Source organism: Rhineura floridana, chromosome 21 (genome assembly GCF_030035675.1).
Source record: "Rhineura floridana isolate rRhiFlo1 chromosome 21, rRhiFlo1.hap2, whole genome shotgun sequence".
NCBI classification, from domain to species: Eukaryota; Metazoa; Chordata; class Lepidosauria; order Squamata; family Rhineuridae; genus Rhineura; species Rhineura floridana.
Window position 1 is genome coordinate 14,116,114 of NC_084500.1, and position 121,896 is coordinate 14,238,009.

The window sequence follows — 121,896 nt, forward strand, 5'->3', positions numbered from 1 at the left end:
GTGATGTCTGCTATTAAAGATGATTTGCGGTCAAAAACTACAACATACTGGAGTTCAGCCATTTAGAACCTCGGGAGGGGGGAGGGGGAGGGGGAGGCTTAACCCTTTCCTTGCTGCTATCAGTTGAGTAAATCAAAGAGATAGCTATACGCAGATGCACACCCTTCCCAGTGGTGAACTAAAGGTATCAGGACTCATGGTGGTTTGCAAATGCTATCATTTGACCTGGAAGCCCACGCTCTTAAACCCTCATGAATAGGTGGAGACTCTTCATAGTTACACAGAAGGTGGGAGGATTGCACTTGGCACATGCTCAGCAGCAGAGGCAGCTGTTCTGAGGACTGACACTGAAAATGGGTATGCCCTGGCACAAGCATGGCATTGCTCCATCATTTCCTACGACTCATTTTTCCCAGTCTTAAATTCACTTCTCCACATTTCTGCAACCATTTCAATTCTTTTTTTAAGGGGAAAAAAGCCTCATTGTCAACCTTGTAGTACAAACAGTAGTGTAGTGGCAAATTCAGAAGTGCATGGTCCTTTCATGATAGTCACAGCCATATCTCCTCCCCTCCTTTTATTTTTTTATTTTGCTGCTGGATAGAGAATGAGATATTTGTTAATGCCTTCTCCCACAACAACAGTCATCCCTAGGAGCCAATACACATAAAAAGGGAGAGTGTTAGCTACTGAGAAGAGTCTTCTCACCTTTCACTCTGATTGGCTCCAATCAGCAGGAAAAGACAAGGAAACATGTTAGAAGACTCTCTCAATGGTTAACACCCTCCCCTTTCATGCTGGTTGGCTTGCAGGATGTTGGAGATTATAGGGACCCTGCTCCAAAAAAGTAAGGGGTCTAAGACACCCCCAAGACCCTGAACAACTACACCCCTGAGTACAAATTTCTCCTAATGGATACATTTTCATAGGAAGTTTTGCCTGATAGACACATTTTTCTCAAGCAATTTCTCCAACTATTTTGTATGTCCATTGATTGATTGATTGATTTACATTTATATGCCACCTTTTTCTCCAAGGAGCTCAAGGTAGTGTATGTGGTTCTTCCCCTCCCCACTTTATCCTCACAACAGCCCTGTGGGGTAGGTTAGACTGAGAGACAGTGACTGGTCCAAGGTCACCCAGTGAGCTTCATGACAGAGTGAGGATTCAAACTCTGGTCACCCAGGTCATAGTCCAACACTCTATCCGTTATACCACACTGGATCTCCTTTTTATGTTTTCACTGACATTTTTTCACACCCTTTCCCCTAATATATGCATTTTGGTACACCCTCTTGAGTTGGAGAATGGCATTGCAAACTTTGGAGAAGTTTGGAGGGATGGCTGTGTTTTGATCCACATATTGGTTTGAGATATGCAAATGAGGTAGTTTCTCATTACAATGCAAACAAAATTGAATATATCCCTCCCTTCCTGACCTAAGCCCAGTACTCTCTGCTTTGAAAGGCTACAGCTTTGCAAGGTCTCGGGTAGTGAAAGAAACTTTTCCATCACCCAAGCCTTTTAGCTGGAGATGCCAGGATTCAAACTGACCTTCCATGCAAAGCAGGTGCCCTGACTCTGAGCTACAGTACCTCTTGATGCAGCATAGCTAATAACCAAATGTTCTGAACAGCAAAGATATCTCTGGGCAATGTGTTGTTAAATTTACCAAGCAACAGTGTCCTCCAGATCTCTTACCAGATAATGCATAACTAATCTGCTGCATTCAATGACCCTGAGTCTGCATCCTGGATTAAGAACGCAAAACGTCCTTAAAGGGAGGAACTCGCAGAGTTCAAGAGACTGCCTGAAGACCTTTCAGATTCCTCAACATGCCAAGACATTCAAAAGTGGAAGCAAATGGCTCAACCCATCTGTTCCCTCTCTTTCCAATGTTCAGGCTGGGCGTGCCACAGCTTATGAAGTGAGGACAGCACCAGCCACACACTACAGGGAATTATCAGCAGACTTGAGGGCACTGTACAAAATAAGTATTCAGGGGAAACCCCTAAAGCACAGGCAAGGACAGGACTAATGCCACTTAGGAAGGCTAACTGAGCCAAAACCCATCTGGCATTCAAGAGGTTCACAGAACTGCAGGGAAGACAGTTAGGGAAGGATCTGTCCATTTCACGTAGTTAAGAGTTACAGAAGGATCTGTCAATTTCACTTAAAGGTTAAGGTGTCCCAGCACTTATAGTGCGAGTCGTTTCCGACTCTTAGGGTGCTGTCTTGTGACGTTTACTAGGCAGACCGTATATATGGGGTGGGATTGCCTCTTCCATCCCCGGCCTTTCTTTACCCCCCAGCATATGCCGGGTACTCATTTTACCGACCACGGATGGATGGAAGGCTGAGTGGACCTCAAACCCTTTTACTGGAGATTCGACTTCCTCCTTCCGTTGGAATCAAACTCCGGCCGTGAGCAGAGCTTCGGCTGCGTTACCGCCGCGTACCACTCTGCGCCACGGAGGATCTTCCAATTTCACGTAGTTAACAGTTAATTTGGGCAAAGTTACCAACCATTCCCTCTTCACTGGGAATGAAAATCTATCAAGTTCACTTCTCTCAGTTTCTCAATTTTCCAATCTTAAAATCAGTTCTCCACATTTCTGCAGCGGTGTGTGTTTTTTTTTTTAAAAAAAACACAACTTCCTCATGATAATTCTTCAGCATTTTAGTGTGAATTTCTCCTAATAAATACATTTTTGTATGCAGTTTTGACTACCCATTTTTGCAAGCAATATTTCCTAATATAATCCATGTTTGTGCTATTTTCACTCATATATTCATTTATTATGCAGCTTCCCCTTATGTATGCATTTTTGTAAACGTTGTTTGGAGAACCACACTGCAAAATTCAAATAAATGTGAATGTTGAAGGATGGCTGTGTCTTGTTCTCATGTTGTTTCGGAATGTGGGAAGTTGATATGGCTTCAAATGTGAACTAAATCAAATTTCTCTCCTGCTCCCAAATAATGACTACTGAATATATTTGATTGCACTGAGTTGTTCATGTTAGGCTGCATTAACATAGTTTCCAAATCGCGTGAAGTATTAGTTCCCCTCTGTTCAGCCTCATCTTGAATACTGCATTCAGTTCTGGTCTCCGCACTTCACTTCAGGTTCAGAGGAGGGCAACAAGGATGATCAGGGGACTGGAAACAAAGCCCTGTGAGGAGAGACTGAAAGAACTGGGCATGTTTAGCCTGGAGAAGACTGAGGATAGGATAGCACTCTTCAAGTACATGAAAGGTTGTCACATGGAGAAGGGCCAGGATCTCTTCTCGATCATCCCAGAGTGCAGGACATGGAATAATGGGCTCAAATTGCAGGAAGCCAGATTTTGACTGAACTTGAGGAAAAACTTCCTAACTGTTAGAGCCATAAGACAATGGAACCAATGACCTAGAGAGGTAGTGGGCTCTCCGACATTGGAAACATTCAAGAGGCAGCTGGACAGCCATCTGTCAGGAATGCTTTGATTTGGATTCCTGCATTGAGCAGGGGGTTGGACTTGATGGCCTTATAGGCCCCTTCCAACTCTACTATTCTATGGTTCTATGTTTTTATAAATGTTGTTGATAGATGATGATTATTACAGTCTTATAGTTCATGGATTCATCCATCTGAAGTTTCTGAATTGTACAGGTAATCTTCAAGGCTAGATTTTTGTATCATTGTTTTTTTGTTTGTATTTATGACAGGGTCAAATTCCATTTTTATTACATGCTTGTATAAATATTGTAAATGCATATTTTTTTTTGCACTATAGCCTTCAGGCTGATTTTTTTAAAGGTGGAAAATACAGTATATCCTTTATTCAAGCTTTTTTACCTTGACTTTTGTTATGTTTGCTCATGATATGCTCAGGGGCTACAGAATACTGACAGGCTGTTGGAGAAAAATTAGAAAGCCAAGGGGGAATGGAATGGAGCATCACAGAGAAGGGTATGGCTGGCTGGCTGGCTGGCTGGAGCACTGGATAGGGTTGCTCTGCTCTGCAACATTTGTTGCAGATCCCATTTATTCCATCTAAATGTTCAGAATAGCAATGGACATGCTTGTCTTCCAAAGAAATCCCATTTTTCCCACCAAAGGTTTATTCAAAATGGTGGGTAAATACAATATCCTCACAATGAAGGCACAAATCTTAAGGATAAACACCGTGAACCCACTCCACAAATGAGCCAAACTGCAGCTCTTGTGCTTCGAAATAAAAAGTCATTTGAGAGGGCTCCTTCCTCTTTCAACCATGTAATTCTCTCTCTCTCTCTCACACACACACACACACATACACACACACTAGCATTAATAAACAAATATTCAGCAGGAATGGATGTTAACGGAGTTCAATTAGCCAGTGACTCACGCCCCATTATCTTCTCGACTGTATTCCCAGTCTATCTGGATGTTCACAGATGCTACACATCCTTTCTGTGTCCCCTTCTTGGCTGCCCCAATGTCTCAGGACTGTGTGCATGCCACAATTCCACAGGAGTGCTGGGGTGGGAGTGTGGAATGTGACACCAGGCACAGCTTCCTCAGAACCTCAACATCCATGTTTTTAAAAGAAAGGGTGGGTTTCTAGCCCTTAAGAATGTGAAGATGTTCAGTGCAATGTCTTCCACAACATCTTGGGATCAGTTTCAGTTGATGTGGTCTGATGATGTGGACAAGGTGTTTGAGACGATGCGGCCAACAACGCGTCCTCTTGACCCTTGGCCTTCTTGGCTTATTAAAGCTTGCTGCGGGGGAATGACCCAGTGGATCCAGAGTGTGGTCAGCGAGTCTTTGCGAGAGGAAGTGGTCCCAGCTGCCCTGAAAGAGGTGGTGATCTGGCCACTCCTGAAAAAGCCCACCCATTGGTTTGTGACAACTGCCGCCCGGTCACAAATACTCCCTTTTTAGGGAAAGTGATTGAGAGGTTGTGGCACAGCAGTTCCAAATACTCTTGGATGAAGCAGATTGCCTTGACCCATTCCATTCTGGGTTCAGGCCTGGTTATGGGACTGAATCGGCCTTGATCGATGACCTTTATTGGGAGAAGGACAGGGGGAGTGCGACCCTGTTATTCTTACTTGATCTCTTGGCAGCTTTTGATATCATTGACCATGGTATCCTTCTGGGCCAAGTTAGTGAGATGGGTATCAGACGCACTGTTTTACAGTGGTTCTGATCCTATCTCCAGGGTGGTTTTCATAGAATAGCATTGGTTGGTTGTCTTTTGGGCCCCTAGCAGTTATACTGAGGGGTGCCGCAAGGTACCATCTTGTCCCCAATGCTGTTTGTTTGTTTATTTATTTATTGCACTTGTATACCGCCCCATAGCCGAAGCTCTCTGGGTGGTTTACAGCAATCCAAAACATTAAAACAAACATACAATTTAAAACACATATTTTAAAAACAATTTAAAACACAATTTAAAAATTAAAAACAATTTAAAACATTTTAAAACACATGCTAAAATGCCTGGGAGAAGAGTAAAGTCTTGACCTGGCACCAAAAAGATAACAGTGTTGGCACCAGGCGCACCTCGTCACAATAATCATTCCATAATTTGGGGGCCACCACTGAGAAGGCCCTCTCCCTTGTTGCCATCCTCCGAGCTTCCCTTGGAGCAGGCACCCGGAGGAGGGCCTTTGATCTTGAACGTAGTGTACAGGTGGGTTTGTATCGGGAGAGGTGTTCCATCAGGTATTGTGGTCCCAAGCTGTGTAAGGCTTTATAGGTCAAAACCAGCACCTTGACTCGAGCTCGGAAACATACAGGCAGCCAACGCAAGCTGGCCAGAATCGGTTTTATATGTTCGTACCGTCTGGTCCCTGTTACCAATCTGGCCGCTGCATTTTGCACAAGCTGCAGTTTCCAAACCATCTTCAAGGGCATCCCCACGTAGAGTGCATTGCAGTAATCTAATTTGGAGGTTACCAGAGCATGGACAACTGAAGCCAGGTTATCCCTGTTCAGATAGGGACGTAGTTTAACATCTCTATGAAGCCCTTGGGGGCTGTCATCAGGAGATTTGAGGAGAAGTGTCAGCAATACATGGATGATACCCAGCTCTATTCCTCTGTAACATCTGAATCTAAAGAGGCCGTGCAAGCCCTGGACCGGTGCTTGGACTCGGTGATGGGCTGGATGAGGGCCAATAAACTGAGTCTGAATCCTAGCAAGATGGAGGCACTGTGGGTTGGTGGTTGCTCAGTTACCTACTTTGGATGGGGTCATACTCCCTCTGAAAGAGCAGGTTCATATGCTGGGGATGCTTCTGGATCCACCTTTGTCACTAGAGGCCCAGGTGACCTCTGTGGCTAGGAGTGCCTTTTACCAGCTTTGGCTGGTAAGACAGGTGCGGCCGTTTCTGGACTGGGATAGCCTAACTACTGTTGTCCATGCACTGGTAACCTCCAGGCTTGATCACTATAATGTGTTCTATGTGGGGCTGCCCTTGAGGTTGGTTCAGAAGCTGCAGCTGGTGCAAAATGCAGTGGCATGATTGCTTACTGGGGCAGAGTATCACCAAGTTGTTACCCTGCTGCTGAAAGATTGCACTGGCTGCCCATTAGCTACCAGGCTAAGTTTTAGTTTTGATATACAAAGCCCTATGCAGCTTAGGACCAGGATACCTTAAAGATCGTCTCACCCCTTATAAACCTAGTCAACCACTGCATTCTGCAGGTGAGGGCTGTGATGTTCCTATATTAATGTATATATGGTAAGTGTTGGTTGTTTAGAAGATACATGGTAAGTGGAGTGAAAGAGGAGGGGGAGTGAATGGGCAGTAGAATGCTAGATGATTGGCTGAGTGTTTAAAATGGCTGAACGTATAAAAGGAAGAGTGGGAGTGGAATCTGGGGGAGAAGAGAAAGAGTGGATTGCTTGGTGGGGTTTGAGAGAGTTGTTTGCCAGGAGAGAGTGGAGAAGGAGGGGGGTGGAGTTTGGATTAGTATTGAGTAAAACCATATGCTTATGTGCCTTAAGAAGAAATCTTGTTAATCTTGTTAGCTTTGTTATCTTTAATAAATACTTAATTTGGTTTACCAAAGGCCTGATCCTTGGCTGGGGTTTCACAGACCAGAAGGGAGGGTAAGGTAATGACCAAGGCTGAAGGGGAACTGTAACAAATGGTGGCAGCGGTGAAGAGAATAACAATACCAGTATTCAGAGTCTCTGGGAATACTAGTATTAGGACGTGACTGGTGGTTGCCTAGCAGGGGGATCTGTTGAGATCTGTGCTAGAGTGGGGAGAGAAACAATAAAAAAGGACAGTCCGGACTGGTGGAGTCCCTGGTGGTGCCTAGTGACAGGCAGTAGCCACGCGCAGGTAGGAACCTGACAGGGAGAGCCAGGGAAGGGCGTCACAAGGGCCTCCCGCAAATACCATCTTATCAGAAGGTCCATTCCTCATGACATAGGATGCGGACCTTTAGTGTTGTGGCACCGACCCCTTTGGAATTCCCTCCCCTTAAATATTAGACACACACCATCTCTGTTATCTTTTCAGCACCCATTGAAGACTTTCCTCTTTCAACAAGCCTTTTAAGTAGAGACCTTATCCCAGTCTGTGTCTGTGCTGGAATTGCTGTTGTTTTAAGATGTTTTAAGATGTTTAAGATGTTTGTTTTAATATGTTTTTAAAGATGCTTTGTTTTAATATGTTTTAAACTCTTTTGTTTTTAAGATGTTTTAAAGTGTTTTTGTTTGCCAGCCTGGGCAGCTTGTGGGAGGAAGGGCAGGATATAAATTTAATAAATAAATATATAAGATGGGCTTCAACATGTGTGGACCAATACCTGCAGAACATCTTTGATGCCAAATACAAAATCCAGTAGTTGGAAGAGTATCAGTGCTCTTCATAGCTCCTTGCCCTTCTAACTAGTAAATAATAATAGAATCTTAGAATAGTAGAGTTGAAAGGGCCCAATAAAGCCATCCAGTCCAACCCCTGCTCAAGTGCAGGAATCCAAGTTAAAGCATGCCTGACAGGTGCCTCTTGAATGCCTCCAGGGTTGGAGAGCCCACCACATCCCTAGGTCATGGGTTCCATTGTCATACTGCTCTAACAGTATGGACCTTTAGTGTGGCGGCACCTACCCTGTGGAATTCCCTCCCCTTAAATATTAGGCAGGCGCCATCTCTGCTATCTTTTTGGCGCCTTTTGAAGACTTTCCTCTTCCAACAAGCCTTTTAAGTTGAGACCTATCCCAGTCTGCATCTGTGTTAGAATTGCCTTTAATATGTCTTTTAATATCTTTAACTCTTTTTAAAAAAAGATGTTTTTAAAGTTTTTTTTAAATGTTTTTAACGTTTTCTTTTGACGTATTTTAAGGTCTTTTTATGATGTTTTAAAGTGTTTTTAGTGTTTCTGTTTGTCTTCCTGCTGGAAGGAAGGGCGGGGTATAAATAAAATAATAAATAAATAACAGGAAGCTTTTCCTGATGTTCAGCTGAAATCTGGCTTCTTAAAAACATAATTATGCAAAATTATGGACATTGCTTTCCATTGCGTGATATGTAGAGCTCACAGAATGCAGATATTCTTGGTTCAGAATTTAGATTCATGGTAACTACTGGTTCCCAGGCAGGCAGGAGAGGCACACAAGAAGGTAAGGTTAGGTTAGCCTAGGCACCTTGGAGGGAGATCACAGTGGGTTTTCAGGACCATGGGTAGTACTCCTGCAGCTGAGGCCAAATAATCCAATTTGTCTCAGCAAGATCCTGGACCAACTGGCTGAGTTTTACAGCAAGACCAGCTAGGCACTGACTTTTCACCCCATCCTCTGGGTGCTGCCTTTTGGCCAGTTGAGGAGCTGGTGCCTTCTTCTGCTGCCATTGGCTCTTTCATAGTAGTGGGATTTCCAGTTGTAGGGATCTCTCCTTAGGGCTCTCTTTGTTCCCTGAGGAGACTGTGGATCAGCCATCAGAGTCTGGTGGCAGAAGTGTCTCCTTAGGATTCGGGAGAGCAGGGGGAGGGCTTCAGTGCCTGCGGACCCTCACGGATGGACCAGACAGTGGCAGCTGATGGCACCGTGTCAGTGGAGCAAAGGAATCTGCTCTGGGTTTTAGTCCAAACGTTCAAGGAGCTGCCCAAAGTGATTCTTGGACAGCTCCTTGAACGTTCAGACTAAAACCCAGAGCAGATTCCACTGCCCCACACTGACACGGAGCCACCAGGTGCCATTGGGACCAGTATATGGGTCCATCCTCTCCTCGGAGCTGCAGTCACCAGAGCACTCTGCCCCTGAGCAGCCCTGGTCCAGGGCAACAATGTTTGGGAAGTAATTGAAATACTACCATTACCATCTAAAGAGGGAGGACCCCCCTTCTCATAAGACTATTAAGTCTAGAGCCTAAAATTACCTAACTGTCACCACTAACTTAACATTGTCTCATTTTCCAATCCACGATGGACACTGGAGGGAGGAGGGGGAGGGAGGTAGCAGAAGAAGATCATTTCTGTACATCTCAAAAGAGCAAAGAGGGAGTGTGTGGGGACGCCGCCCCTCCCCTCTAATCACAGGACCTGTCACTGTCGCTTTGGTGGCCAGCATATGCCAGTAACAATAACTGCAATCCAGCGCCTTTGAAATGCCTGATTAACAGGTAACATTCATTGCCATCTCTCCCCGCCATTCTAACCAGCTTTCCATTTTTGGATGTCAGTCCGGGTTGGCACAGATTTCCCAAGCAGTAGGATGAGCTGTCATCTCCGATTTTCTTCCGACGGGGCGAGCAGTTTCGGAGGAGGATGAAAGATGACCCGCCCTTCCTGACCTTTTCCCCTTCAATTTCACTCCTCTCTTCTACTTGGGAGAGAGAGAGTGAAGGAAAAAACCAGCAAATCACACTACCCAGAACTGACAAACTCATCACCATGTCACGCTGTTACATATACAATAGCAGTGTCACTTGGCATCAGGCAGGAAGAGGTCTTGATGGAATTACAGTCCCATCATGGGCCTAATCGGTCAGTAGATTTAACTTTTTCCACATTACTTTCTCTTCTTGCCCAGTGTCAAGGCACGTTTATATTTTTCTCTGGGGCTCAGCACACACACACAAAAGGTAGCTTCAGCTGGAGCTGAGCCGAAATATCCCCACACACACTCACTTTTAGCCACTCACTAGCAATGAATGAATCCGTCGGGTTTGGTTTATCTCCATTTCTCCAATGCAAAGTTCAATTGATCACATTTTCACATCAGTCTGCAATTGTTTTTTTAAGAAAGTCCGCACAAAAAATTGTCAGAATTTTAGTACATGTTTCTCCTACTATAGCCATTTTTGTATGCAGTTTTGCCTTAAAGGTGCATTTTTTGCTAGCAATTTCTCCTAATAAAATGCATTTTATATCTCATTTTCACAAATATATGCACTTTCCTGTACACTTTCCCCTCATGTGCTCAGTATTTTGGTTGCAAAACTGCACTGTAAAATTTGGAGAAGTGCAAATTTCAAAGGACAGCTGGGTTTCAATTCACACATTGGTTAAAAAAATGCAAATTAGGGATGGGGAGAAATTCACATTTCAAGCCAAAATCCCCACTTTCCAAAACAGTGTGAGAACTGGAAAACATCCTTTGAAATTTGCACTTATCTGAATTTTGCAGTGCAGTTCTCCAATCCAATAATGTTTATATACAAAATTGAAAACAACCTACGAAATGCACTACATATTGGAGAAATTGCCTGTAAAAATGTGTACGTTGGTCAAAACTGCATTCAAAAAATGTGTTTCTTACGAGAAACTTGCACTGAAATGCTATAGAGTTTTCATGAGGAATTTTTTTTTAAAAAAAAATGCAAGTGGTTGCAGAAATGTGGAGAACTGAATTTAATTTTGGAAAAATGAGAAAGCGAGAGAACCAAAATGCACAGATCCTTCCATTCCTAGCAGGTCCCCATTAAAACGCAAACAAATTTGAATTTCAGATGCTGGGAATTAAACCTTCCACATGCAAAACAAGTGTCCTACCTCTGAGCTTCAGTCTCTCCCAATAAGCCACAGTTAATAGCCTAATATTCTCTACAGCACTGTTTTGGGAAGTGCAGATCAGATAACCAAACACAGCCTCCATCCCTATGGCGCGGGCAAGAGTGGTAGGATTTTCGGGGGGGGATTAAGGTGGACGGGTGAAACACAAGTAGCCTTCCAGCAGATCGCCTCTTGATGATCCCCTGAGACTGGACAGCATGAGGGCAAGGCAGTTTGGCTTCTGTCATCTGCCCGGGAATCGAAGGCCTCTAGAGGCTGCACCACCTTGCCTCCCAGGAAGAACATTAAGGAAAAAGAGGAGACCAATCCGGTCCCATCCACTTGTCAGAGACGGAGCGGAGAGATCACTGAGACTGCTGAAGAAAGGGGTAAAGAAGACCCCAGAGGTATCCATTAGCCGAAGGGACAAGAGCTACAAATGGCTATGCAAGCAACTCCCCAGTGAGGTTGCAGCATGTGTGGCATTTTAGCTTAGACGAAAGGCGAGTAAACAGAGACCCAACAGAGGTGTATAAAAGCATGTGCGGTGCGAGAAAGTGGATGGGCTTTCCCCCCTCTCTCATAATACTAGAACTGGTGGACATCCAATGAAGCTGGATGTTGGGACAAAAGGAAGGACTTCTTCACACAGCGCGGAGTCAAACTGTAGCATTCACAAGAGGCAGAGAGGGCCACCAGCTTGGAGGGCCTTAAAGAAGAGGGCCAGACAAATTTGTGAAGAATACGTCTGTTGATGGCTAGCTAGAATAAGGCTGCTGACTAGCCACAATGGCTAGGTTCTCGCCCCCCTGCCAGAGGCGGCATGCCTCTCCAGCTGCTGGGAGTCACAAGTGGAGAGGGCGCTGTTGCGCTCAGGCTTCCCATCGAGGCATCTGGTTGGCTGCTGCAAGAACAGGATGCTAGACCAGATGGGCCACTGGCCTAATCCAGCAAGGTCTTATTTCTTATGTAAGAGAAGATCAGCCTGGTCCCAGCAGGACCTAAATGCCCACTTACAGCTCACCACTTTCTTTGGGCCCCGAAGTACTGATCTCTCCTGAGTGGAGGCTGGCCAATACAGATGAATGGGGCTCTACCCACACCAACCTCAGCCTGCCTTCTTAATTATAACCAATCAGGGAGTGGCACTTCCCGTCATTGGCTCCGGCTCCACCGGCTATGGGTCTTCCTAACTTCTGCCCCACCAGTCCCAAATAGTCACCAGCCCGCACAAGGAAGCATGTTAGAAGACTCTTCTCAGTGGCTAACAAACACCCCCTTCATACTGATTGGCTCATAGGATGCTGGAGACATTGGCACCCTTCTCCAAAGAAAGTAAGGGGTCTGAGACCCTCCGAGACCCTGGACGACTACACCCCTGCTCAAGAGGAGGCAATGGGAGCTAGCCTACTAACACACTCTAAAGTCCCGTTCCACTCCAGGCATCATGTCCGCTCATCCCCTCCTCACCAGTTTCCCACCATTTTTATTTCCTCTTTATATTTTATAGTATGGGGCCATGTCAGAATCTTGACATGGCTTAGGCCCTCTGCATGTCTTAATGCAGCCCGGCTTCCACCTTATTTTCTCTCTTTTTCTGCCCTCCTTTTCCTTCCTGTCAGTGGGTGGCCAAGACAGGGGCAAATAACTGTTTCTAGACATTTGAACTGATCACTTGGAGTGGGGTCCCTCCACTATCTCCATCACTCTGTCCCCACACACTCAATCCCCCCTTTTTCTTCCTCTAGGCTCCCCACACATACACACATCAAATCAGGCTAAGGTCCACCTGTGGCCCTCAGGTAGGGATGGGCGAGAATTCCAATTCAGTTCACAGTTCAAGCTGAATCTATCAAATTCTCACTTTCCGAAACAATAGGAGATCCAAAACATAGGTCTCCTTTGAAATTCGCTCTTGTCTGAATTTTGCAGTGCTGTTCACCAATCAAACAATGTTTACAAAAATGCATACGCTGGGGGAAAGTGTGCATAAAAATGAATATATGAGCAAAAATAACATGAAAGAATGTTGTGTTATATGTGAGAAATGGCTTGCAAAAATGTGTACATTAGTCAAAATTGCATCAAAAATGTGTGTTTTAGAAGGAATTCCCTGGAGAATTTTCATGAGGATTTTTTTAAAAAAAAAAAATTCAAGTTGCTGCAGATATGAGGAGAAATGAATTTCAGACTGGAACAATAAGCAAGGGTGAGAACTGAAAATGACAGATCTCTCCATCCCTGCCCTCAGGCCAAAGGCCATTCCATGCCATAGGGGATTGCCACAACTTTCATCCCCCACTGGTCTGATTCCCAGAGGCTGTCCAGTGCGGGAATCAGAACACTAGGTTAGACAAACTTTTGACATGATCCAAGATGAAAGCACTGACATTCTTTTTCGTTGTGGTTTTCAAAAGAGCTTCGCATTTTTATTCATCACAGTACAGATAGAAGGGGATAATATTATGACAAAAAGGTGGGGGGAATGAGTTGGCTGAAGAGGCATTTACAATCCCCACTGCCCACACCCCCAGGATCAGAAGGACACCGAGGGGTGAGATTCAAATAAACAAACAGAAGGGAAGAGTCGAAGCGGAAAGGGCCCTGTCTGACGATTATCATCTGAAAAGATTCTGTTGCCGTGTTCTTCTCGTCCACCCTGGTGATGAAAATGAGATTGTCTGATGTGCGCGCCGGGGCTGGATTTACCTTTGCAAGGGGTTCACCCCCAATCAGCAGAGAGGGGTCGTGCCACACGCACGCACACACACACACACGCACACACAAATGTCATCTCTCAGCTTCATCAAACCGACGCCAGTTTCGGCAAGGAGATATTATGCATTTCAAAGGGAAGAAGTCAACCCCTCCTCCTCTCCGCACGTGTGGCTCTTGTTACTGATCTCTGTCGCTACGTGGTACATGGGAAAGGTTTTTCTTAAAAAAAAAAAAAACACCACAAGGATAACAGGCCTTTGTTTATTATAAAGGTCGCTCCTTGAAGATGTACGGCTTCTCGCACTCCATCAGCTTCGTTTCTTTTTTCCCCCATTCCTTTTGTTTCCTAGTCTCTAAATTGATGCCTGACCTGGAAGAAGGATGTGGGGAGGGGGTGGAAAACAGAGGTGAGAGAATTCTAAACACACTCCCTGGAAAGAAAAGGAGGGGGAAAAGAAACCCTAACAGTCTTCCTCTCCCATGTGGTTTGCCCATTAAAAAAAATTAATCTCCATTTAAATGCAAATTTGAGTTTTAGCTGGGGACTTCCCCCCAAAGTATCTCTGGAAATGGCAGGGGAAATTGACTCGGAAATCTAAAATGGCTGACGGCCACGGAAAATACTTGCCGTCGCAGCCACGTGGATATCGAGACGCATCCTGGGATACTGCTGGCCAGTTTCGTTGCAATGCAGATCACCGTGATTGTTTCTGTGCGGGGCGGTTTTATGTATAAAATGCGAAAGGGTCAGGTTTTTACCTGAAAGAGAGCTGGATCTCCCGCTCCAACTTAACTCCCCAAGCTCCATACAGGAGCAAAGGAAGCAGCCTTATACTGTCAGACCATTGGTCTGGCTCAGCAGTGTCTACACTGACCGGCAGCAGCTCTCCAGGGTTTCAGATGAGGGTCTCTCCTGGCCCTGCCCGAAGATGCCAGGGATTGAACCTGGGACCTTCTGTGTGCAAGGCAGATGCTCTACCACCAAGCCATGCCCAGGGCTTTTCCTGTGATGGAACTCACTGGAATGGCGGAACGCCACCTCTTTTTTTGCCGTCTGTGTTGACCATCTTGTGCTGGCACTCACAGCTCTTTTATCAAGGTCTGAGTACCGGCACCTCATTTTTTACCAAAAAAGCACTGGCCATGGCCCATCCCCTGCAGCTGCCACCATATGCTCATTTATTTATTAATTCTATTTCTATGCCGCCGTTTGGCTAAAAGGCCCTCAAGGCGGCTCACAAGGTTGTGGCTCTGCAGGACACTACGGCTACTTGTTTCCCTGGCACTCCTCCAAAAAGCTCCTTAGAAGTGGTGCAAGTTAATTCCCTCCCATTGGAAGGGCAAAACAACAAACAACAAAACAAAAGAGAATAAACTACCAACCCCATTCATTTCCTCCTGTCCCCTGTTCAGAACGGTAGGAAGGATGAGCGTCCAATCGTGGCATCCAGTGCTGAGGCAGTGCAAACAGTAACCGATCGGGAAGATCAAACAGTGTCTGGTCCATTGTGGATTTTTGAGGGGATATTTACTGAGTTTTTTTCATGGGCACCATAGAAGGTGCTGGCAGGCACAATGGTGCCCATAAGTGTCAGCTTGGCAGCTCCTGCCTTATGTGGTTCTGGACCAGGGTATTTAAGAAGCCATCTCTTTCCCTTATATTCCACTCCGGTCACTTAGATCTGTGGGTAAAGATATCTCAATGGTGTCACAGGTCCATGCGGTAAAGCGTGCTGTGACTCAAGCACATGCTTTTAGGGGATTGTGGCACCACCAGTTCATTGGAATTGTCTTCTCTATGAAGCAAAGCAAGCCCCAAGGCTGTTATGTTTTTCAGCACTTGTTGAAAACTAGGGATGGGTGAGAATTTCAATTCAGTTCAAGATATATCTATCAAATCCACACTTTCCAAAACAATATGAGAACCGAAATACAGCCATTCTTCAACATTCACACTTATGCGGATTTGTGCTGCAGTTCGACAACCAATGTTTACAAAATGCATTAGGTGAAAGTGTGAGTAAAAATTAATATATGAGTGAAAACAGTATGCAAAAAAAGGCATTGTATGATGAGAAATGGCTTGAATAATGTCTACATTAGACCAAACTGCCTACAAAAAATGTATTTATTAGGAGAAATTCACACTAAAATGCTGCAGAATTTTCATGAGGATTTTTTTAAAAATCACAAGTTGCTACAGAAATGTGCAGAATTGCATTTAAGACTGGAAAAATAAGAACCAGAGAGAACCGAAAGGGACAGATCTTTCCATTCCTGTTGAAAACCTTTCTTTTCTTTCCAAACTTTCCTAAATTTGTTTGTTTCATGTCTGCAGTTTTTAATTCTTGTTGGTTTTGATGCTTCAACACTATTTTACAATTTGGGTTGGGACCTGGGAGACCAAGTTTCGAATCCCTGCTTGGCCGTGAAACTCACTGGGTGCCCTTGGGCCAGTCATTGTCTCTCTCAGCCTAACCTACCTCACAGGGTTGTTGTGAGGATAGAAGTGGGAGAGGGAAAGCTGTGTTTGTACGCCACCTTGCCTTCCATGGAGGAAAGGATTGGATATAAATGTAAGAATAAAAAATAAATAAATAGATTTCTGTACACCGTTTGGATATTCTCTGGATGTAGTGCCTTATACACTATGAAACCTACTACAAATTTTGGAAAGTTGTTTGTTTGCTTTACAACTGAAGATGTCGTAACCAGATTTTGCATGTCGAAACCAGACTTTGACATCACAGAGCCCCTCTCTGTGAGCCTCGAGCTTTGAAATGCTGGAGAGTTAGCTCAGTGGTAGAACATCTGCTTTGCATGCAGAAGGTCCCAGGTTCAATCCCCGGCATCTCCGGGTAGGCTTGGGAGAGACGCCTGCCTAAAACCCTGGAGAGCCGCTGCCAGTCAGTGCAGACAATACTGAGCTAGATGGGCCAATGGTCTGGCTGAGTATACGTTTCCTGTGTTCCTATGTAACCACTGCATTTGGGAGCGTCTGCAGCGAAGCCAAGTTCTGGCCTCTGCCCTGACACTGTTTGGCCTGGCCACTTGTGACAGCAATGGCGGCTGGTGCCCACTGGGATTGGCAGGGCGGAATCCAGGGAGCCCAACAGTAGGTGGCGCCAGAGCCAACTCATTCTACTTTTGTCCCCATCCTCCTCCCTGCCAAGTTCTGCAAGGTGCAACAATGGGAGTGCGGAGCAGGAAGTTGGCAGGCAGTGCCCACCCCCTGGACTGGATATAAGTAAGAGGGCAGGCAAGTAGGGGCAGACTGAAGTTAGTGGGGCAGTGCCCTATTTGTCCTAATCGACTGACCTCCAGTGTCCAACAGAGAGGAATGGCAATGCATCTCTCTATATATTTCCTCTCCATACACACACACACACACACCCCAAATTGATGGTCCCATTGCTAGTGATAAATAAATTGGCCTTCCCGGCCACCTCATTGGGTCTCACCCCAAAAATGGGGGGGGGGCACGGCCAAACCAGAGACTAAGCTACCAGCTCAAAGGGGTATTTAAAAAAAAAAACAGGGAATAAGCAATGTATAGCGAGAGCAAAATGAACTTTAATGCAAATGGCCAACCTGGGGGAAATAGCTTTCCCTGAGGCTCAGGCCGTGACTTGTTAAGTATTTTTTGCTTAAGTGCAAAATCTTTGCGGTATGGGTCATTAGGTTTCTGCACAGCAATGATAATCATTGGAAAAGAAAGCTTAGGGGAAAGGGGTTGCGGGGGAGGAAACCAGGGCCTGCTTCAGCTATGACTTGATCCTGAAGTACATCCAAAATAAGCGTCTATAAATCCCAGTTTTGAACTCTTTCTTTTGCTCGGCTGCCTATCAAGAGTACAGATGAATCCTCCAGGCTCCCCATCATGGACCTCCTGGTGGGGTGGGGTGGGGTGGGGTGGGGAGAGTTGCAAGAGAGAGGGGAGACTGATACTGAGTGTCTGAGCCTCATCCTCCCAAATGTGCCCCCGAAAGGGAATGCATTAGCCCCCTGTCCTATTTCACAGGGGGCAGCACTCTACAGAGGGCAAGTATTTAGAGTAGAGGTCTTTATCCCAGTCTGCCTCTTTACTAGAATTGTTGTAAGATGTCTTTTAAGATGTGTTTATTGTTTTATCACTTGTGGTTTGCTACCCTGGGCTCCTTTGGAAGAAAGGGTGGGATTTATTATTATTGTGTGTGTGCCTTCAAGTCGATTACAACTTATGGCGATCCTATGATCTGTGGCGCAGAGTGGTAAGCGGCGGTAATGCAGCCAAAGCTCTGCTCATGGCCGGAGTTCGATTCCGACGGAAGGAGGAAGTCGAATCTCTGGTAAAAGGAGTCAAGGTCCACTCAGCCTTCCATCCATCCGTGGTCAGTAAAATGAGTACCCGGCATATGCTGGGGGATAAAGAAAGGCAGGGGAAGGAACTGGCAATCCCACCCCATATATACGGTCTGCCTAGTAAACGTTGCAAGACGTCACCCTAACAGTTGGAAAGGACTCGCACTACAAGTGCGGGGACACCTTTACCTTTATGAATTAACGACATCCAATAGCATCTGTTGTAAACCGCCCTGTTCAGATCTTGTAAGTTCAGGTCTGTGGCTTCCTTTATGGAGTCAATCCATCTCTTGTTTGGCCTTCCTCTTTTTCTACTCCCTTCTGTTTTTCCCAGCATTACTGTCTCTTCTAGTGAATCATGTCTTCTCATGATGTGTCCAAAGTATGATAACCTCAGTTTCATCATTTTAGCTTCTAGTGATACCTCTGGTTTAATTGGTTCTAACACCCAATTATTTGGGTATGGTAAGAGCCTTTGTTGTAGAATCTTGAGCATTACTTTACTTGCATGGGATATTAAGGCAATAGTTTGATAATTACTGCCTTCCCTGGGATCCCCTTTCTTTGGTATATTGAACGCTTCCAGACTGTGGGCCATTGTTTAGTTTTCCATATTTCTTGACAATTTTTTGTCAAAATCCAGAGAGATTCCGTCTCAGTAGCTTGTAGCAACTCTGTTGGTATGCCATCTGTTCCTGGTGATTTGTTTCTTCCAAGTATTTTAAGAGCAGCTTTTACCTCACATTTTAAAATTTCTGGTTCATCATACGGTTCCTCCGTGAATGAATCTGTCATCCTTGCATCTCTTTTATAGCGTTCTTCAGTGTATTGCTTCCATCTTCCTTTTATTTCATCTCGGTCAGTCAGTGTGTTCCCCTGTTGATTATTCAACATCCCTACTTGTGGTTTAAATTTCCCTTTCATTTCTCTAATCTTTTGGAATAGGGCTCTTGTTTTCCCTTTTTGTTGTCCTCTTCTATTTCTATACAATTAACTATTGTAATAGTTCTCTTTGTCCCTGTGTACTAGTCGCTGTATTGTTGCATTTAGGGTTCTGACTGTGTTTCTATTTCCTTTAGCTTTTGCTTTCCTTCTCTCTTTAACCATTTGAAGAGTTTCTTCAGTCATCCATTGAGGTCTTTCTTTTTAATTAGAGGTATTGTCATTTTGCATTCTTCCCTGATAATGTCTCTGACTTCACTCCATAGTTCTCCTGGTCCTCTATCAGCTAGGTTTAAAGCCTCAAATCTGGTCCTTATTTGATCTTTATATTCTTCTGGAACGTTTTTTAAATTGTATTTTGGCATTATGATTGTTTTGTTCTTCTTCTTTAGCTTTACCCTGATTTTCAGTATTACCAGTTCATGATCTGTACCACAGTCTGCTCCTGAACTTGTTTTTGCAGAAAGTATGAAACCTCCATCTTCTGCTTCCAATTATATAATCAGTTTGATTCCTACATTGCCCATTTGGTGATGTCCATGTGTATAGTCGAAGAATGTGCTTGCAAGAAACAAATTATTGGCTTCACGGAATTCAATAAGTCTCTCTCCTGCTTCATTTCTATCTCCTAAGCCCCATTTTCCCACAATTTCTAGTTTTTCTCTGGTCCCTACTTTTGCATTCCAGTCCTCCATGATTATCAGAACATCCTGTTTTGGTGTGTGATCAATTTCTTCGAGTATTTCTGCATAAAATATCTCCATTTCCTCTTCTTCTGCCGTTGGAGCATGGACTTGGATGATGGTTATGTTAATAGGTTTCCCATTAAATCTCATTGATATCCCTCCCTCAGACCTTGCGTTATAGCTCCTAATTGCTTTTGCTACATCACTTCTCACTATTAAAGCAACCCCGTTTCTTCTTAATTTATCATTTCTTGCATAAATATTTTGTAGTTGCTGGATTGAAAGTGTCCCATACCTGTTCATTTTAATTCACTCACGCCAAGTATTGTAATATTGATACATTCCATTTCTTTCTTGACAATTTCTTTCCCTGGTTCATGCTTATCACATTCCATGTTCCTATTGTGTACGTTGTACAACTCCAGACTCTCCTTTTGCATCTGTGCGCTTCAGCCTCTGGGCTTCCTTTCAGCTTTGACCCAGTTGCGTCAATAGTCACAGTGCTACTCGTACTTGTCCATTGTTCTTCCTCAGTAGCTCAATGAGTTCCATCTGACCTGGGGGGTCTCATCTTCCAGCACTATCTCATGTTGCATTTTGGATCATAGGGTTTTCATTGTACAAGGTATTCAGAGGTGGTTTATCATTGCCTTCCTCTGAGTTTGGATGCATCTTAGTCTGGTGTCTCAGCTTTGACCATTCCGCCTTGGGTGCCCCTGCTACGAATCTAGCCTCTTGGACTAGACTCCTGATGGCATTGCTCTCAGCTTCTTCGAAACGCACAACCCCCCTCACCACGTTAAAGTGTGCTTCCTAGAGGGGGTTATTGTTATTATTGTTGTTGTTGTTAATAACAACAACAACAAAAACATTTATATCCCACCTTTCCTCCAAGAAGCTCATGGTGGCATACAAACATGGTTCTTCTCCTCCCAATTGTATCCTTACAATAATCCTGTGAGGTAGGCTAGGCTGAGAGATAATGACTGGCTCAAGGTCACCCAGTGATCTTCATAGCCAAGCAGGGATTTGAACCTGGTCTCCCAGGTCCCAGTCTAACCACTATAATTATTATAATTATTATTATGGCTACACTGTACACTGTATTTTTTAGGATATTATATCTGAGTCCCCTCTCAGCCTATAATTCTGTGCCTGTGAAGATGCAGTTTGTATTAGACCAGTTCCTTTCATAAGTTAATAGTTCTGGCCAAGCTAGTTTATTTATTCAGTTGATGGGCCAATCCACATGTCTAAAGATGTGGCCCAGAGGAGATCTGTTGCTATGTGAACTTTTTCAGGAGAGAGGCCCTCCTACCCTCTCACGTGGCTGGAGGTCCCCCTCATCCTGGAGCCAAGGAGTAGCCTGCGTGTTTTGAGTTATTCTGACATGCCACCATTTTGCATCAGGTCCCGTCCGCCACAGCCACTGTTTTGCACTTGGCTCAGATTCTGGTACAGCAACAGTGGGTACCCTCAGGCCCATGGACCAAATATGCCCCTCCAGTCCTCTCTGTCTAGCCCTTGGGACTCTTCCCAGGTCACACCCCCTCTCTAGCCACACCCCCTCTCTAGCCACACCCACTTCCCCCTAGGCAACACCCCCTACTAGTCCATCTTCCCAACCTCCTTGGGTGTTCTTTGCCTGACTGGAAATGTGTCCTTGAACTCTGATCATGCCTCTTGCTTGCCTGGGTGGAGGACAGAGAGGGTGTGCCAGTGTCACTGTAGAAACTGGCCTAATGTACAAAGGTAAACATTTGCATTCCTTGCTCCACCCACTTTTGCCCCTAGTTCTGTCTCCACTGGTATGTGGCCCTCAGAAGGTCGCCCAGAAGAGAATGTGGCCCTCAGGATGGAAAAAAGTTTCCCTCACCCCTGTGATACAGAGATAGGAACTCTGTGGCTCTGCAGATGCAGGACTACAGCTCCCATTGTCCCTCCCCACTGGCCCTTATATATCATTATTACCATCTGGTTTCAAAATTGGATTCTGCCATGAGGAAACGTGTGGTGTTTTTTTAAAAAAACATATTTTCTTTTTAATTTAATTATATAATCTACAGGCAGAAAAAGGAAGAGAGGGAGGGGGTGGATATTCTTAAACCCACCCTCTTTAATTTTCTAGGGTGTTCACTCATCGTTACCCATGGCAAATTGGCTGACATTAGTCGGCAGCTACAGGAGTCCTAGATAGATGTTAGACCAAAAAAAAAAATAGCTGTGAAGCTGGCATCAAAGGCCATCTCTATCAGCGAGCAGAAATTGTATGAACAAAAGAGACTAGAGGGTTATTTTTTATTATTATAATTTTACAGCTCTGAGCAGAGCAGCAAGTGTTGCAAAAGCAGATTCTGGATTTAACAAAGGAGAAGAGGAAGAAGAAGAAGTTTTGTTAATGTTTTGCCTGATCCGTTCATCAACCTCGCTCCACCGATAAAAACTGATGGCCTGCATTTAGTTCCCACCATGTGCATTAAATTCCCATAACATGAACAGGGCCCTGTTAAGTCTACCATAGCCTCTCTCTCTCTCTCTCTCTCTCTTCCCCTTCTCCTTTGTTACATTTCCGACCTAATGACAAGAGCGGTTTGTTCAGACACTGTGGACCAGAGCAGAACAGGCATTGATCTCTTCCTACAATCTGTCACAGAGCCCAGCGCAACCAAAGGCGCATCGCTCATGGCAAGCCTCCCCGAAAGAGCCGCAGAGGCACAATACTTTATGAGCCGGGATTTCACTAACGTTTCTCTCCTGCCCGACGAAAAGTTCCCCAACACCATCGGCAGCCTAATAAAACCTCGTCCCAATCAACAAAGAGCCACACATCAAACCAGAAAGGGCGGTCAGGGGCCTGAGGTGGGAGAAATGGAATGTACCATTTCAGATTGCAGGGAGCGGAGAATCACATTTTTAAATAGTCACCTATGTGTTTTAAAAAAAATACAATCCCTACAGGTAGAAAAGTGGTCCATTGGGGAAAGGACTCAGATATATCCTTTCTCCCTGATAGGTTAGCTTTCTACTTGCAGAGGGTTTTTTAAAAAAAATTGGGGAGCATTCAAAAACTATGCCCTCCTACACAATCTACCCTTGTCATTCTCTTTCATGTGCAGATCCAACCATGGACAGATGGTTGTGTGGTGTAGTGGTCAGAGTGTTGGACTAAGATCTGGGAGACCAGGGCTCAAATCCTCACTCAGCCAGGAAATGCACAGGTAACCTTAGGCCATTCACAGTCTCTCTCAGACTAACCTACCTCACAGGGTTGTTGTGATAATAAATGGAGTAGGGTGACCATGTATGCCCCCTGGAGCTCCCTGAAGGAAAGGTGAACTATCAATGGAATTAATTAATTCCTTAATTAATTTTTAAATTGTGTTTTAAATTGTTTTTAAAAGATGTGTTTTAAATTTGTATATTTGTTTTTAATGTTTTTAGTTACTGTAAACCGCCCAGAGAGCTTCAGCTATGGGGCGGTATATAAATACAATAAATAAATAAATAAACTATCTGCAAGTGGAGTAGGAATAAAGCATGGGAAAGCAGGATGAAAGCAAATGAAGATTGCAATCCTAATCCCATTTAACTGGGAGTAAGCCTCATTGAATTCATCAGGCCTGAGTAGACTTGATTAGGATTACGCTGCCAGGAAGGATTTCTCAAACTTTAGACTCATTCTAGCTGAACCTCTTTTGAGAAACCTTCCATGGAATTACTGTGCATTGCATTCTGGGAGAAAACTATTTCTTGTTGCCAAGTTGTGAGCCAATCAGTTTCACTGAGTAACCCTACGCTTTTGAACAATGAGAGAAACAGGGGTAAGATTTCTTTACCCTCTTTCTCCCCTGCCCTTCTTAAATTTTATATACACCATCCATGTCCCTTTATTGTTAGGAACATAGGAAGCTGATTATACCAAATCAGGCACATCGGTCCATATAGCTAAGTATTGTCTACTCTGACTGGCAGCAGCTCTGCAGAATGTCAGAAAGGGTGTCTCCCCCCCCCCAGCTAGGGATGGGCTAGAAATTCAATTCAGTTTGCATTTCAAGCCAAATCAATCAAAATTCAAACTTTTCAGAACAATATGAGGACTGAAACAGCCATCCATTGAAATTCACGCTTATTCGACTCTTGTGATGCAGTTTGCCAGCCAACGTTTACAAAAATATTTGTGTTGGGGGAAAGTGTGCATACAAATGAATATATGAGTGAAAATAACATACAAAAATGCATTCTGTGACAAGAAATTGCTTGCAAAAAATGTGTTCATTAGTTAAGACTGCATACAAAAACAGGAGAAAATCACACTAAAATACTAGAGAATTTTCATGAGGATTTTTTTTTTTTAAGCGTATTGCAGCAGAAATGTGAACTGAATTTAAGATTGGAAAAATGAGAAAGTGAGAGTACCGAAAGGGACAGATCTTTCCATCCCTCCTCCCAGGTGCATTGGTTCATCTAGCTTAGTACTGTCTACTCTGACTGGCAGCAGCTCTCCAGAATATCAGACAGGGTGTCTCTACCAGCTCTCCCTGGAGATGCCGGGGACTGAACCTGGGACCTTCTGCATGCAAAGCAGGTGCTCTGCTGGGGAGCTATAGCCCTTCCCCAAAATGTTAAGTCAGTGCAGCACCCGCAGCTCACTACTGACTTGCTCCAAGGTGGCAGCCACAGCCATGTGCTTCACATGACCAGAGAAATGTGCGTGCCCCTGCAGGGCCAGTCTTGGAGTGCATAGCCTGGCCTGGCTGCCTCTCTGCCTGCTTCCTCGGTCAGGGGCCTTTCCTGACAGTGCCGTCACTAATGCGTTAGGTGAAGGCAACTAGACAACAAGCCACCACTGTCATTATTATTATGACCATCTTCATCGTATTTATATCCCACCTTCCCCCTGAGGAGCTCAAGGTGGTGGTACAAACAGGCTTCTCCCCCTTCTGATTTTATCCTCACAACAATCCTGCGGGGTAGGTTAGGCTGAGAGAGACTGTGACTGGCCCAAAGTCACCCAGCGGGCATCCTTCATGGCCAAGCGGGGTTTGGAACCCTGGGCTCCCAGGTTCCAGTCTGACACCCTAGCCATTACCCCACACTGGGTCTCTGCCAGCTTCACCGTCGCAAGGGCACCAGCTCAAGACGGCAGCAACCACAACCACAGCTGCTGGAAGCCACAGGAGGGGGGAGTGCTCTTGCACTCAGGTCCTGCTTGTGGGCTTCCCATTGAGGCATCTGGTTGGCCCCTGTGAGAACAGGATGCTGGACTAGATGGGCCACTGGCCTGATTCGGCAGAGAGGCTCTTCCTACGTTCTAACGTTCCACGGAAATGACCAGGCAGACTAACACTACCAGCCCCAACGTCTCAAGGCTGCCAGCTCATCCTGCATGATAGCAAGCCAAGCCCAACAAAATCTGTCAATGTTTAAGTCTATAATTTATTTGTTTATTTTTTGGGTGATATTGAATTTATTCCGTGTTTGCTAACTTGCTGCTCTGTTTGAATTGATGGATATGTTTTGATGTATCGGTGGATATGTATTGATGGGTGTTTGTTGTCACCTGCTTTGAGTACAGCTTGCTTTGGAAAGGCAGCATATAAGTAAACAAAACCAATCAAACCCATCAATCAAAGCAGCACAGCCCACCCCCTTCCACCCTGCGGGGATCTTCGCAGGTGGACAGATTCATGAAGGAGCATGGAATCATGCGGATATCTGAAACCTAAAACAGTATAGGGCTTTAAATTGGGGTAGGGGGAGCCTGTGGCCAGAGGTGTAGTCATCCAGGATCTCACTTACTTACTTTTTCGGGAGCCATATCCTCACATGGTCCCTATGTTGCCAATGTTGTGCAAGCCAATCAGCATGAAAGGGGAGTGTGTTGGCCACGGAGAAGAGTCTTCTAACATGCTTCCTTGTCCTTTCCTGCAATGTTTTTAGCAGAGCTTGGAAAAGTTACTTTTTTGAACTACAACTCCCATCAGCCCAATCCAGTGCCCATGCTGGCTGGGGCTGATGGGAGTTGTAGTTCAAAAAAGTCACTTTTCCAAGCTCTGGTTTTTAGCCCAGCAGCAAAAAAAGCCCCCAGAGAATTAGAGAGTGTATATAGGAGTAGGAGAGTCTACACACCCAGCAGTTTTTTAAAAGTGTGTTTTCTTTATTGCTGTAGAGCTTTCTGAGTCAATTATGCAGGTCCCTATAAGTCAATTGCAAACAAGGCCTGTTTTTAGAAACCAAGGCGAATTGTTGAGAATGAGACCTCTGTAATAGCAGAAGAATAGGCAGCGAATCCTGATGATAGCATCCCGTCTACATTATCGACCAGTTTGGAACCAGTCATTCAGGCAATATCTCTGACAGTGAGAAAGGACAATCAAATGGAGACAGTGATAGAGAAGCAGAAAGCAGCATTCAAGTTTGGCCAGATTATTCTATAATCTTAGAAAGTTGTATGTGCTTAGGATGTAGCTGTGAGCAGGCGTGGCTGTGAAAGGGCGTGGCTGTGACTTCCATGAAAGAACTCTGCACTTCTGAATTTGCCATTACGCTACCGCCAGTGACCCTCAAGATAACATTGGACTCCAACTCCCAGCATCTCAATGAGGGAGAAATTTGATTCAGTTCACATTCAAGGGCGAGCTAACATAGTTTGCACTTTCCAAAACAATATGCAAACTCACACAGCCTTGCTTTGAAATTTGCCCTTCTCCGAATTTTGCAACGCAGGTCCCCAACTGAGTAATGTGTACAAAAATGCCTATGCTTGGTATCATGTATGCATAGAAATGCACACATTAGGAGAAATTACTTTGCAGAAAGGAATATATCAGGCAATGATGCACACATAAATGTTTATATCTGGAGCAATTCCCACTAAAATGCTGACCGATTGTTGGGAGAACGCTTAAAAAATAATAATCTCAAAGTGATGTGGAGAATTGAACTTGCGGTTGGAAAAATGACAAACTGAGATAACAGACACTATCAGATTCCCTCTCCCAACCACCAAAGCGCCCAAGGTTCCTCAGACCTGTATTAAAATGATAATACCATTGGGTAGTCACTTTTCATATGCACCAACGATGGGGAATTTGTGGTCCTCCAGTTGGTGTTGGACTACAACTCCCATCAGCCTCGGCCAGCACAGCCCATGATCAGGGATGATGCAGAGCTTGGAAAAGTGACTTTTTTGAACTACAGCTCCCATCAGCCCCAGCCAGCATGGCCGCTGGATTGGGCTGATGGGAGTTGTAGTTCAAAAAAGTCACTTTTCCAAGCTCTGGGATGATGGGTGTTGTAGTCCAACAATATCTGGTGGGTGACAAGTTCTCAATGCCTGATATATGTACTAAAGGCAATTTTCTGAGTGTGGATTCTAATGAAGCCAAAACAGCAGCATCTATGCCCAAGACGGAGGCACCAGCAGGGTCAGGGGAACCTCAAGATCTGTAGTAGTAAAACAAATATTGGGAGGGGAGTGAAACCCACCACAAAAAACCTCTATCAGAACTGAGTCTGCTCAGTAGCCATAGCAGATTGCTGACTGGAGTATGGAATGGAGTGATCTTGGGAAAGGGCATGGCTGGCTGGCTGAAACCCTGAACAGGAGGACTGCAACATTTTGCTACAGCTCTACAGCTTGACTCTACTGCTAGGTACAGATTCACTTGCTAAATGTGTGCCAGATGGCTGTTAAAGACAAAGGGCAAGGCTGGTACAAAATATGGCAACTCTTAATTTTAAAAAAAAAATCTAGAAAGCCATCTTGTTAATTTTTATTTTAATTCACAAGAAATGAGCTGGACAAAATGTTGGGTCTTTAAAATGGCATTCTTTCTGCCCACAAATGCAAAGCAGGCTGTAAAACATCCACCTCTCTGACTCCAAAACTGGAAGCCCCATCCTCTTCCCCGGAAGGTGTTGGGGGGGCAGCGTGTATGAATTCACAATACCCGCTTGGGATCTCGTAAGTAATTGTGTCTGAAATATCCATTGCGTTGGAGAGATACTTCTCTTTAGAAGCAAAGCAGATCATTTGAATGTATTCCCCAGAGAGAGAGAATGAAAGCAGGGGGGGGAGGCATCAGAAGATAAGTCCTTGTTTTGTAAAGTTTCAGAGCAATTCTGTTTTGGATCCTGCTTACCAAAAATGTGTGTCAAATTGCTTTTTCAGCAGAATTTACAAGCAAAAAAATTTTTTTATTATAATTCCTGCAACCACCCCCCACCCCCTAATCTCACCTGCTTCTGCTTATTTACGATCCTTACAGATAACACTCCAGGAATTTCGTCTGCAGGCTTCATTACAGGCTCATGGTCTCCGGGCCCGCAACGCATTTATAATTTTTATTGTTATATCTTTTAATTTTATTTTGCTTTCCTTGCTGTGCCAGAGAAAAGGGAAGATAGAGGCCTATATTTATGGCAGAGCAAACGATCTACCCTTGGCGAATTGCATGTATCAGTTAATTTAATCTTTACCAGTTTTATTTAAACTGGCTTTCTCCCTCACCACAACCACCGAGCTTTCAATCTCTTCTCCCCCCCCCCCCACATAACTGCTTTCCCTCCTCTTCCTTAGAGGATGATCAGTTTCTGATGGGCGAGTTTTTTAAAAAAGAAAAAAGAAGTTAGAATATCTAACTATTTTAATGTGCATGAACACACACACACGCACACACACATATTCTGCATTGAAAAGGGTTTCCCCCCCCTCTTCCCCGTTGCCACAGAATCATGCTTTTCCTCGCTACTTACTTATGCCTGCACACCTCCAGTGGTTCCTTGCACTGATTGACGTGTACAAATTACCCCGCAGAAAGTGTTCAATCTTTGACCCATGTGTTTCTATTCAGCAATGAGTAAGATTTGCAAGCATTTTGTCATATAATTACTGCAAATCCCTTGAAAATTTCCACAACAGCACTTAGATGAACGGTAATTTGCTCTGGCAGCTGCTGATTCTTCTACAATAAGCTGGGATGCAAAACAGTGTGTGTGTGTGTATGTGTGTGTGTATATATATATATATATTCTATCTCTCTACTTTGGATCTAAGATATCTGGAGAGAAGGGAAGGAAATATGTATGCCATTCTGCATTTTGCACCACGTGTAAAATAACCAGGCTCTTAAGATTTATATGCATGCGTGGCTTGTATCGGAGATGATTTTATTGTATTGATAGTCTAGGTTCTTCACCCCACCCCTTGTAGCAATTCTACATTTTTATTATGCCCCGGTAATATGCATAGATCACCGGTGTTGTTCTCTGCAAAATATATTCCACCTTTCAGGGTGCACTTGATGGGACTTATTGCATTACTGGTTGAGCGAGGAGATTTGATACGACAAAGATTCAAAACTGCCCCTCGTAACGCTTGGATGCCGACCAAGACCAAGGTGAGACACCACTGTCTTGGAACGTGAGGGGGGCTCCTCCCCCCATGTGCTTTAGCGGCCTTTAGGATGGGGCTGGTTAATGCTCCAATCCTATGCAGTAGGAACATAGGAAGGTGCTTTATACCGAGGCACACCCATTGGTCCATCTAGCTCAGTATTGTCTACACTGACTGGCAGCGGCTCTCCAGGGCTTCAGACAAGGAATCTTTCTCAGCCCTACCTGGGGATGCCGGGGATTGAACCTAGGACCTTCTGCATGCAAAGCAGATGCTCTTCCACTAAGCTATGGTGCTTCCTAAACATACAGTGAGTCTGCAGCATAGGAGCACAGGAAGCTGCTGGTTACTGAGTCAGACCCCTGGATTAGCGATATGAAGACCCGGGGGGAAAATGAAAACAAAAAAAAAAGGAGAAAAACTGTTTTGCCCCCAATTTTTCCAGGAAAAAAAACTGAAAAAAGGCAGGAGAGAAGAAGAGTATGTTTTTTAAAAAAATTCTGTCTTTTTTTCCATGCTGTTGCATCTCTAGTCATGATTGTGATTATTAATTAAGTTTATGGTCCCCTCTGAGTACTCTAATCCAGACCAGGAGTGGGAGGCACTTGAAGGGAGGATCACAGCCCTTTAAACAACCCTCCCCCTCCCTGCCTCCAGAAGCTCCTGGATCTACTGGTAAAGCTGGAGTCCTGGAGGCTGCCTGTCCCTACTGTTACCATCATTTTGTCATTTCAAAAAGAGTACGAGCTTGGAAACGTTACTTTTTTGAACTACAACTCCCATCAGCCCCAGCCAGCATGGTGCTGGCTGGGGCTGATGGGAGATGTAGTTCAAAAAAGTAACGTTTCCAAGCTCTGCATTTGGCTTTGATAAGTGAAAAGTAAGAGTATGCTGTTGCACCATCTCCAAAAGAGTACATGTGCTCTTAAAAGAGTATGGTTGGTAACCCTACCTGTCCCTCACTGGCAGTGGAACCTGTTCCCCCACTGGAAGATGAAGAGGCGGGTCCAGCAATGTCTCCCAGGGAGCAGTGGTACATCATGGGAAAAGAGGAGACTCGCCTTCCTTGGCTGAGCGCCCACTTTCACCCCAGGAATCCCTGCAAGGGCAGGGATTCCTTGCTAGCAGCTGGGCATCATCTCAGACACCTGGACCTTGGCCTTGATCCTGAACTGGATTTACTGCTGCAACAGCTTTGCCTTCTTTGGGCACCAGTCCTGGACTGTGTCCTGCTCTTTCCACAAGGCTGAGTTTGTGCCATCCATCTACTGTATTAAGCATCCACTTCTTTACTTACAAGAAAGTGCACTTGTCATTTCTGGGCAGGAGCCAAGACACTCAGTACTAGGGTTGCCAGGTTCAATCCCTGAGACTGATCCTGTATCTTTAGGAGAAGAGAAAGTCAGCCAAGTGCAGGTGTTCTTGCAACCCTATAATAGGAAAAACCACAAGGTGGAATTCTCCCTTCCCCTGCACAACTTTTAAAGATAGAAAAGACCTCTTGGTTGCCAGGCCCAGCCTACACTGGCTGGCAGCAGCTCTCCAGGATTTCAGGCAGGGAGCATGCCCAGCCCTACCTGGAGATGCTGGGGGTTGAACCTGGGACCTTCTGCATGCAAAGCAGATGCTCTGCCGCTGAGCTATGGTCCTTGTTACAGCACTTTCCTTAAAGGAGTGCAAAAGACCAGAAGGCTGATCATCCCTTAAGCCAGCAAGGCCAAACTCTTTGGCAGTACTCTAGCTCCTAGCAAGAGCCCAGAAGGAGGGGGCAGAGGGTTGGGTTGCCTAAGCAGCCTTGAGACTGGCCATAGCCTTCAGCTTGGGGGGAGGGGCCTACTGATAGGCACAGAAGGCTGTGCCCCCCCCCCAACACTCCAGGTGCAGAGGCTATAAGATTCGATGTGCAGGGATCCAAAGTCAGCCTCGGGAGCTTATGGGACACTATCTGACCCTCTGGGAATTGGCTGCACTTTTCTGATGATAGTATGAACCAAAGTGGCCCGTCAGCAAGTGCAGAGAGGGACAGAGTTCTAGGGAACACCAGCAGTGAACTGAAATCGAGGGCAGCAGCCATTTTGAGACCAGCCATAGCTCCAGAGGTTTTGCTCTCGCCACACTCTTCCAGTAGCACTTTGCCATCTTCATCTGCCCATTGCAGACAATGGAGGATGTTCCATTGGTGGCGGGGGGGCTCTGCTCCTCCAACTTCAGTCTGCCCTCAGCCAGCCCCCACCTGCCTGCTTTCTTACTTATAACCAGTCCAGGGGGAGGTCCTGGCTGTCAGCTTTCTCCTTCTTAGTCTCAGTTGATCCCTTGTAGAGCTCAGCAGGGACGAGGTTTGGGACAAAACTAGAACGAGTTGGCTCTGCTTGTCATTGGCTCTGATGCCACCTACTGTTGGGCTCCCTTCCTTCCGCCCCACCAGTCCCAATGGGCACCATTCACCGCTGATTTTAAATGAAGCCAGTGGTGGTGTAGTGGTTAGGATGTTTTGGTTTTAGGATATCTTGTTTTTAATAGGTTTTACAGATGTTTTTGATGTTTTGTCACTTGTTTGCTGCCCTGGGCTCCTTCCAGGAGGAAGGGTGCAATATAAATTTAATGAATTAATTAATAGGCCGGTTTCTACACACACACAAACACACCTCCCTCTCTATCCTCCCTCCAGTCAAGTAACAGGCGTTGTCAGAGTTCAAGTTACACATTCCAGCCAGGCCAAAACATTCAAGGCGGGTGCAAAGCAAGGCCAGTGAGGGGTATGGCCTGAGGAGTGTTCCAAGGACCAGAGGTTGCCCCCTTCCATTAAAATAAACAGAGCAGGATGCCGTGACATAGACAGAGATCTGCAAGGCACTCGGAAGAGCATTTGTCGCAGGCCCCCTGGAAATGAATCTGAGGCAGCAAATGACAGGAACAACCCTTTGGAGCCGCTGCCACTCAGAGCAGGCAATCGCTTGTCACCCATGCACTGGCCTGCATGGGTTACAAGCGGCTTCCAATATTGTTTGAAGGGGGGGGTCACTGCTCAGCCGCAGAGCACTCGCATTGCATGTGGAACAGAAGCTGCTAACCCTGCAATGGGGAACTTGCAGCACTCCTCCAGATATTGTTGGATTCCAATTCCCATCAGCCCCGGGCAGCATGGCCAATGGCCAGGAATGATGGGAGTTGTACCCCAAGATCCCTGGGAGAATTGTGTGTGTGTCAATTAGGTTTGTTGTTGTTCTTCAAGTCGATTACGACTTATGGCGACCCTCTGAATCAGTGACCTCCAGTAGCATCTGTCGTGAACCGCCCTGTTCAGATCTTGTAAGTTCAGGTCTGTGGCTTCCTTTATGGAATCAACCCATCTCTTGTTTGGCCTTCCTCTTTTTCTGCTCCCTTCTGTTTTTCCCAGCATTATTGTCTTTCCTAGTGAATCATGTCTTCTTATTATGTGTCCAAAGTATGATAACCTCAGTTTCATCAGTTTTTCATTAAAGTAGAAACAAAATCAATTTCTCCCCCGTCTCTAGCTTCTGTACATGAAATGGGGAGGAGGACAGATCACCGTCTTGCCTTTACCTGAAGCAGTTAAACTATCTTAGGTGCTGCTCACTCAGGTTATAGGACTACAATTCCCCTTTAAAGGAGGAATTATGTGTTTGCAGAGAGGGGTATTCACTCCTCTAGTTCAATCCTCCCCCCCCCAAAAAAAACCCCTGCTGAGCTGTTGTCTTTTCCAGGGCTCGCCCAGGGCAAAAAGTAAATGTGCACGTGTTTTGAGGGGTGGCAATGACACTATCAGCTGCCTCGAGCCTGGCTCCTCTTCCAAAACGCTAGGGCTGCCTTCACCCTCCTCCTCCAAAAGGTGGCTCCTTGCTGTTGTCATTAGCTCCACCCCAGAATGAAGGTTAATTAGTCTGAGGAAGGAGAGGGGTCGGAGGTGGCGGCGGTGGAAATGATGAAGTGCCGTAAAGCTGCAAGCATCATAAAAGGTGCAATGAAAGCCGAGAGAAACTATTGAGTTATAAATGCAACCAACACATGCTGCATCACTCAAAACGGCAGAAAGCCACCATAAAATAAGTCATTTTAAGCCTTCTTTCCACAAGTGACTAAAGTCTTTTAATTCTCCAGGCACAATCTCTTTTATGGGATCCAATCCTCTGGCCAGTTACCAAGAGTTTTATAACGTTAACATCTCGGGGCCACTGCAAATATATAAATAAATAGACACTCACACACACACACACACACACTTATATTGCTTACCATATATTTTGGAAAGTTGCTTAGTTTGCTACCCATGTGGTTGGATATCTTTTAAGCATTTTTTGCATACCAGTTCCTGAGTTCAAGGAACAGGTTTTCGTCGATGTTTGGGTACAATTTGACATTTTGCATCAAGATGGAGGACGGAACCTTTCAAAACTGCACTGATTATAACTAAATTTTATTACGATGATACTAAAGGGGATGTTTTGTTCAGTTTATTTATTTATTTATTTGTTTGTTTCATTTTTAAACCGCCCAAAGCGAGTGGCTCTCTGGGCGGTGTACAAAAGATTAAAATACAGAATATCACAATAAAATCAACCTACCAACAGTAAAAATAAACAGCAAACAAAAAAAAGATTTAAAATTATTAACTGTATTTTATTGTTGTTTTTTGTAGTCGTCGTTTTAAGATGTCTGGACTTGTATACCGCTTAGAGTTTTATTTAAATATAAGTGGTATATAAATGGACAAAATAAATTTTGTGGGATGGTTCCTGAGTTCAAGGAGCAGATTTTCACCTTTGTCTGGATATAATTGGACACCATTTTGAATCAAGATGGGAGACTGAACTTTTAAAACCTTTAAAAACCAAACTATCAAAAGTGGAAAACACACATGCAGTGACATTTCCTTGTGGGGTGGGAGGGAATGTGTACATACTGAGTGCACTCTGGAAGCCTCCATAGGTGAGTGGGAATTTGGACCTAGTAAGGCCAACACGAGAGCCATTGTGATGTAGTGGTTAGAGTGTTGGACTACGACTTGGGAGACCAGGGTTTGAATCCCCACACAGCCATGAAGATCACTGGGTGACCTTGGGCCAGTCACTGCCTCTCAGCCTCAGAGGAAGGCAATGGTAAACCACCTCTGTATATCGCTTACCATGAAAACCCTATTCATAGGGTCGCCATATGTTGGGATCGACTTGAAGGCAGTCCATTTCCATTCAAGAAAACGCAAAATATCAGTACAGTTTTGAAATCATATTGGATGAAGATGACGAACTGGAGCTTTAAAACTGCACTGATTTTAACCAAATTTGAGTGAAGTTAAAATCAGTCAAATTTGGTTAAAATCAGCGCAGTATAGGTGGATTAAACCTTTTAAAACTGCACTGATAATCACCAACGGTTGCTTGATGGTTCCTGAGATGAAGGAGCAGATCTCTGCTTGGATACAGTTGGACACCACTTTGGATCAAGATGGCAAACAAAAATCAGTGCATCGTTGGAAGGTTCAATCTTCCATCTTGATTCAAAACATAGATGAAAACCTGCCCAATTTGGTTAAAATCAATGCAGTTTTGAAAGGTTCAGTGTGCCTTCTTGATTTAAAATGATGCCAAAACTGCACTGATCTTCTGGGTTTCTTAGAATTCCCAGGTTACAAGGCTGCTAGGATGTACATATTCCCTCCTGTCTCTCAAGAAGATGTCACTACATATGTGCTTTCCTCACATTTGATACTGTAACTCTGACACAGTTATTTCAGGATTAAAACGGAATGCGCACTTCACCATGCACTATTTTATTTTTATTTTCTCAGTCTCCTTCCAGAAGAACGTAAGGAAGCTGCCTTATACCCATTGGGTCCCAGTATTGCCTACACTGACCAGCAGCAACTCTCCAGGGTTTCAGACAGGGGATACTCCCAGCCCCACCTGACCATGTCAGCGATTGAACTTGGGATGTTTTGCTTGCAAAGTGATACACCATTGAGCTACAGCCCTTCCTATAGTTAATGAACACCTAGCCCAGGCTATAAAGATCTCCTGGTTGCTCCAGGACATTGCTGGGACAACCTGTATGTTCTGCCTCAGCTGCAGGATCACTAATTGGGGATCTGAAACTAGGGCTGGGGGTGGATTCTGCAGAACTGAGATTTAACAGCAAGTTATCCATTATATCTGACATTCTCTGTCTCCAGGGATCAGATTTTCAACAGGCAACTTTCTGCTAATATTTTCAGAATATCAATAATGTGATCGTTTGTTTTTGTTGATCTTATCCTACTACATAAATCTTGGAAATGTGTATTCGCCTTTAAGTCTGTAAATGTGGTGTTGCTGTTAGGCATTAGAATTCATTGACTGTTGTATTCTTAACACTTTTTTCCTCACAGGGGTAGCTGCAGCACATCTGGAATCTGTCTGCTCAGAGAATTATATGCTGCTAACGTAAGCAGGGCCCTTGGACACCAGCCTGCCCGGGCCTGCGGCTCATGCATGCACACCAACCTACCTCTTCTGTCGCCTCATGTGAGTGCCATGCACGCTGCGTGCGCATGCCTACCATCAACCAAGATGGCAGCGGGGGCTTCTCTAAGAGGCTGATGCCACCGCCAGCATCTTGATTGATGGCACGCATGCATACTACGCTACACGTGCTCATGCCTGTCATTAACCAACATGGCAGCGAGGGCATCAGCCCCTTAGGGAAGCCTCCTCCACCATCTTGGTTGATGGCAGGCATGCACAGCACGCATAGCATTCACAGCAATGGGGAGATAGGTGAAGTGTGTGTGTGGGCTTATTGAAGCCTGCATGATCTGTATGGGGCAGGTGCCTGGGAGCTCTCTGCTATCTGTGGCAGGGTTAGGAGTTGACAGATTGCAGAACATAACAGTATTAAGTCCGCTTGTCTCTATGTCTTACCTTTACAGTTTTTAACTCATGTGAATAAAAATATATACCAATTGAAAAATGGTAATCAAAATCGATGGTAATATTGATAATTTTATCTGCTAAAATTATAACAGTCTGATTGATAAGAATCAGACTGGAGCAGAAGGGATAAATGGACATGGATATATAATGCCTGTAGGGGGGGCGGACTTACAGTCAAAGTGGAGCAAAACAGAGGGTCCCATCCCTATCTGAAAGCCACACCCAGCTCCCTCTCCATGGTGCTGATCCTGTCTTGCCTCGCCTTCCTGTCTGCCTAGAACCATGGAATCACTGAGGTCCCCTTGTTTGAGCCATCATCTATCCATGGTGACGGGCATCCCCATGGGATCAGGGCAAAATTGGCCATTAGACAACAAGCCATTGGTAAGTGATGATGATGATGATGGACTGCCTTCAAGTCGATCCTGACTTATGGCGACCCTACAAATAGGGTTTTCAAGGTAAGGGGTATTCAGAGGTGGTTTACCATTGCCTTCCTCTGAGGCTGAGGGACAGTGACTGGACCTAGGTCACCCACTGAGCTTCATGTCTGTGTGGGGATTCGAACCCTGGGCTTAACCACCTTAACCACTACGCAACACTGGCTCTCACTCAAAAAATAAAGGCCAGGTATTTAAAGCAGGGGTGGGAAACCTGTGGCCCACCAAATTCCTGGGCTACAACTCCCATTACCCCTGATCATTAGCCATGGTGACTCTTGGAGCTGATGGGAGTTGGAATCTAAAGACATCTAGAGAGCCACAGATTTCTCCATTCCTGATTTTGATACATTCCAGCTGCTGATTAAAATTGGACCACACCAGCTAATTGACTAAATCAGTATTAACTGCATTTCTATAGGACTGCCTCTCCTTATATGTACCAACCTGTACCCTGCGCTTGGCATTGGAGGCCTTTCTTCATTGCCCCCTCCAAAGGAAGTGCAGAGAGCAGCAACATGAGAAGGGGCCTTCCCTGTGGTGGCCCCCCGTTTGCTCTCCCCACAAAAGTATGCCTGACGCTATCATTATCCACCTTGAGATGCCAGGCAAAAACATTTCTCTTCTCCCGGGCATTTGGGTCTTAACTGTGGAAGACTTTTGGAGGGCCCTCCTAAGAAAGGTTGTTCTACCGCCTTATGAAATGTTTTTGTTTTTAACTTTTTACATATTTTTCATCATTTACTTTATTTTTAATTTTATTTTATTTTTATTAACGGTGTCGCTTTGAGTGAGCATATGTGTGTAGAAAACCAATTAATAAATTACATAAATACATAATTAATAAATAAATTTCTGTGACAGCCTTGTGCCGAGTTGCTGAGGAAGTACACAGAGGTGGTTGGAGAGCGGCCGTGCAATACCTGGAGAGCCACAGGTTCCCCTACCCTGCTGTAGCAGATTACAGCTGCGATCCTAAAACCCCACTTACCTGGGGGTAAGCCCCATTGAATTTTAGCAGGGCTTTCCTCTGAGTAGACATGGCTAGGATTGCCCTGCAATCTACCTTGCGACTCCATTATTTATTCAATAACTGACCATTTCCTGCTTCTTTAATGTCTTTCCCTGCTCACTCTGCCTCCTGGTAGGGCCGGCCCTGGGCCTCACTATTGTGGTCAAACCATTGGGGGAAGCCTTTTTCCAAATAAAAAAATAAAAAAATGTTAGCACGCTGGGCTTCACATTCTCTTTCACCCATCTCCTCACAGCAGCTGACAGAAGGTAAGCAATGCCAGGCGCAATCTGAAATTCATCAGCCTAAATGGCTCCCGTTCTCGAGTGGGCAGTAATCAGGCCTTGTGTGTGTCAGTAATTGGTTGCTACAATCCATCTCCTCGGTCTGCCTGTAAACATTCCGCGGCATTAGACAACAGCCGAGTTAATTTCAATACTGCCTCTCGCCATCAAATGAAATTGGCAGGGTAAATAGGGAACGGCGGCTTATTTGATACTTACCTCCGTCTTGTTCAGCTTAAATACGGAGTAAAACGCAAAAGGGCCATTAGGGGTCAGGGAGAAATTACGGAGCCCAAACATCTGACTGCGAGTGAAAACGATATTAAAAGGTAGGAAGGAAAGGGGAGTGCGGACACAAAGGGAAGGAAGGGAAGGAAGAAGTCTGGCACATTTACTCGACTGTATTTTTAAAGCAATGGGATTTCTTTGAAGCCCCAGGGAAAGATTTGCACGGCAGTTAGCAAAGCGGCAGCCTGGGACGTGAAGGAACTTTTAGCATCCCACAAGGAGAAATGGATGATATCTGGGATAGGGAACCCGAGGTCCACGTGGCCAAAGGCAGCCCTCCAAGCCACTCTCTTGAGCCCTCAGGACTCTCTGCAGGCCATACCCCTCAATGAGAAAATACGAGGTAGGGATGCAAGGATCTGTCCATTTCAGTTCTCTTAATTTCTCATTTTTCCAGTCTTCCATTTAGTTCTCCACATTTCTGCAGCAATTTGTGTGCTGTTTTTTTTTTAAATCCTCGTGAAAATTCTTCAGCATTTTAGTATGAATTTCACCTAATAAACACATCTTTGTATGCAGTTTTGACTAATGTACATGTAATCCCTTGCAGGTTCTTACGTGCCAAAAATGAAATGAATTTGCAAAGATTCCATGAATAACTTGTGAAGTTTTTTTCATAAAGAAAACATAACATTAAATATAACACAGTTTTATATGGTTCTCAGTTTCCAAATACTTAAAAGATCCTTGTCCATGTGTCCTTTCTCTTCTTTTTTTGGGCAAAATATCTTTGCAATCAACTGAAAAGTTCTTCTTCTTAATCTTCAGGAGATGAATAGCTTTATCCTGCTGCCCTGAACCACTGCAGCTTCAGCTAGGCCCGGAAAGTCCACAGATTCAGCAAGGCCCTTAATCAAGGGGTTAAAGACCAACTAAATAATAGCTTCCCTAGCAGCCACACCCAGGACCAACTTTTCTGCCCAACATTTGCTTTCTTCTTCAAACAGGGTTTTTCTGCTATGAAACCCCACCCACCAGACTGAACCAACTAAAACAAGATTGTGAGGGTTACATACACACTTTTGCAAGCAATGTAATATAATGCATTTTTGTATGTTATTTTCACTGATCTATTAGGCACACTTTCCCCAAATACATGAATTTCTGTAAGCATTCTTTGGTGGGCGAACTGCGTGGCAAAATTCAGAGAAGTGTGAATTTTGAAGGATGGCTGTGTTTCGGTTCGCATATTGTTTCAGAAAGTGTGAATTTTAGGGATTCTGGTTGAAATGCAAACTGAATTGAATTTCTTCCCCATACCTACTGAGAGGAATCAAAATTGATGGGTTCATCAATCCCCAAAGATGAGTAGTTCTTTTTCTCACAAAAATCTAAAGTTGAACCTTTACAGGTATAAAAGCAGCATATGCCTCAATTTTTTTAAAGCATTCATCAGCCATCAGAAGTTTGGGAAACAATGGCTACACGTTTATTCAGGATCTACAGTTGTAATTCTTAGCTACATAGCACACTAGCAGTCTTGTAGCCGGCATTGCTCAGGAATTCTAAGAAACCAAAAAAATCAGTGTAGTTTTTAAATCAGTGGTTAAAATCAGTGTAGTTTTGGAAGGTGATTCAAAATGGCACCCATTGGAATCAAACACAGATGAAAATGTGCACCTTGACCATAATCAGGAACCATCATGCAAAATTTGGTTAATATCGATGCAGTTTAAAAAGTTTCAATTCACCATCTTGATTCAAAATGGCATCCCGTTATAGGCAAACCTGCTCCTTGATTTTATTATGACATTTTAAGAGGTGTCCAAATGCATAATGAACAGAAAAAACAAACAGCTTTCCAAAATATATAATAGATGCTACTTAATTAAGATTGCATGGGGTGCATACAGGGCATTTTACAGGATAACATATGCAAATGGTAAGTACCTACCCACCAATCCCCACCTTCTTCTCACACCTAGTTGCATGCTAAACAACCAACAAAGGGGCTTACATTTGGACAATGGTGGGGGAGGACAAAAGATGGAAAAAGAAAGAGGGCGATACAAGGTAACAAGGGATGAATGCTAGCAAATCAGCTTGGTCTATGACCATAAATAAAATCAATCAATCAATCAATGGTAGCAAATGCATCTATGTTTCCTTTAGGCTGCATTCCGGTTTGAGCAAAAGTGTAGATCTGTTATTTCCTGCGGAGTGGACGGTACAACCTCCAAAGCTGTGCCTTTTTAAGTTCCAGGGATTTCAGTGGGTAAAAATTAAACTAGTGCTGCTTAACTTTGTAATGGTTGTAACTGCAATTAGGGCTTACTCTAAAGATGCATATGACTATATTTTCATTCCATTATTCATTATTTATTTAACAAAATTTGTATACCGCTTGAAGGTAATAACACCTCTCAGAGGTGGCTATCCAGGATCTCGGAATATTTCCCATCATCTGATCCTGCATCCTTTCTCCTTTTTAAAAGAGATGCTCAGAATTAAACCTGGGACCTTCTACCTGCAAAGCTGGTGCTCTGTCATTGAATTACTCCCCAAGTTTGCTTTGTGACTTGCAGTTAGGGATGAGTGAGAAATTTGCATGTCAAGCTGAATCTATCAAATTCACCCTTTCCGAAACAATGTGAGAACTGAGACACAGCCATCCTTCGAAATTTGCACTTGTTGCAATGTATTTTGCCAACCAAACAATATTTACAAAAACACATGTGTTAGGGGAAAGTGTGCATAAAAATGGGTGAAAATAACATACAACAATGCATCATATGATGAGAAATGGCTCGCAAAAATGAGTACATCAGCCAAAACTGCCTACAAAAACGTGTTTATTAGGAGAAATGTATTTATTTATTTGATTTATATCCCATCCTTCCTCCCAGTAGGAGCTCAGGGTGGCAAACAAAAGCACTAAAAACACTTCAATACATCATAAAAACAGAAATTCACACTAAAATGCGAGAGAATTTTCATGAGGATTTAAAACAAAACAAATCGCTAATTGCTGCAGGAATGTGGAGAAGTGAATTTAAGGTTGGAAAAATGAGAAACGGAGAGGACCAGATCTTTCCATCCCTACTAGCAATAAGCTTGTCTACAAGGATCTTCTAGAACTGGGGATTAGGGAACCTTTTTCAGACCAAGGGCCGCATTTCCTTCCAGGCAACTTTCTGGGGGCCTCATGCCAGTGGTGGGTAGAGCCAAAGGCAAAAATTGGGTGGAGCAATGGATGTCAATTTTACCTCTGTACAGTAGGCTAGTTTCTGCAGACACTCACACATACCCTCTCTATCCTCCATCCAGGCAAGCGGGAGGCATTCTCAGAGTTCACGGACACATTCGAGCCAGGCAATAGCAAGCAAAGAAGGTAAGAAGTGGGCTTGGTGGAGGGTGGGCTGAGGAGGAGGGCCTGAGGAGAATCCTGAGAGCCAGACGGAGAGACCTGGAGGGCTGCATTCTTCCTCTGGGTCTGAGGTTCCCCACCCAGGGAAGGCTGGTGGCTCCAAAGTCAATGGGGCAGTGAATCAGCTGTAGGTTGTAGTTTGAACTCTCAAGGAATTGTCCAAGGTGCTTAAACATCAGAGCCTCCAGTCGCCACTGTCTATAAGTAGGACTGGTCAGGTTTCTTTCTTTAAAAAGAAAAAGAAAAAAACCAAACACAGCCCACCATGATCTGGATCAGAAGCATCGTTCAGGGGGTTAACCCTTTTCTTGCCAAAAATCCCCACCTGAACAAACAGCTTCAGGGAAGGCAACTTTTCTGGGGAAAGTGCTGTGCTGAAATCTGTCCTTCAGTAAAACATGCCCAGCAAAACAGGCTTCTGCTTTTCTGACCCATTCTTAACAACACTTGAGAACATATTTCTTTAGAATATCGGTAGGTGCAGAGTTTTGAGCTTACCTTATCATGGCAAGTTGGCCGAGGGCGGCGGATGTCTGTGTTTTTCTTTCCAATATATGTTTCTCCAACCTTCAGCAGCCTCCCTGGCTACCCATGCTTCCTAATCTACAAAGAGACCAATGGGAGGAGTTAACCTCATGACATCGTCCCCTGCGCTTTGATTGAAGTGCGGGAAACTGGGGAGATTGCAGAGCGCAGATCATTGGTGAGATGATTTGCAAAATGAAAGAAAAGGACACTTCTCACAAGCAGCTCTCAGCCACCTCAGAAATAAGGTAAGTGCAAAAAAAAAAAAAAGCCCTGGCACCTGGTCCATGAAAATTTCACCAAATGTTTTTCTCCCTTTGTGATCATTTTCAAATGCAATTTCTTTTCTCATTGAGAATGATTAAGGAAAGATTTTTGGCACAATGCTAGAAGCTACACACAGAGAGAATTTGAATCCCCTCTCCCTGCACTGCAGTCCCGATCCAGATTAGGAGACAATTGCTTTTTCAAAAGAAGGTGTCCAGTTTAGACAGTCTCAAGAATGGGATTTTAAGAAAACCCTTAGGCTGCAATCCTCTTGGAATCTCTTCCATGAAAGTAAGTCCTGTTGAATATAGCAGGGCTGACTGTCTGGGTAAACATGTACGGTAAATACTGTTAAAGTTGCATCTAGTTTGATCCTGAGAGTTAGGGAACAGTAATCAGCTGTAGAGAAAATGGGATTTTTCTTATTCTGGAAGTGGGTATGGAAAGATCTGACAATTTTGGTTCTCTCCATTCTCATTGTTCCAGTCTGAAATTCAGTTCTCCACATTTCTGCAGCAATTTGCAATTTTAAAAAAAAAATCCTCATGAAAATTCTCCAGCATTCTAAGGCAAATTTCTCTAATAATCACATTTTTGTAGGCAGTGTCGACTTGGGTTTTCGCCAAGCCTTAAAAACCTGGCTATTGCAGGCCTATGGGATTGGGGAGGATTAATTTTATAAGGTTTTAAATAGAAATTGGTTTTAAATGGATTATGATTGTGTTTGCTTGTATTTTATTTTGTATTACGTACTGCTCTCTATTATTGTAAGTCGCCTAGGGTGTCCACTAACCTGGACAGATAGGCGACCAACAAATAAAATTTATTATTATTATTATTATTATTATTATTATTATTATTATTATTATTATTGTGTACACATAGGTACATTTGCCTTTAAATGTGAACTGAATTGAATTTCTCCCCCATCTCTACCTAGGAGGAAGCCCCATAGAACACAGAGGGACTTACATGTAAGTAAACTCACATGGGACTCTGCTGGAAATCAGGCAGATTGAAAGAGATGGGGAAATGCATAACTCGGAGGTTGAGCATTCCATAAAATTAATATTGCTCCTATTTTTTTAAAAAAATATTGCTAAGCAAAGCAATCCCAATTTTTCTCCACTATTCTCTGCAAAGCTTTCAAAATGAATTGTAATATGTGTGTGTGTGTGTGTGTGTGTATTCCCCCATTGCAAGAAATAATGAATCACAGCCCAGAAATATTTGTGATGTTGGGTTCAGCCTACATTAAAGCCATGAATAATGGCAAAGGGGTTGGGGAGGTGGGGACAGAGAGGAAGATGAGAGGGAGAAAGAGACGGTGTTCAGAACTCCCTGCCAAGAAAACAAAAAGCATATTTGAGACATTTTCCCACTCCTCCCACCTCTCAAAGTGATTAAACCAAGAGAAGTAAATAGTTTGCTAATGAAATAAAACAATTATTCCTGAGCTTCCCCACAGCGCTCTCTTGGAAGGGCCTTCAACTGGCTCCTGCCATCACGAAATTGGATGGACGGGTAGGTAGATGGAAGGACAGATAGATCATTGTAATTTTTATTTTTATTTTTTAATGGTGGCTACAGTTGTGGGGGAAAGGTGGAAGAGAGGAGAGGACCCACCAGCCCTTTCTGAAAGGACTTACAACCTGTGCATTTTTCTTTTCCAAGAGGCATAAGAAATGACCATAATTACACTTACCATTTCTACCCCTTCAGACCAACTGAAATAACTCTATTATATGGAGCGCAGCTTCATGATTTTCTACGGAACGAAAAAGAGGTGAAGAAGGAGAAGGGGGGGAAACACCCCAAACCAATTTACTTGTTTATGTTCCTTCTTGAAGCATTTCTGGGGAGATAATCGTCATTCCTCCCCCCCCCAATGCCCTCATTTTTCTAGCTTAAGAGAAGTTCATCACATACACGCATACACACATACACACTCTGCTATGCTACAGAGAGGTTTTTTTATAAAAAGATCCTTAAAGTATAACAACAATTTCGGGAGAGAAAGTGTGCTGGTGGTTAAATAGGTATGTTCATGTTTGTCACCTTCCACAGCATTGCTTTTTTAGGAGGGATTCATTTTTAAGTGTGTAGTTGGGGGTGAGCGAAACATCTAATTTTTATGTTTTTGGTAGGATTGTTATTATTAGCATTGGCATTTATTGCCCGCCCTTCACCCAGAGGTCCCAGGGCAGGTTACAACAACCTTAAAATACAGCATTTAAAACAATTAAAAGCAACCTAAAATCACAAAGTAGGAAGGGTCTTAAAAATATACATCTCAGGCAGGGGTGTACTCATCCAGGATCTCAGGGGGTCTTTCCTTTTTTCGCAACAGGGTCCCTATGTCTCCAGCATTCTGTCAGCCAATCAGCACGAAAGGGGAGAGTGTCAGCCGCTGTGAAGAATCTTCTAATGTGCTTCCTTGTCCTTTCATGCTGATTGGAGCCAATCAGAATGAAAGGTGGTGTTGCAGCCACTGAGAAGACTCTTCTCAGTAGCTAACACGCTCGTCTTTCATGCTCATTGGCTCCTAGGGACATCTGCTGTGGTGGGAGAAGGCATTAACAAGGATCTCATTCTCGACCTGCCTTGGACTCCGGCTGGGAAGAAGGGCAGGATATAAATCAAATAATCAAATAATAAATAAATAAATAAATAAGAAAAGCATGGGGAGGGGAGGGGGTGTGATGTGGCTACGATTGTCATGAAGGGACCCCTGCACTTCTGAATTTGTCACTACATTACTGGTCTCAGGTGTCAAAGGCCAGGGTAAAGAGGTGCGTCTTCAGCATTCACCTAAAGGTATATAGTGAGGTTGCCAGACATGCCTGGGTAAGGAGGGAGTTGCACAACTTAAGCTTGTACTAAAATAAAATGAAATAAACCCTCATTGGTTTCCCATTCATCCACCAACCACCCAAATTCCTTGAATGGAGAATGGAGGGGATTCTGCCACCAGCAAAGGGTCTTCTCCAAGTAGAAGATCTCAACCTAGGGAGGTTGTATGGTGGCGACTAGGAATGGGGGAGAATATCCACTAAATTGGACTGGGTACCAGATTCCAACTGAATTCGCCAGTTCACTAGCCTTTCAGACTGGCCCCGATTTCTTGTGGTGGGTGGCAGCTGTAATTGGCATGGATTCTGCAGCCACGGCTACAATTGGCAAGACTTTTTTTCCTTGAATTTTCTCCCCGTTTTACATAATTATTTTCATAAATCTGCTGAATTCGTAACTGCAGGCATGATCATTCACGTAAGCTACCTAAAAATTACACAATGTTTTCCCGCTGCCAAAAAAAACCACGTGGAACACTGTGATCATTTACATAAGTAGCTACATTCATTACAAAAAAAAAATTGCCCCCTCAAAAAAAATATCGCGGATCGTATCAACCAAAAATGTGCACAGCGGATTGAATCGGCAAGTGCCAGAGCAAGCGAGAACAAAAAAAGGGTGGATCAGGATCAAACGACGAACTATGGGAATGCAAGTGGATCGGAACCATGCAGCAAACCTCATTCCTAGCAGCGACACAACCTGCGAAAATAACTTTACCTCAGACTCTCAGACTTCTGTTTGCAAGCAAGATGTCACAGAGAACTCTGACACCTGCTGCAAAAAAAAATCTGTGAACTATATATATATATATATTAAGTGCATGGTCCTCATGACCCTAGTGGAAATGGCTGGCTGCATAGGGATGTGCTAGAATTACACCCAGTTCAGGTTCGGTATGGAATTTTCCATTAATTTGCCTTATTCTCTATCGTTGCAGACTGGATTTTTATGGAGTGATTTTCCACAGCTATTTTCGAAAACAGATTTTTTTTTTAAAAAAATCCAAATATTGATCTTTTATTGATATTTCCTTTAAAAATATTGATATTTCCTTTGAAACTATTGATATTAATATAAATATTTTTTGTGAGGGGAAAAAACAGATAATTAAAAGCACTGCGTCGCAGACAAAGAACAAACTTGATACCAACCTGTTAGGTTGGCAGGATCCTTTCGAACTGGCCAACAGATCCCATCCCTATGTCTGGGTCTACAAACTATCCTAATGTTTGCTTGAGACAAATTCCAAGCATCCCTCTCTTCACAGATGATCACAGCAGAGGGCTATATTTACAAAGAAATTTGCCTCCCTCACTTAGCCAGACCTATTTTTTCTATCCCTGCCAACATAATCTACTAGGAGAGTGATCTACAGCAAAACATCCGTAAGAATCCTCAGGTTCCCTAACTAGGGTTGCATACACACCATCCATTTAGAGCACTCTTACACCACTTTAACAGTCATGGCTTCCCTCAAAGGATCCCGAGAGCTGACCTTTGCGAAGGGTCTTGAGAGTTGTTAGCAGACGCTTCACAAACTGAGGTCTCTCAGTGACAACAAAAAAAAATGTACTGCCTTCAAGTCGATTCCCTAAGAATCGACCCTATGAATAGGGTTTTCATGAGGCTGAGGGGCAGTGACTGGCCCAAGGTCACCCAGTGAGCTTCATGGCTGTGTGGGAATTCGAACCCTGGTCTCCCAGGTCGTAGTCCAACACCTTAACCACACCACACTGGCTGCTAGCAAATCCTATCGCCGGCTTGCCTGTTGCTCTCCAGATGCCACTGGACTCCCAACAACCCCAGCTAGCATGGTCAATGGCCAGGGATGACAGGAGTTGCAGTTCAGCAATATGTGTAGGGCCAAAGGTCTCCCACATCTGCTTTAAATAGTGCGAATGTGACCTGAGATTTCAAAGGAAGCACTGAGCAGGAGGTTGGCCTCGATGGCCTTATAGGCCCCTTCCAGCTCTCCTGCTCTATGATTCTATGATGCTAAGTGCTGATTAGAGTAGTGAAATGTAGATCCATAGTGCTTTTGTGGTAAAATAAATAAATAAAGGAGGTGCCAGCATTCATGTCTCCATAAAAGTGCAGAAGGTGCCAGCACAAAATGGCTGCCCATAGTGACAGGAGTGAGTGCCAACCCCTCAAAAGGCAGACATCTCCGCTGGCAGCTCCTGAAGTGACCCTCCCATAATGAGGCCTTTATTTTTGGGGCAGTTTTTAGAAGGGAAAGGTGATTCCCTCTTGATTCTTCCGTCACCGCCCCCAACCTGATGCAGTCCAGATGGTTTGGACTACAACTGCCATCATTCTTGGCCATTGGCCATGCTGGCAGGAGCTGATGGGAGTTGTAGTTTTAAAAAGTAACTTTTCCAAGTTCTGTGAAGGACACCAGCTTAGAAATAGCAGGCCTATATTAAGAGGACGTTATGATGTATGTGTTGGGTTTCAGTGCTGGGATGTTACTATGGGCAATATAGGTTTTTTGAGCCAGAGATTGGGCCCAGGATGGAATTTCTGTTCCTTTGAATTATTACTAATACCATTGAATATGTCCCTGTGCCGGGTGTACATAGAAGGGTAAAGCCCCAGACTATAGCTGAAAGTCTAAAAAACCATCCCCAAAAATTTAAAAGGGAAACAAATGAGCCATTTTTAATAGGAACTCAAGTTAGAGCTGGAAGCAAATATTCACAAGATGTTAACATTTCAAATACTGAACATGAATGGTTTAACATGAAATACTTTTTCTTGAAAAGGGGAGGGGAATTTACCTCAGAATTCAAGTGCTTCGTAAGAGAGACTCAAGTTAGAGCCAGAAGGTAATCTTCCCCAGTCGCCTACATCTCAAATATTGAACACAATTGATTGAAGACAGAATTCTTAAAAACAAAATCCTTGAACAAAACAAGAATTTTTTACCGCAGAATTCAAGTGCTTTTTCAAGGGCTCAAGTCCAAGTCAGAAACTAATATTCACAAGTCGCCAGTGTCTCAAATGTTGAAGACAAATGGTTTAACTTGGCATTCTTTTTTTTAAAAAAAAACACTAAAATTCTTGGAGGGACAAGTAATTTTCACCTCAGAATTCAAGTCCTTTAGACTTGTTGCCATTTCTTGACTGCTTCCCATTCGGCAGGGGTCGGATATACAACATCCCGTGACCTGTCAAAACGTCACACGTCCAAATCCAGACATAATCAGATGTCAGATTACAGAAATCAAGGATGCAGAGGGATTTGAATGTGCCAAAGAAAAATCCAATGAATATCCACTGAGGAAAATCCTGAGGAGAATTTGGGAATGAGGAAACCCAATGTATTTCATAGCTAGTTGACGTCCATTTTTCCATCTCTGCCTTCTGAGATTCAAAGCAGAATAGTTCCTTCTTAACTCATCCCATGCACAGTGTGGGAAACAAGCAGTGGCTGTTTTTTTGCGATGTAAGGACGTTGTCTAATATAACAGCACCATCTAGTGCCTCGAAACGAACAGGATGCATCGGTCTGGTAAGTCTTCGGACCCCACAGTCCGTAAGCCGGCCTGCTAATTTGACAGAGAAGGGGGAAGCAAAGGGGTTGTTTGGAATTAAAACATATTAAAGGTGTTAATAAGTGACTTATTTAAATGGGTTATTGCATATTGAACATTAATCACCGCGCTGTTAAAAGCGTAATTAAGGAGTCACTCTGCCTTCTGGGGAAGGCGCACTTGGGAGCCGGGAGAAAATGGCCTCTTTATTAATACAAATTATTTTATTTGGCTAAAGCTAATAATTCCAAGTGAGGTCAACGGGACTTCTTGCGCGCAGGAAGCAGGCACCCTTGCCCGAGCGGTGTTTCCATGGCAACAGAGCCGAGTTCACCCTCTGCGTACGCACAGGCACACACGCACTGGAACGACTCCGCTCGCTTACCAAGTGGTTGAATTGTTTCTGAGGGTGGAAATAGAGCGTTACCGTGGACGGGCATAGTCTCCCAACACCCAACACCTCCAGCAAAAGGGCAGGATGGGGGGGGTGGCAGTGCAGGGGGGTGGATTTGAGGTATGCTATTCCAAGGAAAAAGGCTTTCAAGTTTTAAAAATTAACACAGGCATGCACAAAAGTAAAAAAAAAAATCACCTCGGCACACTTGAGCCTCCCCCCTAAAAAAAAAAAAAAATTCCAGAGAGGTTGTCAAGTTTCTAAAAGAGAGAAGATTCAAAACCTAGGACACTTCCAGACAACCAGTTTATTGAGCATTCATCCTCATTTGTTTTCAGGGAGGTTAGATGAAGTTGCCTATTCAATGAGCATTCATTCTGATTTGTTTTCAAGAAGGTGAGATTCTGAGGGCCTCCCCACCGTACATTGAACGCACGTGGCTTCCTAGAAAGAACCCAGGGAACCGTAGTTTGTTAAGGGTGCTGGGAATTGTAGCTCAGTGAGGGGTAAATTACAATTCCCAGGATGCTTTGGGGGAAACATCTTATGATTTTAATGCTGTCCAAACCCGTGACCATCACTACGGATGGGCAAATCAGCCATTTCAGTTCTCTACACCAGTTTGTGAAGGTTTTTCCCCCAAAGAAAAATCCTCATGAAAATTCATCAGCATTTTAATGTGAATTTCTCCTAATACGCACGTTTGTATGCAAGTTTGACACATTTTTCAGCAAAGCAATTTTCCTTAAAATAAAGCATTTTTGTTTTATTTCCACCATTTTTTTATTTGTGGATGGTTTATCCCATTACATGCATTTTTGTTCACATTCCTTCACTGGACAACTGCATCGCAAAATTCAGAAAAGGGCGGCCTTTGTAGGATGGCTGTGTTTCGGTTCTCATGTTATTTGGAAAGTGTGAACTAGATAGGTTTTGCCTTAAACCATGAACTGAACTGAATTCCTCTCCAATCCCTAGTCATCACAACACCTTATGGTGGCGAGACAATGATGAACCCCTGGACACACAGATTGCTTGTGGCCAGTTTTTTTTGGCATCGCTTCCACGCACACAAAATATGCCACACGTGTCAAACATCCTATGGCTATCAGTTGAAGACCAGGGAAGCTGGAAATCCCTCTTTCTGTCCTCTCCCTCAAAAAAAAACCCCTACACAGTTGCTGAACCTGTGCAATATCCAGCCTCCAACCAATTTACTTTCTGAATGCTGCTGTGATTTATCTACGTCCCCGTGTGATGTCATTCGTTTATGTACGGCATTACCCAGAATAAGGCATTAACATTTTACTATTAGTCTTACCTTTCAACGCAAAAAGATAAAGGCGTAAATCTCAAGACACAATGGATGTGTCAGCCGAGTTGATCTAGTGTTACAAGTTGGGTTGCGTTTTTTTGGCATGTTCCCGCACCTTGAACGATGGAAGAAAGCTAGTATCATTTTTCTCCCTGCTTGGAGCTCACAATTGCCTTATCGGGATACCAAATCTAATTTTAATTGCTGATTGGCTTGACTAAGTGGGCACAAGCAAAGACTCCATTGTGCAGATGTTTCTGGCGTGAAATCAGCTTCTGGCTGTTTAAGAACATAAGTTGAGCCCTGCTGGATCAGGCCAAAGGCCCATCTAGTCCAGCATCCTGTTCTCACAGCGGCCAATCAGATGCCTACAGGAAACCCACAAGACAGACCTGAGCACAACAGCACTCTCCCCACTTGTGATTCCCAGCAAGTAGTATTCAGAAGCATGCTGCCTCAGACAGGTAGAACACAGCCATAATGCCATGCCAAACCCATCCACCAGTTTCTCAAAAGTTTTCTTCCCCTGTGAAAGATGCTCCCATTTTTCTGTCTCATTCTAATGGCACTTAAAATATTCTTTATCATTTTGGTGGCTGTGGGATTGAGATCATTGCAAGATGGCCAAGGATGATGTGTGGATTTGTTTTTTTTATTTACACTGAACATTTATCCAGAGTTCTGCAGCCTCCCTCATCATCCGCACTTCCTGATCTGAAAAAAAAACCATGGGAGGAGTTACTTTAGGATCTTTTCCTCTGGGCTTCAGCTGAAGTGTGGGAAGCCAGTGAGGCTGATTTCTGAGCACCTGATACTCATGAGTTTAACTGATTTTGTTTTTAAGAGAAGTCCTTCCTTTTACCTTTTTAAAAAAGATCTTCATTGAAACAACAAAGAACAGCTGTCAAGAGCACAGTAGTCAGCTTCCCCGTCTTTCCACCTTAGAGGGAAGCCCAGCTAAGAATGTCACTGGGTTTTCAGGAAGCATGGGCACTTAGAAAATCTGCAGAATGTCAGTCAGGGACCCCCAATGTGGCATCCTCTAGATGTTGCTAGACTACAACTTCCATCATCCCTGAATATTGTCCATGCTGGCCAGGGCTGCTGGGAGTTGGAGTCCAGTAACATCTTTTCTATCATAAACCATCAGAGAAGATTTGAGAATGAAAGAGGGGAAAAACTTAGCCACCTTGAAATTAAAGTAAGCACAACAAAAAACCTGCACATCACTAATGAGAATTTCACTAAAAAAATTCCCTCCCCTATGATAATTTCCAAACACAGCTTCTTTTCCCATTAACTGATGAAGAAAACTAGAGGTGGGGGGGGGATGGAAAACACTGTCAGCGCAGCAGTAAAGGAAACCGCATTGTGGAGGGGGGGAAATGCTAGCAATAGCTCAGATGTTGCAGAGTAGTGGGAACAGCTCAAGCTGATTTGGGACCAGTGCTGGTTGGTGGCTCCATGTCAGTGAAGCAGTGGAATTTGTTCTGGTATTTAGCCTTGAACGTTCAAAGAGCACCTTGGACAGCTCCTTCAAAGTATGGACTAAAACCCAGAGCGGATTTCAATGCCCCACTGGCATGGAGCTGCCCCCCCCCTGCAAAAACGCAAGTATTCGTAGAAAAATGCACAAAAATGCAAGCACAATGCAGGTGGGCTTTTTTTAAAAAATGCAAAGGAATGCAAAAATGGGGCATAAACAGAACTGGACACAGAACAGAACGGAACTGATCAGATTCACCCAGCCCTGCCTTTGGCCCTGCAGATATAAGGGATGGATCCCGATGTATTGTTAGAGTAGACCCACTTAAATGAACAGAGCGAGCTCTATTGATTTCAAAAGGGCCTCCTGTACAGATGTCTGCATCCAACCTTTTAAAAACAGGATGTTAAAAAACACATACTGAAAACCACTTCACACCCATGCTCGACTTGTGTCTTAATTGTGCACATTACTAATATATCCAAGTTTTAATTGAAAAGACCACTCAGAGCCACCACAAATTCTGGGGAGAATCCAGGCTTAGTAAGAGAGAGAGAGAGAGACACACACACACACACACAGAGAGAGAGAGAGAGAGAGAGAGAGAGAGAGAACACATTTCCAAGCATTCGGAACCGCCAAATTGAGGAAGAAATTCGTCAGGCAAGAATGAACAACAACAATAATAATCTTGGGGATGACCAGCATGACAAGAATTAACATCCCTACTTATGAACCATCTATGCAGGGATAGCCAACAGGGTGGAGCTTCAGATGTTGTTGGACTGTAACATCATCAGCCCTAGAGCCAGCTTGGCCAATGGATCAGGGATCATGGGAGTTGGAGTCCATCAACATCAACTTCTGCATGCAAAGCAGATGCTCTGCCACTGAGCTAGGGCCATTCCCCAATCCAGAGTGGTCTTTCCGTCTTAAGAAATGGTTTTTCCCCCAGACTCCCCCACAGCTAACATTTAGCACAGGACCACAAAAGAAGCTATAAAATGTTGGCACGCATTTTTGAGAGTACCTACATGGATGCCCAGGGAGATAAGCAAATAGTCTATATTCACAAGTTACAACCCATCTCCCATAACTTATTAACACATAGTCGGGATTAATCAAGCACAGAAACACTGAAGCAGGCCCCGCTAATTAGTCGGCAATGATAACTATATTTGTCACCCCTTCCCAATTAGTCTCCTGTACATTTCGGGAGTTATAATTGCACCTTGTACTCCATTTAGATGCGACACCCACCTTCCCATAAGTCTCTCCTCCTAATTCTTCCACAAATTTGACAAAAATTTGACATTAAATATAGATTATCTTTACATTTTCAGAATTAGCACAATTCCCCTTGAATGATACACTTCCCCTTCAATGATAAAACACTTCTCAATGTTCCCACGGAGTTGTGTGTTTATTAAATGAGCTGAAGAGGTTGCTCAGCTCTTGAAGAAGACTTCCATGTGCAGAATTCTTTGTTGAATCCAACATCCTGAAATGTGATAGCCATTAACTTAGTTCAGGGGTGGGGAACATGTGGCCCTTCAGTTGTTGTTGAACCCCAACAGCCCCAGCCAGCATGGCCAATTTTCAGATTAGAAAAAAGGTGAGGAAGGGAGAATATGATAGAGGTGTAAAGGATTGTGCATGGTATGGACCACTGTTCTTCAACCTTGGGCCCCCAGATGCCATTGGACTACAACTCCCATCAACCCCAGCCAGCTTAGCCAATGGGCAAGGGTGATGGGAATTATAGTCCAACAATGTCTAGGGACCCAAGGTTGAAGAACAGTGGTGCTGACAAAGTGGATAAAGAGATATTTTTTCTCCCATATAACACTAGAACCTAAGGACTTCTTCACACACTGCATAGATCAAGCTATGGAATTGGCTATCCTAAGCTGTAGCGCTGGCTACCAACTTGGACTGCTTTCAAAGAGGATTAGACAGATTCATGGAGGATAAGGCTATCAATGGCTACTAGCCACGACGGCTGTGCTCTGCCTCCACGGTCAGAGGCAGTATGCTTTCGTTGCTAGAAACCACAGGAGGAAAGAGTGCTCTTGCACTCAGTTTCTCCTGGTGGGCTTTCCAGAGGCATCTAGTTGACTACTGCAGAACAGGATGTTAGACTTAGATGGACCTCCAGCCTGATCCAGCTGCAGGCCTTTTCTTATGTCTTTATGTCAGGGATGATGGGAGTTGTAGTCCAGCAATATCTGGGGACCCAGGAGCATTGAAGAGAATGCAGAAACTCCAGATGGTCCAAAATGCTGCCGCGAGGATGGTAGCGAATGATGCCCAGTTCCACATCATGGCTGCACAGTCAAATGGAATAGTTGGTCATGATGGAAGATCAAGAACTGCCTACAGTATGTTGTTGCAAAAAAGAAAAAAGAATCACCATGGTTGACACGCATCCTGAACATGCAATGCCAGTTTTCAGAAAGATGGAAGTCACTATAAAGCAAAAACAAAAATTCACACCCCCTCAGAGCCATGCTTGATGGAGAAGAATTGGAATCTATATACAGAAGTTATCAAGAGTGGGGTTGGAGAACCTCCAGCCTGTGGGCCTCATTAGACCTGGCACGGATTCCAATCTGACCTGAGATCATATGTCAATTCAAGGGCAAACCAAAGGAACACTTTGGAGCTTGTAGTGAACCTCCACTTGTTTCTTTTCAAGCAGGGCTCACTGACAGCGCCAGTCAGCTGATTAATGCTGAAAGTGAGCCCCACTGAGATTGGCTACACACCAGAACATCCTGTCAGCTGATCATTGTCACAGGAATTTGCAAGAACTGATAATCAGCTGATTGTCCGAGCTGATTGTCGCAAATTATGCTACTGCCAATTATGCTTAGCCTCCAAACCAGAATTCAAAAGCCTATCTTCAAACCATGGTTCCCAGTTTTGATACGGAAGCAAACTATGGTTTCCCAGTTGCTGCAATAAAAAGTGGATGTACGATAAACCAGTTAAGAAAGCCAATTGTGACAGCAAGCGACCAACACATCTGCTCATAATTCAGTCCTCAAAGGAGCCAGATTAGAAAATACCCAATATATTGATTGGCAGGGGAAAGCCAATAGGGGGGAACTGATACTCAGTTACCTATGTTTCAGTATGTACCTGTACAGTGTTAACCCTGTCAGTGCTGAGCAGAGAATTTCAAGGCCCAGCACTGTATTCAGAGAAAATGTTTTTTAACAGGGTCCAGATACTGAGTCCTTCATGTGTTCTCCCAAACTAGATTTGCCATGCATATGTGAATTGCACATTTGAACTCTTAGCTATCTTTTCTTTAAAATATTCCTGACCAACCTTCCAGGGCAGGGCACTCTGCCCTCACAAGACAGCAGGAATGCAGGTCAACAGAATGCTTTTGAACTAACAGGCCAGTATTGATTTGAGTTTGTTCTTTGTCCACTAGTCACTGCTTTTATCGATACGTTTCTTTCCCTCGCAAAATAAATTGACATCAGTATAGATATTTTGAAAGGAAATACCAATATTTTGAAAGAGAATATCAATATTTTGAAGGAAATATAGATAAATGAAAGGAAATGTCGATAAAATAACTGTTTTTAATATTAGTACATAAACATCCAATCTGCAGTGATAGAGAACAAGCACGTAATGGAATATTGCTACCTAATCCTAATTGGGCAGAATTCTAGCACATCCATACAAGATAGCATTATTATTGTTATTATTATCATTATTTCATTTATGAATTACTTCCCATGAGACATCTGAAAGTGGTTCACAATATAATAACTGGTACATAAAACAATGAAAACAAATGCATATATAACAACACTTTTAAAAAACCAATTCAACAGTAGCACATACTTAAATTCAATCCAAGACAGATACCAACAAGGATAAAGATTTGGAAAGGCCTGTTGAAAGAGGAACGTCTTTCACAGGTTCCGAAAAGACAATACAGAAGGCGCCTGTCTGATATGCAGTGGGAGGGAGTTCCAAAGTGCTACAACACTAAAGGCCCAATTCAAACATTGAGTGGAACAGACCGCCTAATAGGATGGTCTCTCCAGGATGCCCTCTCTTGCAGAACACAGTAATTGGTTAGGTATGCAGGGGATGAGGCGATCTTTTAGGTATTCTTAGGTGTGTTTTACAACACAAATTTTTTTAAAAAGTAATAAAATCGCAAAGCACAGGACATTAAAATGTAACCAAATGCAGCCTGGAAATGTCTTTAAGTTTCTCTGGAAGTCTGACAAAGATGATACCATGAGTATTTTCCTAGAAAGGGAGTTTCGAAATGTCCTGGTCTATGAGCTCTCACCAGTAGGCCATGGAGAAAGCCCTCAAACACAGATCTGAACGCTCGAGCAGGCTCCCAACAGGAATGGAATGATCTGTCAATTTTGGTTCTCTCTGTTTCTCAATTTTCCAATCTTAAATTCAATTCTCCACATTTCTGCTGCAATTGGTGGGTGTTTTTTCTTTGAAAAAAACATCCTCATGAAAATTCTCCAGCATTTTAGAGCAAATTTCTCCTAATAAACACACTTTTGTGGGCAGTTTTGACAAAATGTACACATTTTTGCAAGCCTTTTCTCATCCAATAATGCCTTTTTGCATGTTATTTTCACTCATGCTTTCATTTTTATCCACAGACGCAGACGTCAAAGGATGGCTGTGTTTTGGTTCTCATATTGTTTCAGAAAGTGCAAATTTGATAAATTTGGCTGTAACTGAGAACTGAAGAGAAATCCCCATCCGTCCCTAGCTCCCAGTGTGCACAACAGGGCTCCCTATTAGGTAACTGTGGAAGGAAGGGAAAGGATTGTCCACACAGGAAGCTGCCTTATACTGAGTCAGACCACAGGTCCATCTAGCTCAGTATTGCCTACACTGACTGGCAGCAGCTCTCCAGAGTTTCAGGCAGGAGACTTTCCCAGCCCTACCTGCAGATGCTGGGGATTGAACCCGGGACCTTCATGCAAAGCAGAAGCTCGACTGCTGAGCTATGGCCCATCCTCCTGGATTGAATCTCAGTGGCAGAGGACTAGCTAAGATACCTTTTGCTACTATCTGCCTCAGATTTTATGTCTCTTGGGTCCCAGACAGGCAGTTGTGGTTGGCTGGCTCCTTTGGTTTGCACTACAAACAGTGGAGACTGGTGGCTCCAGCGTCCGTAGGGCAGTGAATCCGCTCCAGGTTGTCACCCAAACTTTCAAGAGCTATCCAAGGTGCAGAAAAAATGGAAATGGACTGCCTTCAAGTCGCTCCCAATTTATGGTGACCCTATGAATAGGGTTTTCATGGTAAGCGGTATTCAGAGGGGGTTTACCATTGCCTCCCTCTGAGGCTAGTCCTCCCCAACTGGCTAGGGCTGGCTCAGCTTGCCACTGCTGCACAAGCCAGCCCCTTCCTTGTCCGCAACTGCCAGCTGGGGAGCAACTGGGCTCCTTGGGACTATGCCGCTTGCCCACGGCTGCACAGGTGGCAGGGCACGTAACCCCTGAGGCACTCGCTGTGGGGTGATCTTTAGCTGGCCTTTGACACCCAGGAGACACGAGCTGGGATTTGAACTCACAGACTCTGGACTCCCAGCCAGGCTCTCCTCCCCACTGTGCTATACCAGCTCATAAGGTGCAGAAACCTCTTCCCAAAATAGGTTCAGCACCTTAGACAGCACCTTGGACACCCTTGAAACTTCAGACTAAAACCCAGAGCAGATTCACTGAGATCAGAGCCACCAGCCTACAAAAATAATGCATTCTTGTATACATAACTGAAAAATGAGAAACGGACACTAAACCGCGCTGGGGCCCCCACGGTCGGAGGCAGTATGCTTCTGAATACCCGTTGCTGGAAACCACAAGAGGGGAGAGTGTTCTTGCGCTCGGGTCCTGCTTGTGGGCTTCCCGTGGGCAACTGGTTGGCCACTGTGAGAACAGGATGCTGGGCTAGATAGGCCACTGGCCTCATCCGGCTGGGCTTTTCTTCTTATGACAGCATCATCACATGCGCCAGGAGATGGCTAAAAAGAGAAAGAAGGTGCACAGGGAGACAAATGACGAAAGAGAAAATGTGAGGAGGGAGAAAAGACAAAGAGGAGGGCCCATCTTCCAGCTTTGGAGGCCAACGAGAAAACCAGGAAGGAGGACAAAATAACTTAATGTCAGTTTCATTTATGGATTCCCTGATGGAAGAAAGTCTGCCCTGATGTCTCCTTTCCTGGGCCTGAGGAATGGATTTCCATACAGACACTGGACTGTTTGTATTGCTGTGATTTCAGCAGTTTCTTGCTCCAATCACAGGCCTGGTATGTTTCTGCATATGGTATATTTCATCCACAGCTGCACTGCATTATGGGTTCCATAGTAACAGTGGCATAATGGCAAATTCGAAAATGGAAGTTCCTTTCATGTTTGTCACAGCCATATCCCTTCCCCATTTATTTTGCTGCAGGGTTGAGAATGAGATTCTTAATGCCTTCTCCCACAACAACAGACATCCCTAGGAGCCAATAAACATGAAAGAGGAGTGTTGGCTACTGAGAAGAGTCTTCTCAGTGTCTGACGCACCTCCTTTTACTCTGATTGTCTCCAATCAGCAGGAAAGGACAAGGAAGTATGTTAGAAGACTCTGCTCAGTGGCTAACACACTCATCTTTCATGCTGATTGGCTTGTATGATGATGGAGACATAGGAGCCTGCTGGGACTCTGCTCCCAAAAAAGTAAGGGGTCTAAGCCCCTCCTTAAGTCCCTGGATGACTATACCCCTTCTTATAAAACAGTTTCTGCACCTGTGTATTTTATAGAATCGTAGAGTTGGAAGGGGCCTAATAAGACCATCAAGTCCAATCACCTGCTCAATTCACTCGCAGTCACAATGCATTATAGGGTCTGTTGCCTTACAGTTGTATAAATCATTGTTCTTGAGCATTCTGTGCAAGGTTATACAGCAGTGCCTGCATGAACATGTAATAGATCCCACAACAGCAAGGTGGGAACAACTGTCTCAGTGTCTCACCGGAACAGACGCCCAACATTTGTCATAGGAACAATTTGATGGCAAACTTGCTATTTTTCTTGAGCATGGGTACCAATACATAGAACCATTCAAATGCAAATTAAGATTAAATATAACTACCATATGTATTCTTACACATTCCAGGGATGAATAAGAGGCTAAAGTGAGTGGAAAGATATTTTTTTTAAAGGAGGTGAGCTTCTCAGCAGTTATCTTGAATAAACCAGGAATATAGCCAATGTGGGCAGTGAAAGAAGTGGATACGAGAAAAATCAACTCATTTGAAATGTGGTGTTGGAGGAGAGCTTTGTGCATACCATGGACTGAGAACAAGACAAATAACTGGGTGTTAGAACAAATTAAACCAGAACTATCACTAGAAGCTAAAATTGTGAAACTGAGGTTATCATACTTCGGACACATCATGAGAAGACATGATTCGCTAGAAAAGACAATCATGCTGGGGAAAACAGAAGCGAGTCGGAAAAGAGGAAGGCCAAACAAGAGATGGATTGATTTATAAAGGAAGCCACAGACCTGAACTTATGAGATCAGAACAGGGTGGTTCACGGCAGATGCTCTTGGAGGTCACTGATCATAGGATCGCCATAAGTCGTAATCAACTTGAAGGCATATAACAACATAGCCAATGTGGAGCCTTATTGGCTACCCTTGTTGTCAACAGTTCCTGAGATGGTGTCTCTGACAGGTTGAGTTCCAAATTGCATACAGGACACGCTGCAACCAATGGAATTGGAAGCTGCCAGGAGTTTCAACTGACATTAGGACCCACTCTCTGTGCCACGGGACACCTCTCAGACAGAGGAGGCTGCTGGCCTTATCTCCACCATAGCATTATTAGTAAGGCCCAGAAAAGCACTTTGCTGGTAGCAGCAGAGCGTTTAAAAAAGGCTAGCTAGTGGTATGGCAACATACCCTGCCGTGGCTCTCTCTTGACAAACATGTCTTGCTTTCCTTGACCGGTTGACAGATTTTTGTTGGTTTGTTTGTTTGTTTTGATCACAAGGCCTCCTGTGGGGGGAAAACGTTTACATGCTGAGGAGGCAAACAAACTCTGCTTTTGGGAAGGGGTGGGAATTGACCCCTGGAATAAAATTCCCACTAGGCCAGGGATGGGGTGCCTTTATTGGATCGAGGGCCACATTCTGAAGGCTACATGCCAGTGGTAGGGAGGTCTACAGACAAAAGCAGGCAAAGCAATGGCTGTCAGTTTTACCTGTGTACAGCTGGCTAGCTTCTACACAGACTCGCACACACACCCTCTCTGTCCTCCATCTTGGGAAGGAAGAGGCACAATCAGAAGTCAAGGGCCCATTCCAGTCAGGCAAAAACATCGAAGGAGGGCATGCAGCACCAGTAGGGGGTGTAGCCTGGGGAAAATTCCAAGGGCCAGATAGGGAGGCCTGGGGGCCGCATTTGGACCCTGCGTCTGCTATTCTCCAGCTCTGCACTAGGCTTAGCATACCTCCTAGCAGCATTGGCTGGTGCCCCTTGGGACTGGTGGGGCAGAAGGCAGAGAGGCCGACAGTCAGTGGAGCCACAGCCAATGGGAAGCGGAGGCAACAGATTCTGCTTTTGCCCCCCCCTTCTTCCCTGGTGAGTTCTACGAAGACAACGCTGACCCTAAGGAGGAGGAAGCTGGCAGGCAGTCGCACCCCCTGGAATGGTTGTAAGAAAGTAGGCAGGCAAGAGGGGGACTTACTGAATTTGGTGGGCCACTGGCCCCTTAGCCCTAACAGGCTAATGTGTTTAACTTTTATATTTTTGTCGTTCCTTGTTTGTGTTTATTATGTTTGGTTGATTTTACTATGATATTTTGTATTTTAATCTTTTTGTACACCGCCCAGAGAGCTATTCGCTATGGGCGGTTTAAAAATGAAACAAATAAATAAATAAATAACAGGCCAGCCTCCGCTGGCTCCCAGTGGTCTCTAGGCATTAAAAAAAAAACCTTCTAGTAAGGATAGTAAGAGTAAATTCCTCCCAGGTTTAAAATGAATAGTCCTAAAAGTCTGGAAAACGGCCCTTGGTTAAGAGTAGCTCAAATGCTTTTTGCACAATGCAAACATTTTGCATCACCCCTTTTATTTCATATGTAAATAACGGCAAACACAAGATTCAGCGCTCCACCTCTCTTTTGACCCCCCGTGTGATTTTATTATTTGATAAAACGTCCATTGAGAGCATCCTAGCTTCACAATCTCACACTGTCCCATTTCATCTTTAGAAGAAACATCTCCCTCAAACTGCACATTTTTTTAAGAAACAAACTACTTTCCTAAAGAGCATTGTAAAAAAACTAATAGTAAGGATAGTAAAAGTAAATTCCTCCCAGGGTTAAAATGAAGAGTCCTAAAAGTTTGGAAAATGTCCCTTGGTTAAGAGTCGCTCAAATGCTTTTTGCAAAATGCAAACATTTTGCATTGCCCATTTTATTTCATATGTAAATAATGGCAAACACAAGATTCAGCACTCCACCTCTCTATCGACCCCCATGTGATTTTATTATTTGATAAAACGTCCATTGAGAGCATCCTAGCTTCACAATCTCACAATGTCCCACTTCATCTTTAAAATAAACATCTCCCTCAAACGGCACATTAAAAAAAAAAATCTACTGTCCTAAATAGCTTTCTATAGGAGATGTTTTGGTTTGGAAGGCAATGTTTTTGCAAACAAAAGATCCAGAAACAGGTGCATATTACCTAGCGATGGGGTAGGGGGGCATGGAAATCTTTTGCTAAGGTTTTTGCACTATTACAGACAGACAGAGCTCCATCTATAGAGATAAAAGTATCTTTTGTGCAAATGCTTGTTTAGCTCAATTGTTTGAGGGGGGAAATGTAAGGAGGGGTTTCCAAACGCTTTGAATGATAAAACAGCGTTATTTTCATGCATAAAAAAGAGAGTTTTTCATACACACTCCCCATAACTTTGTGGAGGGAGATAAATAAAGAAATTATGCATGCCAAGATAATTTCACGGAGATGCAAAGTTCTTGTCAGGAGCTATTCAGAAATCAACACATACAAGGTTTTCCTCTGCGCTCTGTCGAGGATCTAGGGCAGAGGCAAATTGTATACATAGGCAGACAGGTGCACTTATATAAATCCACCGCGGTTATCGCCTAGGGTCAAAAACAGAAAGATAACCAGTTCTTCACACAAGCTATATTTGCAGAACAATTGCAGACCCTGTTCTCTCACTCTAAAAGATATCAAGCCCACTGCAACACTGTCTTCCTCTTTAATATGCAAACAGACACATTTCTAATCCACATTTACAACAGGGCCCTTTCCCACCAATATGACACTTGTGGGCACAATGGTGCCCTTGAGGTCTTCCCCTGGCACCCATGAAACCTCTGAGCCTCCCACTCACTGCTCCCTTGCCCATGAAAGCTTCTGCTTCCTTGAAAAATGCATAGGGTAGTGTTCAACGCTAGTGCTTCTCAGAGTAGACCCAACTTAGGCTCATTAATTTCAACAGGTCGATGAAGAGTAATACTTAGTCGAATACATCCCCTAGAGCTGAAGGAGGAAGTCGGAAGAGTGATGCTCTTCTCTGTTTCCTCTTTCAGCTCTACATGCTTTTCCAGGCTCAGATTAATTCTACTTTTACCCAGATCCCTTGGAAAGGTAAATTGTGCACACAGTCCTTCTCTTTGGGGGGAGGCGCTGATCTGGCGGAAGAGGGAAAGAAGTAACCAGAAGGGGTGGCACCCACATCACTCACTGAAAAATCCAAATGGGCCAGTCATGGCTGTTGCCCATTGGGACTGGTAGGGCGGAAGGCAGGGAGCCCGACAGTAGGTGGCGCCAGAGCCAATGTCAGGCAGAGCCAACTCCTTCTAGTTTGGTCCCCATCCTCCTCCCTGCTGAGTTCTACAAGGGAAAAACTGGGACTAAGAAGGAGAATACTAATTGCCCACCCCCTGGACTGGTTGTAAATAAGGAGGCAGGCAAGTGAGGGCTGGCAGACTGGGGTGGTGGGGCAGTGTCCCATGTGCCCTAACAGATGAGGCTTCACTGCCATGGGCCTAAAAAGGTTAATGACCCCTGCTACATGCGAACTTTAAATGACAAGTACAAACCCTCTTCCTGATGGTGGGTATATTCTTAATTCAGATTTCTCATCTCTTCCTCCCCCTAACTGCCCCCCAACGGTGCCATCAGGGCAATATTTTGGAGCAGTTCCCCCACCCTCTCAGCAGAAGAGCCTCCAAATTGCAACAGGATGGTGAAGTGCCGTAATGCACATTGCCCTGTAAAGATGGTGGAAATAAGACTGTTGGATCCACAATCTAAAATTACGGAGGTGCATCACGGCTGCCCTCCTCAAGCCTCCGATCCCAGATCAAAGCGATGAAGATCTCTTGCGCAGGGCAGTTAAGACAGATATCAAGCCAAGCTCTTCTGACCTTTTGTAAAGAAAAGGGGGGAGGGATGGAAAGCCAGCAAAAATCACTCTGCCCTTTAACCTTGGAAAAAATTAAGCTTAAGTGTTTTTGCTTCTGTACACATGACTTGCTAAAATAAATTGGGTCCTTAATTAGGAACACCCTCCGTTCTCCTGCGCTCCAGGCTACGCCGGATCACTGGGCACCTCCCCCTATCTAATGAGTAGTTATTGAACATGCTAACGACAATCAGCCCTAATTGAATACCCAGCTGTTCAGAGGGGAGACAAAGTTCCCCAAAAATGCAAAAAAAAAAAAAAAAAAAGGCCGGGGAAGCTGAAAAATCATTATAATATTCAATTTCAGGAAATGCTCTTGACCAGCTGCTGCTTCTCCAAGAAATGAGCCCAGGAGATTGTTTACTACCAAAAAAATACAGCAGGCATTTAGGATCAATCACAACAGGAATGTAGGGGCTATATATATTTATTTCCAAATCCCCCTGATAGAAATCCTGAATGCAAAATGCTCAGGGACCTAAGTCCACAACTAGCCGCAACATAACACAGGGTGGTGTCAGACGCCCGTGGTGTGGTTTGCGACGGCCGTAACTGTCAACCCATCACTCCAGACAACCATTTTGAAGCAGAAAAGGCTTCTCGTGGAAGGCCAAAGGAAGTGGTCCGTGGAGAAGGTCCCCATTTGACTCCCTGTCATCTCCAGGCTGCGATCCTTGCCTGAAAGCCTGGAGAGTCGAGTGTAGACCACTGTTCTTCAACCTTGGGTCCCCAGACGTTGTTGGACTACAACTCCCAACATCCTTGGCCACTGGCGAAGCTGGCTGGGGTTGATGGGAGTTGTAGTCCAACAACATTGGGGAACCCAAAGTTGAAGAACGGTGGGGTAGACAATACTGATGGTCTGACTTGGAATAAGTCAGCTTCCTCTGCCCATGTTTATGTCAACACATAATGCAGTAATCTCAGTTGCCCTCGCCTGCCTGCCTTCTCATTTACAATGTGCCTAGGGGTGGGGGAGAAATTCGGTGCAGTTCACATTTCAAATTAAAGCTATCAAATTTGCACTTTCCAAAACAATATGAGAACGAAACACCGCACATCCTTTGAAATTTGCACTTATCCAAATTTTGCAACGCAGTTCTCTAACCAAGCAGCATTTTAAAAAATGGATAACTTAGGGGGGATGCATGCACAAAATGAACATATCAGTGAAAAGAACATACAAAAATGCACAAAATGAAGATCAATGGCTTGCAAAAATGTGTACATTAGTCAAAACTGCACACAAAAATTGTGTATTAGAAGAAGCCAAGTTGGTCATGTTCATTATTTTTCAATGGTTTTATGCTGAGTTGGGATAGCATTAGATACTAGCCATTATTGTTGTTGTTGTCATCAATATCAATATTATTGATATTGATAATAATCAATAGATAATAATTGATATTGATAATTATTATTAATAATTCATTTATGAATTGCTTCTTATAAAGCATCTTGAAGCAATTTCATTATGCAATCAATTCCTTATATAAGACAATTGCCTATATAAAAACAGTTAAAACAATTGCCTACTGTATACAAAAAATAAAAAACGATGACACATAAAAACAATGGCATATGTAAAACAATTCTGTCAGATTTTTTTAAAAAATCTCCACTTTAAAGGCGTGTTGAAAAAGGGAATATAGGGAAATGGCACAGACCAGGAATGGACTGAGTTGCCCCCCACCAACAGAAAGCCAGGAATCAAAACACAGACAATTTTAATTGGGGGTTAATATTGGTTCAGTCAACAAGCTGTGGGTGGCAAGCCAGCCTGCGGGCCATGTTCTCAGTGCAATTCACACACACACACACACACACAAAAACTCAAAATGAAAATTACCAACAGAGTTATCAATAGTAACTCCAGCAGCCTATTGATTTGCCAGTCCTGTCGGGGCAGTGAAGCTTAGAGTGAGAAGTTGCCTCCTTCTGGTGACTGGGCTGACTATCGACAGATTGAATTGGCTATCAGGGTCCTATTATGGGAGCGGCCTGCTGCTGGATGGGGAATTGAGTTCGGTGGCTTGGGGGGGAGGAAAGAGGGTGGGTGTTGCTGGGGGGGGTCGGTGTGCTGTTTCAAAGATTATTTACACGGCTTGGGACCATAATACGTGATGGAACGCCTCTCCTGATACGAGCCCACCCGTACACTATGCTCAACATCAAAGGCCCTCCTCCGGGTGCCTACTCCGAGGGGAGCTCGGAGGCTGGCAACAAGGGAGAGGGCCTTCTCAGTGGTGGCCCCCAAATTATGGAATGATCTACCTGACGAGGTGCGCCTGGCACCAACACTGTTATCTTTTCGGCTCCAGATCAAGACTTCCCTCATCTCCCAGGCATTTTAGCATGTGTTTTTAAATTGTTTTAAAATTTTAAATTGTGTTTTAAATTGTTTTTAAATTTGTATATTTGTTTTAATGTTTTTAGTTACTGTAAACCACCAAGAGAGCTTTAGCTATGGGGCGGTATATAAATACAATAAATAAATAAATTTCCAAACTGCCAAAGCAAAGGCTTCCACCCCCACCCTTCTTGACCCCAAACCTTACACAGGAAGTTAGGAAGCTGCCTTATACGGAGTCAGACCATTGGTCCATCTAGCTCAGTACTGTCAACACTGACTGGCAGCAGCTCTCCAGGATTTCAGACTGGGGTTTCTTCCCAGCCCCTACTCGGAGATGAAAGGGATTGAACCTGGGACCTTTGTGCAAAGCAGGTGCTCTACCGCTAAGCTGCAGCCTTTCCCACTTCTGTAAGCACAGCAAGACAAGAAAACGTTGCATTTTATATAAGGGTTTTCCAAGCATTTGAAATATATTTACAGCAATCCTGTAAGGTAGGGCCATCATACAACCCTCCACCCCCAAATGGGGCACTTAGGGAGCTGAAGCCAAAGGCCACAAAATAAGCTTACTGCATAAGGAAACCAGCTTACAACTCATAGGTTTGCCACTATGCTGCCCTAGCTCTTAGGATTATTTTGATGTGGAGCTGACAGCTCTTTGGAGCCAGCTATAGCCCTTTGGACAGTCCTTTGGAGCCAGCTACAGCCCTTTGGAGCCAGCTATAGCCCTTTGGAGCCAGCTACAGCCGTTTAGATGTACAGAGTAGTGTGTCCCTCCATTCCTGGAGCTGTACCCTCCTGCCACTGGGGCTCTCTTCTCCTGCTTCATTCCTTTCCCTATTCTCAACTGGCAATTCCTTCTATACCAGGGATGAGAAATCTGTTACCTTCCCCCTTCAGACATTGATGGGCTCCAACACCCATCATCTCTGATCATTGGCCATGCTGGCTGATGCAGCTGCTGGGAGTTGGAGTCCAACATCTGGAGGGCAACAAGTTGCAGAAGGTTGACGGAGGCATAATTTCCACTTCCACTCCTGCATCTCAGGGATAGGGAACCTGTGACCTTCCAGGCATTGATGAACTACATCTCCCATCATCCCTGACCATTGACCATGCTGGCTGTTGGGAGCTGAAGTCCAGGCGTAGTTGGAGGGCTGCAAGTAGAGATGAATGTGTCAATCAGTGCCATTTTCTCTCTGGGACCGTGAGACTAAGGAGGGTAAGGCTATCAATGGCTACTAGCCAAGATGTCTATGTTCTACCTCCACTGTTGGAGGCAGTATGTTTCTGAATGCTGGTTGCAGGGAATTCATTAATTTATTTATTAGATTTATTAGTCGCCCACCTGTCTGGTTGTCCAGCCACTCTGGGCGACGTACAGAATAAAAACATACAAATACATTAAAACATTAAAATCTCAAACAGTAGTAATAAAACCGAACCCACCCCAAACATAAGTGAGAAGAGCTCTCTTGCGCTCATCTCCTGCTTCTGGGCTTCTGATTGGCCACTGTGAAAACAGGATGCAGATGGGCCACTGGCCTGATCCAGAACTAGGGATGTAGTCCGCTGCATGGTTCCGATCCGCTTGCATTCTGATAGTCCGTCGCTTGATCCTGATCCACCTTTTCTTTTTGTTCCCGCTTGCTGATCCAATTTGCTGTGCGCATTTTTGAGTGATTTGATCTGCGGTTTATTTATTTTTGGGGGGTAGCCAAAATTTCATCATTATCAATATAGATACTTACGTAAATGATGACAGCATTTGACGTGGCTTTTTTGGCGATGGGAAAAACATTGTGTAATTTTTCGGTAGCTTATGTGAATCTTCACAGCGTTCCACATGGATTTTTGGCGGCGGGAAACCACTCATCATAACTGCAGTTACGAATGCAGCAGCTGTGATTACAAAAACAACTCAATGTAAAATGGGGGGGGAAGTTGAAAAGAATAAATTCTTGCCGATTTGCAGCTGCAGCCACAAAATCTATACAGCCGTGACCTGCAGGTAGAAATAGGTGCCGGTCCAAAAGGATAGTGAACTATTGAATTCAGCTGGAATCCAGTACCAGGTCCAATTTAGCGGACATTCTCCACCATCCCTATCCAGCACCAAGATTCTTATGCTGTTACCCACAAAATCTTATGTCTCATCTCTCTCTCTCTGTCACACACATGCACAGAGGTACTATAAGGAACTTAAACAATCCCATCACTGTTTATGGGAATGATTTCCTATTTCCAACACACACACACACATCTTTGGGCTACAAGCCTCATTAAACTACAGCATAACCAAAAGGAAACAAAACCACGCATGCACACAGGGCATTATCTCTTCTGGAGATGTTACAAAGCAGCCCCAAAGCATTCTGGGTTTCTTCTGATCACATACCACTTTCATCTGAGTCCGATCCCATTCCATCCCATCCCTTGCATTTTGTAACGTAGATTCCTACACACAGAGAGAGAGACAACGTTAAGTTCAGTTGCGTCGGAAACGACACCATTTATTTTTATTTTTAAAAGCGCACTCCAGAGGAATTAAACAAAGCAAAATACTGCTGGGAAGATAAACTGGAACCTCATTAAAATAATTCTGCCTCGAGAAGTGTAACTCGGAAAGGGTGTTCCTCACACACACACACACCCCAAAATAATGTATCAGTTAGGAAATGCATCAAAGTCCTCTCTCTTCCTCATTCAGGGCCTTCCATTTAAAAGTAACATTAGAGAGGGAGGCAAGCAGCCATTTAGAACCAGTGTTTATATAGAAATGGATATTAGCCGGGGATGCTAATGGAGAGACAACGCTCCACAATGCCGACACTCAAATAAGCACCTCTTATTCAAGAGAGTCACTAATGAGCCTAGGTGAAGCTGTGAACATATTGACAGAAACAAGCGTCTAATTTATTCTGGTGGGTAATGCAAACTCTAGCGCATCCCATTTGACTCCCAGTTAAATTTTCACCATCATCACACTGTAAAAGTTGCCCATAATAAAGAGCTGGGAAATCTTTTTTTCAGCCCCGAGGGCTGCATTCCCTTCGGGAGGGGGGGACACATGCCAGTGGTGGGTGGGGCCAGAGGCAAAAGTGGGAGGGGCAACGAATAGCCATTTTAGTTTTGTATGGTCGGCTAGTTTCTAAACACACTTGCACCCTCCCATCCTCCATCCAGCAAGTAAGAGGAATATTGACAGAGCTCAAAGGCATATTCTAGCCAGGCAAAAACTCTCAAGGAGCGGGCAAAGCAGGGCTGGTGAGCACCATCGCCTGGGGAGAGGGTGGTGTGGCGTGGGGAGAGTCCATACAGAGACTTGGCCCTTGGGCCTGAGGTTCCTCACCCCTGCTGTAATCCATTGGTCAAGAAGCAGAGACGGGCAGTCTTGTGTGCAAACTGTGCTTTACAGGGTCCGTATGGCGTAACGGTTCAAGCACCCGCCTAGGACCTGGGAGTCCAGGGCTCAAATCCCCACTCAGCCATGAAGCTCCCCGGGGTGACCTTGGGCCAGTCACTGTCTCTCAGCCTAATCTACCTCACAGGGTTGTTGTGAGGAGAAAATAGGAAGGGGGGAAATGACGCATGCCACTTTTGAGCTCCTTGGAGGGAAGGCAGGATATATATAGACAGCACAACAGTCACTGCAGTCAGATTCAACAGTCCGGGTTTGGGCTACACAAGGAGGCAACACAACTCAGGGAGGGTTAGCCCTGTGAGGTAGAGTGCAGCTGAGTTAGATAATGGCTGGCCCAAGATGGGTCAGCGGGGATCATTTGAACCCTGATCTCTCCAGTCCTACTCTGATACTCTAACCCAGGGATCTCTCCTCCTCTGCAGCAGAGACAACCTTCCAAATTAGAGGACTCGGTTCAAACTTCCACTCAGCCCCAAAGCTCACTCGCTATGAGACTTTGCATAGGCCGGCAACTCTCTCTTCCAGCCCCATCCTACCTCGGAGGGTTGTCATGAAGGTAACATAAGGTGTGGAGAGGAAAGAAGCATGCACACCACCCCAAGCTCCTTGGAGGAATGGGGAGATATAAGGCTTGTTCATGCATTACACTGAACACAGGTGCATGCTATATCTCTATGCAAGTACATGTATTTGGGGGTAACAGTGTACACTGGTTGATTTGGAAAGGGGTAACTCAGGGCCGTCAGTTTCAGTGGGTCTGCTTCAAGCAGAACTTTGACAGATACAACCCTCATTATGTAGTGAGCAATGAACAATTTGAAATATTAATGTTAATAATAATAATCAGCAGTCATCAATAATCATAATCAGCCCCAATATCTGTTTGCTAGGTCAGCCAATCTAACATCTCTATCCAACACCACCAGAAAAACGAATTTAAAAACAGTGCCAGTTCATTAACACATCACTCCTATGGGCTGGCTGGTTTTTAAAAAAGAGAAAGAGCAACTTTTTCAAGCTCACCGTATGTCGATCTCAACCCAGTTTTAATCCCCCCCCATTTCCGATTCACACTTGGCACCTCAATTCCTTCGCAATTAGATCCCGTTTAGCGGCGGTGACCCTCAGCTTCAAGCCTGTCATCGCTGCAGCTGGTTTGAAGTTTAACAGCACTTTTAAATGATGAAAACAAGCAAAAAAAGCCAAACCAACCCCCAAACCAACCCGACAAATGTTCTGCAAATTAACAGGAGGGCACAGGGCCGCCCTCCGTAGGGAAAGCGTTCTGATGTCTTCCGCTTCTTACAAGGCCACACTTCTGCTATATTTGCCAAAGTAAAGCGAGAGGCGCGTTGGAAAAGGGGGGGTGCGCGCGCAGCTGAAATAAGTGCCGACAGGTTTTTTTTTAACATGTTGTAGCATATTTGTAAACATCGTTAATCATGGATTAGCAGATGGTAATGTTAATTGCACCTGTGAAAGTAACAAGACCTCAAGGTTGATTACATTTACAAACGCCGATTATCGCTCTGGCGCGGCTGGAGGATTCTGCAAGGCACCCAAAGGTATCGTTTATTCAGGTAGAACCGCCTAAGGAGGAGGAAGAAGGGGGGGAAAGATATTATAATAATAATGAGCTGCAGCAGCACCTTTTTTGAAAATAAATAAATAAATACGTTGCAGGCCTTTTACGAAGCTGTCAGAAGGAAGAGGCTGGCAGCTGACCCCGCCCGTCATCACATCATACAAGGGCAGTGGATGTAACATACTCATGAAACATGCGAACACGCTATAAAAATGAAAAAAACTGGCGGTACAATGTTCTCGTCATTTTTTTCGCAGCCATCGCTCTGCCCACTTTTGGCCCCGCCCACGGCTGGCAGGTGCTCCCCCAAAGGGCAGTCCCCATCAGAGCTACCCTTCGGGGGAGCACATGATAGCAGTGGGCAGGGCCAAAAGTGGGCAATGTATGCAAATTTTACCTTTTGTGCAATAGGCGAGTTTCTCTACACACTCACACACACCCTCTTTATCTTCCGTCGGCGCAAGTAAGAAGCATGATCAGAGTTCAAGGGCGCATTCCCAGCCAGGCACAAGCACTCAAGGAGGATATGAAGCATGGCTGGTGAGGGGTGTGGCCTTGGGGAGAGGCACTCCAGCTCAGTTTTAAAGTTTGGAAGCTACTTCACAAGCCTGGACTGCGGAGAGGGAAGCTAATCAATAATTCTGACCGTGAAAACATCACAAGGAGAAACTCAGACGATTCTGCAGCTGCTGCTGAAAGCCTTGATATGAGATACCTTAGATATGTCTGCACCCCAACGACACAAACAACATCAAGAGAGTCTAGCGCAACTTTAACAGAGACAACATTTTAATGTTTATTTCATTTTGGCCTTCAGAGACGCTTTGATTACGGAACAAGCATTTCAGAGGAACAATTACCAAAAAAAAATGAACAAAACCTCTCCACCCCAAAATAAAAATAAAAAAATTAGATCAGCTTTCTGGAAAAGACATCCCTGAAACAAATCCCGGACTACAAGGAAAAGAGGATGAGAAAAGCCACTTTAAAATTACTGACAATCGTTCCTCCTCCTTTGGATAGCAAAAGATCGTCTGTGTCCAAAACGCAAGTCATCAGAAAGCATGTTGTAGATCGTGGCAATATGCTCAAAAGTAAAGGTAAAGGTGTCCCCGCACTTGTAGTGCGAGTCATTTCCAACTCTTAGGGTGACATCTTGCGAAGTTTACTAGGCAGACCATATATATGGGGTGGGATTGCCAGTTCCTTCCCCGGCCTTTCTTTACCCCCCAGCAAATGCCGGGTACTCATTTTACCGACCACGGATGGATGGAAGGCTGAGTGGACCTCGACCCCTTTTACCAGAGATTCGACTTCCTCCTTCCGTTGGAATCGAACTCCGGCCGTGAGCAGAGCTTTTGGCTGCGTTACCACCGCTTACCACTCTGCGCCATGGAGGATCTTGCTCAAAGATGACAATTAATATTCTCCTTTATGGTATGGAGCTGCAAGGATGGTTTTCTTTAAAAAAAAAGAATAGGTGCTCTCTTTTTTTAAAGTTATATTACAAGGACAATTATACTCAGACTTAAGCAAAAAAAAGGGGGTTATAAAAATGACGTTTTGACATTTAAAAATACCCAGGAAATTAACCAGGCTAGAGGCAATGATCTAATGAATGGATCGCATGTATAGAACAGGAATATAGGAACACAGGAAGATGCTTTATACTGTGCAGCTGCGCATATTCTGGCATTGACTGATATTCTCCAGAGTTTCAAGCAAAGCCAAGGATGTAGTCGACTGGGGTCGGGTGTGTGTGTCTTAGACCTCTTACTTTTTTTGGGAGCCAGCAGGGTCCCCATGTTTCCAGCATCTTATGAGCCAACCAGCAGGAAAGGAGAGTTTGTTGGCCACTGAAAAGAGTTCCAATGAATGTCAACTGCAAGGAAGCCTTTATTAGTCCCTACTTCAAAACACCAAGAGAAGTTGCGGAGAGGGAGAATTCTGCAACTTCAGAAGAAGACATTGAATCCTGATGATAGCGTCCCAGCTACATCATCAAGCAGTTTGGTGGCAGCAGGTGATAAACATGACAGCAAGACAGGACAGTCAAACGGTGGCAGTGACAGAGAAGCAGAAGCATTCAAGCCTGGTGAGATTATTCTATAATTTTAGAAGGTTGTAGAATCTTAGAAGGGGGCGTAGCTGTGTGACCCTGCACTTCTGAATTTGCCACTACACTGCTGGACAAGGCATAATCCCCAGCCTTACTTGGAAACACAGGAAATTGAACCTGGGGCCTTCAGTGTATAGCATGTACCGTACCACTTCGTTGCAACCCTTGCCCTAAAAATAAAGATTCCAGTCCTCGTGGTTCTAAATAAAGGACTAATTTACAGAGGAGCTTTAGAAGGTGGCCTTATACAGAGGTCAGAGTATTGGTCCATCTAGCTCAGCATTGTCTACGGAGCACATTCCAGAAGCACAAATAATTTCACAGAGGTGAGGAGGATCATTCTCCCAGTTCTCTTTACCACAGATCCCAAGAGCTTTTTCTTTGGAGAAAACCAACTGAAAATGGAAAACGGAACGAGCATCCACGGAGAGAGGCACAGAAGGACTGGCGTGTGTAAGAACTCCAACAGAAAAGGAGGTGGAAGGCAACCTTTCCCTGTTGCCACTGGGGTTTAATTTTATATTGTAAGCACCTTGGGGCAGCAACTTTCTCCTTTGCTGGGAACGCCTGTAGAGAAATGAGGAAAAGAGCGCAGCTGGTGCAGAACTCAGCGGCCAGATTGCTGAGCGGGGCGGGCAAGAGGGTCCAAGCTTACAACACTATCCCACTCGACGGCACCGGTGACCAATTGGTTTCTGGGTTTCAAGTCAAAAGTGCTGGTTTTTAAAGCCTCATGCAGCTCAGGACCCCCAAATAAATAAATAAACCTGAAGGACCACCCCTCCCCACATGAACCAACCCGGACCCAGCATTCCTTATCGGAGGCCCTTCTCCATGTGCCCCCTCCAAGGGAAGTGAAGGGGCTGACAATGTGAGAACAGGCCTTCTCTGTGGTAACTCCCCAGTTTGTGGAAAGCTCTCCCTAGAGAGGCATGCCTGGCACCATCGCTGTCTGCTTTGAGGCACCAGGCAAAAGCATTCTTATTTACCCAGGCTTATGGCTTACAGGTGGGAAGATATTTAAGATAGGCTAGTGGCCTTTGTTAGGCTCATCCTTTAAGGGGGTGGGTAAGACTTGTTCCTTTTAAATATATTGTCAGATGAGTATTTTAGTTTTTTATCTGCTGTAATTTTTATCTGATCGTAAGGTCTTTGCTATTTTTATCTTCACTAAGTACAGAGGCACTTGAAGGCAAAACTGCAACTAATATTAATTATAATTCAATTATAATTATAATGAATAATAATGCCCTGATACAGCGGTGCCTGGTAAAATACCCTGGTACAGTGGTGGCTGGTACCCATTGTGACTAGCGGGGCAGAAGACAGGGAGCCCAACTGCAGGTGGAGCCTGAGCCAATCACAGGCAGAGTCAACCAATTTCTAGTTTTGCCCATATTGTCCTTCCTGCTGAGTTTCCCAAGGGCAGCAACGCTAAGACTGAGGATGAAGACAGTCACTGCCACCCAATGTACTGGCTGCAAGTAAGAAAGCAAGCAGGTGGGCAGCTGGCTGAGAGCAGGCTAAGGCTGGTGGGGCAGCACGCCTCTTGCCCCAATGGACTAGCCACCACTGTCCTGATAATGGGGGGGGGGGAATATCACTACACAGACTGATCTGTCGAGGCAAAGCAGACTAAGAATCTAACGTCCTGGCCCTCTGAGCCAGCAAACCAATCGGTGCTGAGCACATGCCGAAGCAGTCCTCAGACCACCCCTTTGCCACACAGCCAGCGGTCGTAGAGAGAATCTACATGTCCCACATTTCACCATGTCCTTTTTGGGGGTATCACGGCAGCAGGGAACTTCCGGCCCACGAGGCCGTTTCAGCCAAGCCACGGCCACCGGACGTACAGCAAGCGTCGGCGCTTGCAAAGTGACATGTATGAGACCGTGCGAGGACCAACACTCAGCTGATTGGCAGCGCTTGCAGAGCTCTGTGCCTTTGCCCGCACGGTCCGATGTCAAATGCGCAGGTAGAGGAAAACGGGTCACCGACAGGCAGGCAAACCCAACCGCACCTGTCTTAGGAGCAAAGGAAGCTGCCTTACTGAGGCAGACCATTGGCCCATCTAGCTTACTGTCTACACTGACTGGCAGCGGCTCGCCAAGGTTTCAGGCAGGAGACACCGGGGGTTGAATCTGTGACCTTCTGCATGCAAGGCAGATGCTCTACCACTCAGCTGCGGCCCTTCCCCTTTCAAACTTGTCCCGTGGGGGGTAGGATAGATAAAAATCAAGCCGGATCCAGCCGCACAGCCCTGAGGTACAGCAACGCTAAGGGAAAAGTGAAACCGTTGCAAGCATCACTACCACCTTTCCCGTAAGTTATTAGATGAGCCACATCCCTCGAGATCTTTTAAAAAAGGACCCATCTCTTTTCTGAGGCTGTTAGTGGCCATGAGTTCTGTTGCTACAGAAATTTCAGGTTATATCCAGCTGAGGCACACTCAGAGGAGACACACTCAAAACGGTGGACTATCTTGTCACAACTAACTTGGGTCCAGCAATTTCAATAGGTCTGACTCCAAGAACGACTGGGGTCACATTGACATCAGTCATTTAAAGCAGGACCATGCCACTTTAAACCGTCACAGCTTCCCCCAAAGAATCCTGGGAACTGTAATTTGTTAAGGGTGCCAAGAAGAGACCCCCCCATTCATCTCCCAATCCACCCCTCTTCCCAGGGAACTGTAGGTCTCCTGACAACTCTCAGCATTTTTAAGAAACTACAGCTCCAAGGATCCATTGGCGCAAGCCATGACAGTTAAAAGTGGTATAAGAGACCCAGGCCCTGCAGGAGAAAGAAAGCATCGCCCCAAGGAAAGGAGAGGCTGCTGCTGCTGTGCTGCTGCTGCTGCGGGACCACCACCTCCACCACCCTTCCCAGAGGGACTTCTGCCTGGCAGGACCAGGCCCCAGGTACCCAGCCAGCCAGGACTGATTCTTACCACCTGTCCCTCTTTGGAGGGATACATAAGCCGGCTGGCTGAGGTGGCCTGGGAGACCCAGGCCCTGCAGGAGAAAGAAAGCATCGCCCCAAGGGAAGGAGAGGCTGCTGCTCTTGCTGCTGTGCTGCTCCTTTCTTTTTCTTTTTCTTTACTTTTTGTTGGTGTGTTGATGCAATTTGAGATGAATGGGTGCCTGATTATATGAATGTATGTTTGTTTATATGCTGTATATATGGCTGTATATATAGCTGTTTTTATACGTTTAATTGTTGTATATTTTAGTTGTATTATGTGCTTCAGAGAGAGTTTTATCCATCAGGCAGGGAGACTTGAGGGGGCCCCAATTGCCGTAGTGACGGGCAAAGGAAGGTATGGCGCTGTGAGAAGGACGTGCCAGGTAAGGGGAACGCGGTCCAGACATGTTGTGGCTGTGCCTTGTTCCGGTCCTTCCCACACCCGCAAGGTCGTTGGTAGTCCTATCAGCCAACTCTCAGATCTCCAGTTGCTGTTATTAAATGCCAGATCGGTATATAATAAAACCTCCCTCGTCCACGATTTGATTGTGGATGAGGCAGCCGATCTGGCATGTATAACCGAGACCTGGGTGGGTGAGCAGGGAGGAGTTGGTCTCTCTCAGCTCTGCCCACCGGGGTACCTGGTTCAGCATCATGGTAGATCTGAGGGTCGGGGAGGTGGGGTTGCTGTCGTCTATAAGAGTTCCATCTCACTCACCAAGCACCATGTTCATTCAGTTACTGGCCTGGAGTGTTTGCACCTTGTGTTGGGCCAGAGGGACAGGCTGGGAATCCTTTTGGTGTACCGCCCACCTTGCTGCCCAATGGCTTCCCTAACTGAGCTGGCGGAAGTGGTCTCGGATATATTGTTGAGGTCCCCCAGACTAATAGTACTGGGGGATTTCAACATTCATGCCGAGACCACTTTGTCTGGCGCGGCTCAGGACTTCATGGCTTCCATGACAGCCATGGGGCTGTCTCAATATGTTAGTGGTCCAACACATGTATCGGGGCACACTCTAGACCTTGTTTTTGCTACTGAGCATGGGGAAAGTGATCTGGATGTGGGGAGTTTTACAACACTCCCTTTGTCATGGACAGACCACTGCTTGCTGAAGTTTAGACTTTCAGTAACCTCTTCCCTCTGCAAGGGTGGGGGACTTATTAAAATGGTCCGCCCCCGGAGACTAATGGATCCTGAAGGTTTTCAAAGGGCTCTGGGGGATTTTCCGGCTGATAGGACTGGCGCTCCTGCTGAAGCCCTGGTCGCTCTGTGGAATACGGAGATGACCCGGGCTGTAAACACGATCGCTCCTGCACGCCCTCTCCTGTGTAGAGCTCATACAGCTCCATGGTATACTCCGGAGCTGAGAGCGATGAAGCAAGATAGGAGGAGGCTTGAGCGGAAATGGAGACGAACTCCCGACGGATACAATTATGCGCTGGTTAGTGCTTCGACTAAGCTCTATGTAGGAGCAGTGAAGGCAGCTAAAAAACATCATTTTGCTGCCACTATTAAATCATCTCTTTGCCGCCCAGCGGAGCTCTTTCGAGTTGTCCGGGGGCTTCTCCATTCAAACCCTCCGGACACGGTGGAATCATCGGAGGCCCGCTGTAATCAGTTTGCCGATCACTTCCAGAATAAGATCTCATGTATCCGCCGGGACCTAGACTCTCAAGTTATAGCAGTAGATCCTAGTGAGGTGTCCGGAGCACAGTCTTGTCCTGTTTTGTTGGATGAGCTTCAGTTGGTTCAACTCGAGGACGTGGACAAGGTGCTTGGACAGGTACGTGCAACCACTTCGGTACTGGATCCTTGCCCCTCCTGGCTGATAAAAACTAGCAGGAATGGAACAGGTAGCTGGGCCAAGGAAGTGATAAATGCCTCTTTACGAGAGGGAGTGGTCCCGGGCTGTCTGAAAGAGGCAGTGGTGAGACCACTCCTGAAAAAGCCTTCCTTGGACCCAGACAATTTTAACAGCTACAGGCCAGTGGCGAATGTTCCATTCCTGGGCAAGGTCTTGGAACGGGTGGTTGCTGGCCAGCTCCAGGCGCTATTGGATGAAACTGATTATCTAGATCCATTTCAATCGGGTTTTAGGCCCGGTTTTGGCACTGAGACAGCCTTGGTCGCCCTGTACGATGACCTATGTCGGGAAAGAGACAGAGGGAGTGTAACTCTGTTGATTCTCCTTGATCTCTCAGCGGCTTTTGATACCATCGACCATGGTATCCTTCTGGAGAGGCTCGCGGAGTTGGGAGTTGGAGGTACTGCTTGGCAGTGGTTCCGCTCCTACTTGGCGGGTCGTCTCCAGAAGGTAGTGCTTGGGGAACATTGCTCGACACCGCGGGCTCTCCAATATGGGGTCCCGCAGGGGTCAGTTTTGTCCCCCCTGCTTTTTAATATCTACATGAAGCCGTTGGGAGAGGTCATCAGGAGTTTTGGAGTGCGTTGTCATCAGTATGCTGATGACACGCAGCTCTACTTCTCCTTTTCATCTTCTTCAGGTGAGGCTGTCGATTTGCTGAACCGTTGCCTGGCCTCGACAATGGACTGGATGAGAGTTAACAAACTGAAGCTCAATCCAGACAAGACTGAGATGCTGTTGGTGGACGGGTTCTCTGATCGGATGGTGGATATATACCCTGTCCTGGACGGGGTTACACTCCCCCTAAAGGACCGGGTTCGTAGTCTGGGAGTCTTTTTAGACTCTTCCCTCTCACTTGAGGCTCAAGTAGCCTCGGTGGTTAGGAATGCGTTTTACCAACTTCGGTTGGTAGCCCAGCTACGTCCCTATTTGAGTAAAGAGGACCTTACATCAGTGGTACATGCTCTGGTAACCTCACGTTTGGATTACTGTAATGCGCTTTACGTAGGGCTACCTTTGAAGACAGTTCGGAAGCTACAACTAGTGCAAAATGCGGCGGCCAGATTGCTGACAAGGACCAAGCGGTCCGAGCATATAACACCTGTTCTGGCCAGCTTGCACTGGTTGCCAATATGTTTCCGGGCTAGATTCAAAGTGTTGGTATTAACCTATAAAGCCTTATACGGTGCGGGACCACGATACCTTGCGGAACGCCTCTTCCGATATGAACCGGCCCGTGCACTACGTTCTGCTACGAAGGCCCTCCTCCGGGTTCCAACTCACAGGGAGGCCCGGAGGGTGATGACAAGATCTAGGGCCTTCTCAGTGGTGGCCCCCGAACTATGGAACAGTCTCCCTGAGGAAGTACGCCTGGCGCCGACTCTGCTTTCCTTCCGGCGCCAGGTCAAAACCTTCCTATTCTCTGAAGCATTTTAAGTTACATTGATCTAATTTTAAAAATGTTTATTGTATTGTTGATTGTATTTTAATATTATTTTGTTATTCATTGTATTTTTATACTATTTTATGTTCACCGCCCAGAGAGCTATCGCTAGTCGGGCGGTATATAAATTTAATAAATAAATAAAATAAAAATAAATTTAAATGTAAGGTGCAGATGGGCGTTAGCCAGATACAATCTGGTGTTGTGGACTGGTCTCATACATTGAGGTATTTTGTTATTTTTTCTGGGCTGGCTTTTAATAAAAGTATTAAGTAGATGTTTTTCTTAAAAAAAAAGTCTTACAGTACATTTGATTGGATGTATTTTTATGCTTATATTTTATGCCACTTTGTGAAGAGTTTATCTTAAAAGGAAATCAGAAATCCTCTAAATAGTCGTAAGTAATCATAAGATGAAATCGTTGGCCTCGAACATGCATTCCATTTTTTTTATAAAAAATTGGGCTTTTCATGTGATGGGGTACAAAAGAATGAATCACACACACACACAATATATATATGGATGGATGGAAAATCAGCTCTACATACCAAGGCTAAAGAAATGAGTTTTAGTCTCATTTCCTTCTAGAAACAAGAACGGATATTCTAATATCTTGCTACAAACTATTCAGTCTCTCTCACCCACAGTGAAGTAAACCAAAATGCATATCATTGCTGCCCCCTAGTGGCCAGAATACAGTCCTTCCTTCTTGAAAACCTAAAAAGCAGGGGGAAATCTACCAATTCCTGTCTCCTTTATAACGTTCTATTAAAAGGGGGGGGGAACCAAATCAGACTTCTGTAGCACAGGAAAAGAAAAGAGATAAAGGTTTCACTTGCAGTCTTATCAATAATGCAGCCTGCTACATGCAGGGGGGTGGGCTGCATCGGTAGCCAACAAATGACCCCAAAATGGGGTGCACCGAGGGCAGGAATGGGTTCAGCCAGCCCAGAAACCTGAGCCGGTTTCACTGCCATTGTGCAACAGCATCGGGCTCACTTGTCCAGCATCAGCCACAGCTAGGGATGGGTGAGAATTTCAATTCCATTCGCATTTCAAGCAGAATTTATCAAATTTGCAATTTTTGAAACACTATGGGAACCGAAACACAGCCATCCTTCAAAATTCGCATTTATTAGAATTATGAGAGGCAGTTCGCCAACTAAACAACTTTTACAAAAGCACGTATATTAGGAGATAGCGTGCATAAAAACGAGTGACAATAATATGCAAAAAGGCATGAAATGATGAGAAATGGCTTGCAAAAGTGTGTACCTTTGAATTTGGAGAAATTTGCACTAAAATGGTGAATTTTCATGAGGATTTTTTAAAAAAAATTCACAGATCGCTGTAGAAATGTATTGGAAAAATGAGGAACAGAGAGAACTGAAACTGAAGCTCTTTCCATCCCCAGCCACAGCTGCTGTAAGCATCAGGACTATGGATGCAGCGGTGACCGTGCTGGTAAGCAACGCTCTTCTGGCGATGGAGGGGGAGTTAAGCTTGCACCCCAGTTCTTTCTTTCTTGCCCAGAATGTTTCTTGACGGAAGTGCCCCCCACCTTCAATCACAGATTGTCGGGGTAACTTCCTTAAAGGCTGTCCCCATTCTTTTTCCCACCTTGTAAAAACGAAAGCTTTTCACTGCGCTTTTTCTTTCTGGCTGCATATGGAGTGCAAGAGAATGCCTGTAAAAAGAAATTTAAGGAAAGGGGTGGAGAAAGTATTTGTTAATAGTTGCCCTCCTTTGCTCGCTCTAAAGCAACCGGGGCTGGGGGGAGACATATCAAGGAGAGGATGGTTGAAAGGTGGACTCTTTTCTTACCAGCCGCGACGGACACATTTAATGACTCAATGCCAGGCTGTAGCTCTCTCCCGGGGGAAATGGTCAACATCCTTTGGCACAAGCTTCTCGTCTCCGGAGAAAGGCCGTACCCCTCATTTCCTGCATGCAGACAAAAAAAAAAGGAATTTTAATCATGAATTTGATGTTGCTTTTTAATGTACATGCTAATGAAGGGGTTGCCATTCTGGTGCCCGTGGGAGCAACGGTGCCCTTGAGATCTTTCCCTAGTGCCCATGAAACTTCTGGACACACACACGCTGCCCCTCAGTCATGAAGAAGATGGTGAGGTGATTTCCCTCTCTTGGAAAGTGCACTGAGCTGAAGGAGGACGTTGGAAGAGGGAGGCTCCCTGCCTGAAACCCTGGAGAGCAGCTGCCAATCAGTGCAGACAGTACTGAGCTAGATGGACCAACGGTCTGACTCCGTAGAAGGCAGCTTCCTGTGTTCCTAAGGGAAGGGCCCTAGCATCTGCTTTGCATGCAGAAGGTCCCAGGTTCAACCTCCGACATCTACCGGTAGGGCTGAGAAAAGCCACTGGCAGACCTTGCGGTCAAATTCAGATCAAAGATGTCAGCCGACAGGCAGAAGAACAGAGCAAAGAACAGCTGTTGCAATGAGACTACCCAACTGGCCCTTGGGCAGGTGGGAGGCTGGCCCCTGCCTCTCCCTTCTTACATCAACCCCCAACCTAGGAACATAGAGTGACTCAAAACAGCACAGCTCCCCGCCACCTTCCCATTACTCTCGTTATACATTTTTAAGCATGTCTTCACACTCTTAAGGGCTAGAAACTTGGCTTTTACTTTAAATGAAAATCCCAAACAACAGCACTTGAATGTTTGGGTCCAGTCTAGCTAAGCGGCAGAGAATCTGCTTTGCATGCAGAAGGTCCCAGCTTCAATCCTCGGCACCTCCAGGTAGGGTTGGGAAAGACCCCCGTCTGAAGCCCTGGAGAGCCACTGCCAGTCAGTGTAGACAGTACTGAGCTACATGACTAATGGTGCGACTCAGAATACGTTAGGCAGCTTCCTGTGTTCGTTCTATGGGGCAGCCCTTCAGATATTTGGAGAAACTTTTATTTATTATTATTATTATTATTGTTATTATTATTATTATTATTATTGTTATTATTATTATTATATTCCATCCTTCCTCCCAGTAGGAGCCCAGGGTGGCTCCTTCAAGGCGGCTCCTCCAGGGAGGCTCATGTTTTCCTCCATTAGGGCAAAAGGGGCGCTGCCCCACCAACCCCAATCTGCTGTCAGCCAGCCCCCACCAGCCAACCTTCTTACTTACAACCAGTCTAGAGCATGGCCCTGTTTGTCAGCTTCCTTGCCTTTAGCCTCACTGTTGTGTAGAACTCAGCAAGGAGGACAGAACTAGAATGAGTTGGCTCCGCCCATCATTGGCTCTGGCTCCACCTATTGTTGGGCTCCCTGCTCTCTGCCCCGCCACTCCCAAATGGGCACCAACCCACCGCTGCTTTCCCCATTGTTCTTTTCTCCTTGCGCCTCCATCTCCGCCCTCTGAACTTGGTCCCAACTTGTCTAGTTAATAGGGGATGAGTTTATTTCAGCCGCTTTCAGTTTTCCAACTTTACATGGCTGTTTTTTAATTTAGAGTGTTAGAGGTTTTTTTTTTTTTTGAAAAAAGGATTTCTAAAGCTGCCCACTGGGGCTGAAAGGCAGAGGAGAAATACTTAGATAACATTAACTGAGGATTAGAGTGAATCTGAAGCTCAACCGTTTTTGTGATCGTTCACAGCAGACACTTTGGCAACTGGGAAATGACGGACAAGAATTCCTGGCGGCGACGCTTGTCCCAAGATAAAGGATACAGCACGAGTGGCGGGGATGTTGCTAGAAAACAATCCAACATTAGTCCTACTCAGAGTAGGCCCACTGAAATTAATGGCAGTGGGAGCCGGTGCCCATTGGGGCTGGTGGGGCGGAAGGCAGGGAGCCACACACAAGGGGCAGCCAGAGCCAATGATAAGCAGAGCCAGCTGATTCTAGTTTGGTCCCCCATATGTATCCCTGATGGGTTCTACAACACTGGGACAAAGGAGAAGGAATCTGACAGGCTGTGCTACCTCTTGGGCTGGATGTAATTAAGTAGACAGGCAGGTGGGGGCTGGCTGAAGGCAGACTGAGATTGGTGGGGCAGAGCCACACACGCCCTAGTGGACTAACCTCCACTGATGAATGGGCCCGGCCAATTTAGGGCAGTTAATTTAAATGGGTCTACTCTGAGCAGTTAATTGAACGCAGCCTCTGGGGCCTGGATCCGCACAACTCCAGTTTGCAAACGCTCAGCTGTGTATGCATAGATGCAAACGTCGACCATCACAGAAGGCAAGGAGGCCAATGTCCCCTCCAAATCTCCCCAGCTAAATTCTTCCATTCATTTGCCCACCTGCTTCAGATCACCCCAAATCACTCCTCTTCCAGTTCATTCACCTCCTAATTAATTTCCCAACAGATCCTGCTCTCCAGATCAGATCAGTTGCACTTACTTGCTACCTCTCCCAAACCCTCTGCGGACAATATCATCTAAAAATTAATTTATTTCACCCCAATCAAAAAAACTAATATCCTACACAAGATCACTCCCCACCCTCTCCAATTTAATTTCCCCCAAACCCATTACCCACCGGGCACTGGGGGGGGAGAAAGGTTTGGGGAGCCATGATCCATAGGCCTACTCCCTAGCAATGCCCCACAAGCACCCCCATCTCCATGACAGAGGTATATAAAATTACACAAGATGCACAGAAAGTGGATAAGGAGAAGCTTTTCTCCTTCTCTCATAATACTAGAACTCAGGGCCATCCAACAAAGCTGAACACTGGAAAATTCTGGACAGAACAAAAGAAAGCACAACCTAACACAGCACTTAGGTAAGTGATGGGATTTGCTCCCACAGGAGGCAGTGAAGGCCACCAACGTGGATAGCTTTAAAAGAGGTTCAGACAAATTAACGGAGGATAAGGCTATCAATGGCTACTAGCCATTATAACTATGCTCTGCCTCCACTGTTGGAGGCAGTATGCTGGGAATCGCAAGTGGGAAGTGTGCTGTTGCGCTCAGGTCCTGCTTGCGGGCTTCCCATTGGGGCATCTGTTTGGCCACTGCAAGAACAGGACACTGAACTAGATGGGCCATTGGCCTGATCCAGCAGGGACGCTCTTCTGTCCATATGGATTTCTTTCTCTGCACTCTTCTGCCAACCCCAGCTATGCTGACATGTTCCTATGGATGAGCCATCTTTCTACCCCAAATCTCCCAGACTCAGCACTGTCAAATTTCCTTTCCTGACAAGACTTAAGTGCTCAGCAGAGAGTCGGAGTCATTGCCAACGGAAAGATAGGCACACGCTTTGCCCACACACCCCTCCACCAATCAGCATCGACGCTCCCTCGACGGAAGAGATCGTTTCGACTTCCTCGCCGGGGGAAACCAACTCATCTTTCAAAGTAACGACACCGGGTGTCACCGCCTCACCCCGGCTCTTCCCGATGCCGTCAAGATGGATTTCTCTGTGGCCCATTATTTCCCTCCCCCGCCGCCTCCCCCATCTGCCAGTACCCCTATTGTCTTCGTAATGTAAAGGCAGCAGAGCCTACGGAGAAAGGCCGCGGCCTGTCAGGGCTCCGACTTCAATCAGCATTTCAATTAAAGATGAGTCTTCCAAGGGAAGAAAACGAGACCGTTGGGCGGAATTACATCCTCAGCACAGCAGAACAACTCCAATCATCTCTATCTTCCCAACCTCGGGCAAACAGGCCCTGGCACATCTCAGGAGTAAATCCTTCACAGTAGAAGTAAAAAAACACTAGCCGTTCTAAGCCGGTTTCTTTCCTGTAAGTCAGGGAATCAGTGGACCACTGGATGGTGCTGGAAAGGATACCCCATGTTCAGAAACAGTCTACCTCTGAAAAACAGAGAGTTGTCCCCCACCCATGCCTTTGCTTGCAAGCTTCCCAGAAACACCCAGGCTGGCATCTGGTGGGTCTAGACCAGGGGTTCCCAAACTGCGGTCCATGGACCACCAATGGTCCTTGAGCTTTGTTCAGGTGGTCCACGGCATGTCCACGTTCAATATTCATATTGATTTTTCAGTGCATTTTCATTGCTTCTTTTAACGTGTTTTGATTTAAATTCTATGGAGTGCAAATTGTAATACAAGAAAATGCAACACGAGAAATCAAAGAAGCAACAAAAAATGCAACAAAAAAGTCATACAGTGCCTGCCACAACACAATACAATTGCTTCAACAGGCAGAAATATCATTTAAGCGGTCCCCCAAGACCCTTAGCAATTTTTAAGCAGGTGGGGGAGGGGGAAAGGTTGGGGAACCCCCGGTCTAGAGGACTCTTTGGTTTGATCCAAAGGGTGGGGGGCTCGCGGCCCTCCAGAGATTGCTGGACTCCAATTTCCATCAGCCCCAGCCAGCGTGGTCAGGCTCCTCATGCCTGCAATAATATCCCTCTGCAACACACAACCAGATCGCATTCTGGGCCCCAGCCCTCGCAGCCTTCTCTGGTTTGCCTGGGGTGCCCACAACAGGACTCACGAGGCTTCCAGGCCCCTCAAAAAGCAGCTTGGTACAGTGGTCAAACATCGTGGATTATTGAGGGGGATATTTACTAAGACCTTTTGCGAGCATCATATGAGGCATTGGCAGGCACATTGGTGCCCACGGGCATCACGTTGGCAGCCCCGGGTCTATAATAGTTTCAGACCTGGAGTCATTCTTGGCCCTACCGGGGATTGAACCTGGGACCCAGCATGTGCAAAGCAGGTGCTCTGTTCATGAAGCCCCAATGGCCCTGCCCCAGAAATGTTCACTCCTCCACAAATTAAAAGTATTGCGATGTTACCTACCTAGTAACAATATGGTGGGTCTCGTCCAGCGGAAATCTAAGCAGCTCACAGTGGGGACGGCATCCTGGACCTTCTTGTAGCCGACTGTCCCAAGGACTTCCCATCCTTGATCCGATTTTGCCTTTCGGGACAAATTGAGGCGGGAGAGGAGAAAGAGGGGGAAAAGATAAATGTGCACTCCCGTGAACTGTTTCAAGTACATGAAAGGTTGTCACACAGAGGAAGGCCAGGATCTCTTGTCGATCATCCCAGAGTGCAGGACACTGAATAATGGGCTCAAGTTGCAGGAAGCCAGATTTCGACTGGACATCACGAACAACTTCCTAACTGTTAGAGCCATACGACAATGGAACCAATTACCTAGAGAGATAGAGGGCTCTCCGACATTGCAGGCATTCAAGAGGCAGCTGGACAGCCATCTGTCGGGAATGCTTTGATTTGGATTCCTGCATTGAGCAGGGGGTTGGACTTGATGGCCTTATAGGCCCCTTCCAACTCTACTATTCTATGATTCTTATCAATCCACGCAAAACCTTCACTCCTTTATCTAAAGGGAAAATACGTCTGTGCATGCTGATTTTTTCTCTCTCATGTTTGAAGCTCATTTCGCCGCTATCTTGTCCCCAAAGCAGCTCAGGAGTCAAGGACGACAAATTTAAAAACTCAACAAAACAAAACAAACAGCCTAAAAACAAGGTGACCGGCGTGAGGTTGTCCTGCTTGATCGCTGCGAGCAAGCAGCCAGGAATTTTAAATGAAAGGACGTTGAATGTCCCTGGATAGCTGGGAGTCTCTCTCTCCCTCCAGCCTTTGGAATGCAGGACCCATCAAAGGGAAAGGTGATACTTCTAGCGAATGGGAGGGGCCAAAGGAACAGCTTAGAACAGTGTTGCTGGACTGCAACTCCCATCATCCCCGACTGTCGGCCATGTTGGTAGGGCCTGATGGGAGCTGGAGTCCAAGACTACTCGGAGGGTCACAGGTTTTCCCCCAACCCCTGACAAAGAACTTGCTCTGATCTAGAAAGGCGAGTCTTCTTATACAAATGCTCCCAAGCTCATCCTTCGGAACAGAAGGTGGCGTGCCCAATTAACTACAAAAGTTTTGGGGAGGGGAAGGGGAAAAAGGAAAATAAAGAAACCAAGGAGACAAAACTGGCACGCTTCCTACCTCGTTTTCTGGAAAACCGGCAGGTTCCCAGCTGTTAACGACATTGGAATTTATGCCCGCAACGTGGCAAAGGTTAAATTGGCCAATGTGGACCCAATTAAAGAGACCACTACGATGGCCCGCGTGTTTGCAAACTGGCACTTTACAGGAGATGTTTCAATTAAGTAACAACACCCTTTGAACGGCCTCTTCATTACGTCGTTCCAGAACGGGGCTGCTGACACGGATCAGACAGGGAGGCTCCCGGTATCCACAGGAAAGAAGTGAATGAAGGCCATTCAGAACATTTGGAAGGCCCTGCAAGCTTTAAATGGTCTCCTGGTGGACTATCTTCCAACCAGTGGGGAGATGGTCTTGGGCTTATGTGATGGATCTCAGGTGTCCAAATTCACCTGAAAAGTGTTCCTTGGATAAGCTCAGTATTCCCCCCTCCATTAAAACCCTGCTTCCCTACCCCCTTCCCCTGTTCCCCCTCTTCTGACGACCCTGCACTGTCTACCAGACAAAATCCAAAACCTTGCACAATGCTGCCACTGCGTGGCCAATCGGGGAATAGCAGCCATTCCCAGCAAAAGGAGGCAACATAGCGGAAAGCATCAAACGAAAGGGACCGCAGCAGAAAAGGCAAACGTTTCTGCTGCCAAGCCAGATGATTTATCTAGGTCACTGACGTATACTCTGACTGGCAGCAGCAACCCAGTTACAGACAGGGAGTCTCGCCCAGCCCTACCTGGAGATATAAGGGACTGAGCCTTGCGCATGCAAAGCAGATGCTCTACAATCTTTTCTTCCCAAAACAAAGATTCTAGTCCTCTTGGTTCGGAATGTAAGGCAGTTTAAAAGGGATCACAGAAAACTGCCTTATATGGAGTCAAACCATCAGTCCAGTACTGTCTACACTGACTGGCAGCAGCTCTGCAGAGTTTCAGGCACGGAGTCGTATCCCAGCCCTACCTGGAGATGCCAGGTATTGAACCCGGGACTTTCTGCACGCAAAGCAGACGCTCTGCCGCTGAGCTATGGCCCTTCCTCAATGCTTACATCCAAAAAATGTTACCATCTGAATATAAGCGGAGCCCTCTTGGGTCAGGTTGGGGTGGGGAAAACGTGGCCCTCCGGATGTTTGTTGGACTCCAACTCCCATCAGCCCCTGACAACACGGCCAATGACCAAGGATTACGGGAGACAGATCCCAGCAACATCTGGAAGGCCAGAGGTTTCTCACCCCCGGGTTAAGAGTATCAGTCGACGACCTGGGAGACCAGGCTTCACAACCCCACTTGTCATGGAACTGGCCCCTGGGTCGGTCACTGCCTCTTAGCACAACGTGCCTTACAGGGCTGTTGTGAGGACAAATTGTGTGGGCAAGGAAAGAACCATGTACTCCACCTGAAGCTCCTTGGAGGAAAGGCAGGATGTAACATTAAAAAAAAAGAGGAAAGAGTTGCTGTTGTTTCACCTTAAGAAGGCTCTGAAGATCTTCAGTGGTAAACACATCTAAAACTTCCATGGCCCCAGAGCTAGCTTTGCTGACCACTGGTGTCAGGGGGCAGCTGCAAGAGAGCCAAGAGAGGTAAACAAATTATTAAAAACTAATTATTAAAAATTCCCCAGCAGATCTCCAAAAGTCCATCTGTTACCAACACACTGCTCAGCATGCAAGCGAAGAACGACCTTTTGCATGCAGGGGCCTTGCCCCCGATTCATGATGGAATTTTTACCTGTTCCTTTGACTCATCACAATCCCGTCAACGCCCAGGAAGTGAGCAGTCCGCAGGACGGCCCCCAGGTTCATGGGGTCTTGTATCCCCTCCAAAGCCAGCCAGAGGAGCTGCGAGCCCTCACCAACAGTGGCCCCCTCAGCCCCAGGGGACAGCCCTTCCTGCCAGCCAGTGGGGCGAAGGGGCGTGGCCTCCAGGCAAACCCCCTGGTGGACACCTCCCTTGCAAAGGGCATCCAGCACCTTCCGGCGAACCATCTTCACTGGGACTCCACACTCCTTGGCGCGCCGGGAGAATTCTTTCAGCGCAGGTGACATCCCACTGCTGCCGGCCTTGAGGAAGAGCTGGGAAAAGTTCCTCTTTGACCTCATCAGAGCCAAGGAACAGGGGGAGATTCCGAACAAGATCTCCGAGCCTTTGGTCCTTTCCACAGGGACAGGCTTTTGCAAGAGCTTTCTCTTCTCCTCAGGGAAATCGTCGTTCCTCAGGTTCCGGAGCTCCTCCCCGCTGGACGGCACAGTCTTTGTGTGAAATTTCTGCCAGAATTTGCTCTGAGGAGTGCGATCCTTATGGGTTTTATAGAGTGGCTTCAGGGTTGGCTGAACAGCCCCCTCGTGCTCAGCGGTTTCAAGCCTATGATCTGTCGGCGAACAAGGCAACTCTTCGCTGTTCTCCTTACCAGGCTCTCCTGGTGACGGTTTTTCCCACGTCGAGAAAGATCGGACGATCCCCAAAGGGCAGATGCGCTGAACAGCACAGGACAATCTCGCAGCGTTCCAGAGGCCAAATGTAAAGGACTGGAAAGACTCCATCTTTGACATGCAACATTCCTTTCTCTCTGTCTGAAGAAAAAAACCAAGATGTTAATCAATAGAGATGGCGATGTGGTTTCTCTGGAAAGATCTTCAGTCGGAAAGTTTCCTGGAAAATCATTTTTGAAAGTCTCTTGAACCCGCGTATCCCGTTTTAATTGTTGTGCTGTCTTAAAGGGGTTTGTTTGATTATGAACTTTCATCATGGGTGTTTATATTTTAGTGGCATAGTTTTATTGTGTATTTTAACTACAACGTACTTTAACAATTGTGCAATCAGCTTTTATGTTGTGCAAACAACGTAGAAGCCATCTGGGCATTAGGTGGCCTACTAAAGAAAGAAAGAATCCCCAAATCAATTTGGATCTGGTAGGCTTTATTTATTTATTATTTGATTTACAGCTTGCCCTTCCGCCCAGCAGGAACCCTTGAGAATTTATTTTACTTAGCCTCAACTCTCCAAACCAGCCCAATTTTTTTTTTTACAGATAATTCACCCGTTTTATTATTTTTTGAACACCCAGCTAATTCACATATATGATCCTTTTCTGCCTGAGGATGTTTACTTTATTACCATTTTTAAAAAAAGTTTGTCCAATACCAAACCCCATAAAAATTCCTGATTTTCAGTCCAGTTTTTTGGACTTATCAACCACCCGGGGCAGAGGAAAATCATCTGGCAGGAATGTGGTTTTTCTTTTCCTCCAAAGTTCTGAAGGAACAGCCTGTGGATATATTTTGGTCAGAAAGATTCAGTGACAGGAGGAGAAGTCTGCACCTGTTGAATTTCTGCCTATCACAATCTGATAAAAAGGCATGGGGTTGGTTTTGGACAGATCACCTATGCTTGGAATGGAATTTCAGCGAGTGAGTTTTTCCCCCATTATTGCTACAGGTGCAAGTCAAGAAGAGGCTCCACCTGTTGGCATGTGGCCTGCCATTCTGTAGTAAAGGGCACGGGAGCCCTCCAAGCTAGAAATATTTACAATCCTTTACAAAATCAAATGCAGCACCCAACTAACTGGACACCAGATCATCAATTACACTTTGGGGTTTGCTTGGCAAACGTGGATAGCTGTGTTGGTACATTTATTTATTTTATTTATTTAATAAAATTCATATACCGCTCGAATGTAAAGACTTCTAAACAGTTTACAAAAACATTTAAATTATCAATAAAACAATTCAAAACAAATAATTAAAGACCTATTTAACACAATTAAAACAGCTACTAACAAACAAGATTAAAACACATCAGCGCCCGCGCATCTGGATAGGCTTGACTAAAGAAAAAAGCTTTAAGCAGGCACCAAAAGAAATAGGGATGTCAATAGGCAGGGAGTTCCAACAAGTAGGTTCTGCCGCACTAAAAGAACGATTTCTTGCAAGCGCAGAACACGTATTATGCGGCACCTGTAACAGGGCCAGTTCCACAGATCGAAGTGCTCGAGCCGGTGCATATGGGGCAAGGCGGTCTTGCAAGTAAGCATTAATTGAGGGAGGGGGAGGAATGCAAAGCTTAATAAAGAGCCAACCAAAACATCACAAAGTCAAGCGCTCCAGCCGTCTTCATCAGACCAGATACTAAGCAAACTAGAGGAGGGGGGGCAGGTAGAAAAAGTGAGACACATCGTATCCCCCAGAGTTTACTACAGGGGTGATGAACCTGTTTCAGCTTGAGGGCCACATTCCCTTCCCTTCCAAGGGCCATGGGCCAGTGGTGGGCAGGGCCAGAGGCAAAAATGGGCGGGTCAACAATTGCAAATTTTTCCCTTTGAACGGCAGGCTAGTTTCTGCACACCGTCCCCTCTCTATCCTTCCTCCAGGCAAGCAAGAGGCATTGTCAGAGAGCCAGCATGCATGCCGGCCAGGCAAAAATATTCAAGGAGGCTGTCAAGCAAGGCCGGTGAGGGGTGTGGCTGAGAGGCTTGGAGGGTTGCATTTCGCCCCTGGGGCCTGAGGTTCCTCATCCAGGCTCCACGCTTTGGAAAAAATCTTAAATTGGGGAGACGCCTCGCAGAAAAGTAATAGGGCTAGCCTTGCAGTGCCAGACCGGGAAAGACTACAGGGACAAAGCCACAGAAAAAGGGGGGATGATGCCTTCTGCCCCCTGCATTTTTTTTCAAATATTAATTCTAGAGTTATTAGTCCCTGTGGTTTCCCTCTGGGAAATTTTTTTTTTAAATAATAACAGTCAGGCTTCAAAAATGGAGCAGACTTATTGACAGAAATCAGGGTTAAAAACAAAGTTTCCTTTACCTGGGGATTTAGCATCACTGCTTCAGATCCCCTGGTGAAGAAAGGTCATGTACTCAGTACTGAGGTCCCAGGTTCAATCCTGACACTTCCAGGTAGAGCTGGGGGGAATTCCCCTGCCAGAAACCCTGGTGAGCCGCTGCCAGTCAGTGTAGCCAGTACTGAGGTCAATGGCAGCTTCCCAAGTCCCAAGGTCCAGGTGCAATCCCTGGCCTCTCCAGGCAGGGCTAGGGGGATTCCCTGCCTGAAACCCTGCAGAGAGGCTGCCAATCAGTGTAGACAGCACTGAGCTTGATGGACCAAAAGGTCTGACACGGTATAAAGCATAATGTCCCAAGTTCCAAGTGCAATTCCCGGCATCTCCAGGTACAGCTGGGAGGAATTCCCTGCCTGAAACCCTGGACAGCAGCTGCCAGTCAGTGTAGGCAATACTGAGCTCAATGGACCAATAAGGCTGATTTGGTATAAGGCAGCTTCCTACGTCCCAAGGTCCAGGTACAATCCCCGGCATCTCCGAGTAGGGCTGGGGGGGATTCCCTGCCTGAAACCCTGGAGAGCGGCTGCCAGTCAGTGTAGACAGCACTGAGTTAAACAGACCAATAGGTCTGGCTCGGTATAAGGCAGCTTCCTGTGTTGACGGGGTAATACCCTGCTGAAAACAAGGGCCCTGCACTCCTGCTTCTCTATCCAAGCTCCCTCGGGCAAGGGCAGCTCCCAAATCCTACCCCGCCAAACCCACGCCCGGGATCCGGCGCCTCCTCGCAGAGCAAACCTACCTGTGTGCTGATCACCCACGCGGGCTGAGTCCCCCTCCCACCCGAGAAGGAAGCGCCGCCAGCCATAGAGACGAGAGGAGAGCGAGGCGTCCTTGCTCTGCAGCACCACCTGCCGGTGAGACGCTTTAGCGACTTTAGGAAACTTCTTTGTTCCCGAGTCAGGCTGACTATCTCGCTTGGTATTGTCTACACTGACTGGCAGCGGCTCTCCAGAGTTTCAGACAAGATTTTTTCCCCCCAGCCCTGCCTGGAGATGCCATTGGGGATGGAACCTGGGACCTTCTGCTTGCAAAGCAGATGCTCTGCCAGTGAGCCACAGCCCTTCCCTGTATCTCTACTTACCTACCTGGTAGAGCATCTGTTTGACATGCAGAAGATCCCAGGTTCAATCCCCGGCATCTCCAGGCTGGCTGTGGGAAGCTCCCTGACTGAAACCCCGATGAGCCCCTGCTGATCAGCATAGAGCAGAGGTGAGGAACTTTTGGCTCTTCAGAAGTTGCTGAATCACCATCGCCATCGGCCATGCTTGCTGGGGCTGATGAGAGTTCTCATTCAGCAACCTCTGCAAGGCCACAGGTTCCCCACCCCTGGTGTAGACAGCACTGAGCCGAAACTCTCTGGGCGGTTTACAGCAATTAAAAACATTAAAAACAAATACACAAATTTTAAAAAAAACAATTTAAAAACACAATTTTTTAAAAAATTAAAAAACAATTTAAAAACACATGCTAAAATGCCTGGGAGGAAAATTTTGACCTGGTGCCGAAAAGATAACAGTGTTGGCGCCAGGCGGACCTCATCAGGGAGATCATTCCATAATTTGGGAGCCACCACTGAGAAGGCTCTCTCCCTTTTGACTACTTCTCCCATTATCTATGACCATTGGCCATGCCGGATGAGGCTGATGGGAGATGGGAGTCCCAACAACTGCTGGAGGGCACCAGATTGTGGAAGGCTGCGCGCAGGCACACAGAGAGGCAAGTAGGGATATGGGGAAAGGCAGCGGCTCAGTGGTAGGGCACCTGCTTTGCGTGCAGAAGGCCCCAGGGTCAATCCCTGCCTTCTTCTTTCTGGGACAAGACTCCTGTCTGAAATCCTGGCAGGCTACTGCCAGTCAGTGTAGACAATACTGAGCTAGACGGAACGAATGCACGCAGGTACGGGGAAGATTTGGGGAAGAGCTGTAGCGCAGTGGTAAGGCATCTACTTTGCAGGTGGAAGGTTCCAGGTTCAACCCCTGGCGTTTTCAGGTAGGGTTGGGACAACCCTCTGGTCTGAAACCCTGGAGAATCACTGCCAGTCTGTGTAAAGGGTACTGAGCTAGATGGGACAAAGATCTGACTCGGTGTAAGGCAGCTTTCTATGTTCCCATAATCTGGGTGGCCACAGGTTCACTGCGCTCTGCAGGTGACGGCCTCCTGCAGATACCATCTTATCAGGAGGTCCATTCCGCACAACATACGATACGGACCTTTAGTGCTGTGGCACCATTCCCTCCCCTTAAACATCAGACAGGCACAATCTCTGTTGTCTTTTCGCCACCTGCTGAAGACCTTCCTCTTTTAAGGAGAGACTTTATCTCCAAGTCTGTGTCTGTGTTGAAATTGCTTTTCAATATGTTTTGAAAGGTTTTTCGAAAAGATGTTGTTAAGATGTTGTATAGATACTTTTAGTTGTTATCATGTGTCTGCTGCCCTGGGCTTCTTCTGAGAGGAATGGTGGGATATAAATTTAATTAATAAATACATAAATAAATGTTGTTGTTTCCTTTTTTAAAAAAGCACTGATCAGAAACACTTTTTCCCCTTTTGCTTTTATTTTAGAACTCACAGTTAAGAAACATCTTGATAAGTTATATCATTTTCCCCCCATCACTGTCAGGCACTCGCCACTTGAGGGATTTTGAAGAACACACCATTCTTCCGTTATTTTTAATTTTCATAGCAGTGCTGAAATCCCATTGTTCTGTTGGGCAGGTTCAAAGTGCACCCACCTAAGGGGAGAGGCAAACAAGAGAGGCAGAACGCTAGCCCAGAGCTTGGCTTAGGAAAATCACTCTCCAAACGATTTGCACAAAGGCAATCGACAACAGGAGACAGACTGCACATAAAAAATTATAAAAGTGTTAAGCCCTGTAGAACACATCAGAGAGGTCTGGAGGAAGGCTGTGTTTAAAATATGACCGCCAGGGTCACGTGAAGAGAGCAAAGCAGTGCTGCAAAATGAAACGCTCAGAATAGAATTTGGAACTGTAACAGAGCTAGCCTGTGCTTGTTTACTTACAAGGACGTCTCATTGTGTTCAATGGGATTTACTCCCTAATAAATACCTTTAGATTAAACCTAACTGACTTCCTTTCCATCGGTTGAACCAGGAAATGTCAATGTGATGCCCTCCAGACGTTGTTGGACTACAACTCCCATCATCCCTGGCCTTTGCCTGTGTTCACTGGGGCTGATGGGACTTGAAGTCCAATGTCGACTGTTGGCTATCCTTGAGTTCAACCAATCGATTCCAGTTTAATGTATATATTAGGGGCAGGGCCATAGCTCATTGGTGGAGCATCTTCTTTTCTTGGGGAGGGTCCCAGATTTAATCCCTGTAGGGCTAGGGAAAGACCCTCTGCCTGAAACACTGGACAGCCACTGCCAGTCAGTGTAGACAATACTGAGCTAGATGGGCCAATGGTCTGACTCAGTGTAAGGCAGCTTCCTATGTTCCATTTGTGAGTCAGGGTCACGCCAAAGAGGGACCTGCTTTGTCCATCCTCAGAAAAATGGGACAGGGTGTAGCTCAGTGGTAAGAGCATCTGCGTGGCACGCAGAAGGTCCAAGGTTCAATCCCCAACATCTGCAGGTACGGCTGGCAAAGCTCCTCTGCCCAAAACCCGGAGAGCTGCTGCCAGCCAGTGTAAACAATACTGAGCTAGATGGACCAATCGTTCTGACTCTGCAGAAGACGGCTTCCACGCTCCTAGCCTGTTGAAGCCAAAACAACAAACAGGGCTACCCCGCTGGGAATTGGTAACATTTAGTAGTAGTACTACCATTTATTGTTGAATGCTCTACCTCTTCACAGCTTCGGCATAGGAGCTCTCATCTAGCGCTCCAAAGGATCCAAGGCAACTGCCAACTGCCCATCTCCAACACTGCTCTTCAAGATTAGCCAAACCAAACAGCTGGAAGAGTCCTCTCCATCTGATTGTGCACTCTTCCTCTCCTGCGCTGGAGTGTACAACCATGCCGCAGTTTGGTTTTTTAAAAATACGATTCCCTCCCTCTACACACACGCATGCACACACCCCATAAAAATGTGATTGCTCCCCACACCCCCAAAATTGATACAAACTGAATATATATTAACCAATTAAAGTACTATATTATGCAGTTGATAAAACACAGTAGGGATGCCCACTGATTGGCCAGCTAGAACACCTTCACCAATCTGGTGCCCTCCACCTGCTTTGCAGGCTACAGCTGATGGCAGTTGAAGTCCCAAACAGCTGGAGGGCACCACGTCGGCAAAGGCTGGCCTAGAAAGAGACGTATCCACCCTACAGACAATTGGTTTAATAGTCATCCCTCTCTTCCCAAGGAACTCTGGGAAGTGTAGTGTTGTGAGCGAGGAAGGGTTAGGCATCTCTAATGGCACCCTTACCACCTTCATCAAACGACAATTCCTGGGATTCTGTTTCAGGAGGGAAGTCACAACAGCAAAACTGGTGGAAAAACCAATATGATGGTTGATGCAGAGATCCGCTCCGAGGCGGACATGGTTACTCTTGGCTCAGCTTCTTTCTAGTTGGACGGATGTTAAGGCAAATCCTCAGTGCCCGGAGTTCTGAAAGGGAATTGTTTTGTGCTGCTTGTAGTGAACAGACAGGAGAGAGAGCCAGAAAACAGACGGTCATCGTTTCGAGTATTTGGGATGGCTTGCCTAACGTAGAGCAACAAGGAAGGAAGGAACAGTCCACGTACAAAGGTGTGATGTTGACGGCGACTCAACAGCACAGGGAAGTTGGCAAGTCACTCATCAGCCACTGGCTAGGCCCATTTCAGACATCTTAAGCACCCCTTCCTGAAGCCGGTGAGGTAATATATGAGAATTTAAGGAGTGGAACATGGCGGAGATGTCCCACAATCAACAGCAGCTTTCCATTCTGAGTTTCTGCTGAGCCGACGTCAGCCGCAAAGAGGAGAATAATAGACAGGGAAGGGAGGGAATATTAACTCTTCCTATTCAGGCCCTTAAAAAGTCACCGGCCAACAGAAAGAAAGCCCTGTGTAGATGAAGGGCGTCCCTTGCCCCCCCTGCAGCAAGAGCAAATCCTCTTCCGTTTGCTACGATACCTGCTCGGTAGGCCTCATCTGAATATCGCCGATCTAGAAGAGACAATGATACGCTTCAGCCAAGATGTGAAAAATGATACATGAAACACTCTGGGAATTATAAACTTGATCTCTCTCTCTCCTGGCGCATCCATTTGGGGGTTATTTACCATCCTCCCTTGACACCTTTTAGAAGTGGTGCTATGTCACACTCTTCCAAGATGTCTCATAGGCCCAGGATCTACAGGAAATGCAGGCCATGTCCACACGATACATTTCAAGCAGCATCATACCACTTTAAACAGTCATAGCTTCCCCCCTAAGAATCCTGGGAACTGTCTTTTGTTAAGGGTGCTGAGAGTTGTTAGGAGACCCCTATTGCCATCACAGAGCTACAATTCCCAGAGTTGTTTAACAATTTTATTTATTTATTTATTTATTTTATTTAATTTATATACCGCCCTAAGCCCAAGGGCTCTCTGGGCGATGTACATAATAATAAAAGTCAGAGAATATATAAATACAATAATACAATGGAATCAAACAAAAATAATCAAAATAGCAGCAAAATACAACAATAAATATTAATAGTACACATTAAAATGCCTGGGAATATAAAAAGGTTTTCAGCTGGCGCCGAAAAGATTGCAGCGTCGGCGCCAGGCGCACCTCATCGGGAAAACCATTCCACAGTTCGGGGGCCACAACCAAAAAGGCCCTATTTCTAGTCACCACCATCCGAGCTTCTCGATGGGATGGTACTCGGAGGAGGGCCTTAGATGTTGAGCGCAGTGTACGGGTAGTTTCATATTGGGAGAGGCGCTCCACCAGGTATTGCGGTCCCATGCCGTGTAAGGCTTTATAGGTCAAAACCAGCACTTTGAATTTAGCCCGGAAACAAATAGGAAGCCAGTGCAGACGGGCCAGAACAGGTGTTATATGAGCGGACCTTCTGGTCCGCGTCAACAATCTGGCCGCTGCATTCTGGACTAACTGTAGTTTCCGAACTGTCTTCAAGGGCAGCCCAACGTAGAGCGCATTACAGTAGTCCAATCTAGAAGTTACCAGAGCATGAACGACTGAGGCGAGGTCGTCACTGTCCAGATAGGGACGTAGCTGGGCTACCAATCGAAGATGGTAAAAAGCATTCCATGCCACTGAGGCTACCTGAGCCTCAAGAGACAGGGAAGAGTCGAAAAGAACTCCCAAGCTACGAACCTGTTCTTTCAAGGGGAGTGTAACCCCATCCAGAACAGGGTGAACATCCACCATCTGGGCAGAGAAGGCACTCACTAACAACCTCTCGGTCTTGTCTGGATTAAGCTTCAGTCTGTTAGCTCCCATCCAATCCATTATCGCGGCCAGGCAACGGTTTAGTACGTTAACAGCCTCACCTGAGGAAGATGAAAAGGAGAAATAAAGTTGCGTGTCATCAGCGTACTGGTGACAACGCACTCCAAAACTCCTGATGACCGCACCCAGCGGCTTCATATAGATGTTAAAAAGCATGGGGGACAGTACCGATCCCTGTGGGACTCCACAATGGAGAGTCCAGGGTGTCGAGCAGTGTTCCCCAAGCACTATCTTCTGTTGACGACCCACCAAGTAGGAGCGGAGCCAGTGCCAAGCACTACCCCCAACTCCCAACACCGTGAGCCTTCCAAGAAGGATACCATGGTCGATGGTATCAAAAGCAGCTGAGAGATCGAGGAGAATCAACAGGGTCACACTCCCCCTGTCCCTCTCCCTACAAAGGTCATCATACAGGGCGACCAAGGCTGTTTCGGTACCAAACCCAGGCCTAAAACCGGATTGAAACGGATCGAGATAATCAGTGTCATCCAAGAGCCCCTGGAGCTGGCCAGCCACCACCCGTTCCAGAACCTTGCCCAGGAACGGAACATTTGCCACAGGTCTGTAGTTGTTCAAGTTATCTGGGTCCAAGGAGGGTTTCTTCAGGAGCGGTCTCACTACCGCCGCTTTTAGGAAGTCAGGGACCACTCCCTCTAGCAAAGAGGCATTGATTACCTCCTTGGCCCAGCCGGCGGTTCCGGTCCTGCCAGCTTTCACCAGCCAGGAGGGGCAAGGATCCAGCACAGACGTGGTCGCCCGCACCAGTCCAAGGATCTTGTCAACATCCTCAATCAATCCCTCTTCAATCAAGGGCTTGGAATGTCACCTCCCTGAAACCGTGGAGAGCTGCTACCAGTCAGGGTAGATTTATTCGTTTATTTAAAAGCGTCAATAAACCGCTTAACATCTTAAAACCCTCTAACTGGTTGAATAGTCCATGCCTCTTCCCAGGGAATTCTAGGAACTGAAGCTCTGCGAGGGGGGAACAGGGGGTCTCCTAACAACTCTCAGTGCCGTTAAGATTAACGACAGTTCCCAGGATGTTTTGAGGGAAGCCATGACTCTTTACAGTGGTATCATGGCGCTTTAAATGTACAGTGCAGATGAGGCTGTATTTAGAGTCTTCTTTCCCGGTTCATGGTCTGACAAGATGTCCTCTTCAGGTTTGTGGGAAGTTCTCTCCCCTCTTCCTATTTCCTGTGGATCCCAGGGCTGTGACATATCTAGAATGTGGCGTGGCACCATTTCTGGAAGGCATCAAAGGAGAATACAAATTGTGTTCCATCAGTCCAGGATGATGAGAGCTGGAGTCCAGCAACATCACTGAGGGCCACTCCTGGCTCAGAGAGAAGTCTCCGTGACCACATGCACCAGGGGGTGGCATCACACACACACACAGAATCCGCCAGCAGGCAAATTTTCTCTCTTATCCTCTACACAAAGGAGAGGAGGGCTGGCTGTCACAGCACCAGCAGGAGGAATACTTAGATGCATAAGGGCTGTCGCTCAGCGGTAGAGCATCTGCCTTGCATGCAGAAGGTCCCAGGTTCAATCTGCAGCATATCCAGGTCAGGCTGGGAGATTCTTGCCTGAAGTTCCGGACAGCCGCTGCCAGTCAGTGTAGACAATACATGGACCAATGGTCTGACTCAGTATAAGTCAGCTTCCTGTGAAAGATAATCCTTGTGGCTACGCTCTTCCGGGTGCAAGGCTGACGCTGGTTGGCTTGGCCTAGCCAACCAGCGGATGTGAAGCCTAGCAGAGAGGGAACAAGCCTTCCTTTCCAGCTTTCCTCGAATGAGAGAGGCAGGCTGGCTTTTCGGCCTACCTGTACATGAGGTGGAGCGCTGAGAACGTAGATAACAGCGTTGGCCATATCTTCGGCTTTTAGACACTGGAAAGAGAGAGCCAGAGAGCCAGAAATCAAGAGCCAAGAATTAGTTTGGGTGCCAGAGATAAAATTTACAAAAGGCCTCAGGGACGGGGGAGGGGGGGATGCCCCAAACATTTCTTGTTAAGCCCTCCCACGTCACAGTTTTAGTCCAAAAGATCTCTACCCCACAAGCAATGAGGCTACTCCCATCGTGGTCTACGTTGAACTTCCCAGGGGCATCTGGCTGGTGTCGTATGAACATCAGAAGAGCCCATCCGCTGGATGAGGCCAGTGGCCCATCTAGTCCAGCGTCCTGTTCTCACAGTGGTCAACCAGATGCCCCAATGGGAAGCCCGCAAGCAGGGCCTGAGTCCAACAGCAGCTCTTCTCCCTTGCGATTCCCAGGCATACTGCCTCCAACTTTGGAGGTGGAACCTAGCCAGCATGGCTAGTAGCCATTGATAGCCTTATCCTCCATGAAAATGTATCAGGCAATAGTGGAGGGTGAACTGGGAGAGCTATGGATCAGGTGCAATTCCCTGTTCCTTCAACATAAGAAGAGCCCTGATGGATCGGGCCAGAGGCCCACCTAGTCCAGCATCCTATTGTCACAAGCGGCCAACCAGACGTCCAACAGAGAAGCCCACAAGCAGCACTCTCCCCACCTGCAGTTCCTAGCAACTGGTGTTCAAAAGCATGCGGCCTCCAAACAGGGAGGGTAGAGCACAGCCATCATGACGAGTAGCCACTGATAGTCTTGACCTCCGTGAATTGGTCTAACCCTCTTTTAAAGCCATCCAAGCGGGTGGCCGTCACGATCTCCTGTGGGAGTGAAGAGGATTAGACAAACCGTCAACAGCTACTAGCCACAACAGCTGTGTTCTACCTCCAGCGTCAGGAGCAGTATACCTCTGAATACCAGTTGCTGGGAATCGCAAATGAGGAGAGTGCTGTTGCGCTCAGGTCCTGCTTGAGGGTTTCCCATTGGGGCATTTGGTTGATCACTGGGAGAATAGGATGCTGAACTAGACGGGTCTTTGGACTGATCCAGCAGCGCTCTCCTTATGTTGTTGTTGTTGTTGTTGTTGTTGTAGTAGTAATAATAATAATAATAATAATAAATATTTCCTCCCATCCCTGCTTGAAGTGCTAGGAGGCATCTTAGTTCAGAGAACAAAATTTGCCCAGACCAAAATTACTCGGATGTGCAATTCATCGAATTCCCCTGCCTGTTGTATCCATTTGCTCAGTTGCCTACCCGAATGGTCTCATACGTCGCTGCTGCTCTCTCTGGATCATTATCGTGGAGTTTAAAAGCAAAGCCGGTTTCTACCAGTCCCGGAGATATGCACTACGACAAGGGAGAGAACAAACAAAAGACAGCATCCTAACAGGATTTGAAACTCCTCTTTGCATTGCAGAGAGAGAGAGAGAGAGAGAGAGAGAGAAATGATTGAGTGATTGTGTAGCAGGGCTCTGAACAAATCCAATGAACGCTACCCTTAACGATCGCTCAAGGTTATTGCCATGGGGATGTCTAATGGATGGAGCTCTCTGCACACAATCCAAAGGAATGGATCAGTTGCGATGATTAGAGGGGAAAATGTCTGATGAGCAGCTCAGGCCCGATGTTGGGACTCTCTAATCCGCATGCAAAAGGTCCCCGGTTCAAATTACCCCATTTCTAGGCAGGACTGAGAAAGACTGTCTGCCTGAAACCCTACAGAGCGCTGCTAGTCAGCCTAGAGCGGTTCCCAAATGTGGTCCGTGGAGCACCAGTAGTCCGGAAACTTCATTCAGGTGGTCCGCAGCATGTCCACATTCAATCTTCATATTGATTTTAATGGCTTCTTTTCTTTCTTATCTCATATTTTATTGAATTAAAGCTTGAATTCTATGGAGTGCACATCACAATACAACTGCGACTAAATATCACATAATATCTAGCACAGGGCCATAAAACTGCGGCAACAGGCAGGAAAAGATCATCAAGGGGTCCGCCAAAACCATCTGCAATTTTCAAGTGGTCCATTGGAAAAAGTGTTTGGGAACTGCTGGTGTAGACAATATCGAACGAGACGTCTGACTCAGGATAAAGCAGTTTTCTGTGTTCCTGAACCAGGAAATGCCAAGAAAGGATTCAGTCTGGCCTCTCCAAGCTCTGATATGATCATCCCCTCTCAGTTTCCATAGAACGAGAAGCTTTGACCCTCCAAGTGTTGTTGGACTCTAGTTCCCATCAGCCCCAGCCAATATGGCCAGGGTCTCATCATCACTACCACAGAGTTAATAAAATGCAGAGTAACATATAGTGCTACCTTATGCTGAGTCAGTCCATCAGATCATCTAGCTCAGCACTGTCCACTCTGACTGGCAGCATCTCTCCCAAGATCTCAGGCAGTGAGAGGCAGTTCCCAATACAGCTTGATCATTTTAACTGGAAATGCTGGGGATTAATATCGAACTCAAACAGGGAGGGGAAAGGGTGCACTGGAAATATGATAGTACTCTTCAAGTACATGAAAGGTTGTCACATAGAGGAGGGCCGGGATCTCTTCTCGATCGTCCCAGGGTGCAGGACATGGAATAATGGGCTCAAGTTGCAGGAAGCCAGATTTCAACTGGACATCAGGAAAAACTTCCTAACTGTCAGTTAGAGCCATATGACAACGGAACCAATAACCTAGACAAGTAGTGGGCTCTCCGACATTGGAGGCATTCAAGAGGCAGCTGGACAGCCATCTGTTGGGAATGCTTTGATGTGGATTCCTGCATTGCACAGGGGGTTGGACTCGATGGCCTTATAGGCCCCTTCCAACTCTACTATTCTATGATTCTATGATTTCAACCTATTAATTGGGGTCCTTTTTCTGCTCTTTCAGATGTGGCAGCCATTTGGCGTGATGCCCACTCCTACGGCAGCCATTTTGCGTGATGCCGCCACCACCATCACCCACAGTAGCCATTCTGTGACTGGCGCCCTAGGTAGGTTCTCAAAATCCACCATGTGCCCACTAGCCCAAAAAGGTTGGCGACCCCCAAACCACAAGCAAAAGGTGAACTCACCGTGGCGCGTATGTGTGTCTTCGCCTCCCTGAGTTCTTGCCGCAGCCCTTCGGTCAATGCCGTGACAGCGTATTTTGTGGCACTGTAAAAATGCACTACGGACTGAGGGACCACACTGTGGCCATTCATACTGGGAAGGACCCAGGACGGGGGGGGGGGGGAAAGGAGACAAAATAAATTCTAGCTGCAGGAGAATTGTGTTAATCAAACTCCACAGAAAGCTGTGTCTTCATATATCCGGATGGGGAACCTCCAGGCCCTTTTTGCACTATACTTTTAAATCAGTATTACGCCTCTTTAAACTGTTATGGCTTCCCCCAAAGAATGCTGGGAATTGTAGTTTGTTAAGGGTGCTGAGAGTTCTTAGGAGACCTCTGTTCCCTCACAGAGTGGTTTAACAATCAATCCCTCTTCCAGGGAACTGTCTGAATTGTAGTTCTGTCAGGGGAATAGGGGAGTATCGTAACAACTTAAAAAATGAAATGGTCTGCCTTCCAGTCGATTCCGACTTCTGGTGACCCTATGAATAGGGTTTTCATGGTAAGTGGTATTCAGAGGGGGTTTACCATTGCCTCCCTCTGAGGCTGAGAGGCAGTGACTGGCCCAAGGTCACCCAGTGAGCTTCATGGCTGTGTGGGGATTCAAACCCTAGTCTCCCAGGTCGTAGTCCAACATCTTAACCACTATGCCACACTGGCTCTCACAGCACCCTTAACATACTACCATTCCCAGGATTCTTTGGGAGAGAAGCCACGGCTGTTTAAAGGGGTGTCATAGTGCTTTGCAGATGGGGCCTCAGGCGTGCCAGGCTCCCTATTTGGCCATGAGACTGTTTTGTCCACACCCAGCTTTTTCAGCCCCAAGGGCCACATTCCATTCTGGGCTACCTTCCGGGGGCCACATGCCAGTGGTGGGCAGGACCAGAGGCAAAAGTGGGTGGAGCAATGAATGTCAATTTCACCTTTGGACAGTAGGCTGCTTTCTACACACACTCACACACCCCTCTCTCTGTCCTCCATCCAGGCAGGCAAGAGGCATTTTTAGAGTTCAAAGACACACTCCAGCCAGGTCAAACCACTCAAAGAGGGTGCGAAGCAGAATCAGGCCTGGGAAGAGTCCCAAGGGCCTGATCGAGAGGCCTGGAGGTCTGCATTCACCCCCCCCAGGCCTGAGGTTCCCCATTCCCCAATATAAACTGTATTCCTGATATTCCTCTCTGGGAGGGAGGATGTATAGCTATCTGGGCTGCTGTTATCAAATGAATCAGAATCTCAAGGTCTTCCAGAGGTACAAACTCCTTTAAGATCTTCCAGTAATATGACTAAAGGCATCGCTGTTATGCTATCCCTCTCACCCACCTGTTAATGTTAATGATGTGGCCATCATCAATGTTTCGCTCCTTCATGGACTGGTAAGCTTCCCGGGTGCAGATGCTCACTGCCATCACATTCACCTGAAAGGTAGAGGAAGCCAAACACATTCCAGAAAAGAAATCATCATCATCATCATACAACTTTATATTCCGGCCTTCCTCCCGAAGGAGCCCAGTGCAGCAAACATCACAAAATAATTTAACAACAAGAACAACAAAAGCATTCAAAAACAGTTGGAAAACATTCTAAAACATAGTTATAATTTAAAACAACATTATTCCACGCAGTGATCTCCAGGTTGCCAGCAACAGTCCCCTTCAGCTATCAAATGCCTGGATAAACAGGAATGCTTTCAATGCCTCCTGAAAGTCAATAGTGATGGAGATAGATGCACATCATGGGGAGGACATTCTACAAACAGGAAGCCACCACTGAAAAGGCCCTGTCACAGGTCAGCGCCAACTGGACAGTCCCCGGTGGTGGCACCATCACCAAGGCCTTGCAAGAAGGGCAGTGGATCAAGACACCCAGGAGCCATGCAAAGGGTAAGTGTACGCAGGTCATCCCCCTGTGCACATTGGGCACATTGAGGCCAAATAAATAAAGGGACCCATGCCCTAGACCTGTTTGGGCCCACAATCTCATAAACAAACTGGAAACAAGGAAGTAGAGCGCCCTTCTCCAAGGTGGCTGGGGCTGATGGGAGCTGTAGTCCAAACCAACTGGACGACACCAGAAGGGTTGATGGGAGCTGTAGTCCAAAACAATTTGAAGGCAGCCAGAGCTTGGAAAAGTTACTTTTTTGAACTACAGCTCCCATCAGCCCAATCCAGTGGCCACGCTGGCTGGGGCTGATGGGAGTTGTAGTTTAAAAAAGTAACTTTTCCAAGCTCTGCCAGCAGCTTGGACAAGGATGGACTAGAATGTGGCAGGATTATTCTGCCTGGTGGTGGCCTTCCATAATAGTTTTTTTGGGGAGGGGCAAACCCTTGTATAAAAAGGGGATTTACCAATATGGAAAAGCCCCGCCCTACCCCAATTCTTCCCAGGATCTAAGGAAAAAACTCAGCTGAAATGTTTGTTGTCATTCCTGCTGGGAAGAAGGGCGTTAAAATGCCCTTTGACTGCATCTGAGTTTGGGAGAAAATGTCTGGGATGTGTCTTGACAACAGGGGTCTCCAAGATCTGAATCTGTGCCAAGGGGTCTAATGAGAGCCATCCAGGGTCAGCTTCAGCCCCTGGGCTGCCAGTTGCCAATCCCTACAAGAAAGGAAAGAGGCATGTTTTCAGATTTGTGGTTGGCCCTCCTGCTGTGATCCTTCCAAACCTGTAGGGATGAAGAGACTGTGGTTCTAGTCCAGCTATCACCAGCGGCACCCTTGAGGTCTGTCCCTGGCATGCGCAAAGCCTCTGAGCTCCACCACCGCCACTCACTGCTCTGTTGGTCATGAAGCGATGAGCATGGTTACCTTTTTCTTCCTTGTAAAGCACACAGGGCTGAAGGAGGAAGTTGGAAGAGTGGGTGCTCTTTCCCACTTCCTCTTTCAGCTCAATGTGCTTCTTCAAGGCTTAGACTAATTCGAGCGGATCTGACTTTTACAGATGCCTTGGAAATGTGCCATCTATCTTTCTGTTTCTCTGGGTTAGGGGGGTAATTCAGGGCAGGAGGAGAGAAGTGACCAGAGGGGGCACAGCCCAAGGCACTCGCTCAAAAATCCAGAGACTTTTTTGGCCTCTACTCACATCGATCATCGTCCTCCAACCTTCCGTCTTGCCAGACAACAAGGGCTCCGGCCGTGCCAAACCAGCATTGTTGATGCAGACGTCAACTCCCTGGTGGAGGGTCTTGATGGCGGAGAACATGGAGAGAATCTCCTCTTCAACGGAGAGGTCACACTTGTATGGAATAAGGATGCCTGGATAGCCTGCACTCTGACACTCTGCTGCCAATTTCTAGAACAGAACACAGGGGGAAAGATACTTATTAATAATAATAATACTTATTATTGTTGTTGTTGTTGCAGGGCCAGGGAATCTGTAGCCCTCCAGATCTTGTTGGACTACAGCTCCCATCCATTGGAGACTGGTGGCTCCGCTGTCAGTGAGGTAGCAAATTTGCTCCAAGTTTTAGTCTGAACTTTCAAGGAGCTCTCCAAAGTGCTGAGGCACCTTCAGTCTTGCCAGGCCTTCAGCACCTGGGCAGCTCCTTGAAAGTGCTGAGTAAATCCTGCAGTGGATTCACTGCCCTACTAACATAGGAGCCACCGGTCTCCACTGCTTCCATCATCCCTGACTAGTAGCCACATTGGTCCAACACCATCAAGGAGGCCACAGATTAGGTATAGCTGACAAACCAAGGCACGTAATTTCTACCTCCATTGCTGCATATCAGGGATGGGAAACCTCTGCCCCTCCAGATGTCCCTGGACTACAACTCCCATCATCCCCCAATGACTGGCCATTGGGGCTGAAGGGAGTTGGATTCCAACAGCATCTGGAAGGCCCCAGTTTTCCCGATTTGGGGGGTTTCAAGACGTCTGAATATGTTGTAAGTGCTTGCTCAAGACAACGGGAAGGATTGCAAAATGGATTTGCAAGGTAGGATCTGGCAAGTTATTTTGAAATAAATGGCTATGAAGATGCAGACACCCCCCCAATTATTCTCCCCCAAATCTATTCTTGCTCAAACCTTCAACCAAGAAATGGCAGCCCCTCCCACCTTTAGGCCTTTTGTGAGGGGCTTTTCACCTTGCCAGCCAATCCTCTCTACTTTCTAGACCAGCCTTACTGAATGCAATGCCTTCTAGAGGTCTTGGACTGCAAATCCCACCATCCTTGACAACTGGCTGCACCAGCTGGGGCTGATGGGAGTTGTCCAACAACATCTGGCGATCCAGAGGTTCACCACCCCTGCTCTATGGAGACCTTGGAGAGCCGCAGCCGTTCTGGAGTTGATATCGGACTGGATGGACAAACGAGCCAACCTCGTTATAAGGCACCTTGCTGTGTTGAACGGGGAGAGGAGAGGTAGTTGCTCCGGGGTGCAATCCTGCAACTCACCACACGGGGCAGCAGCTCACTGATCTGAAGGTCCCCAGTGTGAGGCTCCAGCCAAACATTGGCTACGCAACACTGTGTGGTGCAGCTGATTAGAGTGTCACACAAGGACCTGGGAGAACAGGGTTCAAATCCCAACTCAGCCTACCTCACAGGGATGCTGTGATGATAAAATGAGGAGGGGGAATCATGCATGTCACTTTGAGCTCCTTGAGGGAGACAGTGGGATACAAAAGCAACAAATAAAATAAATTCCACAGTGGAATGGATGCCAGGGATTGAACCTGGGGCCTTCTGCATGCAAGGCAGACGCTCTGCCACTGAGCTACAGCCCATCCCCCATGTGGCAAAATTAAGGCAATGCTGTTTAGCTGGAAGAGGAAGAAACTTGCAGCCACAGCAGCAAAACAATGCCAGAAGGTCTGCCAGAAAAAGAAGAAGGCTGACTTTTCCCTCCCTTTTCCTTCGTAACCGGCTCCATCGCAAGCCAGGCTGCAATCTCTGCCTCTGGTGACAAATGTGAGACATCAAAATTTCTCTGAGACAGGCTGCCCTTGACCTTGACTCTCTCCAGTTCCGAGCCCGAGATGACACGGGGAGAGAAAGAAGCACCTCGTAGACAATGCCTGGCACGGACGGTGCGTGAAGGTTTTCTGAGAGCTGATGCTCTAGGCTGGAGCAACATCTTTGTACACACAGACTCCAGGCACCAGTTCTCTCCTTCTGCCACCCTGGTTTCCCTCATCCCCTTCCTCTCGCCTCTCGCCCCCATTTTGTTCACGCAAAGACTTCCAGAAAACATACACTGGACTGGGATGTGACCATACTGGAGCTGTGACAGTGAAAGAATATGCATGTTTTCCTGGATACACCAAACTCGTGTCTGAGCTCTGTGCGGATTCAAAGGCTTGTATATTTTTCTTCCACCCAAAGCCAGTGTGGTGAAGTGGTTAGAGCAGCTTTCATCAAACTGGCCCTGCCAGGTTGACAAAGCCCGGGTTGGAGTGTTGGACTTTTGCTCGGGTAATCAGGGTCCAAATCCTCAATGGGAGACTTTGCGCCAGTCGCTCTCTCAGCCTAACCTACCTCTCAGGGTTGTTGGGATTGCAAAGCAGCACTACCTACATCCACATGTCTCAACAGAGAAAGGGCATGATCGCAATGGGATTCAGAAAAAAAAGTAATAATTAAATGAGCCAATGAAAGGCAGATCCTCATTTGAATGGAATCTGAGGAGGGCAGTGGTTCCAAATCATCTTACAGCATCCTCTCGGACAATGGGCTCTTGAAAGCTTTTTTTAAAAAAAGAGAAACAGTGACAAATCAGTCCCATCGCTGCCTACAAGAGCCACCAGGTAGCATCACTTTGCTTGGAGGGTCACGAGCGATGTTCCTTCAACGGGGTTTAATCTGGGCACAGACAGATGCCACAAAGCATTTTGGCATAGACTCAGCAAAGCTCTCCGGCACACGGGAACAAATTCAGGTTCCCTCCCCTCCCTCCATTGAAAGGGGTGAAAAGACTGAACCCTCCGACACTTGTGAAGTCAGTTAGGGGAAGGGCCATAGCTCAGTGGCAGAGCACCTGCCTTGCATGCAGAAGGTCCCAGGTTCACTCCCCAAAGGCATCTCTAGGTAGGGCTGGGAGAGACTCCTTGCCTGAAGCCCTGGGGGGCTGCAGAGGGGAGCATCAGAAAAGGCTTAAAGTTAGGGACATGGGAAGCAGCCTTATATTAAGTCAGACCATTGGTCCATCTAGCTCAGGACTGTCTACACTGACTGGCAGCTGCCCTCCGGGATTTCAGGCAGGAGTCACTCCCAGCCCTACGTGGAGATCGAACCTGGATGCAAAGCAGATGCGCTACCACTGAGCTACAGCCCTTTCCCAATTACAAGTAAGCCCTGCATCTGAATGTTTCTGCGGGGAGTGCTCCTGTTCAGGGTTCCAGCCAGCCTGCCAGTCATGCCCCTTTCCAAGAGACTCCATTGCATTCCCAGTCCCCAGTTGTTCACCCCACCCCATCTCACCGCCAGCATTCCATAGCCACTGAGCATGCTCATCCTTATCAGGTTCTCCTGGAGGCGAGGAAGCAAGTCAACCCCACTTCAGATCTTTTTCCTCCGTGGGTTTTTTTTAACTTTTGCAAAACTTGCGGTTCCCCTGAGCCTCGTGGGTGGTGTCATTAAGCTGCACATTGTTTCCCTCAAAGACTCCTGGGAACCGTCGTTTACCCCCTCACAGAGCTACAATTCCCAGCACCCTTAACAAACTACAGTTCCCAAGAGTGCTTTACATGTATGATGTAGATGTGACCGTAGAGATCACAGTTATTAAATGGTGGTGGCATGGAAAAAATGGAGATACATTTTTCTCCCTCTCTTTTAAACCGACAGGTCAGGGTCATTCAGTGAAACTGACAGGCAGCAGTGCAGGACAGACGTTTGCACCACGTACAGATTCTTCCCGTGCCCATTGGACTGCGGGGGGAAGAGCCAGGGGTGGGGTGGAGCAAGCTATAAATAAAATTCATAACCCCAATGCCCTTGACCCCAGTTTACAGCAACAACGGGAGTTATTTTTGTTGCTTTGCTGGGGGGGGGGAACAGTCCTGGGATTTTTTTAATATCCCACATTGACCGTACACAGAGAGGGCTTATCAGTGGTCCCTTCTCAGACTGGGGAGAGGTAACAAGGGGGGTACCACAAGGCTCGGTCCTGGGCCCAGCTCTCTTCAACATTTTTATTAATGACTTGGATGAGGAGATGCAAGGGAATGCTTATCAAATGCTGGTGATACAAAATTGGGAGGGATAGCTAATACCTTGGAAGACAGAAACAAAATTCAAAGGAATCTTGATAGGCTGGAGCACTGGGCTGAAAACAACAGAACGAAATTTAGCAGGGATAAGTGCAGTGTTCTACACCTGGGAAAAACCAAACACAGAGTTATAAGATGGGGGATACTTGGCTCAGCAATACTACATGCAAGAAGGATCTTGGGATTATTGTTGACCACAAGCTGAATATAAGCCAACAGTGTGATGTGGCTGTAAAAACGGCAAATGCTATTTTAGGCAGAATTAACAGAAGTATGGTTTTCAAATCGCATGAAGTACTAGTTCCCCTCTGTTCGGTACTGCTGAGGCCTCAAATTGAGAACTGCGTCCAATTCTGGACGCCACACTTTAAGAAGGATGCAGACAAACTGGGACAGGTTCAGAGGAGGGTAACAAGGATGATCAGGGGACTGGAAATAAAGCCCTGTGAGGAGAGACTGAAAGAACTGGGCATGTTTAGCCTGGACAAGAGAAGACTGAGGGGAGATAGGATAGCACTCTCAAGTACATGAAAGATTGCCACACAGAGAAGGGCGAGGATCTCTTCTCGATCATCCCAGAGTGCAGAACACGGAATAATGGGCTCAAGTTGCAGGAAGCCAGATTTCAACTGCCCACTTGGAAAAATGTCTTAACTATTAGAGCGGTACGACAGTGGAACCAATTGACTCAGGAGGTGGTGGGCTCTCCAACCCTGGAGGCAGCTACACAGACACCTGTCAGGGATGCTTTAAGTTGGATTCCTGCATTGAGCAGGGGGTTGGACTTGAAGCCCCTTCCAACTCTACTATTCTATGATTCTGTGACCGGATTCTGTACACACAAAGAGAGAGAGCCTGAGGAATCCAGACATCACATGACTTTCCTACTCAAGGCTGACATATCCGCGCCGGGGTGTCCCTTCTTGTGAGCATCAAAGCCCTTCAGAAGTGGGGAGGGAGGGAGAAGAGGTTTGAGACCTGGCTGGCAGACTTTTTCTCCCTTTTATTTATTTATTTATTTATTTATTTATATCCCACCCTTCCTCCCAGCAGGGCGGGATTCCTTCTTGAGGAAGACAGAGGGATGTTTAAGGGTAGCAATTAAACTGCACACAAGTAAGGACAACAAGAACAAAAACTCTTCGCACAATTGCCGGCACCTTTCGCTGGAGAGAAAGGGGAAATCAACAACCACAGCAAGTGAAATCTGCTCTGATCGCAAAAAGGGGTCTGGCGTTTTGTCTGCTGGCATGCTAAAAATAAAAGCAGCAGATCTAAGCAATCGGTTATTTTTATCCTGCTACGTTGACAGTCAGGAATCAATAGAAAGTCAGGTGGATCGAGACGGTTGGATTATGTGGGTCAAATAGAGAAGGGCTGTGGCTGGGGGGCAGAGCATCTGCTGTGCGTGCAGAAGGCCCCTGGTTCGATCCCTGGCAACTCCAGGCAGGGCTGGGAATGTCTCTTGTCTCAAACTCTGGAAAGGTGCTGCCAGTCAGTGTAGACAACACTGAGCCAGATGGACCAGTGATCTGACTTGGCATAAGGCAGCTTCCTCCTTTCCTATCTAATTCAGCACTTTGTCCACAGGCATGATGAGGACTAGACTCTTAATATATTTTTAGGTGAAGGACAACAGCTTTTTTTTTTTAAAAAAAAGATGTTTTGAAAGCTTTTTCTTTAATGGTTTTTAAAGATGTTTTGTTTTAATGTATTTTAAAGTCTGCTTTTATGATGTTTTAAGGTGGTTGGGGGTTTTGTTTGCCGCCCTGGCTCCTGCTGGGAGGAAGGGTGGGATATACATCAAATCCCTGGTCCGCATCAACCAGCAGCAGCTCTCGGGGGTTTCAGGCAGGAGTCTCTCCCAGCCCTACCTGGAGATGCTGTTGGGGATTGAACCGGGGACCTTCTGCACGCAAAGCAGATGCTCTGACGCTGAGCTATGGCCCTTCCCCTTTTGCATCCAGGAATCTGTCAAAATCCCTTTTTAACGCCATCCAAACTGGATAGACCTAAAACAGACAGGGAGATTCTGGCATTCCAAGAAATTCCCCTGTTGGCAATCAATCTGAGCAGCGACAGAGAGAGCATAACTAGAGTGCATATCTGCCCCAAGGCATTTCCTTTAAATTGGGCATGCGATACCCAAAGAGAACTGCATTGAGAATTTGAGCTGAGCTTAAATCCATCGTTAATCTGATTGAATCTTATAGAAGGAGATGTTCTAATTACAGCTGATTGAGCTGTTTAACGAGAGCCAGTGTGGTGTAGTGGTTAAGGTGTTGGACTATGACCTGGGAGGCCAGGGTTCGAATCCCCACATAGCCATGAAGCTCACTGGGTGACCTTGGGCCACTCACTGCCTCTCAGCCTCATGAAAACCCTATTCACAGGGTCGCCATAAGTCGGGATCAACTTGAAGGCAGTACATTTACATTGTTTTGAGCTGTTTAACAATCAATCCCTCTTCCCAGACAACTCTGGGAATTGTAGCTCTAGGAAGGGAATACAGACCTCTTAACAACTTTCAGCACCCTTTACAAACTACAGTTCCCAGGATCTTTGAGGGGGGGAAGCCAAGACTGTTTAAAGTGGAATAATAGTGGAATAAATGTATGGTGTGAATGTGGTCCAGAACTGTACACAGCATTCTGAGTATGGCTCCATCATTCCAGAGAGAAACAGCCATTCCCTTGTGAACTGAAAAAAGGAAAAGGGGGGGGAGGTGTTTACACTCACCGGCAAGCTGATTTATGAGGCTTCCGGCACAGAAACGAAGCTTCCTCGCTGCTAGCAATTCCTCAAAACAACCAGACTTGGGAGGAAATGCTGTGATTAATTATACATTCAGTTTACGCCTGAATCTCTCTCCATCATTTAGAGAGACGGGTTCGCCAGCTTCACCTTACTATAGTTCAACAAAGCCCAAGCCCAGCAGAGTGCAAGAAGATCCCTGTTGGATCAGGGCTATTTATTATTTTATACCCCACCCAGGGCAATGGATGCATCAATGATAAAACATTTTTTTTAAAAAAATCTAAAAACAGTGTAAAATATTATCTCAACCAGTGATCTCAGGGTTCCCAAGCACCAGGATCCTCTTCTCAACCAGATACCTCTGGGAAGCCCGCAAGCAGGACCCGAGTGCAAAAGCACTCTCCTCACTTGCGATTGCCAATAACTGGTGTTCAGAGGCATACTGACTCCGACAGCAGAGGGAGGATCACAGTCATCACAGCTAGTAGCCTCCACAAATTTGTCTAATCCCCTTTTAAAGCTGCCCAAGTGAGTGGCCGTCACTGCCTCCTGTGGGAGCAAACGCCCTGGTTTAATTGTGGATAAGAGAAAAGCCAACTCCTTTGAAATGTGGTGTTGGAGGAGAGCTTTGCGGGTACCATGGACCACGAAAAAGACGAATAACTGAGTGTTAGAACAAATTAAACCAGAACTATCACTAGAAGCTAAAATGATGAAATGGAGGTTATCATATTTTGGGAGCAGAAAAAGAGGAAGGCCAAACAAGAGATGGATTGATTCCATAAAGGAAGCCACAGACCTGAACTTACGAGATCTGAACAGGGTGGTTCATGACAGATGCTCTTGGAGGTCCCTGATTCATAGGGTCGCCATAAGTCGAAATTGACTTGAAGGCACATAACAACAACAATTGTGTGTTGCGTGAAGACATCATTCCTTTTGTCTGTCCTGAATCTTCCAACTGTCTGCTTCTTCCCAAGTCCGAGTTACACACCTTGGCCACTCAGGGGCAGTGACTCGCAAGCAGCGTTCTCCTCCATTCCTGGCTTTGGAGATTCCTTATCCTGAAACTCAGCCCAACCTAGGAGATGATTACCTTGACAGACAGGATTACAGCCCATAACGCCCACTGCTGCTCAGGCATGTGGGTGCTGAGAGCTAAACATAAACCTGACACTGACCTCCGAGACAGATGTGCCCAATGAGACTTCTGGGATATATTATTCCTCTACACCAGGGGTTCCCAAGCTGTGGTCCACGAACCACCAGAGGTCCACGAGGTTCACTCAGGTGGTCCGCAGCGTGCCTGTGGATTTGTGCTCAAATACAGGAGGCTGCGCTCCCATCGCATTAAACATCTTTATTGATTCTTAATTGTAGCTTATTGCATCTTTTCTCACTTCTGTTGCATGTTAATTGCATTGCGATATGGATTCTACAGAATCGAAATGAAAGTAAACAGGTAAGAAACAGAGGCGGGATAAACTTGCTGCTAAACATTATACGTCAGCTAGCACGGCGCACGGCACTTGCAACAGAGGGCAGGAAAAAACACCAAGCGGCCCACCAAGACCCTCAACTGTCGAGTGGTCCATGGGGTGGGGATTTCGGGAACAGCGGCTCTCTGCTGCATACACATCTACAAAAAGGTAGCCGGCTGCTATGGCGTGGTCCCCAAAAATCCGAGAGCCAGAGCACAGAATCTGAATCCACAGCTACTAGAGGTGAAGCCAAGGAATAAAAGCCAGGAATCAGAATCAAGGAACCCGCACTGAATACACAACAGTCAGGAAGGCTCCTCTCGCTCATATCACCATCTCTCTCTATAGCTCGTCCCTGTCCATGAAGCCCCAACTGCCAGCCCAGGTGGCGACAGCCTATCTAGAGCCTACAAAGGTGATCCTGCCCTAGGAAAAGCACGGGTGGGGACCTCAGGCCTGGGGGTTGGATGTGGCCCTCCAGACCTCTCTCTTTGGCCCTCAGTACTCTCCTGTGGCCACACCCCTCACCAGCCCTCCTTTGCACCTTCCTGGAGCGCTTTTGCCTGGCGGAAGTGTGTCCTTGAACTCTGATTGTGCCTCTCGCTTGCCTGGGTGTGGGTAGAAGCGAGCTTACCAAAGAAAGGCAAAAATGTACATGTGTTGCTCCGCCCACTCTCGCCTCTGGCCCCGCCCGCCCTTGGCAGGTGGCCCTCAGGAGGTTGCTCAGAAAGGAATGTGGCCCTCGGGCTGGGGGAAAGAAAAGCTCTGAAGCAGAGTTCCAGTGGTTTGCCACATGGAGCAGCAAAGGCGACAGCTCCCAGTGCTAGGCCAGGTAATTCCTGGTGCCTGCACGGCTAAAATGAAAACAGGTGAGCAGATTTTGCGAATTATTCCCTGGGTCTTTCTTACACCAACCCCCCCTAGCGTGCCAAGGCCTTCTCCGCCCAGCACCACCCCCTCCCCAACACACCTGGGATCCTCGGACTCGCAGCCAAGAAGGCTGCTTTATTATCGCAGAAGCAATCTCCGACCTTGGCAGTGCCATCCGTGGTCATAAACAGCACCTTTGCTCTACTGATGATCACAGGCAGCCGGACACACATGATAAAGGCCCATGCATCACCCTTGTTAAGCCGACTCCAGCAGAGATCCCACTTACAATCTCCTGGTTCTTCTCCATTGCCCAAATAATGACAAGGTTGGAAGGGGTGGGGTGGGGGAGAAGGGACTGAACAGCCCACAGGCACCATTTTGCTTCCTTGCTGGCTCCCATTTTAGTCTCACAACAACCCTGCGAGGTAGGTCCAGCTGAACGAAAGGTGAGCGCCACAAGGGCACCCACTGAGGTTTATGGCAGAGTAGGGATTTGAATCCTGGTCTCCTTAAGCCTGGTCTTGCCATTCTAACCACTGTGCCACCCTGTTGGAAACAGAACAGTGGGCTAGGTAAATGATATAGACTTCTTATGACCCAAAAACGCTGGATAAAAAGAAACAGCATATTGGATTTTTTTTTCTAGTATGCATCTCCTGTCACTGACCGCTTGGCCACCCACCAGGGTGGGTTACTAATTAATGACTTGAACTGTTGACAGTTTCTCAGGAATGGGCTCAGTTAATTTAACACCAACATTACCCCAGAAAAGCATTTCACCAACCGATAAGAACACGTCAGCCATATTTCCATATCCCAAGGGGATCCAGGAACACCCTTCAGCACATTTCGCAGAGGAGAGGAAGAAAAATGCATGAGCATTTCCCCTTCATTGTCATATCACACCCATACAACATGCACGCATACCTGAACTATAAAACAACCAAAGAATATACCGTCAATATTATACTACCGAGGATCAAAGATCTGACATTATGCCAGATTATACATTCGCTCCATTTCAGGAGCACTGAAACAATAAATAATAATATTTTCATCGTTAAACCAATGAAGGATGCAGGATCGCTGGCCTCTGCAGGTAAGACGGAGGCTCATTCGGTGAGCCTGACAGAACTGGCTCACCGCAGAGGCAAACTGGACAACCGAATGGGATGCCAAACTCCCAGAGGCTCCGAGAGAAAACCATTTGCCTGGTTCTGACGCTTCCCTGCGCCAGGCTTTCTCAAGCCGGTGCCCACTGCCCAAGCAGCCATGGGCGTTATCAGGCAAGCAGCTGGGGCTGTCATCCAGTCGAGCAAGGGCTGATGGGAGATAGAGACCAATCCCATCTCAAGGGCACAAGTCTGGCTACCCCTGTCTAACTGGCATGCGTTTATTATTTCAATCAACCTGACCCACGGCTTGGTGGCAGAGCGCCCAAGAGACTGCAACTGAGTTGCACAGCTTGGGTTTCTTCCACTCAGCGTTCATATTCACCCATAAGGTTGGGGGACGGAATGGAGTATTCTGGAGAGAAAGGAACAACTGGCTGGCTGGAGCACCAAACGGGTAGCACACTACACCCATTATCTTGAAGGTCCCACTCATCATCACTTGTAGCCATAGATACCCTTATCCTCCATTAATTTGTCCAACCTCCTTTCGAGGCTGTCTTAAAACCTTTTCAGCCACTCTTTCACGCCATGCAGAAATAAGACGTGGAGGCGCCAGACCTGCCCCCTGATGCCAACCTCCTCCCCGGATCCACCTCTGTGAAGCTGGGCGGTCTGAATGGGGATTCTTTGCATGTTTGGCTGAGCATGCTTAGACTATTCCCTGCAAAGAGTTCCCCTCTATTCAGCACTGGTTAGGCCTCATCTTGAGTGCTGCATCCAGTTCTAGTGTCCGCACTTCAAGAAGGATGCAGACAAACTGGAACAGGTTCAGAGGAGGGCAACAAGGATGAACAGAGGACTGGAAACAAAGCCCTACGAGGAGAGACTGAAAGAACTGGGCATGTTTAGCCTGGAGAAGAGAAGACTGAGGGGAGATAGGATAGCACTCTTCAAGTACATGAAAGGTTGTCACATAGAGGAGGGCCAGGATCTCTTCTCTATCGTCCCAGAGTGCAGGGCATGGAATAATGGGCTCAAGTTGCAGGAAGCCAAATTTCGACTGGACATCAGGAAAAACCTCCTAACTGTTAGAGCCATACAACAATGGAACCAATTACCTAGAGAGGTAGTGGGCTCTCCGACACTGGAGGCATTCAAGAGGCATCTGGACAGCCATCTGTCGGGAATGCTTTGATTTGGATTCCTGCATTGAGCAGGGGGTTGGACTTGATGGCCTTATAGGCCCCTTCCAACTCTACTATTCTATGATTCTATGAACTGGGAGCATAATCAGGAGGCATTCTAAGTGCACATGAAGAATCCTCCTTTGCCCAAAGGAAAATGGGTCACCTGGCATCACTGCCAGGCCCTATCCATCTGTCAAGCTTTCACAGGCAGCGTAAGGGTCCAAGCAGCCAGCCGGATCCAGGTCCCCACCTCTGAGCCCCAGCCAGCACGGCCAACGGTTAGGGAAAATGGGAGGTGTAGTCGGGCCATATCTGGAGGGCCACAGGTGAGCCACCTCTGGTTTGAAAGAACCCCACGAACAGAGCTTACGTCGGTGACCATTCCCACATCTCACGGCGGTGAATTCCACCATTTTAACTTTTCAGAGCGTCAGTTCTGAACTTTAAATATGCACCGTTGAAACTCTTACATTTACTTCTCACCTCCAAATGCAAACAAACAGAGCAGTCATTTGAAGCCCACAACCTTTGACTCCTTCGTACACTTTGCCCTCCTGAGTTTCTATCTGGTGTTTCCAAAGAAGCTCAAGCTAAGCCGGGACTTCTCCAAGTTAAAAGTCCCCCTCCAAGACCGTCTGCACCCGTCCAGTGAGCATTGTGGAAAATCAGTCAGGCACACTTCCCTGTTTAGACAACTTCCCTTAGGAGCAAAGGGAGGCAGTTCTCACAAAGGCAGACGATGCCTCGTAACAAGTCCATCTCTCTCCATAAGGGCTGCACCAGGGCTTCTCAAACTCCCGCCCGCTACAAATTTCAAAATTGCTGAGAGTTTTGGCAGACCACCTAATGATTTTTCTGTCTGCTGTAGGAACTGCAACAGGCCATGCTGGATACTGAATGACTCTAATTGCATGTTTATTGCGTCTTTAATTTCTTACATGTTGCCTTTAACCGTCTTCCATATTCTTCAAATTGTAATACAATAAAATACAAGATGTGAAATAAAAGGCAGCTATAAAAACACAATTGAAAATCAATATGGATATTGAACGTGATAAATGTGTTGTCTGCTGCCTTCAACCACAAATCCGCAGCCGCATCATAGACCACCTGAAGGAAGCTCATGGACCCATGGATTTAATCTCATGGATTTAAAGAGAAACGTAGGAAGGGGTCATACATTGACCGTGGGCTCTCCTAGCTCAGTATTGTCTACACTGACTGGCAGTGGCTCTACAGGATGTCAGATGGAGGCCTTTCCCCAGCCCTCCCTGAGTAGATTGTGGACCTGCCCTGCCACAGAGCTACAAGCTTTCCTTATGGTTGTTGTTGTTATGTGCCTTCAAGCCGATTACGACTTATGGCGACCCTATGAATCAGGGACCTCCAAGAGCATCTGTCATGAACCACCCTGTTCAGATCTTGTAAGTTCAGGTCTGTGGCTTCCTTTATGGAATCAATCCATCTCTTGTTTGGCCTTCCTCTTTTTCTACTCCCTTCTGTTTTTCCCAGCATTATTGTTGGGTTCCTTATTCCTTACGGTACTTGGTCTTATTTATCATCGCTTAACCCTCAGATAGGGAACCTGTGGCCTTACAGATGTTGCTGGGCTATAACTCCCATCGTTCCTAAACACTGACCATGCTGGCTGAGGCTGATGGGAGTCACACCTGGCTTAACCTGTACATAGCAGCACTCAGTTTATGACCGGCTGACTGGATGCTCTGACCCCCATAGGATGACCAAAAGGCAGAGAGTTAATGAAGCCACAGAACGACCACAGAAGAAAAAAGCAGGCTAGATGGACCCAACCCTCTTGGGGGGGGGGGGGGAGAAAGGCATCTCTGCTCCAGGAGGGCAGTTAGTCATCCTGTGGCATTCCGTCATGATTTCAAGCAAGAGGAAATAGCCATGGATACATTGAACTTGTCAAGGATTATCAATACCTCAGCACAGTCATTAACCAAATTGGAGACAATAGTCAAGAAATCAAAAGAAGGCTAGGATTGGAGAGGGCAGCTATGAGAGAACTAGAAAAGGGCCTCAAATGCAAAGATGTATCACTGAACACTAAAATCAGGATCATTCAGACCATGGTATTCCCGATCTCTATGTAAGGATGTGAAAGTTGGACAGTGAAAAAAGCAGATAAGAGAAAAATCAACTCATTTGAAATGTGGTGTTGGAAGAGAGTTTTGCACATACCATGGACTGTGAAAAAGACGAATAATTGGATGTTAGAACAAATTAAACCAGAACTGTCACTAGAAGCTAAAATGATGAAACTGAGGTTATCATACTTTGGACACATCATGAGAAGACATGATTCACTAGAAAAGACAATAATGCTGGGGAAAACAGAAGGGAGTAGAAAAAGAGGAAGGCCAAACAAGAGATGGATTGATTCCATAAAGGAAGCCACAGACCTGAACTTACAAGATCTGAACAGGGTGGTTCATGACAGATGCTCTCGGAGGTCGCTAATTCAGAGGGTCGCCATAAGTCATAATCGACTCGAAGGCACATAACAACAACACACTGAAAGCACATGACTTCCCCCCAAGAATCCTGGGAACTGACTGTGGTGCTGGAAGGGGTAAACTACAGTTCCCAGGATTCTTTGGGGGAAGCCGTGTGCTGTAAACATACGGTGCGCACCCACTCCTTTTCAAGAGCCCAAACGGAAAGAGGTGACAAGTGTGTCACCTTTTTTATTTTTTAAAAAAAGACAATGCCGCCACTTGTGCTGGCATTCCCTCAGCGAGAATTCTTCGGAAGATGTGGGTGAACTTTGGCAAACGCGAGACAGGACTTTATAAGATTCCGGTGGTATACCTGCAGGCCTTCATCGAGCCCCAAACTAGGTGTAAAGAGTTGCCTTGATAGCTATCCTCCTTTCAAGAAGAAACTAACAAAACCCTGGAAATTTGGGAGTTTTTAATTCAATTTTTTAGAAAAGAAAACATATATAAAAGCTGTTCTTCTGTAGAAGTGTATTACGAAGGTTAAAAAAGGGGGGCATTTTTTGCATTTTCTGAACCCTTTCTGCAAACAAAGGGGAAAGAAAGAGGCTCGCTTTGGGGCAACCCCCTTGCAAGGGGGAGACTCATCTGGCTTCCCTTCCCTTCCCCCACATCTCTTCAGTTAACAACGCCCCCCGTTTCATCCCATTTCTTCTTTTTTACACCCCAACGGCGCACGCTAGCCTCCCCTTTCTACACGGCTCCCACCCACCGACGTCCCCCCACGTCCCCTAAGTTAGTAGACGGATTCCTCAACGCAAAATCTCTCCCCCCCCCTTAAAAAAAAAAGGTCGCGCGTCCTAAGCATTGTCTGCAGAATGAACGAATGAATGAGTGACCAGCCAACAGAAAAAGGGCGAAGGCTGCTGGGGGGGCGGTGGGGGGCGGTCAGGCAGAGGTTTCGCCGACATACTTTAAGGTCGTCTTCTTAACCAATCGGGGAGACCCCCCAATCAATAAAACACCAACCCTAAGGAAAAAAACCCTCGCCTCTCTTTTCTTTCTCTTCGCTCTCTCCCGTGTCCCTTCCCTGTTTGCTGCCTCTTTTTTCCTTCTCCTCTTTTCCCTGCGGGGTACCTCGATCTTGTCCACGCTCCGGGCGCAGCCGACCACCTTCAGGCCGTGCTGCACCAGCGCCCGCGACACGGCCGCCCCGATGCCTACCGAGGCGCCCGTCACCAGCGCCACCCGGCCCTTCCAGCGCTCCATGGCCCGCGCACGGCTCCGCCCTGCTTCGTCTGGCCGCCCAGCAGGACTCCCCGCTCGCTTTTCCCCACCTCCTCCTTTCGCCAAGGCGCAAGACCCCAGCGAGGATCTCCGGGGGAGGCGGCGGTGACGGAGCAGCGGATCCGCCTCTTTCTCCGAGGGCAGCCCCTGCTGGAGAAAGAGAACCTCTCCTCCTCCTCCTCCCTCCTTTCCAAAGCCGGCCAGATCTGGGAGAGCCGTGCGAGGTCTGGAGCAGGCTGCGGCTCCTGGTTGGGCCTCACGCGCCAAAACCCCTGGAGGGCACCAGGTTGGCGGAGGCCGCTCTAGCCAAAAGGGGTAGGCCCGCTCCCAGCAATAGATCGCCCCCTCTGGGGAGCGCAGGAAGCTGCCTTAT

General features: G+C 46.1%; 2 protein-coding genes across 8 annotated transcripts; both read right to left on the reverse strand.

Moving 5' to 3' along the window:
* Positions 1 to 47,765: 47,765 nt before the first annotated feature.
* On the reverse strand, positions 47,766 to 92,573 carry MRM1 (mitochondrial rRNA methyltransferase 1). Of its 6 annotated transcripts, XR_009759870.1 has the most exons (8): positions 92,493 to 92,573; positions 88,649 to 89,490; positions 88,387 to 88,480; positions 85,758 to 85,878; positions 80,850 to 80,969; positions 80,646 to 80,712; positions 68,020 to 68,079; positions 67,052 to 67,523 (listed from the first exon to the last, which is right to left on the reverse strand). XR_009759870.1 is itself a non-coding variant. In XM_061605158.1 (7 exons), the coding sequence occupies exons 1-6, from the start codon at positions 92,556 to 92,558 to the stop codon at positions 80,666 to 80,668; spliced, it is 1,290 nt and encodes a 429-aa protein (XP_061461142.1). In that variant the 5' UTR covers positions 92,559 to 92,573; the 3' UTR covers positions 47,766 to 48,579; positions 80,646 to 80,665. The 6 variants fall into 6 exon arrangements, 5 of the variants coding, with proteins under 5 accessions (XP_061461142.1, XP_061461141.1, XP_061461140.1 ...); XM_061605158.1 differs by lacking the exons at positions 67,052 to 67,523; positions 68,020 to 68,079 and adding an exon at positions 47,766 to 48,579; XM_061605157.1 differs by lacking the exons at positions 67,052 to 67,523; positions 68,020 to 68,079 and adding an exon at positions 47,766 to 48,582.
* Positions 92,574 to 94,299: 1,726 nt separating this feature from the next.
* On the reverse strand, positions 94,300 to 121,690 carry DHRS11 (dehydrogenase/reductase 11). 2 transcript variants are annotated; one of them, XM_061604827.1, is made up of 7 exons: positions 121,461 to 121,690; positions 106,229 to 106,438; positions 104,471 to 104,565; positions 103,113 to 103,242; positions 101,305 to 101,397; positions 100,002 to 100,067; positions 94,300 to 96,874 (listed from the first exon to the last, which is right to left on the reverse strand). In XM_061604827.1, the coding sequence occupies exons 1-7, from the start codon at positions 121,503 to 121,505 to the stop codon at positions 96,833 to 96,835; spliced, it is 681 nt and encodes a 226-aa protein (XP_061460811.1). In that variant the 5' UTR covers positions 121,506 to 121,690; the 3' UTR covers positions 94,300 to 96,832. The 2 variants fall into 2 exon arrangements, with proteins under 2 accessions (XP_061460811.1, XP_061460810.1); XM_061604826.1 differs by having other exon boundaries at positions 121,374 to 121,689.
* Positions 121,691 to 121,896: the final 206 nt, after the last annotated feature.

Excerpts from the sequence above, each read along its gene's own strand:
- DHRS11 (XM_061604826.1), bottom strand. The coding sequence starts at position 121,505 with ATGGAGCGCTGGAAGGGCCGGGTGGCGCTGGTGACGGGCGCCTCGGTA. Across the intron at positions 106,439-121,373 it reads GGAGCGTGGACAAGATCGAG|AAATTGGCAGCAGAGTGTCA; the intron begins GTACCCCGCAGG and ends GTTCTGTTCTAG. Across the intron at positions 101,398-103,112 it reads AGACACACATACGCGCCACG|TGCATATCTCCGGGACTGGT; the intron begins GTGAGTTCACCT and ends CCCTTGTCGTAG.
- MRM1 (XM_061605158.1), bottom strand. The coding sequence starts at position 92,558 with ATGGCTGGCGGCGCTTCCTTCTCGGGTGGGAGGGGGACTCAGCCCGCG. Across the intron at positions 88,481-88,648 it reads GTGATGAGTCAAAGGAACAG|CTGCCCCCTGACACCAGTGG; the intron begins GTAAAAATTCCA and ends GCTCTCTTGCAG. Across the intron at positions 80,713-80,849 it reads AAATGTGTCCGTCGCGGCTG|GCATTCTCTTGCACTCCATA; the intron begins GTAAGAAAAGAG and ends TTCTTTTTACAG.